Here is a 144,179-nt window from a genome sequence, read left to right as displayed (position 1 = left end):
GTGCTCCCCTTGGGTTTATTCTTCGTGTTGATTAAATTTTGTTGTTGTTTTTGTTCTTTTTGGGTCTTCCATGCTTGGTTTAGAAGCTGATGGGTCCACTGCATAAGGTGTGGGTGCAGCGAAAGTTTTCCTCGTGCACGAGGGTGAGATGAGTGAATGCCCAGCTGCTCCCTGCCGTGGGATGACAGGCTCCTGCTCCACTGATGGCCACTCAGGCAGAAGAGGCTTCACATCTCAGAGACACCAAGGCCTTTCCAAAATATGATCTAAACAGAAGGGAAGGGAGGAGAAGCCTGGCAGTAACCAGGTGGAGAAGAGCAGAGACTATTTTCTTCTGTCCTTAGGGAATCAGGTGAAAACCAGGCTCTAAACAAATGAGGAAATAAATGCACTTTTTTTCCCAATAAAATAAATATTTGCAGCCCCTCCTCTCCTTACTGGTACCTGGAGGAGCTCAGCCAGAAACATAAAGTGCCTGATTTAGCGTCCCCATGTTCTCAGCAGGTACTTTCTCCCCCCTTGCTATTGCCTTGCAAAGTGTCCATTGTACTGAGGCAATCAAGGGGAATTTGTGCAGCCACTTTCTTTCTTCAGAAAAGAATTCCTAGTGGTGTGATGATAGAAAAAAGTGTCTTTTGTGAAGATAATCTATCAGCTGAGTTAGTTTACATGTGCTTTTAATGCCAAGAACCTCAGACTGCTTAAAAATAATAAAAAGGAAATGTCAAGCAAATAAAATTTAATTAAACACACAGTGAGAGAGGCTTAATTTTAGTCCTAAAAGGAGCTGAAGCTTTTGCAGAACATCTCTACAAAGGTAACAAAATCCCTCGCTGCAAGCTGTAAAACATCCCCCACTCCCTGGCAAGAAATGAGCACAGCACCTGAAGAGCATCTGTACTCCAGACACCACCAGACTGGAACAGGTCATTTTCTGGGGGGTTGGAGAAATAAGAAAGCTGTGAACTAACACAGACCCTCCATGAATTGTTGTATATTACTAATATTCTTGAAAATCTTTGTACAGAAAGAGCTCTGAGTTATTTCAAGCCAAATGCAACACAAGATTTAAAGGTCTGCTCCTTTTCCCATTGCAGTCCATGGAGGTGTGTGTTTCTCAGGAAACCAGACTGAGCTCCAGGCTCTTCCCAGCATGTTTATTCTAGCATATCAGCCATGCTGAAGCAAAGGGGAGAGCCAGAAGAGGAAACAAGACAAGGCAGCAAATACTGCAGACATGGGCAGGTGGCTCTCTACTGAACCAAGTGTTTGCCTGACTTGGGCACAATGGCAGAAGTTTTCATTGGAATGTTCACTTCCCTTGCTGAGACTCCTAATGAAGGTAATAAAACTGTAATTAATTGCTTCTCCATCACCATAGCTCAATCGAGGATGCAGACAAGAGGTGTGTGCTCTGGCCCAGGGCAGCTCCCCAGGGCTGCAGGGTCTGGGTGGGGAGCAGAGCTGCAGGAAGGGAACGGCAGGCGTCTAGCATCTGTGCCTGACCCTTCAGCACCACAGGTGGGATAGAAAATGTGCTAAAAATAATAATTTAAAAAAATGAAAGCCCACAGAGCAAGGGCTTTCAAACCAAAATGAAGGGATACCAAAGCAAAATTACAGTGGCGGGCAAGGCTCTTCTGGTGGGAAGCCTCCCACCCTGGCCAGGACCCCAAGCCTGCTTCAATGCCTCCAACCAGGGGAAGAGGCTTGAGGCTATAGCCAAAATAAATGTGCCAGGATTTGTTCACAAACAATCCCCAAAACCCACCATGATGGTTGCATCTTCAGGCGGCACAAGTGCCAGGAAGAACTGGAAGGAGAAGAGAGGTTTGCTCCCCATTTTAATTATGTTAAAGGGCTGTGTGCTATATTTCCTGATTATTTTGAAAATATATAAGTCAGCAACAGAAGGTATGAGACATGCTGTATTTAATCTTGGAGTCTACAAGGCTTTCCTTACCCTTGACTCATCAATGATTCATATGGGCTGTGGGATGTGCTGGCTTTCTTAATGGATGGGTATGGGTACTGACAATGGTCTGATTGTAGGCATCAGGCAGCCACAGTGTCTGTGTGAAATCATTCCCATACCACCTTCACACAGGCCTGAGAAAGACAGGCAAGCAGCTTTCTCATTCTGGTCTGAGAAAATCTCAAAGAAGAGCAGAACAATCCTTGAGAAGTGAAAACCATCAGCAAGTGGTGTTTTTCCAGCGTATTTACTGGCAAAAGAGGTTTATAAAGGGGTGTAGGCTCTAAGGACGAATCATATGAATTGTACCGAAGTACTCTATAAAAGAGAATGTAGAAGAATAAAGATTGCTCTCATTTTCTACATCGTATTGAGAGACGTCGTTATTTCCATGCCATAATGACAGATGGGTAACATCATTTCAAATCCCAGAAAGTGATAAGCTGCCCAAAATTTCAGAGCTTCAGACCGATGCATTTCAGTCAGGCTCTTTTCTTTAGTCTTTCTCTGCATTCTGCATGCTTTTTCTTAGCATCATCTAGGAATAATTTGCACAAAGTGGATGGTATTTTGGTAAACACTTCACATGTAATCTTTAACAACACAACAGCTTTGTTAATCACTGTAACTGATTAAATGCTCCTTCTCTGAGCTGGCCTACTTTGAAGGTTAAAATTATACAGCCTAATAGAAAAAAAAAAAAAAAAAGAGGAAGGGAAGGGGCTCTCATTCTGTTTGTATTATTTTGCAGAACAAAAAGAAGAGAAGATCAGGATCATCAGGAAAGCAGATTTCGTCTTGACAAGTAACTTTCTTTTGAAATGCAGTTGTTGGGCCAGATTTCCAGCATGGGTAACCCCTTGGAGTGTAGGAGAAGGAGCAGGGATGAACAAGGGGATAATAATGCAATGACTGTTTTTTTTCCACTTTGCTTTCTCTGTACTTACAAAGAAGTAGACCTTGTTGCTCTGCAGATGAGCTTGCAGTACAGTGCGAAGAAAAACAGCCAACATTTGCTATTAGATGCACAGTGCGTTAGTTGCAGATATGAGCATACAGGTCCTTTGCTGGGTAGTGGCAGACAGACAGCAAATACAGTCATATATCAAAACTTTTTTTTTTTGTGGAAGAGTTGTGGGATTCCCTGTACATCTTTGTATGTTCACTAGGTTAAAAAAAAGGAGCACTTTTGGAGGCTTTCCCACCTGTGACAGCTGGCGTGGGCTGGCAGTGGGAACATACAGTGAGCCAGAGGCAGCACTGCTGTATGTGCCATGCTCTCCTCTCCGTGACAGTCCTTTCTGTATCCTCTGACTGCTCACGGCTCTCAGCTTGCAGGGACCTGCACGGAGGTGTCAGAGACAGCCCAAGGCAGGCGGGGGTGGCACTGATTAAATGCCTTTCCTAATGATGTGCTATTAGAGAGGTTTTAACCAAACCTGGGAAAGGACTTTTGTTTTGCTGTTGAACTAGTAAAGATTAGGTGGCATTTGAATTATTGCGTTGGCCCTTTCATTTCCAAAAACTATGATATGTTTGCATTAGTTTCCCCACTCAAGAGGTTTGTATACCCTATGTCTTGTCAGGCAGGGCTGGCCATCAGTCTTTCCTGACGCTGTCCCAGTATTTCAAATAACTATGTAAAATGCTGGATACAACATGTACATTCCAGATTTATCAGTGCAATTTGCATATACTTAGTATTTGTGCCTCACTGATGTAAAACTTGTATATTATTGGTTTATTAACTTTTTTAGGGGGGAAGGTCATTACTCTGCTTTATGGCAGTGTTTAAAATGTGCAGAACATGATGTACATGCTTTGATTGCATGCATAAAACTTGTAGGAAATACTGTAATAAAGCTTATAGAGCAGATAGCAAATGTCTTCATGTTTGGAAGGAACTGGATGTGCTTTGTGTTTCCTGATGAGTGGTTTATCAATGTTAAGGAACAATTTCCCATTAATCAGGGTGTGTTTCAGCTGCAGCCTGAAATGTGTCCGTGTGGGTTGGTAAAAGAGCAGGTGTCACTTTTAGTGAGGCTGAGTCTGCTTCTGGGAACCTTCCACCACTGCCCCTTTCAAGCCGTGGTCTCTCCTCTCAAATACCATCCAATTGTTCAAATTTTCTCTTTCATAAAGAGAGAAACTGGCAAAAAATAAAAACTGACAAAAGTTTAGTACTGAAAATGCTTTCATTTCACGTGCTGGTAGGATACCATTGTTTCGAAAAGAAAAAAAAAAAAGGGAATGTGCTTGTTGGAGAACAAATGAATGTAAGAGAACAAATCAGAAAAGCATGAAGTAATACAGAGAAAATTCTCCTGCCAGGTGCAGTATATCCATCCAAACAGACCTTTGAGTTTGACCATGCAATGTTGGGGATCTCTTAGAGCTGCTGAGGATGCAAGATGAGGAAGAATTGGGCTGGACAAGGTTAAACAATCTTTCAATCCTCCTCTGGCACTGAAGTTTAAAACATCCTAGAAGATCTCTAGTTTATCTTTTATATATAAAGGTTTGCAGTGATTTTTTTTCAGTTTGTCTGCTCTGAACTAGTGGAAGGAAGGAATGCTGCAGAATTAATTAATTTATCAATCACATTCAGTAAATGGATGTCTGATCTGAAACACAGAGGGAGAAATTAAACAGATTAATGTCTTTTCTCAGCTGAAGCAAAAGCAGTGATGAGAGCTGGCTGAATTAACCTCAAAATGAATTGACATAGTTTCTGCAGACACAAGCAGTTTCTGTCATGTTTGGGGTCATGTTATTCAATGTCCATGAAGCAGTCAGGCATGCTGGCAAAGCTGGGACTTTTCAGAACATCAGCCTGTGTGGTAATTCATGCCACCCTGCCAACATCCATCTTTTATTGGCCTTTATCTTTTCAGAGGAGGAGGAATGACTTGGTGTTTTCATCCCTCTCTGTCAGTGCCCAGTCATTATGGGAGAAACTGATGATGGAGCCAAGGTGTTTAATTCACAGATCCCAGGAGTGCAGCAGGGAAACCTCCCTTCCTCCCTCAGGAAGAGCCTCCACCTGCCTCCCAGCCAGGAATCCAAGCCCAAGCACTCCCTGCAGAGGCACCACTCCAGCACTCAGTGGGTAGCCTGACGGGAGGTGACACAATTTGCATTGACAGATCTGTGTTCAGAGCTGGGGGCTCCATAAAGGAGATGTTTTCTGGGCAAGCTGAACCAGGTATGGTCCCAGAAATAGACATTGCTGGAGGTAGCAGACATTCCACGAGCCAGGCAGAGTGTGCCTTACCTTGTATCCCATCACTTCTTGGAAGGGGCTATCACACCACTAAACTCACCTTCCTGGTGCCCTGCTGCTGGGAGAGGGTAAGACCCACTGTTGCAGTGGGAAGCAGGGGCGAGAGTGGCTGAGACTTTAGGAGATACAAACTGAAGGACCTGAGTTCTTGGTGAGCTCAGAAAACTCATCCAAATGGGCCAGTGGAGTGCAGGCTGCCTGCTTGTCTTCAGCCCCTGTGATGGGAAACAAAATTGGTGGAGAGACCTGAAAGGTCTGGTTTTGCTTCATCTGGGCCTCTGAACTGGTGAATGCAACAGGGAAAAACAGGTACATTAAGAGGAGTGAAGTCTGAACTGGGCAGAGGCAGGGACTTCCCTGCCATGGGCAATGGTTTTCCACCACTGCCCAGAACCTCTGTGTCGCCTCTCAGGAGCCAGGCAGAGAGGAGAGGAGCAGCCAAGCTGATCCACTTGGCCGTCCCCTCCTTTTCCCTCCTGAGTGAGCTCACAGGGAGTAGAGCTCCCAAAAGCAAGAGCCTGCCCAGAGCTGAGCCAACTGTGGAGAGCAGCTCCCTGCCAGCCACGCTCCCATCCCTGCCTGGCTCCTGGGGATGCGCTGCCAGCTGAGCTGCTCCTGGTGCCAAGCTCTGGCTTTACATTTGTGCATGCATGTTACCCTCTGAGAACACAGAACTGCAGGGCTAATCTCTGTTCTTAATTTGCCATTAAAGTTTATTTTCAGCAAATTATTCAAAAAAGTCCACTGCACAGCTGTTCCACATTAATCTCTCCCTTGCAATTTTTTCCTTTGGCAGGAGGCAGTTTCTGTCTCTCTGTTTGTTTGTTGCAGAGTCATGTACAAGAGACAGGAGCCTGATGAGCACTTGGGGCAGGGAGAGAGTCTGTGGAGATGAGTTTTACCTAACAGGAATTTGGAGACGAGGTGGGGAAGGGTAACTCATCACCTGAGACATCCCTGCCCCGCTCCAGTTCAGGTTAGGGCAGGGATTTCTGGAGCACAGATACACCAGGCTGCTGTGACGTTTGGGGAGAGAGGACTCAATCTGAATTATGCTGCCAGCCTCATCACTAACAGCTGTAATGGCTGTGCACAGGCCAGCTCATTTCCTTTACTAATGACAGGAGGATTTAAAGCTGAATGTTCCTGAAAATCAGATTAGTACTGTGTTAGTCAGTGCAACAGAGGGTTGCCTCTGGGTAACAGTGTAAGGTCAGAAACTTAGTTTTAACTTTGGAAATCACCCTTTGGGCAGCTAAAAAATGATGTTTTTTTTGGCAATTAAAAAATGATAGCTCATTGATACTGTAGTCTTAAAGTAAGTTCTCTTTACATAGATCCTTTAGACATTCAGTAAGTTATTTGAATTAACCATTAACTATTATTGAATTTAATTACTTAATATTTGTATTAAATAATACTTTAAGTAATGTTTATATATAATATTTAACATTTATTTAATTTTTATTGAATTAATTACTGACTGTAATGGCATGTATTATTAACTCTTACTTGATTTGACTACTAACACAATATAAATTGATGCCTTTGAATAGCACAGGCCCAGTTTGTCCAAGTACTTTTAAGCATGTGGTTTGCAGTTGTCCCCTTTTTCAACTCAGTTACTCAGAAACATGCCTGCACTACTGTGGTATTTTTTAAAAAGTGATTTATTTTCCTGAGCAGTTCTATCTTCCCCTGTTAACAGACTCTGAAACAGTTCAAAGGAGAAGGTGAATGGGCATTTGGTCAAAGTGGGAAATGTCAAATGTGTAAGCTGGTGAATGTTGCATATCTTAAGATGGAGAGTTTAGGGTGGACAAGAACTGAAAAATATGTACAGCATCATTTTTCCTACAAATTTAAGACTGGACTCTTCTGACCCACCCATCCTGTGTGTCCTACTATTAGATGCAGGAAGATACTGGCAGTACCAGAACTGGAAAGGAAATATGTATCTTATTAGAAAATGTATCTGGTTGGAAATTAGGTTCATCTATTGCAGTTTGTTTTTTAATCATATGATCAGCATTCAGTGTACGTTCACCCCATTCAATAGCCTGAAAGCCATGTGTTTCAAAGGGGGTATTTTCCTGTTCATTAAATCCCACTGGAGTCTAAGACAGAGCACTGTGACTTCCAACCAGAAATGTCTGGCAGTGCTGTTTGGGGAGCAGAAGCCATGTACAATAACACTGAATTAAGACAAGCCTGGAAAAAATACATTCAAGCAAATTTTATGTCTGTGAGTTCAGACTCCTCTCAGGACCAAAACACTCATGAGGCATTTGGATGGGAAAAAGGAGGTAGATCTTGGTTCCTCCTCCTTCATTTGGCTGGGAAGGTGCTGCACAGTAAAGGTTAATTTTTTCAGTTGCTTTGAAAAAGATGCAAAGGGAGAAGTGAAAGGAAAGAGCAGCAGATAAAGCTGTACAGCAGATGGGGCAATGTGATGCCTTGAAAATCAATTTCATAAAATACATCTAAATGGAGGAAGGGTTAAGTTAGGAGGATGGCATGTAAAAGCAGAGGAAAGAGTGATACTAGAGCAGGAAAATGTCAGTGCAGGAAGGAGAGATGCGGCCAGTGTTTCAGGAGGAAGATCTGGTGTCTCCCAAGTTTGTGGAAATTTTTTGTTGGATTCTATGGAGCCAACATGCCCACCTTTTAGCTGGTGGTGCCATGTTTTGAATGCTGAGCAAGATGCTTTTCTCCATCTGAGCACAACTTGCAGTGAATAGTAACACACCTCCCAGAACCAGAGGTGATGTCTTTAATACATTTCTACCTTCCTTTTAGTTCAAAGGTTTAGTCTTGGCCTCTGAACCACCCACTCTCAGAATCACATCTTCCAAGTAGACTTAGTTCCTACCTGTTTAGGCCTGTGTGCATAGCTACAGGAAGAGAAAACCCACCTGATTTTCCTACCTGGCTCTGTGTTTGATATGGAGCTAGAAAGAGCAGTTGGTAAGCATAACCTGGGATGAAAGTCGTATGAGGTTTTTCCTGTCTTAAATCAGTTCCAAAGATTAGGAAAAAACATACTAGGTGTCAATTTTGATAAAGTTAATGAAAAGCTGTGATTCAGGTACTGTTTTATGAAATATATTTCTACATCTGTCAACATTTTATTTGACTACATTAGTCAAAACAAAATGAATTCTTTAAATAAATGCAGTAAGAGAAGCTCCAAAAAAGACCACAAAGACCAATTTGAGCTGCTGCAAATGAGAGAAACTTCAAAAAATTAAAATACGTTGCATTCTTCCTGCAGTTTTAGTTATATCTCAGTATTTTTGATTCATCTTGTTATTCTGAGCTAAAGGGTTTGTGGGCCTAGAAGGCTTTAAGCAAAGAGAGACCAGCTGGGAGAAAAAGAGGCTCTCCAGAGGATTTGTGGAAAGGTGGATTTTCTGACATCCAAGTTGTGATGGAGAACTGTTCTGTCTCCCCACTGCACCTCACTGACACCAGGGCTCTGTGTGGAAAGTCCAGGAACCAAATTTCTGCCCTGGTCACGAAGTGTTGGGTTGCTCTGGGGACACTCCGTAGCTTTTGCGAAAACATGTCCTGAAAGCATTTTTCTTTCATTTTGATGAGGAATGAGAATGATTTGAAATCTCAGAAAATGCTCAGATTAAATCACACCCCACTGAGGGTGTAGGAGCTCCCTGCAGCACCTTATCAAACAGCACAGCAAGAATATACCCTTTCTTTAGGCAAGTGGACTCTTTCCTGACCTGTCCTTCTCAGTACGTCAGAGCAGACCTGAATCTCTCCAGGTAAAATGGAAATAATTTTCTCTTGACACAAGTTTATCCTGATGTAAGGCTTAATTGATAGCTCGCAGGGCACTTGTGTTTTCCAGGCTGTTGGTTTTGCTCTAAGCACAAATTTACTCAGTGATGAGAATATTTTGACAACCCTGCCTATCTGTGCTCAGGAACTGCAGTTTGGTGTGAATTTTCAGGGTGTGTTGACCCAGTTTTAAAGTCTAAAATGAGCATGCTCTAGATTGATATGGAAACACTCTAGCTGGCAAAATAAAATAAAGAAATTGTAAATAATCAGAAGTAGAGTAGATTCTGCACAAGAACTTTTAAGAAAGTTTTGCTTAGTTGGCAGAGGAGTGTTTTTCTCCTTAGACTTTCTCCAGAAAGTAGTTTTTAAAAAATAGTGCAATTTGGCTTGGAGAAACTTGTCATTCTGACCCACTTGCATGTCCTCACGGACACCTCTCTTCAGCAAATCCCTGCCTAGCTGTAAACACACAAAAATCAACATGTCAAATCAAAGAGAATTAGTTTTCACATGTTACTTCATTATTCCTTTGCCATCCCAGGTCTAATAAATGTCTCATTTAGAATTCTCTCTCATTCAGATTTGTGGTGTTTATTTTTAAATAAAATACTTTCTAATTTATTGTGCTTACTGTGTTTCTTTTTTGTGGTTATCAAAGTTTTTTTATGGCAACTCATGGCTCGTTCTTTAAGAATAAAGAAATCCTTTTTGGTTTTATGTGTTGTTTTGTGAGCAGAGCTGGGAAGCCTGTGCTTGTTTTCTTTAGATGATGTAACAAATTAGCTTCTTCCACAATATTATGCTCTGGGGACTGTGATCATAGCAAGCATGAGAGAACATTTGAATACATTACCAGATCTCTGCAATACACATGTGTGGTTTTTTATCTATAGAACAGGGTCTTAAGTAAAAGTGTTCAAAGCATTGTGCTACAAACTCTCCTGACAGTGTGCTTGTGATGTCCATACAGTCAGAAAAACATTTATATGCTGGAAGATAGTTGGTTTTGGTACATGATTTGAATGTGGAAAAACACTTGTACTAATTATACACACATGCACACCAAAAAATAGTAAGGAAGTTCTGTGTTCATCTCTTTTAGTTTTGTGATCCAAAATCTGGCGATAAATGAGAGTGCATTTGCTTAATAACAGAGAGTTATCACTTTGCTTCACCATTTCCCTCTTAGGTAAAATTAGCTGTGTTGCTAAGCCATCAAAATGCAGCTGAAAGGATAACAGTGATGAGCCCAGCTGTGCCCCTCGTGCTCCCACAGAGCTGCTCCTGGTCCTTGGTTCATCACTGCCTTTTGTCTCTCCTCATCGAGGAGCACACAAATTATGGTATTGCCATTAAGTGTCAATTCTCCTTGGCCACTTTTTATTCCAGTAGCTGCTGGGAAGGTGACATGGATACCTGCTCACAGTTCCTCCCCAGAGCCTTTTTGACTAGGGCAGAATGAGGAATAAAACTAGATTATTGCTGCTGTATGAAGGCAAGCAATTACTGGTTGAAGCAGGTAATTATGATGCTGAACACAGCTAGGAAAGTTAACATCTTGGCAGCTAGTTGAAATTTAAAACAAAACCTCACCCCCATTATGTTCTGTATGCAGAGGAACTGAGAAAATAAGTTCGCTCAAGCCAAAATAAAAATTTTGGATCAGACTTCCCTTGCATTGGGATAATAAGTGCAAGATTTCACATCTGGCCTTTCAGGCTGGGCTTGTTTTAAAAAAAGCATCATCAGTAAATTTGATTTTTTACTAAAGCCATCAGAAATTGCTTACCAGGGTTTTGCAGTGTGGTGAATAGCTCCTTATGACTTCTGACTTTGGCTTGATGAGTTTCCTGCTCACCCTGATAGCTTTCAGAATGGAGGGGAGAGTCTAAAATGACAAAAACAGCAAGGAATAAAAACTGTGTTGGCAACTGCAAGCTGTGTGAACATTCAGACCGCCCCAAATGTGGGTGTCTGCAGAGCTACTGCAGAGAACGGCAATGTTCATGAGCAGATTACTGAGTCATGAGCATGTTTTGAATGTGATTACAAGCAGAGAGACAGAATTAGTCTTTGATTTCCATAAAAAATTAATGAGAGAGACAGACAGGGACAGACAAATTGGAGAGTTCACTTGGTTAATTTTCTACCCAGCAGCTATTGTAAATGTTCCTCTTATTTAGCAAAGAAAGATACTAAGCCTATATTGGCTGTGCTGGCCAAGAAAAACTATTAGTGTGCTGGAGGTTTACCTGGGGGCAAACTGTCAGCAAATCAAAGAAGCGACAACGTGCTCATTTTTGGACATTCTGATGCGTCGATTAAGAGCCCCTCTGGAAATGGTGTTTGGCTGCTGTGCTCCTGAACGACAGCTCTGTCTTCGTGTGGGCACCAGTGGACTGATTCCCTCCCCTGAAGTAGAGAGTCTGGCTGTGTTTTAAAAGGGTATCAGTGAAATTATGCCCTGCTACAGATGGGATAAGGTGGGATGAAATCATCATTAATGCTACAGGTGCAGCAAATGCTACATCTCTAGGTTATCTTTTTATTTCCTTTATTCATGGCTGCAGGGCAGCTTATAATTGAAATGACAAAACCCTCGCAGTGGGTCTCTGAAGCAGGGCTGTGAGGTTCACACCCTTTCCCAGGGATTCTGGTTTGAATCTGCCAAGGTCTAGTTACTGACTTTAACCAGTATTTGAGCACACTTTACCTCAGCCATGCTCCCTCAACTTTCACTAAAGGCAGCCAAAATACCACCATTGGGCAGAAATATCTACTGTTCCAGATAATTTGTGAGGAACAAAGAGTTCTGATGTTGTCTACGAAATGGAGTTTGCTCTAGTTTGCACTAAATACCAATGAACATTTTTGTAGAGATTTCTTATCTAGATCTAATGTCCTGTATTTAGACTATTTACAGATGGTTAAACAGTGAGATGATGAGTTCATTCCCTATTTAAATGCAACTCACAACAAAACACTGGAAGCTAAACTTTAAAAGGAATAATTTCCCTGACTATAGAAGACTTTGTTCCCATGGAAAATGGCTATGAAACTTGTGTTGTTAATTTGTTTTCAACTTATTTTTTCTCTCTCTTTTTTTAAAATTTCTTTAAATTTTGCAAAATGCTGACTTTTCAGTGAGAGGCAATAAAACTGCTGTATATCTTATGATGACAAAGGACATGTCTGTCTGGATGTAATCAATGGATATTTTCTCTGTATTATAACAATAATAAAGATTCAGCTTTAGTGTGGAAATATTTAGTATGAGTATATAAGGTATTCTAGCTGACTTTGGGATGAAATACAGAAAAACGCACATCCACTTTGTGTTGGGAGGAACAGCCTGCTATAGTAAACAAGGTACTATTTCTTTAGATATCTTGCAGGATTATTGGCAGGTAAGACACATGTTTAGTTTCTGCTTTTGTATTCTCTGTTATGATAGTGTCTGCATCAGCATCTTTGTGTTACAAAAGTGCCATAAATAATTCATATCTTTATTTAAATAAATGTGGGTTTATTTCCAATTGGCATGGAAAAGGCCTTTATTTTCTGTGTCATTGTGTACAGTTGTCATACCAGCCTTTTATTTCAAAGTGTTTGTGAGTCACTCGGAACACTTCAGTAAATCAAATTGCAGCAAACTTAGCCTGAAATTAATTTAGATGATCAGCAATCAGAGTTCTGTACTTTCCTAATAAAACATATCTCATTGCAGACGGTTTACAAGGCATTGTCACCTCAGTTGAACCCACTGTTCATGAAACAACATGGCAAAACATTTAGCAGTTCTGTTGATTGTGCTCTATTGAGTAACAGGAGTCCTTGAGAGCAGTTCTAGATTAGTTGGTGATGTGTAACTCAGCAAAGCAGGAAGGAACATAACTCTGGCAATCCTTGTTCCTGTGGGATGGGAACCACATTAAAAGTAATCCCCATGGTCAGCAAGCATGGTCTGGCAGAGACAGGATTCACTTATGTGAAGAGAAATCAAACAGGTAAATTAAAGCAATAGGATGTGGGAGGCAGCTTCTACCACACACAGCACTGCATAGCTGGAATACAGACTGTTGATATCCACATTAGTTTTTGCTCAGCTAGAAAGATGGATATCTACATGAGTTAGAAGATAACAAAAAATTTCCACAGATTAAGGCATGCAGGGTAAGTTAGAGCAGAATAAAAATACACGCAGGAAAAAGCAGCACAGCCTAGAGGAACAAGAATCAATGGAGATTGCAAAAAAGTGAAGAGGAACACGTGCCTTGATTTTGTATTGTAAAACCCAAAAGGAGCAGAAGAAAAAGTAAAAACCCTGCTGACAAACCCATGAGGAAACAAATAGCCTTTCAGTGTATTTAGTTTTCCTCTTTCCAGGAAAAAAGCAAACACAGTGACCAGGATTTTCCCTAACTTTCTCATCAATCTTTATGATCATGGGAAATAGTTTCACAGTTTGTCTTACAGGTCTTTTTGGACTTTTTCTCTAAGTCTCTTTGTGAGTATTACACTGTAGGCCTTTCCTTCTTATGGATAAGAGTCCTTCTGACAAAATTTATCTCCGGTGAAATTACTCACATCCACATCTCAAGTCCCAGCTCACTGGTAGGAAAGAGTAAAACCCAGGTCTTCTTGTGAGTGGACCTGAAAACCTGCCAGGAACAGAGTGTAAGAGAGGAGCCATTCCTTGGAGGTGGCCTGGCGATCATCCCTCCAGCTGGGATGGAGCCCAAGCTGCAAATAAAGTAGGTATGGAAACAGGGAGCTGCTGTCTCTCGCTGGATGCCTCTGAATTCTTTTTGATTTATTGTGCAGTCTGTCTGCTTCTCCTCTCCTAGAAATATTATAACTTTTCTCCCTCCTGCTAAAACCTCAAGCCTAAAATATGTCAAATGGTATAAACCTTGATTACATATGCCATTGACCTTTCTTATTTAGAAAAGAATATGTGTCCCTTGTTTGTCTAACAGAGGTTAAGTTTAACCTTCAGGGTACAGTACAAAGAACATCTGTTTATTCAGACTTCTAGCCTGGGGTCTGAGCAGCACAGATTATATTTGGGACCTCTGGCTGACATTTGTTAACTCAGTTTGCGAGCATTTTAATGCGGTTTCTTGTAGCTCAAGGAAGTTGTTTAGAATATAATATGATGGAATATATATACATATGTGTATATATATATATACGGGGCCAAATGATTATTTTCCAAGTTATTCATGCTGGAATATGAAGGAGAAAATGAGTTTTTGAGATCTTAAAACCCTCAGAGGTCACCAAGACTTTCATCAAGATTGGCATGTGGCACTGGACGCACTGGATTTCAGCAGCATATGAAGCAGAGAGAGGAAAACCACCAAATCTGGCTGGTTTGAGCCTTTTGGCTCCATGGGGAGAAGCTGCTGCTGGGGATCAATGGATGGTGACGTGTGTGCTGGGTCATGAAGGAGCTCAAACCTCTGGAAATGGAACCTCTCAGTCTCCAAACCTCTTCTGGCTGCGTGGCTCGGTGGCCACATCAGTGTGTCCATGTCAAATAAAACTGCACAGCATTGTGCCATGCACAGGCAGCAGTGCTCTGGATGGGGACACGGCTGCCACATGTCACAGGCTGCATCCCTGCCAGGGTGGACCCCTGGCCCCTCTGCGATGACCAAGTCCTGGGTAACCCTATGAGATGTCTCAGTCCCATCCTCGCTTGGTGTGATTTCTTATCTGCCAACACAGTGCTGCACAAAGACTGCAAAGAAATGTAGGTTTGCAAGAAAAGCCTGTTTCTGGTAGAAATCATGCTGATTTTTTTTTCTTTATTGTTGTTATGATTGCATAGAACTTCTCTTAATGACATTTAAATATGAGGCCAAACTTGAGCTGATGGCATCTCATTAAAGCCAAGGGAATAGAAATTCAAATGTGCATCGTCCTCCAGGTGGTTTATCTAGCAGCAGGAGCTTATTATCTGGTGTGACACTGTTATCTGCCAGGAACTGTGTATCTGTACCCAGCTGAAGACAGATACATTTAAACAGGGGGGGTTCTGAGTGTTTCTGATGGCTGAGATAACCAAAAATCTGTTTAAGGGTTCGGTACAGTTTATTTAATGACATCAAATGTTCAAACGTGCTTCTTTATTGGTAGGATTATTGCACTGCAGAAGCAAAATGGGGCTTCTTACGATGTCTTAAGAAACCTAGAAATGAAACAACATGCTTTTGAGATAATATTAATATAGGCAGTAATATAGAGGCTGGTCTTTTTTGGAGGCCTCTTAGGGCAAATACAAAAAATGCCCACAAAAGCCCACAGCCCATGGGGGTGCATATGGTTTTGTAAGTTTATTAAATTAGCAGAAGTTTGTTATAAGTTTATTAAATTGACAAAAAGGTGGTAATGCCATCCCCCCACCCCAGTTCAAGCCCCTTCTAAATCCTCCCCCCTCAGATGGAAACAACCTGTTGATGAATATGTGTCTCGAAGAGCTGTCTTTCACCCTTGGTTCCCGGGGAGAACCAAGATAGGATAGGGGCTTTGGAATATATTTTTTCTTATCAGGGCAGGGGAAAGTACTGGGAAAACTATCTGTGAACGCACCAATAGGCTACAGAGCTACAAATACATGTGTAAAGAATATAGAGAATATATAAAAGAAAAAAAGGCAAAAAATCAGTATGGCATAAGTTAATGCAAGCATTTGTATACAGAGAGCTCAGATAGAAATGGATGTGTGTGTGCAGGACTGTACCCTGCCTATGCTACCCTTCTTGAAGCACTTCATTTTTCTGTAGCAGTGCTCCCCACGGAAAAAAAAGGAAGCTACTCCTGTGCCCCTTTTCAGATGTTTTCATTCACAAAGATTTAGCTGACAAGCTCTCAGTTCTGTTCCTTTTCAGGGTTGATCCCATTCTCTGGCAGCCCCTCACTCCCTATTGGAGAGTCTGGAGCTGCCAGATTGGAGATGTACCCCTCACGTGCTGCTTACATTTCCCTGCACCCTCTCCCTGCACTCATCTCCCTGGCAGCAAAAGGGCTCTGTTCCCTTTTGGTCAGGCCCCAGGTGACTGTTCTTGTGTCCTCCACTACCTTGTGGGCAGATAACTGTTTCCTTCTCTGAAGCTGGAGCATACTCAGCATCTTCTTCCACAGCATCACTCTGGGAAGAATCTCAGAAACAGGAAAGTCTTGTAGCTCTTTCTGGCAGAGCCACCTCATGAAGCCCCAAACCATTTGCAAGGATGCCTCAATTTCCATATTCTAATTTCTACAATAACATGTTGTGGGAAAAGTCATCTGGATATTTCTCTTGAAGCAGTAAATGAAGATGCCGTTCAAGATGTCCTCTGAGCCTGTTACCATAAAACTCCTGATGAAAATGTCCTCCCTCGCAAGAAAGCAGTTTGCTTTCAGGTGTTACTGAACATTTTCCCCTGCAAGAAGGTCTTGTGCCTTCCTGGTCAAAGGCAAACAAGAGCAAAAGAATTCGTCCTGGGCCTGTTACTTACACATATAAAATTATCACCTCCAGAGATGGAGTATTTGTGAACCTTTCTTGGGAAAACCATGCTATTGCTTGGAAATCACACACCCACATAAAGATGATCTGCAGTGGAGCTGTCTATCCTCCAGCAACAGATGCATAGGTAAAAAACCAAAACCACCATTTCAGAGGGGAACAGAGGCAAAATTCCCAGTGTGAAAGGGACAGGAAGGATCTCCACAGAAGATACTTAAGTGCAGGAGGCATCTACAGCTGAACACCTCATCCGAGATGGGTGCCCCACTGCAGGGAGGGAGCTCTGGGGGCTGCTCCAAACTGCATGAGCGTGGCCCTCCAGTGCTGCAGCTTTCCTGATGTCCCTGGGGAATTGTGGCTCCTCTCCATTGCTATTTCCCATTCCTCTGTGATGCCCAGGGAGTGGGTCAAGGGCACTGTCTTTGCCCTCTATTACAGCTCAGAGGGATCTCTGCTTTCCAGGGCAGAAAATCTGCCTTCTTGGTCTTCCGTTTCACAGCACGATTCTCTTGTGTCAGAGCTTCAAAAACGCACAGCTGAGCCAATGCACTCACTGAGGCAGCATGTGAATGTTGCACAGCCACTCGATGTGCCTCTGCCTACAGGGTCCCATGGCCCTTGAGGTGCATTTCATCAGCTCTGTATACATTTCACTATCACTCAATAGGGTGAAAGCTTATTGTCATTAATTGTGAGGGTTTATGTTGGCAACCACTTAGTTCCTATGGTTACGTCTCTAAGAAATTGTGAAATAGGCACTTCAAGGCTCTGGGCAGAGAAACAAATTGGCTGTTACAGAATTCATGAATGATAATAACTCATTTACTTATAATGCTAATAAATAATTGATGTAAAATCTTCAAGTACAGCTTTAAAATACTTAGGGTATTTAAAGGTCAGCACTGCTCTTAACTCCCTGTTAAAACCCCCATATTGCAATAATGCAGCCCAGATGACAATTACAGTGTTTCAGAGTGTTCACTTAGTGAATCCATAACCTAGTCCTGGTCTGCAGGGCTGCCCTGCCAGTGTGCCCCTGACACCATAGCAGAGCTTTCTAGTCTGTGCTAGGTCAGGGTTAGAAATCCCCTTATTTCTGGACGTGTTAAAGCTGTGCCATGGGAACAATATCCATTGTCTTTTTGTCTCATGCAGCCCTTAGTCTAGGCCATAGCAGGATCCTGAAAGAAACTGTTTTGTGGCAGATAAATGCTCTGCAATTTGTCTACAAGGTTACCCCTACTACCCTACTCCATTAGGGAACCTGAATCCTTCTGGTCTTTGAGTTATTTCCAGGCTGTGTTTCTCATTATCCCTATCTTTCAGTGTTACCGAGTCCTGGAGTACTTGCTTTGTGTTACTGCTTTCCTAACTGCTTTCCCCCCATAATTTCTTCCAGCTTGTGTGCTTTCCCTTTTTGTCACCTGTCCTCTGTTTGTCTCATGTGCAAGCAGGCAAGCACCAGGCTCTGCACTGATTTAGGATGCTCTGCCATGTCCTATTTGTCTCATCAGTATATGTAGCAGTTCAATTTTTGTCACTCTTTCCCTGTACAGATCTTGCTTTGCCTACAATAAAATTTTTATGTCTTTTCTCTACCTTGTTTCTTTTTCTGCCTTGTCTTCTGAGAGTAAGCTTTCCACAGGGAACCATGGGTGGGGGGGAATCATCTGTTTCTGTAACCATGCTTCCATCTTTGAGTATTGTTCCTCTGCAGTGGGATAGCCCCACACTTTTCTTTTGTCCATCAGCAATGTGTACTAAGCACAGGCTTTCCCATTATATATATGTGTGTGTGTTATATGGAGCTTACAATATATTGAGTTGGCTTTAAATTATTCCTTCACAATTCCTGGTGTGGGATGAATCAAGATGAATCATACAGTGATGAAGGTAATTCCTCCCATCAGCTGAACAATGAATCAGTCTCTATTTTTCTCACAGTTAAGATGCCAATTTGCACATGGTACTAAATAATGTTCCCTGTTAAAATCGAGAGGCTGAATAAAGTGGTCAGTTTGTTACAAGCTTACAGGCTAGGAGACAGAATACATATCAGCTATACTGCCTTCAGTGTAAACAAACAGTGTTTAATTATTTGGAGGGGAAGTCTGGAGCCAGGTCTGGAAAAAAACATCTTCTAGAAACATGAACGAGCAGTTGCTTCAGATAGACAAACAAGCCCATCACAAACCAATTTTCCTAAAGTCTCAGTAGGTCCTGAAAGCAAACTCGGGACTTAGTTCTGCATTGCATATCTGACAGCAGACAGTCCAGTCTGTTAGTGGAGAAATATATTTAAAAAAAAGGCAAAAGAGCAGAGATTGATATTCCTTAAAAAATATTCCTAGAAATGTAACGATGTTACTTTTAGTCATCCTAATTGTAGCCTGTGTGTTGTGTATTTAATGAATTAGATCTGGGGAAAAAAAGTTTTTTCTCTTTTTTCTGTGGGCCAAAACCAAGAAGTGGACTATCTTGAGAGAAGGATGAAAAGCCCAGAGACGCTCTGGCAAGCTGGTTGTTTGTTCTCTAGCACTTCAAATTAGCAGGCTGTTATATGGAAGGAGAGGAGATACCGAAGAAGTTGTGCTGTTGGGAGTGTGGGATAGCAGGAGATAACTGGAGATAAGCCAAGAAACAGAGTGTTAGAGAGGGTTTGGAGGCACTCAGCCCAGCACACAAACCCCTGGATCTCCTATAGCTACCGACAGATTTTCTGCGCTGCTGCTTTGTGGAACAGCAGAGGTCTGGCTGAATGTGCTCCATGAGTGCTCTCCTGGCTGGGAGGCACCTGCACAACAGGGCCAGTGGGCTGCGGAGTCTCCTGGCCTAGATGGGGGAGGAAAAGTGAGCAGGAGGAGATGGCCTAAGTCCCAAGGGCCTAAAGGGTCTGACAGGTCCTGTGCCTGCTACACACCTCTTCTCCTCGGGGTACAAGCCAGCCAGATTAGCCTATGACCTGACCTGGTTTGGAAATGCCTTCACCTTTCTCTAGGCTAAAGGCTGAAAGATTTGCAACACAAACAAGGAGCTTGTGCCCTTTATCCATTATATCACTTCAGGTCTTAGCTAAATAAAGAAAATCCTTGCTTCACTTGAATTTAAAATGACACCAAGTCATGATTCAAACTTGCAGTGACATTTATCCAGCTAGCTGGTGTTTGCTGTAGGTTGAAGGGACACATAAATACAGTTGTCTTCATGTCTCATGTACATTTCTCTGTGTCCTTTGACAGTTATTAAGTGAATTAATTCTTCTGATGGTAATTTCTGTGCAGTAGTAATGAAAAATGCATTTTTCTCAGAGAGTTGGCACTTGGCAAATATCTCGATGGCAATAAATTAATGTAGGAACTAAGTTTCTGTTGCTATGGTTTTCTCTTCCACTGATACTCGCAGTTACTGTGTCATTACTGTATCTTTACTCCAGCACAAGCAGAGAAGCAAAGCCATACCCCAGATCACCTGGATGCCCCAAATCCTCTCCTCTCCCGGCTGTCTCCATGTGTTTGCCCTGACAGTGCTCTTGCTCTGCAGTATTCTGTACAAGTCTTGCTTCACTCCCAGACATGGGAGGGCTCCAGGCTCCTGAGGAGCCAGAAGAACAACAGGGATGTTGCTGAGGACTGTTCAGGCATTGGAGCATTCCCCTGCACCCCTCCCCTGCCTCTCTGTGCTCTCACCCCACTGCAAGGCAAATTTTGCCAACACTGCTTCCCTCCTCTTCATTGGCTGATGAGGCTAAAAGCAAAGTGGTTGAGCTCAAAACATCAAGGGACTGAGTTCAGTGCTTGGTGCCCTTACATTATTTAAGTTTCCTGAGGCTTCCCAGAGGCTTTTGAGGGGATGCAGATAAAATCCAATGGATCACCTGAGCTGTGCCCTGCAGCAGAAGTTTAGCTAATAGGCCTGTCCTGCACAAATATGTTTATATTTCCCAAGGTTGAAATGACACAGGGTTGTAAACCAGTGCTGCTCTTTCCAGAAGAGTAAAGAGAAGGCATGGAGATGGCAGTGGTCAGACTATGTCCTCAGACTTTGTATGAAAAGCAAAATATTGATTTGACAGGACCTTCTGCTGCACCTGCAGTACTTCAGCTGTAGCATCATGCCAGTCCCACATACCTCAGAAGAGCTTTTCTCTGACTTTTTTACTGACTAGTAAATGGTTGGAGGAAATGTAAGTCCTCAGGACCGCTGCTGAGGTCTTCTATCAAGCTTCTATCTACTGATGCTGCTATTGATGGCATGGCAGATGGGGTCTGTACTGTGTTTCTCTCTTTGATGGACTGGAAATAGTCCTGTTCTCTACAGCCGGAGGCAAAAACATTTTTCCCCTTTAAAAGATAGATGCAAATAAATTGGGCATTTTCTTTCTTTCAGATTATGAGTATATCCTTGCTGCTGTCTGTATAGAATCATGGTTCTATTTTTCCTTCAAATTTGTCTTACTTTGTTGGCTTTATTAAGGAAGAGCTTTTAACTATTTTTGATAATAATGCTAAATCTAGACAAGACCTTCTAGCGCCATTTTAGCCCATCTGACCATGGTTAAGTATTTCTCTTCAAAATGTACAGATTTGAGTTTCTGAATCAAAGGGAATAAAATTTCTGCTTTGTCCTGATTCAGATAGGTCCTCTCTCTGAAACAAACAGAAAGGATGGTGTGGCAAAATTTCTAGTCTTAAGATACATCAGTTTTATGAATAAATTTGTATGCTTCCAGCAGAGAAAAATTACCTCTAAGAAACAAGGCAGAACACAAGTATATCACAAATTATTTTGGGTGGTATTTTGGGGTGACAGTGCTGGGCTCCTTGGCAGTTCTCAGGACAGCTGGACTACCGCCTGCACCTCATCCTGCCACATGCCAGCATGTGTGGGTGGGAAGATGTGCTGCAGAGGGTGCTTTGTCTGTGTTCATGAGATGTTCACATTAACAAAATTTGCTTTGTGTGTTTACAACTTCAGAAAGAGGCATATGGCTCTCAGGAAGACCTGGGGTCTGCAACAAATATTTGAGGTGCTTCTGCCATTCTTCTCTCCGTAGGTCGAATTCCCTGATTCTAAATTCCTCATTACTCCAGCATCCTTCCAGGCTTTGGCTCTGTATTTATTGCTGTGTCTAAAGCAAGTACTGTGCTGAGAGAGCCGTGATTGCTGCTCTTTTACAGCCTGGGCTGGTGCTGCTGCCGCCTCCCACTCTGCTCAGAGAGATTTGGGGACATGGCACCAAACAGTTCTTCCCTGAGATGCTCCTGTCGTTGCTGGCTTAGCGCAGCCAGGGCTTGCTGTGCACTGGTGCCACAGGGTCTCACTGAGTGAGGACTTTGCAAGATTAAGCCCTTGTAGAACTCCTGACTGTGTATTCTCCCTCTATAATGACACGCCCTGGAAAACAGTGTGTGATAATATCACCTGGAGAGATCAAAGGGGTACAATCTACATTAGCTGAAGTAAACAGAAGTCTTGCTTTACCCAGTGCAAGAGCAGAAATACAAATCCTGGGTGCCAGGGTAAAACTGCTGCCAGGTTACTGATGGCAGCCTCCTCAGAGCCCTATCAGGATTACAGCACTCAGCTGCTATGCAGTTTATATTTATTAATACACACAGGGCTTGATTTAAGCACAGCAGCTCAGCAGCAAAACTGCCTCTGATTTATGGTGCAGGCAAGAGGTGACAGTGAGATATGCTCCCCCCTACATGGGTGTGCAGCCTAAGGGGAAAGGAGAAGCAAGGGGAAATTGTCTGCATGGCTGCAGGTAACTGGCAGTTAATTTAAGATACCCAGATATTTCATTCCAAAGAATACACATTTAAAGGTTTGATCATAGAGATTTGATTATGATTTTTAAGAGGATATTAGTTAATAGACAGCACAAAATCCTTTCCTTTCCCTTGTATACATTTGTCAGTGTAAAAGTAAAAAAACTATCTTTCCAGCTCTTCAGCCAATGGCACATCTATGCTTCATACAATATTGCATGCTTCTATTTTCTCCTAGTGAGTCTTTTTTAAATTCTAATTTCACCTGATCTTTGTGCAGTTAATTCCCTTGTCATCAAGCCATGTAAGTACTGACCTCAGAATATCAGAATAGCCTTGGCAAAAAAACAACAAACAAACCCAAAAAACCCCAACAAACCAAACAAACAAATAAACAAAAAACAAAACAAAACCCCCAAAACCCCCACAAACCCACACCAAAAAACCCCACAGTAATTTGCATCACTGCTGCTGAGGGTTCTGCATATTTCCATTATAAAATCAGCAGGCTGGACAATATGGATTGGTGTGGCTGTTTTCAGCTTTCAGGAGGAAATTTATTCTTAGAAATTGGGTCAAAGAATTTGGTTTGGCAGGGCCGACTGAGAGTGGCTCCAGTTCAAAATAGAAAATTTGCAGAGCAGATCGTTAATTTAAACAAATAGGTTAAAACTTCCTTTGTTTTAAAAGAGAGAATAAACTTTCAGCAGCCAAGTTACCTAAAGTTGAACTGAGATGTACAGGTGGAATAAACAAATGTGAGGTATGCAGAAAGCAAAAACCAGCAAACTGATGCACTTTTTTTTTAATATTCTTTTTCTGTCTTGCTTCCTTAATATTTCATGGTGTCAGTAAGTTAGGACTTTCTCAATATTGTATGTCCTTTATGTCTTTGGCTTTGACATTGAAGAAAGGAAGTTATAAATTACACATCTGGCTGGTGGAGATGGGTTCTGAGCCCCCATGAGCACAAACCTTTTTGGAGAGCTGGGAAGCTCAAGGTCTGGAAACAAACACTCACACTGAAATCCTGTTTGTCTTTGCTTCCTCCTCATCTTGATCACAGGGATTTCTTGCGGGAAATCTTCCTGCAGGAAATGTGGAAGTGCAGTGGCAGTGCCAGGCTGGCTTGTGTTCCCCACCACGACAAGAGTGGTTCTGTCACAGGGTCCTTGTTCCCTTCTGTGCCTTCCCCATCCCTTCTCCAGTGTGTCAGAGGCTCTTAACGGACTTGAATCCACTTGGCTGAGAGCCATTCCTCTGAGATGGTCAAGTACACAACACTTTGAACACTTGTCAATTAACGTTTTTCCATTCAAGCGCTAGTGGCTGTAAATAGCACCCAGAGCTCATCGCTTGGATGCTGCGGAAGGACAGGGGCGACCCTGAAGTCAGCACAGCTCCAAATCTGGAAACGTACCTGCTAAGAAGATTAGGTCTGCAATGCTGAGCATTAAGCCCATCAATATTTATGCAGCAGGCAGAATTCATATCAAACCTGTCAGGCAGAGTCTGTCACCGTGCTGTTTCTAAAAGGTTACCAGCCTCTAGTTACCTGTTTCTCACTTATGAATGGGGTTGAAGATGAGTTGTTTTGCAACTGGAGTTTTAGTCTACTGTAAACTGCAGGATTCGTTATTAAATTAATACTTTGCTTGGGTCCATCTGCAGGCACTTCTCTAGTGCACTCAATGAATAACAATCTGAAGGATCAAGAGGGTAAGCTGGAAATGTTTTTACTTCAGAGAAAACGTCTGATTTGTTCAAATGCCCAGAGTTTCCATAGAAAAGGCAAACCCTCAGTGGTCAGTTCTGGGCTACACAATGGAGTCTCTGTTCAGGGCCACTTGGCCTTGACAGCAGCTACTCTGGGGAGCCTGGAGAAGAGCACAGGTACCTTGTCTAATATACTGAAAATCTTAGTGGAGCATTACTTCAGCAATTATCAACTGGCACATCTGCCCCCAGCATCTCCCTGCATGTGCTGTCTTCCCCCAGAACTGGGCTGAGGTGTGGAACTAATAGAGCTTTTAGAAAAAAAGGAAGCAGGAGATAAGCCTCTGCTCTCATCAAGTAGAAAGGGAGGATTCATAGCGAAAGAAGCAGCAGAGCACAGCAAGATCAGGTATGCAAAGGGTGCTAAACACAACTCCTCTTTTGATGCCTTGTTATGTGGTGGATACAAAACCACGGAGGAGGTTATGAAAGTTTATACCACGTGATCTGAACAGTGTCTTTTTAATTCCTGCTACCCCTGACAGACACTTTCTGCTCACTGCTCAGCATCCCAGTCCCTGCAGGGATATCTGTCCTTTTCTTTTCACTGTAAGACATGCAGCCTAGGGAATGGAAATTTTTCTGATGTATAAATGATATGGTGAGAGAAGGAAAATCAGCATGTGAGAAAACAATCTAGGTGATGCATTTTGGGGAGCAGATTCCCTCTGCCAGCTCATGTCCTCCCCACGCTGCTGCAGATCATTGCTGCAGAGTGCAGGCGGTGTGCTGGTGAGCAGGTGATATGTGAGGACTGCAGGCAGACAACCCTGGCCATTTTCTCTTTTCTTCCTGCAGTTCTGTAGTTTTGACTTGTCTTCTGTTTGCAATGAAAGTTATTAACCAACTGTGTTATCAGAACATTACCTTATTAGTGTGGCACAAGAGTTTCTAGTCTCCTGACAATAATCTGCTCTAAAGACGGAATCCCACTGAGGCACTGCATGATAAACACCCACAGGATGCTGAAAAGTAATTGATATGAGCTGCAGCTGTGGCTGCAGAGTACTCCTGCAGAGTACTGCCAGAATTCTCTGTATCTCCTTCACCATGTGGCGCTGGAAAGACTGGTTTAGAAGCCACAGGTACAGGAGCTCCAAAGGCCCTGGGGCTGTTTTCCACTCAAGAAGCTGGGTAAGGAGGGGGCAAGAACTCAGTGGGCTCTCTGATGCCCCAATGCCATGTTTTCTCAGCTGTAGTTTGGAGGGGCATGGACATGAGTTATGGTGCAAACATCAGCCTTGCTCTTTCCTCAGTGTAAAATTTCTCTATGAGTGGAAAATGAAGAAAACATTGAAAAACCCAAAATGATATTATCATTGGTATATCACCTAAGTGCTGCCTCCCCTTTGTAATCCTTCTGCTCTCTTACATCAAATTTGTTCTGCTTATTTCCCTCTGGCCTACAAAAAACCCCTGTATTTTCCTTCTAATGGGAAATTAGCTGTACAGTAGAAATATTTATTGAGGCATGGACACCCTGATCCATTTCCTGTTTGAGTCAATAGAAATTTTGTTTTGATTTTTGATTTTGTTGGGTTTTTTGAAACAGGCTCTAAGTTTTATGCATTTTTCAGTAGATGAATTCCCTGCTGATGCATGCTTTGTCCTGGTTAGTCCTCATTGTGGTTTTTTATGACTGCTGGGAAGGAATGGGGACATAACAGAGAGTAAAAATGGCCATTTTATAAATTAGAATATGAAAATACGGCTTGCACTTAGTGACTAGTGTTGCTTTATCCTGAGTACCTACAGGTATGATGGTTGAACCTGGTATCTGTGGTGTAAAAGCTGCTTATTCTGTTAAAATCTGATTCAACGTGGCATTTCTGTCACATTTTATCTGCTTGCATTGGTTAACATTATGTCAGCTGATGTGATGTAACCAGACAAGGCCTAATAGCAAGTGTTGTGCAAAGGAGGCATTCTTCTACTTCCTTCTTCCCATGCTTAGGACTAGTGTAAGATAACACAAAAGGCAAAATAACCCTTGACTTCATGAATGTGGCAGTGTCAGGGGGTGGCTACCATGGGGTTGTACACTGTGTGTCACCCCATAATGATATCCATCTAAATAGGCAATTCACCGTCACCTTCAGAAGTGATGACGAAGAACATGAAACTCCCTCATGGCATTCGTGATTCCCTGTATTCAGGAGTCTGCTGAACTTGGTATCAGATGGTTTAGTTAAATGAATCTATACTAAAGGGCTTTCCCAGGCCAGAAAGTGTATAGAGGTGGAGCATGCAAAGGAACCACATCACAGTTCTGTGTTTCGGAAATCCCAAGTGACAGAGCAGTAGCCAAATCCAAAGGGAGATGGAGTCGGTGTCCTGCTGGTGCTTTGATCCCAGCAAGTGTCCTGCATCCTGGGACTCCTCTGAGCACACCTTAAATTGGAGGCTCTGTGTTTAAGTTTCTCTGTGAGAAAATCCTTCTCCAGGTGCTTAGGGGAGGGAAATACCCAGCACAGTCATCTATCTGACTGCTGAGCAGTGAGTGAAGGTGGCCCTGCCACAGAGGGTGCATGGGGCAGCTCTTGGGGCCAGAAATCCTCACTAGGCCAGACTCCAAAGGCATGGGGTGACCTTGCTGAGATCCTTTTTTAAATTTGACTCAAATGAGCCTACATGCCATAACTCACCAGCACAGTATCTATTATGTTTAAATTTTACCACTGTGTGCTGGTTTTGGCTGGCGTAGAGTTAATTTTCTTCACAGTAGTTGGTATGAGGCTGGTTTGGATTTGTGCTGGAAACAGTGTAGATAATTCAGGGATGTTGTTGTTACTGCTGGGCAGAGCCAAGGCCTTCTCTGCTCCTCACCTCACCCCACCAGGGAGAATATGAGGATGCACAAGGATCTGGGAGGGGACAGAGCCAGGACAGCTGATCCCAACTGACCCAAGGGATTCCCAGACTGTGTGGTGTCACTTTTCTGGCATAAAGCTGGGGAAGAAGGAGGGAGTGGGAATACTCAGAGTGATGGTGTTTGCCCAAGTCACTGTTACATGGGGCAGAGCCCTGCTGTCCTGTGGATGGCTGCCCTCAGGAAAGATTAATTCCACGATTTGCTTTTGCTGCAAGTGCAACTTTTGCTTTACATATTGAATTGTCTTTATCTCAACCCACAATTTTTCTGGGTTTTACCCTTCCCATTCTCCCCCCCATTCCTCTGGAGGGAGTGAGGAGGAGGCCAGGTGGGGTTGCTCCATGAAACACTGCCATAAAACAATCTATCAAATAATCTTGGTGTCCATCAGACTACAAACTTCAGGCACACTAAAATGCATGGGCAGTCAGGCATTATTGAGAACCGAGCCAAGGCAGCATCATCATTTTGAAACACCTACATTTCTATGGGACTGCTGCTCCTATAAGTAATGGGTTCAACCCAGCTGGCCATCACATTTTACCTCAAAGACTACACATTTTGTCAATATTCTGCTTTTTGCGAGATGAAATACTGCTGTAAGAAAGATCTCTAGGCACATTCAAAGCATACAATACCAAGTGATGTATTTATGTTGTTCAATAAAAGAGCTAGAAAAGTATTTGTCAGGGAAGCGGTGGGCAAGGTAATTTATATTTTGTGTGAAATGCCACTTAGGAACACCTAAATAAAATCATCACAATGCCTGTTTTTCTGCAGTAAGCTGGTCCTTGTAGTCATACAAACTGACTTCCAGCCCACCACAGAGGCAAACATAAACTGTCTCAGGGCTGCCAAGAGGAAAATGGGAATATTTTTTCTGTCTGAGTATGGCAGGAACCTGTCTGCTCTTCATCCTTGGTCCTTGGTGGGGAAGCTGAGGCTGCTGTCTGTTCCGGATAACCCTGAGCCTGGTGACAGCTAAACTCAGGGCTAAAAGTGGCAGAGAAAATGAGGATTAAATATTTCAGGAGACGCAGTATCCAAACCTCATCTGGGGCATTGGCACATCTGCTGCTTTGCTCAGCACTGTTGCCATGAATTGATGGCATCCAAGTGGATCCACAGTGCTGTCACCAGAGCTCTCCTGGACAGCTTCATCTGCTGCACATCTGCCTTTCCTTCATGAGTGACAACAGCATTCTGTTAGACTAGAAGGTACTTGATAAAACCAGCCTTAGCAGTGGTTATGGGGAATAAAAATAAAATAAAAAAATAAAATAAAATAAAATAAAATAAAATAAAATAAAATAAAATAAAATAAAATAAAATAAAATAAAATAAAATAAAATAAAATAAAATAAAATAAAATAAAATAAAATAAAATAAAATAAAATAAAATAAAATAAAATAAATAAAATATCATCAGCTCTGCTGGGAATTTCATGCACAGGTGAGGAAGGTGGGGTGAGTCACACAGACACCCCACTCCTCCAGGACCATGCCCAGGTTAGAGCTACTCTGCACAAGCACAGCTGGGCAGGGCCTTACAGCAGCTGCTCTCTGCATAGGCACAGCTTAGGAAAGGTGGGGGAAACAGGGCTCATCCCACTCACGCAGGTCTCTGTGGGTCTTGGTCAGAATTGGCACTGAGATCTCCTAAAACTTGGTACCATCCCTCTCCTGAAACCTGTGAAGATGAGAGTGAGGGCAGTTGTTTTCTTCTTTTTGCTCTGACTTGAGCTGCACATACATTTGCCAGCTCAAAGCCAGCAAGGGTACCTATGGTTTATAAGCGGTGCTAGTCTGATTAGACTAAAGGCAGAGCAGACAGACATAAACACTTCCTACTAGTCAGTACTATCTCAAAAATGCGACACTTTAAAGGTTCCTTATATTTTGGCTAGCTGCTTTCCCAGTATAAGCCTATGATTAATTTTTATGCACTGCTAATTATTTTTTCAATTTAGAAACTTACAGGAATTGTTTTGATAGCATTTAAATGGCAAGAGGGGGCTGAACTCTCTCAGCATTTGTCCAAGAATCCCTGCTCATCCTGCTGACATTTCAGGGGCTAGAACTCTTGTTATCCATGCTGCTCAGCTGTTTCTAGAAAGATCACTTCTGTAACTTTTTCCTGGGGACATAATTTCTTCCCTGACACTATCTTGTGCTTCCTGTAACTCCAGCGATTCTGATGGTAGATGCAATTTGAACATGGCAGAGGTTGTAGTGCACTGGTAAATGAATTGGCATGTTCCAGTTTCTCCTGACAGAGAAAATCCTGGTTGCTTTGAGATGGCTGCTGAGCAGATTGTGCAGGGTATAACCGGGATGGTGTTTTGAAATGATAAATAGTGATGAGATGGGTATATTCAGTTATTAACAACATTTTTCTACTTACAGCAAAAAATTCTTACAAAGGCAGCTTCCTGATTTGTTTGACCATGTATAGGCATACATATTTCTTCCTTCATATTTTCTCCTTGTGGTACTTGTAGCTGTTAAAGCAGATGAAGCTACAAGCCTGTCCCTACTTTCTCTGATATCAATGGCTGCTTTCTTCTGAGGACAAACTCCTTCCTCTAGAGAACAGCACAAAACACCTCACTGAGACACCATCACCCAGCGAGGTAAAATATTGATGGGTAGAGAAAGGCTTTGGAAACTCCCCCAAAGGAGCAGGGGATCCAGTCAGGGCTCCCTCCCATTAATATTTGCTGTTCCTCTACATTACATGTCTAACATGAACATTTGGAAGTGCTGATTCTCCAGTTCCATGTGTTACGTGCACTAAGGAGAAGATCTAAACAACATCTGCAATGCCAAGAGAGGTTGCCACTCTGTGACAAAACCCAAAATATTGTGCTAACCATGAAGGGTAAATGATGGATAGCAGTTGCCCCTTCTGATCATTTTTGGAAATGATCCTTTTTCTGTGCTAAGAACTCTGCCAAAATGTTGCAAGAAAAAGAAATCTGCTTTGCAGTTACCCATTTTCTCAGCTCTAAAAGTGTTGGCACAGTAATTCATTTATTCGTAATTTTGGTCTGCAGTGGGGCAACTACATGCTGGACACTGCACCTGCTGCAGGGAAAGGGACTACAACAATAACCCTGCAGCAAAAAATTCTCTGAGGAGATCCCACTGCTGACCATACAGATTTCTGGGCTCAGTGATCTGGGTATTCCAAACCTCTTCAATTTGAAGCTGGGGTCCATCCACTGAGCCATGGGATTAATCCGGAGGCTGAATCCTTGAATGCATTCCTGCTATAAATGGGGCTTGGGCCTCCCAAGACTCTGAACAATTTAAGCTCTTCTGATTTCACTTCAAATTCAATGATGGATTTTTATATCCAGTAAGGTGATGACTGTAATATATGAGATGACTGTAATATATGAGAGCTGAATACTTGGAGGGAGTGAAAAAGAACAAGCATTTGGAAAAAGTGTTTAATAATACTTTAGTCAGAATTTGTTGAAAAAGGGTGACATATTTTACATGAAGTAAGCTGTGTTAAAACACAGTATCCAGGACACTGTTTAAAGAAGAAAAGGTCAGGGTCTTTAACACTTCTAGTGCTGAACCAGCAGTGAAACAAGTGAGCTCCCACTGTCCTGCAGTGACACTGTCACATCTATGTTGCTTCTTGCATGTGTGTCACTGGAGGGAGTTTCAATGGGGTAGATGTTATTATCTAGAGATGATACAGAGCCAATGTTAGCCACAGCTATCAGGCTGTAGTTTCCAATCACCTTCTTCTGAATAACTGGAAATCTATGGAAACCAGGCTCAGATTTCAGACTCCTGAGTCTGTAAATCCTTCTATTGTCATTGTTTGTTTTTAGATCAAAGACAAGTCTAAGAGTTTTGATAATGAAAGACATGTATCTCTCTGTCTAGAAGTCCCTTGTGTTGTTTCGAAATCCTACTTGTGCACTGCGTGCTCCTCCAAAATGCTTTTACTCTCTTTGTTCATTGTAAACCTTTTGTAAAAAAATTCTCCATTTATTTTCTTTTGTGCAGAATCTGATGATATTAGCTATTTCCATCTAAAGCCCTGCTTAGAAATCTGGGAATTTATTTTCTCCTGTGATTTTCTCCACTGTGCTTTTCATCTCATCACTGAAATGGAAATATTTTACTAGTTAAGTGGGGGGAAAAAACAGCTAAGGCAGATACCATTTCATCATCTGCCTAACACAGACCTCCTCAGCATTCAGAGCAGCAGTTTACTGCAACAAATTAAGTGCACAAATTTTTCATGTGGAAGAAATGATTTCTGAATTCCCTCTGAAACCAAATTTCTTCTGTAGAAAGATGAGTTAATGAAGAAATTTACAATTTAGCGCCTGTTAATGCTTATTCTGGCTCTCAGAAGCAGTTTTGTGTTCGTTTCAATTATTTTAAACTCCTTCAGACACAATTTGGAAACAGCAGCTGTGGTGGTTCCTATAGATTTACATTTTAATTACCTACCTTTATTTGCTCAAGCCCTAAACTGGGTCTTTAGCCACGTGCTTTTAGTGTTATTCAAAATACTAGGAAAAGAGAGAGGGAAAAAGCTGCTTGAAGCCAGCATTTCTTTGCCTGCCTGTCCAGTGGTTCATCCCAGTTGTTTTGGTCCTGTCGTGCCAATGCACGACATTCCCAGAGGTGAAGAATCCCTCTCTGTGTGCAGGCTGCTCCCAGCATGGCATGAGGTGAGAAACACTGCTGGGTTTTGTCTGGGAGAAGGAGCTGGTGCCATTCCTCATATAGATGTGGATGTGCTTTTCCAGGTCTCTAATTCTTGCAGGAAATGATGCCACAGAGCATGGTTTCTCCCGAAAGGCAGTAAATACATTCTTTGTGCTTCCAGAAGTGGATGCATCCAGAGATTTTATGGAAAAGAAGAATATGGATGATATGGGGAAAAAAATAGTTTCAGCCAAAAAATATAAATCAATTTCAAGTTTAATGCTTTGGAAGTTTTCTTTCTTGATATCTTCTTGATAATGTCATGTACCAAACTTCTGTCAAGTCCTTCCTAACTGGGAAATAATTAGGTGGCTACACTGAATAGTTCAGTAATAATGCTTGCCTCCAGTTTGATTTCCTCTGACACGGAACACTTGACAGGTCTGTCTCAGGCACTGCAAACATCAGTCATCTGCTACACCAGTTCAGCCTTGCACCTCCAGATACCAGGGCTGGCCTTTTCCCTTCCCTCATGCCTGATGGCTCAGGCAAAATGCTCCGGGTGCATATTGAGAGGGAGAGTGGTTGAAACATAGATACAGCAGTTTTCCAAAGTCTAAAGAGAAATACTAAGTTAATAGGGAGTAGAAAACAGAAGCAGAAGAAAAAAGTTAAAATACATTAACCAAGAAATACCAAGCAGGGAAGCGCAGAGATTTCTGTGTGCTGGGCAAAGGCTGAATGCTCATTAAAACACAATTCAAGGAAATTCAGAAATAAATCGAATCCCCTCTTCCAACTCAAGAAGGAGGAACATTTGAGAGTGTGCTTTCCAAAACATAAAACAATGAATTCCACTTCTCGGTAATACTAAGTCTTTAAACTACAGACAAAAACCTGAAAAGAATTCAAGAAAACTTAAAAATATTTTAGAAATGCAGAACATGACATTTTGAAATCAACTGAATAGAGAAACACCTTTCCCTTAAGATATTAGACTCAAGGGAGGCACCTCTGTCTGCAGCTTGCATTCCAGTAGTAAGGATAACAGGCACAATCTAAAGGACCAAAAACCTTTAAAGCAGCAATAGTGGAGCACCCAAGGCCCCAGCTATGCAGCAGGATGTTCTCCTGCCATGCTGCATCCCTGCTTGCTACATCCCTGCATCTGTGTGGCTGCATGAGAGCTGGGAAACAGCAAGCCAAGGCACTAATTTCCTGCTGTGGTTTTTCATAGAAACTTTTCAGATGTCAAATTATTATTTTTTTAGCCCAACCATTTATTTACAAACCTGGTCTTGGGGCCTGAATTAATCTGTCAGCATTCTTCTTCAGCAGAAAGAACATTTAGACAATTAGCCCACTGCTGAGGGAAATGGAGGGATCATTGTCATCAGCTCTACTGATGCTCCTATATTAAGGATGCTTTAAGAGTAAGAAATCAATGAGACAGTGGTTTGAAATAACCCAAGGACTTTCCAACCCAGTGATTTAATAACACGGTGAATAAAAAAATGAATCTGGGTAAGTACTAGTGGCCTAGAACAGAATCTGCCCAAAGGAATTTTCTGATATTAGCTTCTCATAATACATCTCTGCTGTATTTCCCCCTCTCTATAGTTCCATACACTATATTAAAGAAGAAAAAAAAAGTTTTCTATTCAGTTTGAGTTCTTCATGAGTCTTTTTCCTCCCTCGTTGACTAGAAAGACATAAAAATACAAATATTTAATCAACTGACAGAACAATTTAAAACAAGATTTAAAGTAGTTCTTCTAGCTGTAGATGTGTGCCTGAAGAAGCAGCAAGGAGAAAATCCCTTACTTTGAGACATGGTGGGGGAGGTTTGTTTATTTTGGGTATTTTAGTTTGGTTCTTTTTGGGCAGACTTGAACCTTTTTGATCTCTCCCTTTGGTGAAGTAACTCCTCGTCAGATTAAATATGAAGATCCCTATCAGAATGCACTTGGTTTTGACAAGTCTGGCAGAGTCTTGTGTAGCCTGCAACATGGTAATGGCTGGCACTGAAATGAAAAGGTCTCAGATAACGAATAAAGAATATTTTAGCTGCATGACTCATAAGTAATACAAAGGCAGCCCTGGCAATGTCTGTTCTAATTACAGACTAGTTGCTCTGTTGTAACAATCATGGGTATTAAGTGTGTGGGATGCTGAAATGTGTGGGCATCCTGCTAAGCTTGATCTCAGTTCCTTGCAACTCAAATCCTGTCTGTCCCAGCCGGGAAGTAGGTGCCTAAAAATGTACTGAGGGGAACTGAATGTGTGTATCTATTTTTTAATACTTTTTGTTGGGCCCTCCAGGCCACAAGCGTTTTGAGCTGTCAGAGTCATGGAGATGTGTTGCACAACACAGCAGCCAGCTGTTCTGTTGAAGCCTGGCGCTCTGGGGCTGTTTCTTATCCCCCACCACTGCCACAGTGCAGCATTTCCAGAGCTTCTTGGTGGGATCAGAGAGCAGGAATACCAGCAATTCCAGGGTATGTTATGTCTGTACAGGCTTGTTTTACCTGCAGAATTTCAGAGAATGAGGTAATGTGGGCTGCTGTGCCTTTGAGCAGCAGAGATGGTGATAAATCTTGGAAGGGAAACCTGGAGCTGCTTGAGGGGTATGTGTGGAACGGGACAGCACTGCTGAACAGTGCCTGTCTGAGGGACTGGCTTCCTAGTCTGGTTAGAGAGGCATGGGCTTAGGCAGTAAGATGTCAATGTGATTCAGTCCTGCAATTTAATGAAGGCAGGTCCAGATGTAGAATTTGCTCCATTTCAACAGTAAATGAGTTGGAAAATTATCCAAGCTCAATTTTCTGTTTCCTTCAAGGTTCTTGCTTCCTGAGTTTGGGTGATTATTTCCATGGGCACCATTTGCCCTTTCCCACTGCTTGTCTTTCTGTTCTTCAGTAAAAGGATTTTTCTCCCTTTTCTGAATGGGGGAGACCCTCTGCCCATTTCCCAGAAATTTTAGGGATGTTAAACATGGTGCATGACTGCACTGGAGAGTGCTCAAAAGCTCTGACTTCACAGTACCATGGGATCCTCTTACAGGTGAAGATTTCTGTATTTAGGTGATGTGTAATGAGGAAGGCAGTCCCTGTGCTGAGGAACCTATGCACAGAAAATATATCCATGGGTGTTAACTCCCTGTGAATACCATCTGATGATGATGTTTTAAAAATACATCTATGGGTATTAACTATCCACAGCTACCATCTAATGATGTTTTAAAAATCATCTGAAGCATGCAAGCAAGCTGAAGGCTCACAGACTGCAGCAGGGAAGGAGAATGAACAACATAAGTAAGATTTTGGTAGGGAGGGGTTGGTTTGGTTTTGGGTTAATATCCTCAGTAACAGAGAACTGAGAGAAGACAGAAAATGCCTCTTGCACTGTGAGCACCTTCCCTAATCACACTAATGTGTCTGTAATAAAAATAACAGTTAGCCTGCCCTTATTCCCCCTGGGATGCTCCTCTAAATTCCCTGCTTTGTTGTCAACACCCTGATGCACAAGGAGAGGGGTGTTTTTTTCCACACCTCAGTTGTGACTGCTGCCAGCAAATTGTGCTAATGCGTTTGCTTTGGAACCAGCCCTCCCTCCTGTGTGGCACTGGGTGCCAGCAAGGACAGAGCTGGAGCAGAGCCTAGGCTTCAGTGCCCAGCTTTGCTGCTGCCCAGGCATTGGGAAGCAATGGGGAGAGGCCCTGAAGGGCTCACATCTCCCTCAGTCTCTCCCAGAGCTCCTCATTGCTGGGTGGCTCTCTCTGCCAGCACAGAGGATTTGCAGATTGTGCCGTGAGTAAATCACGTTGGTGTTGAAGATATTGCCTGTTCTAATGTCTGATTGCCACTTGGGTAAAGGAGATTCCCTCTTGTTTGGTAGGTTCACAATATCACTGCTTGCAATGAGCGTTTTTATTAAGTTAAACACAACACACTGCTATACAGCACCATAATCTCATTAGGTGCTCTGCAGCTTCAGACTGGACTACGTGTCCTTCACTATTTCCCCTTAAAGGGAAAGAGGCAGTGACCAAGCACCAAAACATTTTCCAGCTCTTTCTACCAGTATATTAGAAACATATAACCACAAAATCCTAATCACTTCTGGTTTTGTTTTGAAGAACATAATTTCCCATATGCATTGAAATTGATATTTGCAACTACAGCAACAATGCAAGTAATTATTTAGCCCCTGAGCATACATGCAAAGTATCCTAAAGAATATCTTTTGTCCAATACCTTAATCAGGAGCTGAATCTAACAAAAGCTCAACTTCATGTGAATGAATATTCATGGGTTTGCATAACTGAAATGTTTATATTACGAATAATCTTAAAAGCACTTGCAGTAATACTTTAGTTCCAAAAGAATAGTGTGAGGTTTCCCAGAAGAGTGCCCAGATGCAAAAATCATGAACAATATGCAAGATTTTGCTTGGAGGATGTTTTGAACAGACAACAACACTGTAAAAGAAGCCTTTGGTAACAGTGAACAAAAATATGTCCTCAGTCTTTCCATGGCTGTCATTCGCATGACTCAAATCCATCCCAACATGGCCAAAGGTGGCACTGGGTTATTTTTCCCACATGAGGCTGCCACGATGTTGCCAAAAGTGACAAAAATCTCCAAATAGTGCAATGTACTGGTGAAATTTGTGTAACAGGCAAAGCTACTCACAGTGTGATTTACAGAGGATGTAATCATGGAAAGCTTTTCAAATACAGAGAACACTCTCCAAGCAAGAGCCACTTCAACAAAAGAACCAAGGAAGCACAGGGAGATGAGAGGACCTTCTCTCACAAATGGCCCTGTGACATCCCAGTTTCTACTCACAGGGAGTAAAAAGCAAGCCAGAACAAGGAGAAGAACTCCTACCTGACTTTGAGAGTACTATAAGAAAGTGTAGATGGGGAAACACGCATGCTAAGTGTTTTCCCTAAGTCTTGGTATTTCCCTGTAATAACTAAAAGGTGCAAGGGTCTTAGAAAGCTGGCAGAAGTCTTTCACTTTCATGTGCACTGTAGGGAAGGTGAGCTGTAAACTCAGCCCATGACCAGGATGATTCTGGAGGATGGGGACAAAGCAGATGTGACCTGCAGAGGGGAGTTGGAGGGTGTTCAGCATCCTTCTTGCTGCTCCTAGCAGCACCCTGGGGCAATCACATTTTCATGGCAGAGTCCCCATGACCAAAGAGGGAGCAGAGCCATGGCTCAGCTCAGGAGACATGGCAGTCCCACAGGTGGAGTGGGTGGAGGGAGGGAGGATGTGGCAGGACGTTGTGCCCTGTAAGAGTGACAGCCCCATTCCCTCCTGCCTGTCCTTGCTTTGCAGACTGAATGATTTTCAGTGCTTCACTCAGGGTGTGAATTAGGCAGGGAATCCTTTTGCATGGGCGGTGCTCAGCTGCAAAGCCACATGGAAAAGGCAGGTGCTATTAATAACCCCAGTCCTTCCTGCATCATGTGCATATTCCAGTAGCTCTGCAACACAAGCCCCACAGGCACTAGGGACAGACTACTGTGTCTTGTTTTTTGACAGTGGGATTGTAGGCCAGGAGTATGTTCAAGAGGTTGTAATGAGAGGAATACATAAAAGAAATATCAAATTTGCTTTATGTACACATATATAGATATATGACTCTCTCTCTTTTATATACATATATTGCTTGAGAAGGTTTAACACATGGCCCCACAGGCAGTGTGGTGTCACTTCAATATACAAACCAATTACCTGGTGCCCCCATTCAGAAGTGTCTTGAAATGTCTTTTGCTACCAGTGCTGTCACACAAGGTGAGTGCATTGGTGAAGGAATGAGCTCTGGCTTGGCTAACATGCAGACAGACACAGCTGTGCCACTGCACCAGCTGCAGAGCAGTCCTCCCCAGAACAACAAACTCCCAAGCAGACCCTGAGACTGAGGGAAGATCTCTGAAAGGTCCAGCTGTTGCTCTGGGGTGGTGAATCTCCTACCAGAGGCGAAGCCAACCCTGTCCCCTTCATGTCTGGTGCCATCACCCACATGTAACTCCCCCCCCACCTAATATTCCTGCACTGAAATGAGAAGCTGTAATAGGACTATGATATATGCATCACATTTTAGGCAGGTTTCAAGGGCTTATTATACAATCCACACCCCAAAGCAGCATTTTCAGTATTACCTTTTTACAGACTACCCAGGTCTGTGTTGCTAGCTGGGTGCTGTGTGCGGCAAATCCACTTCCCCTCGTGTGCTGCAGTGTGCTTGTGTTGGCTTTTGAACAAGAGATGAGAACAGACATCACCTTAAATATTCACAAGGAAATGTCAGCCCAGATGAGGCAGTACAGTGGGAAGGATTGGAGGTGTGCTCAGCATAAATCATTTCTGGCCATGAGGCATGAACAGAGGTCACATCATTCTCAGCAACATTATTTTAATAATGTGATGCAAATATTCACTTTAATGGAAACCTGATAATAAAACAAGCCCTTATTGGAAACATATTGGTTTCAGAAGCCTGGCTGGAAGCTTGCAATTTTAAGGCTGTCATGGGTCTTGCACTGAATAACCCAGTGGAGTGAGTCCTCCCTATTGCAAACACCAACAAAGCTTGTTTTCAGAAATTAACCAGTTCTTCTGCTGCTGGTGAACCACCTGAACATCTCATAGTTTCAGAAATACCTGAAATTCCTTAGCATCCAGAAACACCAAGCAGCCTTGGATAGGTGATAGGTACCCAGCCGAGGGTGAATTTTTTATTCCTTTCAAATACAGTGCAGCTGTACTGGTGATGGTATTCAAGAGCTTTGGGGTGTCAGGTATATTAGGTTAAAACAACAAACTCCTCAGAGACAGTTTCAGAGAACTTTGGTTTCTCTGTAATTTCATGTCTGTGTTTGCTTTCAGCAGCCACCGCTAGTTCTGAACTGCTGGCTCAGTTTGGCTTGACAACCAGCTTTGGCACAGCCCAGATATTATACAGCTGCATTACAGAGCATCCAACAAACTTACCCACAGGCACTCACCTCCCTGTAGGTGACCTCCTGCAGCTCCTCCTCAGGAGGCTGCTCCCCAGGGGCTGCACGGGCAAGTTCTTGCATCAGAGGGCAGCTGAATGTACACAATTTATTTCTGCTGTTGCTGAGATATTGTTAAGAACCTGCACAGTCACCTTGTCTGAATCACTGCTCACTTCATGTGCTATTTTTTCTTGTCCTTTCTTGTCTGCAGGCTTTGATAGAATGGTTTCTCTTACCACAACCGTTACATTTGACTTCACATACAAGACTTCTTTCCAATGTTTTTTCCAATGTACTGGCAATGTTTCCTTTCCAGTTTGTCTCCTGTTCTGTACTTTTTCAGATGTTATATTGACTTTGTGATGTGCTAACAGGCTTGTATTTTTAAGTTTTTCTTAGACTTCTTGGAAAAGTCAGGATTTTACCTACTTCTCCTAGACCCTGGACACAAATTTTCCCCGTAACATATGCCATGGTAGACCTGGCTTGGCTTCTTGTGTTAACCTTCTCCCACCATTTATTGGAGACTTCTTAATAGGGTAGAGAAGGCAAAAAGCTGTCTGGTCTTAGCTGAGTATGCAGTTAATTAGCTGGATAATACCATCTCCATCTCTTCTGTGAAAATCATGGCTGGATAACCAACAAGGCAACAGTCAGAAGCAGAGTACTGTTCATGCTTAGACTGGTAGTTATATGTCTTGTATAGCAGACAATACCAAAATTAGTTGAGGGAATCAATGATAAAAGAGCAAAAGAGTCACATCAGTGTTTTACATGACATTAGAGGGAAAGCGTTAGTTTGTGGTTCTAAAAACACCAGAAGAGGGGCCAAAAATAAGTCTAGGGACGAAAGAGTAGGAAGTTAGCTGTTCTCTATTAAGAGCTGTCATCAAAAAAGCAAGCTGTGCCTGTGACATTTGCTGATGTGAAAAATCTAAGCTGCCAAGGTGTCATCTTAAATCTCCTATTCCAGCTGTCCCAAAGGAAAAAAATTTTGAAATCATTAGGCTTATGTCTTAACTAGTGAGACATCTGAAAAAGGCTCACATAGCTAAGAACAATGCTTTGAATTTTTGTAACACCTGGGATAATTTTATCAGAGAGGGATTTAAGTTGGGATGCATTACATTATCCTAGTGCTGTGCAAGACGTATGGAAATTAGTGATGGATTAGATTTAAGAAAGCTTATAAAAAGAGTCTTGCAAGACCTTTAACCTTAAAATCATTCATAGCCGAGCAACCCATTAAAATAAGTATTGAAGTAATCCTTGGCCAGCACAGTAGTGAGAAATATGCTTGTGATTAATGGGTTTTGGTTACTTTCTTAAAAGTTTAATATGCAGCTGTAAGAAAATATCTGTGATAATGACAGCCAAAAGTCCTCACTCTGTTGTGAGAAAAGTTGGATGTAGAGCTGCTGCTGTTCCTGTGGTTTTGCTGAGAGCAAATCCAGTGCCAGGGCCCTTTGCAGTCCCCCTGTGTCTGTACCAGAGCCTGACACAGGCACAGCAGCCACCGACAGCCTGCCCTGGGGGACACAGCACCTCTAGTGCCTTGGGGCTCTGCTTCAGAGAGTTGTGGCTCACACACAAGTGTGGGTGAAGGCATTTTGGCCTTGCCTGGAGATTCCTGGTGCTGGGCATGTCGCCAGCCGTGGTGTCACCTGTGGCACACCCAGGGCTCTTGTGGTGGCAGCGCTGGTGTTTCACACTCGTGCCTGTCCCTGGCTCAGTCAGGGCTTGGTTGTACCTGTGTAGTGGTTTCCCCAGTGTCAGAGCAGATTATTCTGCCAAGGCAGCTATGTGACAATCTTGTCTACACTGCTGTACGGAGCTGGGCTGCCTGTTGTCACCCAGCATAATTTTCAGGGCTGGAAATAGAATCTTAATGGTGGAACTACAAATCAGATTTTCCTGTCGGGCACTCATAGGACTGGCAGTGCGTGGGACTTGCTGACTTTGCAGGGAACAAGATCACTGTGCAAAGAATCATCAGCAGTCGTGAGAGCTGGAATATATATGTCTGCACCAAAACTCATTGCCAATGGTCTGCATTTTGAGCTGCTGCAGGAAAGGAATTTCTCTGGTGATGCAAAGCAAACTAATCTGACACTGTCACTGGCCAACGCTAAAGGGAGAACAGGGGTGAAGGGGTGGCTGTTCCCATTCAGATCACACCTACCTGAGCTGTAACCACCAGAGAAGAGCAGGTATCTGTGTGCCCCCCTTTTCAGCTGGGCACAAGGCAGATGTGTGATCTGTGCAGCTCCTGCAGAAGCAATGTCACCTGTGCAATACCAGACTGCCAGGGATCGCCATCATGCCAGGGCATCCCTTGATAGATGAGCTAGAAATTATTTCTTTTACAGTTTTGCTGTAAAACAATCTTCTATTTAACAAGCTATAACAATAATTTCTGTTCTTATATGAGCCTTCAATTTGATGTACACTTGTACAATCCATGCATACTTTCTCTTCTTTTAAAAATAATTCTCCAACTCATCCACTTGCTTCTGACACGTCACCTTAGTTTAAATAAGGATGTGCTGCTCTTTGCTGTTGCTGCCTATTCAGCAGAACGCATTGTTGGATGATATTTTCCATCCCTAATCACAAGAGCTATTTGGTTTATCATCACAAGAATTGCATTAACTCTGCTGACCAACAAAGGCCATTACCTTTGGCTGCAGCAGCTGCTGGAACAAATGAAGAGACTATCAATGTGCATCACACAGCAACTTTGGGAGCTTTCTTTGCCTCCCACCTTTCTCTTCCAGATGTCAGGTGTTAGTGAAATGTGCCAGGGTTTCAGAGTAGTAATCACATCAATTTGAGCAGAGAACAAGCTGTTATAATTCACTGTACTAATGAAAATTATGATGACACCACAACAGAAATCTTTGCCAATCTAATCATCTCACACCACCACAGCACAGCGTTATTTAAAGACTAATGTTCTCAGCAGCACATACAAGTTTAGGAACAATTTCTGAAGATGATTAAATACCAAAGCAAAGTGGAGCTGTACGGAAAATTTAGCGCTTGCTTGGAGAGAATGGATTCCTCTAAGCACCCACATGATTCCCTGATTCCCAGTGTATTGTAGCAAACAAGTTCAATAAAGCATGATGGAGAAAAAGATGGGGAAAAATAATTTTTGGGCTCAGAAATGCTGGGGAAGCAGTGTTGCTACCCCAGCATTTCTCCAGTAAAAACATGCAAATGGGGATGCATACTCAGTTTGCTACCTCTGAATTTCCTCATCTTGGGTCATAAAGTTAAATTCATTGGAGGAGAAAAGGGTTAGAGGAGAGTTCTGAGGAAGAAGACATGATTCAGATTTTCCATGGTGGGTTATTTCAGCACCTGTTCACAGAGAAAAGGGAGGAAGTTGTGGGTCTCCTCCATCCCCAGTCGTCACCATGTGCAAAAAACACATGTATTTACTTCATCATTGTTCGTGGGGAGTGTGTGGATCAAAAAATCCACAAAGGTTCATCAAAGGAAAAAAAGAGCATAAAATCAACTTAGATTTAGGGAGCTGTTAGAACTAGTTTGTGTGATTTAATCTGCTTCAAATTCCATCTGCAAGAGTGACTCATGAAACAGCATGTCAAACTATAGTAAATTCAAGGAATAGATACTGCATTAAAATACTGAAGGAAAACCAAAATTAATGTGAAAGTGGGCAGTCAGAAGGAAAAAGAACAAACAGAGAGGCTGGTGGGAGGATGGAGGGGGAGCAAAGGGAATCTGAGGCAAAGAGGTGAATTGAGAACATCAGATTATGATGGATTCTACAGAAACATTCTCATATGTCATCATATATTCTCTACTGTCTTCTGTAGAGGTATTGTTTCTTGAAAGGATTTTGAAAAGGTGTTGGAAAGAGGAATGAGAGCCTCAGGTGACTGAAAGGAGAAATCTGTTTGGATCAGTTCCTCCTTGGCTTGCAGACCAGGAGAATAATACTTGGCAAGTGTGGTCACTCCAGTCCCTGCGATGTACAGAAACACAACATCTCACATCAGATTCAAGGCACTGGTGGTGCATTTTCCAGAGGAGAGGTGACCCATGACCCTGCAGATGGTCTCTGGCAGCCCAGGGCCAGCAGCCCCCTGTGAGCGCCTGGGTGGCTTTGTGCAGCTTCCTGGCTTGGTGCTTCCCTGGGATGAACTCACATGGGCTGGGAAAAGGGAGCTGAGCAGCCATAACTACCTCAAAGGAGGAGATGATGAACAGCGTTAAAAGAAAAACCCTGGAAATCCACAAGGTTCAGGCTGGGCTGCTGCTAAGGCTCTGAATCTCAGCAGCTCTCAGTGTTCCGCTCCGGCTGGGCTTGACAGGCTGTCGTTCTCTTCCCACACACTCAGAACTGCTTGCACCCAGTCTGTGTGTGCTGGGGGCATTTTTTGTCTGATTTCTCAAGGAAATGAGGCATTTGTAACCAGCCTAACTTCTCCCCATGCCTGTCCATGGCCGTCCTCTAATGAAGTGTGACAGCATGGATTTCCATCAGCTGAATTTCATGGAACTGTGGGACTACGTGGCCCCGAAGGCACGGCTGGCTTGGTTAGGATAACAACTGCAGAGAGCTCAACCGCCTCAGCTCTGCAGATATCTCTGGAGATCCCGCATGTGAAGATGCTCCAACAGTCACTCTACAGTCACAGGACTGTCATGGGTTAGCACTGCCCAGATGTTAATGCACCCATGAATATATGTTTTTTCTCTAACAGCTACTGTGGGATGTGATCAGGAACAGAGCAGAGCAGGCTTAAACCTTAAAACAGAAAAACAAAACTTTATTACATTACATAAGAAAATAGATAGAAAACTCTAAACACACACAGAGACAGAAATAAAAACTTCTCAGAACATTTCTCCTCCTCCCCCTTTTTCTACCCTTTACACATTACCTTCTATAGACCAAACCTTTGGGTTTTAAATCAAACAATCACCACTCAAATAAAACTGATCTTCAATTCAGCAAGGCAGAGAAGAGTCTCTCTTTCACCACAGACTTTTCTTCAGGAAACGCAGGTCCACTCTTTGTGTGTTTCCATGTCACCCGTGGCACTGCCCGGAGAAGTCTGCCAGGGGACACTTTCTCTTTCCTATGTCCAGCGCTCTCACCACTGTCCATAAGCTGAAGCTGCATACAGGGCTCTCTTAAGGATGCTTGCATGCCGAGCTCTCCCCATCTTTCCCCTGGGGCCGAGGGCTTTTTTTCTCTGTGGGCAGAGGGCGCCACCACACCCCCTCCCTTCTCTTTTCTGTTCGCTCCACTCTTTAAGTGCCAGTCACTGTAGCAAAAGCAAAGGCAGCTGCACCCACCCAAATGCAGTTTATGTTCAAAAGAGACTTGAGTTCAGTCTATGGCTAACATTATGCAAAAAAACTCTAGCTCAGAAGCTACTCTTCTTCAATTCCCTGCCCATCGGGTTCTTTCTAATCGTGCTTTATCATCTCGGTCCTAGGCTGGTTTTCTTTCTTTTCTGAAACTACTAGCCATGAGAATCAATGTCTGAGAAAAAAGTTTCTTTCTGCCTCAGAAACGGGTTAACAGTTCCTGGCTCCCGGCAGGGCTGCCGGTTCAGCCACTCCCAGGTTTGGCAACTCCCACTCTTTCTCCAGGGGAGGGGGGAAGAAGGAAGGCACCTCTACAGTTTTCCACCCCTCCAGCCTGGATGGGGCCAGCTCAGCTCAAGTTTTTGTTCACGATCTTCTAGCCCTGGGGCCCCAGCTTACTTCAGCCCGGCCACGTGGCTCCCCTCCCCCACTCAGCCTAAAGCTGAGCAGGCGAGAGGAGATGTTTCCCTGCTGAAACCGGAACCCAAAAGAGGTCGAACCCCCCTGGAGTCCTGCTTTTAACCCCTTGTGTCTTCAGAGGCGTGTCTAAACTTCCGAGTGACCAATCCAGGTGCCAGCCAAAAACCTAATCACTGATTGGCCTGCCCACATCCCCCTGGAAAAATTCACCTCCCCCCCAACCACGACAGGGATCTTTATTGTTCCTTATATCCTGGCAACATGTGTGTCATCAGAGAATAAGAGGGATTTCTGAGTTACTTGGGGTAATGAGAACGGCTGCTACTGCTTTTAAACATAAGCCAGACCTGCACAGAACCAGCACAGGTTTCTCTGCCTTGCATCCCCCAGTATGCCCAGTCCAAGATAATGGTAATGGCTCTTCCCAGAGTCTCTTTCAGACCTGCTCAGCTCTGTGCCCTTCAAGCAGTTTCTGGTTACTGAAAAGCTGTGTTCATGCCCTTATAATTCAAGCACATGATAAGTTAAGTGTCTGTATTCATAAGACATAGGGCTCTTTTTATTGCACAACACACTAAAATGTTTACTGTATATGTCTCTCTATTGATTTAGAATGACAGTATTTCCTTTCATGGGACTTTTAAGTCTCTCATTCAGCTGAGGCAAAAATCATATATTTCTCCTGTGCACAAAGGCATTAAATTGGCAGTAAAGTTGTGGTGCTGATGTTAGAGACTCTGAGAATTGTCTGCATGTGCCTGCAGCCAGTACTCGCAACTCTGGTAAAGAAGCAGTGACAGTATTTAACTGTGTAGCATTTTCTGAAGTGAGGGTGAGCTCCAGCTTCTCACCTGAAGAGCCACCTGTTAGTTCTGAGATTCATTAGCCACAGGGACAAACTTACCATCCTGGACAAAAATTTTTGGCAGAAGAGTTAGTGAAGTATCATTCCATGCACAGGCTGAATTGCTAGACTCTCCAATATGCTGGTAATCTCCCTTCCAGGCTTTAACCAAGAGAGGTGACAGATGTCTTTTGGTTTTAAGGGGCATATGAGGGAGATGGAAATTGGAGAACCCTTTCAGAAGAGCATCAGATATATGATGGCACTCTTCAAGTCCTGTCTTGCATCCTAAATGTAGCTTAAAGGTTAACAAAATCCACAGACAGCCACACTGGGAGTGCTGAATCATTACATTTTACATAGTCCTTCACACTAGGAAACCTGGATGGTTCCCAAGAGCAAGCAATCTGGAAATAAAAACGTATCTGATCAATAAAATGAAATGGCTTGAAGAAATTTGAGTTTAGTGCTCTGTAAGTCCTAATTGGCTTTGTGTGTATCAGAGGTGACCTTGCCCTTCACAGCTCTTACAATGTGTGCAGGGTTATTGCAAGGTAACAACAGTGCAGTGATGATCTCAGTGCTCTTGACAGCCCAAAAGACACCAGCCACAGGAAAAATCAGTGGGAAGGGTGGCAAGAATGGAAAAGTGTCCCAGGGGGGCACCTGAGATTTTCATGCCCTGTTTGGGCTAGAAGGCTGTAACATCAACTCTCTCTACATCAGACATAGAATAATGCTTGATTGCATCCCTACATGCCTCCTTCTCATTTTTTTTTGTCAAAGTTACAAAATATAGACATACTTACCACTCACATGGGTGGGATGATAAAAAGACAAGTATAGGTATTCAAAGAGCATGAGCTATTTATACAGGGAAGTTAAACAAAATCCATCCCAACTGGCTTTCAAGTCTCAGCCCCATGATGTAAAAATCATTCTATTTTACTTGCAGAATGCTAAAATCTCTAGAGGAATTGCTCCTCTCTTCTCAGCAACATATGCAGGCAGAATAAACTTCATAGGTTTTACAAGTGTGAGTCAATGGAGACAGCTCAGCAGAGCCCAGGCATCTTCCACAAGTGCTCCAGTTCCCTCTAGCATACACACCTGCCCTTTCATCAGTATCATAAGAAAATCAGGGAAATTTGCAGAGCAAAACATATTGTGAGCCCTCACAGAGGAAATGCTAAATTCAGTAGGTTTTAACACATTGCTTGTCTTCAAAGAGTCAGGCTCAAATGGGATTTCCAGCAAAGCCCAGAGGTATCCCCAAAGATGTTTTGAGTTTCTCTGCTACAGGACAAGCCAAAGCTCCCAGGTTTCCCTTCCCTTGCCACATGTATTTGAGCTGACAAGAGAGGTTTACTTCTCTGAGAACATGCAGCACTGCCAGGCTTTCTTTCACTGCCATTTTTAAAAGTCTGCATATTTCATTACCTGTGTTTTGTAACCTGGCACTGGCAGTACCCTTTGAGCTAAAATGTGACACTTCTCCCTTGTAATAAGAATTTGCACCCTTGTCCACTTAAAAATTCTAATAATACAAATTTGAAATGAGTTTTCCATATTTAAACACTTTTAAATAAAACACTTGATGTTAGTGAGAAGCAAACAATGACTCTTCAGAGCAGAGCAGAAGAGAACAGTTCTGCTGTTTGTGCTTCCACTGCTGCAGCAAAAGTGTTTGGGATGTTCAGTACAGATGATCCATTCCATGGCCACAGGCAGCCCCATAACCTGGGGACCTAAAAAATTATTATTTTTCCACCTCTACGTATTCTGTGTTTGAGCTACTGCTCTGACTTGCCACCAAAGACATTGCACGATGGGATATCTGCCAACATCCATCCCAACACAGATACTGGACTGTGCCATGGACTGGTGCTGGAGTTTCCAGAGCTGGAAGTGCAAACCAGAGTCCTGAGGGACCCAGAAAAATGTTGCATCTGGGGGCAGCTAGTAGGACTTCTTAAAAGGCATGGAGATACGGAGACTTCATTACCACAGGCAGATCTCCCCAGAGCCACTGCAAAGCTCATCCGACCTCAAGGTCACATCTTATTCGCACTGTAAGGGCTGTGGAACCAGAGTTTTCCATCAAGCAGTTTTCACAGGGACTCCACAACTTCTTCAGGAAGGCAATCAGAGCCAGCCTGAAGGCTTTTGTCCAATTTGACAACACAGTGGTCATAGCTATGAGATTTGCTAAGCTTTGGGAACATGGAATTGTCAACAAAGGGATAGAGATATCTTTTATTTGAAATCTTCTCTTACGCCCCTCCAAAAAAATATTCTATAACTCTAGCAACATTTTTATAACTCTAGCAGTAAATTCTTAACCCTCCAAGGGCAAAAATGGAAACTAGTGACAAGCCATGGTGCCTGGGGTGATGATACACTACTGTGTAATCTCACAATGCCATGGTAAATAACTGGTGTCATTTTCTTATAATGTTCTTATTGCTTTATCAGAATAAACATTAGACAATACATCACATTCCTTTGTGTTTCTCAATTCCTATTAAACTCCTGGCTGCTTCAACGCGGCCTCTGTACGCAGCCTGGCTGCGGACTGGTGAGCCGTGACTTTCTCTGCAGTACAATATTATCATTTCTCAACTCCTGTTCAACTCCAACTGTAACTTTTCATGGGCAAAGATGGATGCCATGAGCAAAATCCAGGCTCAGGCAAAATTTATCTCAATTTATTCTGGACAGAAAAAGTAACTGAGGGTACCTTACTGAAAGCAAAATATACTGCTTGAATGAATTTTCAGTAAGTAATAAAATACAGCAGGGAGAGACCATTTACTGTAGGGGAAGAATGTAATATATGATGTTGGTAATTCCCTTTAAAACTTTGTTATTAAGCAATTATAAAGGTGATAATCATCTTTTTTAGGCATTGATGTTACATTTGTAAGCTGGTTGGTGTGACATCTGCCAATATAAAACAGCCACTTTTAATTTCTTCCAGAAAAAGCTGTATATGTTTTATGCCACTTCCAGGTCTGGGAGCTCTCACAGCAATGAGGCTGTCATCAAGGCAAAGGGCACTATCCTGAGGACCAAGGTATAAACACTGAAAAGATAAATGTCTGACCTCATTGATGGAAGAACTGATGAGGTCAGACCAGGTATAAAATCAGCCAAGACACAGTCTCATCTTCAACCCAGCACTGCAGAAACCCAACAAGAACCCCATTACAGATATTGAAGCCAGCCCTGGCCAGCCAGCAGAATCTTATTGCAGAACCAGACAATTTGTGAACAGATTAAGAGAATAAGTTCACATAATGAAGCATCTGTAGATGTTTCACATATTGTTTATTTGCAATTTAAAGCTGGTTTGGCGCCTTGGGTTTGCTTTTGGCTCCTCTACCCAAAAAATTGAAGCCCAGTTCCTTCTTCACTCCATTTGCCCTGAGTCCTTCTTAGGCCTGGAGGTCACTGGGATCCCTGTTCTCCACATTTCTGCCATGGATTTATGGCTTCTTTTTTAGAACACGTGCACTGGGAATTACACAGAATATTCTTGCACACCACCAGTAGCATTTCCCTGTCACTGCAGGGAACGCATTGCCTGCTGCAGACGGATAAGACAGCTCTGAGCCCCTGTGATTTCAAAAGCTCTTCTAATACCTGGTACCATTTATGGAGCTGCAGAGCACAGAGGCAGCTGATTACAAGGAGAATCTTAGTGTCTCCTTTGCTTCTCCAAAAGGCTCAGAATAAAGCCTAAGTATGTCCATTCTGAAGACTTAAATCCTAAAAGGAAAAGCAAAAAACCAAACCAAACACCAAAAAAACCCCAACTAGTTATATTACTTTCTACATATCTCATGATTTGTAAGTCAGTATCATGATACCATCATTGCATTTTGGCTTGGCAAGAAGACTCAGGGCAGATTTTCCCCTACAAACACTGAGAAGGAAGCTCGTCCAACACAGGCGTGATCCTTCTGTCTCTGCACAAGCAAATGCTGATGTGTTTCAGAGACCTGATGACTTTTATGCATTTAAACCAGTAGCTCCTTTGCCTATTTAGAAGTTGGGCTTTGGCTATACAGAGCAGAGAGAACCTTCACTCTCCAGGCAAGGCATTCCTGTTGATCCCAATTCCTGGAAGCATGTTGTAAATCTTGCTTTTACAGTTAAACTCCCCTCATCAAAGCAGAAGTGTCCTTATTAGATTATTTAGAAAAGCCCATAATTACCAGGGTCTAATTTATTAATGAGATGGGCAATTTAAACACCATCTTTGGAGATAATTAAACTGTGCTAACTCTGAGGCTGAGGGAACACCAACACCATGGAAACTGTCACCACCAAAAGCCATGATACTGCAGAGACGTGGTTTGCCCGTCTGCTGAAAACACCCAACACATTCAGTCTCTTAAAATAGAAACAGGACAAATATTACTCAGGCTGCATGTGATGCTGGCAGAGAACAAAATGAAGTTTGTGGGTTGTTACAGCACTTTCTTCTGGCTGCTGCCCCGTCTGTACCTGGCTGTGGCATTGATATCCCAGAGTGTCCCAGAGGTGAAGAATGGATTCACTGGAAGCTCCACATGTGTTGAAGATAACTGCTCTCTCCAGGCACTTTTCAGAAATATCTTCATTCTTCAGAGGTCTATTAGGAAAATGGTGAAAAAGGAAAAAACATGTTGGTCTGGTTTACATTTCCTGCTGGTATAAGGCTGTTCACTGGTAATGATGCACACTGAGCAAGATTTATAACCTTGGGCTCTTCCTGTAGAGCCCCAGGAACAGCAAGCAACCCATCTCTGCTCCCCACAAAGAGTGTTTCTTTCCCAACAAGAAGGAAACCTCAGAGGCTGCCTGCAAGGGACAGGGCCAGTCTGCAGGAACTGTCTGCAGTGGCCCTGTTCAGCAGGATCTCAGAGCCAAGTGCCAGCTGCCCTCAGCATAGACTCTTCCCTGGCCAAAAGAGTTGCTGCTAGTGGGGTAAGCAGAGGGTTGAAGAAGGTATTTTTAACTTTAGGGCGCTGACAGCAAGATTTGCAAGACAAGTAGAGGCTTCAGAGGATGCAGGAGCATGCCAGCACTGGTGTAAGGGCAGCCTCTTCTTGCAGGCCCAGGGAGATGTTCTGCCCCATAACACATCCTAACACTTAGAAAAGGCAGCACAACATGTAAGGAAAGCCTGTATTTCTGGTGACAGAAATACTTCTGCCTCTCAGCTGAGAAGCAAACCCCTGCCCTGTAATTATTCCTGATCTGCAGCACCAGGCAGCAGCTACATGCAAACCAGGCTTCTCCATCAGATACTTCAATGAGGAGGTCAGTGCATTTTGCATTGAGGGATTTGGGGATTTGTACATTAACTGTAGTGGCATGTGTTAGAAGGACATGTGAATTAATTACACTATTTATAACCCATCTCATTATCACACACAGCTTGATGCCTCAGCCAATAATTCTCTTAACAAACTTCTTTTGCTGGAAATAAAACTGCTTTACTTCAGCTGTGATCAGTTAGAAGAATGCTGCTGTTGTTATTGTTTATTATTTTAATGTAAACAGCCCTTTTCAAAGGAAGGCTCTATGGCTGCATGGTGTAACTCAGCCCTGAGTCTAGGTCTCAGATATGAAAGTATTCATGTTGAGACTGATAAATGAACAATGAACAAATTACATGCTTGAATTCTCTCCTTTGTTTTATTTTTGATCTCTAATATTGGATTGCTATAATTGTTTTGAAGCTCCTTGTGTGCACATTGCCAATGCATATGTTACTACAGAAATGTAAAATTCAACATCTTGTCCCTTAAATTTAAAACAAAATGTGCTCTTCCTTTTATTTATGTCCTATTATTTGAAACAAATGAAAAAAGAAACCATCATCTGATAAATATTAAACACTTGGATATGATTCCAGCCTTTTTCCTTCTGAGGGTGTAGCATGGCACTGGTTTTCTGACTCTTTCAGCTGAAAAAAGACACTGAATCCTTGTTGCTACAGAAAACAAGTTCAAAGGCACCTTTTTGTTGCTGTTCTAGATATCTATTCTATTATAAGTGTTTTAAAAATCTAGAAACATAAGGGAGAGATATAAGAAGTCAAATCCTCTTCTTAAACACAGACATTCAAGAGCAAAATCCATCATTCCTCCTTTGCCCTGCCAAAATGAATCACTATTTGCAAGGTTGGCTGCCTGGGGGCAACCTCTCTGACCTGTCTTCAGTTTCCTCCTGCATTTGGAAATGATGACTTTTGAAACAAAGAGTAGAAAGTGTCAGTGCATCTGCTATGGGCTAATTAATGTTGCCCACGAACCAGGGTGGATTTCTGCTCCTCCTGTGTTCTTTGAGCTGGTACTGACAGGCTTCAGAGGACCCCGGTGTCAGTACAGAAAAAATGTCACCTCCCCGTGTCTCTTCTTACCAGCCCCTCAGGGGTGTGCAGAGGACAGTGTTTCATTACTCTTGAGATGGATGTCTTCATCTGCCCCTAGTGATCAGGAAAAGAGAGGAGAGACGACATCCTGGTGGGGAAAGAGCAGGGCTGAGGGTGGAGGCGGCTTCTACTCAGCAATGAGTGATGCTTTTTCTGTGTCTGAGAAAATAAACACAGGGAAAAAATTAGCTCCAAATATAAGTGGCAATAATGTGACTGATCAGGCACCAGAATTGTTTTAGTGATGGGAATGAGAAGAAATCCATTATAACTGACAACAGCATTAATAAAGATCCATTTCCAGAGGTCTGGAGAAGTGGAAAGGGCTGTAATCACAGCAGCACTCTCCACCCTCCTCTTTTCCAACAGGATGAAAGCAGAGCTCCTCACTTGCTGCATCTGCTAAGAAAGAGCAGAAAAAGACACCAGGAGGATGAATCCCAACAATGCCACATGTAAAAGGAAGGTGTCAAGTCATCAGTGATGGGGCCTGTATTCCCTCAGTCCCTCTGTGCTCACCAGTGCTCACTGTCTTGCAGATAGTTCTCCATTGCTGCTGCACCCCTGGGAGTCATCTCCATGCAAAGCCCTGCCCTGAAACCAGCACAGCTTGGTTACATCTCAGAAGCGTCATTTCCTTCACACACAGCAATTTCCAGACTACTCAGGGCTTAGCAAGAACAGGGATAAGCATATGATGCATTGCAGGGAAGGTAGGAGTTGATTTACGTCTCTTCTGTTGCCATGAGACTTCTAGGATGGAGCACGGAGGAGGAGGATTTAACAATGTGTGATGTCTTTAGGCTAAAATGTCATGGATAAAGAGGATCCCAGTAAAAACCAGTCAAAAGATGGCCTTTTACTAGTCAAATGAAGGTATTTTGCAGGACTTTCAGAGAACTTAGCTCCCAGCTAGCTGTTCCAGACATCTTCCCCCACAACGAACCATTGCTGTGAACTAATGTGTCATGTTAATTTAATGCAGCAGACTGTGAATAGATTGCAATCCATTCTTGTAAAAGACCCAAGTGTTTGCTGGTGATTATTTGCATGGAGGGAAGTCTTTTAGGCACATTTATACCCCTCTCCATCCAGACTGGCCAGGCAGTTTTCTTGCAGATGGCTCAGTGTGCAGCCAGGTGTGTGACTAGATCCAGGCATGTGGCTGTACGCAAGTATGTGATGATTCTGTGGGTTTTGCTGCCTCTGGCTTCAGAAGAGCTATTGGTGCTTTTCCTGGGCCTGCGTAAGGCACAGTCTGACACCTTTCAGAGGGTGACTTATCTAACTCAACTGGAGCAAATCAGGGTCCTGCTGTTTCTCCTTGGCAGAGGAGGTCTCTCCCCCTACCATAGTGGGGGCACCACCACACTGATTAACCTGGCAACAGGCTTGCAGAGGAAAATAATGTTCTCTTTGTTCCTCCCTACCAGAAGAAGTACAGTGTGTGTGCCCCTTCTAACTCCTGTAAGGGCATGAAGCAAGCTGATAACCATTTGAAAATCCATTTTTCCATTTCCACCTCCACTAGAGCCCTGGCTTCATGGCTTTCTCTCCTTGCATTTTCTCTCTGGCACAGTTTCCTGCTAAACACACTGAAAAGATCAAGTCTGTCTTTGTACCCCAAGGATTTCCTTTTTGAGACAGCCATTCCCAGTAAAGGCACTAACTGGAGCTGCTTCTCCAAGACAGGGATAAACTGGAGATTGGTAGTTACACGGTGTGCAGGGTAATAGTTAGCAACAATTAAAGTACAACTAAATACATAACAATAAGCCTCACAGTCTGACTCTGGTGCATTAGCCAAGTAATCTTGAAGCTAAAACTCCCCCCTTTTCCTCCAAAATAGGGGTCAAAATTCTGCTGCTGGAACTAAATGCAATGCCACTGAAACTGCAACATTTGTCACTTGGATCTAATTAAACATTGATCTGACCCCCAGTGTCCCCAGACACATACAATTGAAATATCACTCCAAAGATTGTACCTAAGCAAAGTGCTGGGTTCTGGAAAGCTGCACTTTCCTCCTGAGCAAAATAATTCTGAGAAGTAATTTTAAAAATGAAGCCCTGAAGCCAGACTTGTCTGTCCCTGGTGCTGTACCTGCTCCAGGCATACACTGTAACCCCAGCTGCCAAACTTTGAGCCTAAAGGGATTTCCCTTGGCTCTGAGGGGCTCAAAAAGAGGGGGAAAATGTCAGTTTGGCCTCTGGGCACTGCACACCTAACCACCACAAGACAGGGCTCTGAGGCACCCAACAACCATAAAGACAAAGCTAAATGAAAGTAATGACAAGTAATGAAAACCTGTCACTCCAAATAATCCCAGGACCAAGAAAGAATCTCCTCTCAGGGATTGCATCAGTGCAAAAGTGGATCAGAAAAACACTCCCTCATTTGTTACAGCTCTTGCTTCCCCTTTAACATAAATTTTGTTTTAAGAATATTCTGCCACAAGTCCTGTAGCTGTGGGATCCAGAGAACAGATTTTAGAGAGATAAATCTGGCTGTGTTTGGGAAAATTTCCAGTTGTAATGACTTGACCACAACTCCTCTGCAAATTGGTTCCAGAGTTAATTTTCATTTCCTCAGCAAAAGCACAACTTTTTCAGTGTGAAGTAGCTTCCGTTTCCACCAAATTTTATTATATTTCGTCTACTACCCTGCAGCACCTGCTGTTACCAATCTGCCCTCCATTACAAAGACAAGTGTAGATGGTCTTGTAGTCCAGCCAGATTTAATTATACCCAGGAAAATATCTCATTTTCAGTTCTTAGAAACATATCTGTCGCTATCAGGAGAAGGTCAAATACAGATTTCTCCTGTGCCAAATGCAATGTTTTTTGAGTTAGGAGATTGTCATCTATAATTATCAAATATTTTGAAGACATTTTAGCACTGACAGCCTGAGACCTCTGTTTGTAACTCAGGCTGAAATCTCTTGTGATAGCTCAGCTTTCCTCCCCAGAGATTACCAGATGGTGCATCACCCAGATTTCTGTGGGACAAAGTGGCCTGCGGCAGTGGTCAGTGTCCAGTTTCTGGGCCATCTTCAAGCATTTATGTCCCCAAGCAGTCATGGCCATTTGATTCTACAGTGTCAGACAACATCTTGCTGTCGCAGGACCTGCCCATCCTTGCTGTTTCCTAGATAAAAAAATTGTAGTCAAAGAGCTTAATCAAAGGCCACATTGACATCTTTACCTTGATGTATCCTCCCTTTAGTTTTATGCACTTAGAACAAGGAAGGCATCATCTGGAGTTTAGAAAAATATTCTGTATTAATTGCAGATAGAAAAATTATGTGTACATAATATTTCTATGGATTTAATGATTATTGTACTGAGATGGTCTTGAAAACACTTTTAAACCATCACTGAAACACTTAGCAACTACTTTTCACAGATAGTATCTGGTCTAGCACCTATTTTTTATTAATAATACCTAGTTTCTTATAAATTAAAAACTACAATTTAAGTAACAGAATTTTTTCCAAAGTAAGAAGTATCATTAATATTGCTGAGGGCTTCATCAGTGAACGTTGAAGTCTCCCTAGGAAGCTAAGAAGTGTGTAAAAAAAAGGGGTAGAAATTTGGAGTCACTGAATTTGCTGGCAAGGTGTCCCAGGTTACCAGAGACAGAGGCAAATCCCACACAGATAAAGATGCCATCTAAAAACAATGGCTCCTGATGCTGCCCAGGGACCAGGGTTTTCTCTCTTCCATGGTGTGGACAGCACACACAGGTGGGATTCTGGTCTCCTTCACCTGCTCTGCCACCACCCCAGGTAAGCCTGGAGAAACAACTAACAAGACATCAGCTGAAATAATTACACCTGACAGATGCTACATATTCAGGGAAGCAAATAAGCAGTGCTTTGGCTCTCTCTCTGACTTAAACTCAGATTTTTCCAGATGATGCATGGGATTCCAGTGGAGGATTGAACAGGTAATTACCTCTCTCTGTTTCCTACCTTTCCTCTGCATTATAAGCATATTTAAAGGGCACTTAGAAAAAGCAGCCACAGCCTAAATTAAGATGTAATATGAAAAGGTAATGTTGGTAGACTGTCTGGGAAAGTGATGCAGCAGGTATTACACACTGGACAAAATGTGGCCTTTTCCTCCCCTGAACTCAGCCCCTGGGTCTCTGGGCTTGCTTGTTTTTATCAGCTTTTCTCAGCTGCTGTGGCAGAAGAGGTGCTGCAGCCACAGTGGGGTGGTTGCAGGGGAGCTGCTGCCCTCCCACCTGTGTGCAGGACAAGGCAGCTCATCAGCGGCAACCCCAGTGTCTCTCCCCTGCCCTGGGACTTGGGACTGAGCTCCCCAGCCAATCTGTCTGTCCCCCAGCATCCACTTCGGAGCATCTCCCCGGCGGAAGAAAAATGTCAGATCTCCTGTTCCTCAGCTAGGAATTTCACTGTCTCACTGGTTGATGACATGCCACAAGACAGAGGTGCAGAACAGCTTAGGAAAAGAAAATACAAACCCACACAAATACAACCCACACAGGCAACAAGAAATTGGCAAGGTAGAAGCAACCAAAAGCCCTTGACACCAGCAAAATTTTGGTTATAAATGAAACTGATTTGGCATTGCAATTACAAAAGGCATGCCAAGGGGAGCACAGCCCCCAGCATTGCTCCCTCCACACCTCTGTCTTTGGGACCACCTTTGTGTTGGGCACCTCAGCCACAGCAGAAGGCTGCTTTTACCTTTCAGGTTAGAAATAAAATTGAAAAAGCCCCAGGGCCTAGAGCTCCAGGGACACTGCAACTACATAAAAACCTAAAAGCACATCATGGAGTATGGGAAAAATTAAATACTTGGTGGGACCTGGTAGGTCACTGGAAAACTACTGTGTAAATAAATATATGTTATTTCCTCAAGTGGGGCCAAAGCTGCCCTGAAACTCCCCAACTAGTATGAAACTGGCTTTCATAACAATAAGCCTGCAAAAAGTGAAAATTAAAAATTTATTCTGAACTAAATGAAGCTATTGAAAGAACAGTTTTCTGCCATTACAGATTTATGATACATAATATACTAATACAGCTGCCTTCTTTTGAGAACACTGAACCACACTGTCAGCCTCTGTGAGCACCTTGGAGTTCTGCTGCATCTCACTTTTGCTGCTCACTGCTGGACTCTCACTTTAACACCAGAGGAACAATGCAAATACTTTTTCCAAGTCTTTAAAGAATAAAAAGCTTACATTTCCCTAACTGAAACATGGTGAGAAAGTGTTGGAAGGGATCATCACTAATTTCAGGATATTTTCTCTCTGCTCTTTTTCACAGAATTTTCCAAGCATAAAATTTCTTCAAAACATCTGCTATAGAATACTCCATTATAAATTATGGAATATTTAGTATAACTTGGAGTAACAATAAATAAAAAACAAACCATACAGTATAAAACCCTCTCAATCATCCCTCTTAAAGGAATCCAGAAAGAACTGGAGGCTGAGGAGACAACACTAAGCAACAGGAACAAGTAAATAAAAGGGAAGCACATAATTATTCATGTTGTAGTAACTTCAGATGCCCTTGATGTGCTCAGTTAACACTAACAGGGCCCTGCAAATCCCCAGTGGACACCCAGGCTGTTGTCCTTGCCCCCCTGGAAGCCCCTGGTGTCCCTCTCAGCCTGGTCCTCATCCCTCTTTGCATACCAGGCTGTGGTTTACCGCGTGATTCTGGTCCCGCTGTCCTAGTCCCAAAAATCCCAGTGGCATCAGCCCTGCATTTGAGGTCCTTGGTAGAACTGCTGAGTAACAATCAGCACCAAAAGGAGCCACCAAGTTTTAAATACAGCAAGATGTTGAATTTCTGGCCACACACATGGGCTGTGAAAGCTTTGGTGCACCTCTGCACACCTCCAGTCCCTCTGTTCCCTTCAGTATTTTGAGTGTGATGCTGTGGCCACGTGGAGGAGGTAGGTTTTTGTATTTCTTTCTTTTCTGGCACATTGTAGTTGTCATGGGTTAGCACTGGCCAGATGTTAATGCACCCATGAATATATGTTTTTTCCTTAACAACTACTGTGGGATGTGATCAGGAACAGAACAGAGCAGGCTTAAACCTTAAAACAGAAAAACAAAACTTTATTACATTGCATAAGAACAGAGATAGAAAACTCTAAACACACACAGAGACAGAAATAATAACTTCTCAGAACATTTCTTCTCCTCCCCCAGTTTCTACCCATTTACATGTTACCCTCCATAGACCAAACCCTTGGGTTGTAAATCAAACAATCACCACTCAAAAAAAACTAATCTTCAATTCACCAAGGGAGAGAAGAGTCTCTCTTGCACCACAGACTGCTCCTCAGAAAACATGGGTCTACTCCTTATGTGTTTCTATGTCACCCGTGGCACCGCCTGGAGAAGTCTGCCAGGGTAACACTCTCTTTTCTATGTCCAGTGCTCTCACCACTGTCCATGGACTGAAGCTGCATATAGGACTTTTTAAAGGATACTTGCATGCTGAGCTCTCTCACTTTTTCCCCAGGGGCCGGGGTTCCAGGAGCAGGTCTCCCCTGAGGGCAGAGGGTGCCACCACACCCTCCCCCTCTCTTCTCTGCTGGCTCCACTCTTAAAGGCCAGTCACTGTAGCAAAAGCAGGGGCAGCTGCATCTACTTAAATGCAGTTTATGTTCAAAGGAGGCTTGAGTTCAGTCTATGGCTAACATCATGCAAGAAAAGTCCAGCTCAGAAGCCACTCTTCTTCAATTCCCTGCCCATCGGGTTCTTTCTAATCGTGCTTTATCATCTCGGTCCCAGGCTGTTTTTCTTTCTCTTCTGAAATCACTAGCCATGAGAATCAATGTCTGGGAAAAAAGTTTCTTTCTGCCAAGAAAGGGTTAACAGTTCCTGGCTCCCAGCAGGGCTGCTGGTTCAGCCACTCCCAGGCTCAGCAACTCCCATGTGGCTGGGCACCTTTTCCCGGAGGGTGGGGGGGGGAAGACACGGAAGGCACTTCCACAGTTTTCCACCCCTCCATCCTGGACAGGGCAGCTCAGTTCCAGTCCTGTCCACTCTCTTCTCCCCCCTGGGCCCCAGCTTACTTCAGTCCCACGTGGTTTTCCTGAGCCCGGCCACCTGGCTCCCCTCCCCAACTCAGCCCAAAGCTGAGCAGGGCGAGGAGATGTTTCCCTACTGAAACCCGAACCCAAAAGAGGCCGAACCCCCCTGGAGTCCTGCTTTTAACCCCTTGTGTCCTCAGAGGACCAATCCAGGTGCCAGCCGAAAACCTGATCACTGATTGGCCTGCCCACATCCCCCTGGAAAAATTCACCTCCCCCCCAACCATGACAATAGTAACTGCACTCTCAGTTTTATCTAACACTGTGGTAAATTCTATTGAAGAGTAAAGTAACTTTAAATTAAAAAATGTTAAAAAAAAAGAGGAAATAGTTTTCCTGTTAAGGTACTTGCCAGTACAATATAAATTCAGGACAGAGTCTACTTACCTATAAAAGTTTGATGGTGTTCCCTGCTGGAAGGCTGACAAGACATTGAATTCCACATTCAGGAAATGTTTGACTCTATGATGTGTCTATAATTAAATTTATTTCCCTTGAATGCAGCCGAGCATCTCCCTGGCTTATTGCACAAGACAGCCACATGTTAAGGACTATGCCTGTAGAATCAAAAAGATTGATGACACGATTTAGGACCTCTCTGAAAAGATTAATTGATTTAAATATATCTTACAAAGTTTGCCTTAATCCTCTGAGGAGAACCAGACCAACTTCACACATTTTCTTTACTCTAGCAACCCTGAAAAAAAGAGGAGAGGAATGCTTGTTTCATGTAGTTAATGAAGAACTTTGAATGTTCAATAAATTACTATTCTTTGGAGGGAAAAATGTAAAATACTTATTGTCTCGTTCCTAGTTGTCTAGTTCACTATTTTTTTTCTTTATGAATCAGCAGGGTGGCTGCAGCCCTCATGGTGGGATTTCCAGGTCCCAACAATTTATCTGACCAGATCTCCACCACAATGCCTGCACCACACACAGGCAAAAGGCAAAATAAGTTTTGTATCTCTGGGAATTTTGTGCTGCTCTACACAGCAAATCCCACAGATTTGTCTGGGCAATGAGAGATGAGATGTGAGTCTTGCTCTGAGCTCAAGGATCTCCGAGGCAGCTGCAGCATTGTTCCCTGCAGGTTTCTCCATGTAGGTGCAACACCTGGCCCATGGATGGAGCTAGAGAAGTTCAGAGCTGCCCACATAACACACAGATGACACTGCCATTTCCCACGTTACCATTTTGTCTTCGAGTTCAAAATTGCACAGACAATTAACAAATTCAGTTTAAAATATGACCATTTTTCTCAGTGTAATCCTTAGGGGTCTTTCCCTGCAATGTGCATTTTCCATCATCCAGAGATTTTCCTGAGGATTTTGGTGTTTGTTGGACAATACAGAAGCTCACAGCCAGCTCTGAGCTGCATCCCACCCTTGCACTCCAGGTTCACTTTGGCTCCCAGTGACCACAAAAGTTCAGTAATGGCTTGGTGGAGTTATAGACCCTCAGGCTACCAAACTGCACCTGCCAGGGTTCCCTGGCAGAGGCTCTGAGGACTGGCAAAACATCACTCATCATATTGCTCAGGTACTCTGTCACATCCCTTGCTTTTGGAGCAGACAGCAAAAGCAACACGGCACCGCTTTTTCAGGACAAACCAGCAAGAAGTACATTCAGCAGTAGCAGCAGGGGAGTATTGGTATGCAGAAGCTCACTCTTTGGCTTGGATTTGGGCCAGAAAACAATATATAACATCCCTGCTGGGGTGGGAAATGGGATTTTAAATCTGAGTCTTCAGCCAAGTAATTAGATGGACAATAAAATTCACACCCCCTCTCCCAATAGGTAGCCAGAGGCTTTTCAGTGATTTTTTTTTCCTTGTAATATCTTTAATGAAAGCAGCATTGAAATGTAATATCACATCACCTACAGTTTGAACAGAACTTTAAACTGCACAGTCTTAAAATCAATTATATATTTAATTACTATACCCTTGTAGATGCACTATGGTAATATTTATAGCTATCTAAAAAAATGACACACTGGCCATAAAAACAATGAGGTACAAAGACAAAGACAGCATCATCTAGAATCAAAGTGTGTTATGTGGCTGTTCCAGTATAAATGCCTGAAAGTTTAGTGCCATGTAAAAAGTGACTAAAAAGTTTAGTCATCATGTAAATATTTGTGTCTGTAGAAAAAGTGATGTTCCTGCAAGGACACAATTTGTACAACATTTATATATAATTTGGCATCAAAATAAACAGCCCCCTTTTGCTTTCAGTTCAGATCTGGCATAAAGCCACTAAATTTGCTCCAGATCTGTACTGCAAGCAGGAATTTTGCCCACTGTTTCTATAAGGCAGCTGACTTGCCAGTATTGTATTTTTGTTCTGTGCCAACTAATTTGGATACAACAGATTGGATTTAAGGGTCAAAAAAGCCAAGAAAATTGACTGACTGAAGATGATGAAATATTTTTTCAGATCTGATTTGAGATAACTGAAGCAGCTCAGAGAAGTCATGGAGCATTTTATGAAATCTGTATTACATAGAAGGTAAAATTGAATCTAGGTGCCAGCAACAGCCTGACATTGGTCTTAGCATGCCTGCCTCAAATCAGTGTTTTCATCAAAAACTATTTTACTTCTGGCAATGCTGATGGCCAAGGGAAAAAAAAATTACACCTGCACCCTAAAATCCACAAAACAAACACCAGAAAAGGAGCAAAGAACCAAAGAGCTTTCCTGACCCAAGCCACAGCTCTGTTTGGAAACTACCTGCAGCCAGATGTCAGATTGCACACAAGCCTTTTCTCCAGCACAGCAATGATGAATCAACGTCTGGAATCCAAGCAGCATGGAAAGAGCAGTTTTCTTTCATTACAACCCAACCATGTGTGCAGCCTTTCTCAACAACCCAAAACAACTTCTCTTTCCACTGTGGAAAGGACAGTGAATGTGTGTATTTCTCTTGCAATAGAAGTTATGAAGACAAGCAAAAAGGCTTTCTAGTCTGGGGTGATACAAGGGAATTACTAACTCTACATGGCAGGCAACAACAGGAGAGCTTGGAGAGTCTCTCCATTTTGGTGGGGCTGTGGCAGGATGACAAGAGCTCTGACTAGGAGCCCTGGCAATGTGAAGAGTATTTTAAAAGGACAAAGGAAATGGGCCTTGGCGTCAGACTATAGTCACTACACATGAACTGGGCTAATTAGTGCTTATTGACACCTTGTGGCACAGAAGTTCATACTCTTGTGTGGGAGTAAATCAGTAATTCCATTCACAGGCTGACAAGCCACTCTGGGGACAAAAGCTGATACCTGAGTGAGCTGTTCATCCTGGTGACTGAACACAAGGAAAAGCAGCCAGTTTGTGGCTCCTGCAGTTTTTCTGAAAAAGGTGCTGCATCTCATTGTGCTCTTCTTGTCCCACAGAGTGCTCTCTGCATGTGGGATGAGAAAAATGCCATCCCACCCACCGTCCTCAAATGCTGCCTTTCAGTGAGCTGGGAACTGCCAGTCCCTATTGCTCTGATAGCCCCTCACCTCGCCCTGCTGCACAAGCACTGCAAGGGCAGCTTTTTATCCTGTGCTGAGGGACACAGGGCCACCAGGCAGCCCAGGCTGGGCATGTTATTTGTATGGAAAATTCTGCCTGGTTTACTCTTGTAAGTCATCTCTGACCTGGGCAGATCCCTCGGGCTGAGCATGCCATGTGGCTCGAAAGTGCTCTTGTGATGATTAGAGTGCCCTCACTCTGGGTGAGGGCTGAGAGCCATCAGACCACCTGGGAGCACCAGCAGTGCCATGTGAGCCTAAAGGACAGACATACAGAATCACGGGAAACAGGGCTGGGAGGCGCCTCGCAGGTCCAGCTCATACATTTTCTTGCCTAGGGCAGGAATAGCTGAACCTCCGCCTACGAGACGTCTCATCTGTCCCTAACCACCCTCTCAGACTACTCAAGTATTATATTGCTCACTAGGAAGTTTTTACAGCTGTCTGGTTATGATTGTCCCTTCACAGCTCACCTGCAGCCTCTTGCCTTTCCTTCTTTGCTGATGCCGAAAGTCTTCTGTGCCACATATAACATACATGCTCCTGGGAGGAGCTCTAGGGTTTGGGTAGATATACCCAGGGAACAGACGCAGAGCCCACTTTGCCAGAATCCCAAAAGAGCAGAGAGGCTGCTTAGCCAGGGACAGGGGAGGAAGATGAGGGGCTCTGCCGCTGGAGAAGCAATAACCCAGAGCAAGGCAGACAAAGGGTCACAGTCAGCATTGGCTCTTATCCCAGGAGAGGGAAATAAGAAGTACCTGCTAAAGACTGTGGCTTTGTAGTTATCTAACATAGACCTAAGGAAGGCCCATTTCTGTAGCAATTTCTGCTAATGTAATCTAGAAATGCTGTTTTCCCAGCACTGCTGTCAAAGCCTTGCGATGACATGGCTGCAGTAGCACCAAATGCTACTCCATCATTCCTCCATCCCATCACCAGCACAGGCATCCCTGCTAGGCAGGGTTGCCAGCCCAGAATAATGCCAGAGACCATGCTGACCATCTGCTAACCCGTTACATGTGCTGCAGTTAATGTGTTTTGTGCAAATCTCACATATGTAGAAGTATTGCAGCCTAAGGTTTTTCAGCAGTTCAGCAGTATAAATGTATCTGCTCCAGTCCAAAACCCCCACACAGAAGGGGATTAAAGACGTTACATCTAACAGCAAAAAACATCTTCTGTTTCTAGTGATAGCTCAATAAATGTGACCCAGATAAGATGATCCAGGTTTTTCAGGGTGATGGAGAACTGTTCTAGACATTAATATACCAAGAAAGTAAACATACTTGGAGTCCTTTGTTTCCTACACAGAAACATGAAATTTAGATTGGAAAAAACTTTTAAGATGATCAAGTCCAACCAAGAACGTAACACTGCCAGGTTCCTCCCCCACGTCCCTAAGTGCCACATATCACACATTGGGGACAAATTATATCTGTTCTATAGGGTTGGAAGTAGTCCTGAAAGTATTTGTACACATAAACACCTATACTGACAGTCTTTGCTTGGAGGGACCCCTTTCTCAAAGTCTGCCTATAAGAGGCAGGTAGGTTTTAGTAAATCAGAGAGGAGGTTGGATATAGCCACTGAACAGCACCACAGAGGGTCCCAAGAGGGTTGAATCCAGTCACACAGCCAGCTAAGGCACTGCACTCTAGTCATCTTATCCCAAAATGCCATCCTGGGCAGCACTCAGCATAACACTCACCAAGAAATTTCAGCCTTCCTTTGTTGTTGTTTAAATTTATGGGGGGTTCCCGGGGAGTGCCCCCCGGAGACCCCCGGGGTCTTATGGGGTCGTGGTGTTCCCGTGCTGGCAGGCAAAGAGACTCAGATGCCGGTGGGGTGCTGATGAGGTGAGGGTTTATTCACTGAGGGGGGTGGAAGGGAAGTGGGGGGGAAGGGAGGAGAGGGAAAGGGAGCATCAGGAGGCCTCCAGGGGTAGAGGGGCAAGAGGGGCAGAGCCTTCTGCCTTAGCATTCTTATCACAGAGGTTCAAAGGGGCGCGGTAACAGTCTCCAGCCAATGAGGTTACAGAGACAGGATACTGCAGGGAGGGTACAGACTTGGGATAAACCATACATTTTCCAAGGGTGAGCCAGAGCAAACCATTTCCATAAAATGCAATCCCACAAGTCACCCTTTTTTTCTTTAAAATGTGAGAAGAGAAATATGACATATGACAATTAACAATTTAAAAATGAAACAGTAATTACACAGTTTTGCAGCATGAAACCAAATACAATTGCAGTAAGGATTATGTTATACGGTGAACAGTTGATCTGACCTTGTAATTGCAGTAGATGGGTTATGTGAGTTTATATTGCAAGATTTGAAACAAGTTAACAAATTTGTTTGAGCTTTTCCAGCGTGACTGGCCTAATAGTGTCTAGCCTTTTCCAACTGGCTTTTCAGACCACCACAGCCCCCAGTTTAGGCTGAGGCGCTGACCTCTGCTCCCACTCTAGGGACAGGAAAACATGTGGAGTTCCCCGGGCTCCACACACGGCCTCAGATTCTCACCCAAGGATCTGAGCCAAATCACTCCTTTCACTTTCCAACTGGTTCAACCGAAAGGACCTACACTCTGCATGCAATTGTTTACATTCGTCCATATGTACCCACTGGGGATTTTTTCGTCCATACTTGCACCAGAAGTGTCAGAGACCTAACAAAAGACCCCCAGTTTTAGGTCATCAAAAGAAAAACAAAAGAAAAAAAACTACAAAAACTGTCAAATACTTTCTCAGACACTCTATCAGGTTATCAATCACCCTCAGAACTAACTGAGGACAGTATAAACCCAAAAAGCGTTATCGATTCAGTAATCTACCACTGAATCACGCCTTACAAGAAGACAATCTAAAAACTGCTTCCCTTGGATCTACACTTGTGACCTGAAAAGGCCTCTGCTTTCTAAAACAGAAAACAGGGGAATCTGCAATATGAACACACACAAAACTAGAATGGCATAATTGTAAAAACTACTTCATGGGGATGGGAAGGAAATGGAGGGGTTTGGGACACCCTGCTGTTTGGCCAGAACAGCTAGGGACAGGGGCAGAAAAACAGGGAAAGGGAATCAAAGTAGCATTAACAATTATACAAGGCTGTAAAACTGGTATTACAAATTCACTTTAGCTTTGGGTTTGGTTTCTTAGCGTTTACCTTGTGGCACTTGGAAAGCGGAAGATGGGACTGAGAGCACGTGGCCATGGTGGCCATGCGGTCACAGCGCAGCACGTGGTGTCAGCCATGCCGTGCCGGGTTTAGCAGGAAGGGGTCAACTCTCGGGGGTTTGTTAAGGGAAAGGGGGTTAGGGAGAAGGAGCAGCGAGGGGAGGAGGGGGTAAGGGTAAGGAAGGAGGTTACACAATTTACAAAACCGAGTTTTGGAAGGTGCGGGGCTTGGGCACAACTGAAGACTGCTTTTTCCTTCTCTGATGGCTGTCTGGCTGAGTTCCTTTCGCTGCTGTCCAGGGCTGCTTCGCCACTGTTGCTGGGCGGGGGGAGGGCGCCTGTTCACGCGGCTTCTCCCGGTGCTGGGGCCCGCGCGCACTGCGGCGGGGCCGGGACCACGTGTTGGCTCGCGACGGGACTGCCCCGCGCCGCGGCCATGCCGGGGCCGCTCTGCCGCCGGGGCCGTGCCGGGCCGGGGCCGCTCCGCCGCCGGTTCACCGCCCGTGCCGCGGCTGCCGCGGGCCGGAGGGTGCCGCGCCGCTGCCGCGCAGCCCGCGCCGCCGAGCCGAGGCGGGCCGGGGCCGCGCTGCAGCCACGCACCGCAGCAGCGGTCCCGCCGCGCCGGGGCTCACGCCGGAGCCTCGCCGTGGCGGAGCCGCGCCGCCCGGGCAGCGCCGCCCGGCGGGGCTGCACAGCCCGCGCAGCGCCGAGGCGGGCCGGGGCCCCAAGGGGCCGGGACCCGGGCCCGCGCCGGGCTGGTCGGCGGTGGTGGGACAGCCGCGTGGTGGCTCACGAGGTCTCTGCGCGGTGGGGGAGGGGCCGCCCTGGGCCGCGATGGCCCAGAACGGCCGCTCCACCGGAGACGGCACCGAAACGGAGTTACCATGGTCCATCTTGTCTCAGGGTCGTTGGTGCTGTTGCCCGACATTGGTGCGTCATCTGTTGTTTAAATTTATGGGGGGTTCCCGGGGAGTGCCCCCCGGAGACCCCCGGGGTCTTATGGGGTCGTGGTGTTCCCGTGCTGGCAGGCAAGGAGACTCAGACGCCGGTGGGGTGCTGATGAGGTGAGGGTTTATTCACTGAGGGAGGGGGGAAGGGAAGGGGGGGGGGAAGGGAGGAGAGGGAAAGGGAGCATCAGGAGGTCTCCAGGGGTAGAGGGGCAAGAGGGGCAGAGCCTTCTGCCTTAGCATTCTTATCACAGAGGTTCAAAGGGGCACGGTAACAGTCTCCAGCCAATGAGGTTACAGAGACAGGATACTGCAGGGAGGATACAGACTTGGGATAAACCATACATTTTCCAAGGCTGAGCCAGAGGAAACCATTTCCATAAAATGCAATCCCACATTCCTTCTTCCAGGAGTCTCCAGCTGCTAAATAACACTGTGGATCTGAATTCAAGGTGGGAATTTCCATCGCATCTCCATCATTGGCATCCTACTAGAATTATTTTAGGCTTTGTCCTTGGGGGGAAAGATGCATTATGCATAGCAAGAATTTCTCCATCCATCTTCCAGAATGCATTATCACTCTTGATAAGGGCTTTCCAAGTCACCATTCTCATTGGAAAGGAAGGTGAGCTGACCCATGAATGCTGCAGCTCTAAAGGCTCTCTGCTATAAACACCATCCAGAGACACAAGGGGCAGGAAGGCTGAGTACAGACCCCTGGGTGACATGCACTGGGCTGACCCTGTCCCTCGGGCCATCTGTCCCATGTCCCTTACTGCTGAGAGCATTGAGCATCTGCAGGGAGCTGCAGAAGCAGAGGGAGAGGAGACTACATCTTTGTGAAGGTATCAGGGACAGAGTAAAGAAACGGGATCTCCAAAAGTCTCTTGGGACTTCCCAAATCCAACAGTGAGATTAAATTCAGCATATTACAGTTTCCTTGGAATGGGTAGCAGAATAAGAGGATGTCTAGGGGCCAGTAGAATAGACAGAGAGAAAGCCACCGAAAATTTTGTGGGGCGTGGTCTAGAAGTGTATACATGTACACTAAAGCAAAATGCATATACCCTGCTTTACCATTTGTACTGCAGTAGCAAATTTCTTATTTCACTAATGGAATGCACAAATGCAGCAGGAAGTCTGAACCCAAACCCATGGGGGCTATTTTTACAGCTTGTAGAATCAGAGAAAAATACCTCCCAGAGACACAAGGCAATGCAATCAGCCATAGCCAGCAGTTGGCTGCTCCCTTAATGAGCAGACATCTTATCCATGTGTCCAAAAAAGGCCACTCCAAGTACAGATCTGTTCCCATTGTGTTCTAATCCCTCCCCCCATCAATTGGCAAAAATATTTATTCCTGCTGCATTACATTAAAAATTTATATTTCTGAAAATTAATGAGTTATGACATGACACCAGGCATGATAATTGAACCTCAGGGCCCAGCCCCATTGAAGCTGTTTTAGAGCTGTCTTGCTTTTGGGGGTTAGAATAACCTCCAGATGGCATTGGGGATGTTAAAAATAAAGAGACATCCAAGCCTATAGACTGACTTTCCACCAAGGGATATGTCTAATTATACATCCACTTCGCTTTCCCCTGCAATGTATTCGAAGCAATTATTTTAAACAGATAAAGGATGTCAGTGAGGTTCAATTTGCCTCTCTGTCTATCAGCTGTGCAATATGAGCATTCACAGAGTAAAGTCTTAGTCATGGATGTCCTGAAGTTGTATTCTGACATTTGTGAGTCTTGTTAAATGTGCTCTGTTTATTGGTTTGTTTTTTGTAATTGCAGCATATGAAGATTTTCAAGATTTTCGATTCCAGTCTTGGCATTTAATTTGAAGTGATCCTGAGTTTAGTGCCAAGACACGTATTGGAAATGACCTTCAGGCTTAAGAGAAAATAATTTCATTTTAGAATCTGTCAATAAGCAATAGGCAGAAGCCTTATACATTTAGCAGCATCTATCAAACAGTTTCCCTTAAGAACTTGCTGACCTTCTTGGCAGAGGCCATTCAACAACGCACCACTTCTATTTGCCTCCTTTATCGAAGAGATGGGATTGCTGCTAAGCCATTTCTGCACTCAGAAATTAGGTCAGCTATCAACAGCAACAGATTATGGAGCTCAAACGATCTGTTCTCTTTGCCTGATGAAAGGAAAGCATAACAGGGGCCTTGCATTGCCTTACAGTCAGGGCATCCTCATCTCAGCTCTGCTCCTGCCTGGCATAACTTTTTAAGGACAACAGTTTAAAAAGGAGGCTATTTAGCAGCCAACTGTAAATCCACCCAACAGTTGTTACATTCTGGTTTTGCTAACAGGAGGCTGGATAACAGCTAATCGGATAATTTGCGGTGAATATTCAGAGGAGTACTTCAGGCTTTACAGCTGTGAAAGTGGGATCAGATCCGGAACAGAACTGGTCCCAGTGAATTACATGAGCACATTTGATAGAGAACTCATTTTGCACATCACAAGAGGAAAAGAGGAAGATTTGAGTGACAGCCTCTTCAATAATAAGTTTTTGACTCCACATTAGAAAAACTACAAATTAAAATTTTTAGAAAGCAGGTGATAAATTAAGAAAAGTAAATGTTCTCAAATGATTTAAAGCTCTAAAAACGCATCCCATGCATACATTAGGTGTAACAGAATGAAATTACCATGTTTCCAAAATTAATTCAGTAGCAACAAGCTTAACAGAAGGTAGACAGTTGCAAGTATGTCCCAGTAATTTATTTCATAGCACACATTCATTTTGTGCAAGAATCCCCTTTGCATTCTCACCAGTAGTCAGCTTTGAAATGTTTCAGCTAGTTAGGGATGCTGCAGACACCCAGCTCACAGATACCCTTGTCACAGAAAGGTAACTTGCAGATGTCCACAAGCCCTGAGCAGATGGTGCACTGAAGATTTTTTGCATACTGAGGGGCTGTTCAGAGTTAAAAGGAATTTTTATGAGCCCACCAAGAAGTAGCTGCAAGCACAGCTAATTTCTAATTATCAAATGTTCAGCATGACTAGGACAAGCCCTCTGTGTTGTGCTTCAGCACACTGAGGTAGAGAAAAGGCTTCAAAACAAAGTATCAACAACACCAGGGCAGAATCAAACTGGTGTGTCTTTTCCTGAGCCCAAATCCTCGCTCCTGTCCTTCTCAAGTCTCTGTTGGAAAAGGATGGATCTGTCCCCCAAGAGACCCCTTGGGATTTATGGGTGCTGAAAATGTATGGAACTACAACAAATCAACCTACTTTTCATTTAAAAAAACAATGAAAATTTTTGAGGAAGTAATTATAGCTGAGACAGATTTCCTCCAGATGTTGAAACTATTAGTTTCCCTTGCATGACAAAACAAGTTTGCTGACTTTCTAGTCTGGTGTTTTTTGGGATTCTCAGTAGTGCTGCTAAGTGGAATTTGATAAGTTAAAACTGACAGGTGATTGTAAGGAAAGCATTGCAAGCCTGCATATGCACCAGTAGAATTCAGTTTTATACAGGATGTATTTTGGAGTGGAGACACTTAAATCTGGAAGCATAAACTTCTAGAACTGCAAACACATATTTTGTGAGCTCATAAAGATTCGTTGCTATCATGTTTGTGCCATCCCACAGGCCTAAAGGTTTTTTTAAGGTTATTCTGTTTAAAGATGAAAGTAAAAGCGTATAATTACATAAAATGTAAGTAAGAGTTCACTTGTAGTTCTCTATCTTGTGTGTTATCTTTGGCAAGTAAACAAAGTATTCACAGATAATAGCAATTAAAAAGCTCTTTTTCTTTTGTTGTTTCATTTTTATACATAATGTTTGACATAATTTTCACTCAGTGTGAAAACAGGTATTTTCAAATGTTAATTGATAGTAAAGTTTTCATTAAAGCAGGAGGACCTATCAGGAAAATCTTCATTAAAACCTCATTATTTTCTTACCAGTTTTAGCCTGGGAGACTTTTTTTTCATGATTTTAACACCTAAATAAGAAAAATAATGGGCTTTTTGTAAAAAAAAGGACAAGGCACACATTTTAACCCTTAGCTTAAATGACGACAGCCTCCATTACATCCCCAGCTACTTCCACCCCACATCTGTACTCTCCTGCCTGCACCATCCCTCTTCTATCTGCTTTTATTGAAACACTCACCTAAGCTGAATTTTTAAAAGAGTAAGTCCTGATCCCCAGATTAAAAAAATCTTTTCTGTCTGCATCTCTATGAAACATTAAACTGATGCACATACATTCAGCTGGGTGCACATTAAGAGAACTAGAGGAAATCCAGCTGCAAAATAGATGTGAGTAGGGACCAAGCTTTCCCTTTTGGGGTTAATGTAACAGCAGTAAAACCAACATACCTTCTTCCTTTGTCTGTTTGTTATGAAACAGTTTTCCTATTGAAAAAAAGGGACAAGTTTTGTTATTAAAACATTCAATCATGTTTATAAAAAAATAAAGCAAAATCCAAATATGGCCTTTCTCTCTAGTCAGTTCAGACCCCTAGCATCATGTGCATATATTCCCTGCAAAACTTTCAGATTTTTAACTAATTATGTTGTTAATCAAGAGCATGACTGCACTTTGATTGCACTCAGTTATCTCTCATCTCTTTCTTCTCAAAACAGTAGGAAAAAAAATCCAGAACAAAAGGTTCACATCTCTCGCAGCTGCTCTTTATGCACATTAATTAATCTTGGGACTATTAAAATTCAATACAATGACAAAGTGGCCAATACCATAATCAGATAAACGAGCTCACACAGTACTGAAACAATCAAATCAAACAAGCTTCATCAAATACTCCTCAAAAGTGACAGAAAAAAATATGTTTCAATGCCTGTTTTCAAATTCCTCAATGATTTTCCAATAGCCTTGTCTAATCCTGCAGTGATCAACAGTGGTGTTTCCTACTGCATGTGATGCATTGCCTACCCTTTGAAACAGAGAATTAATCTCTAGTACCTTTCTGGATCAAATGCTTCTTGAAATCCTAAAGCAACTAGAAATGGCTGTTCCCGCTTGAAGACAACTCAGCATCTGCAGATCAAAGGAGCTAAACAAACATTTTCTCTGTCAAATCCAACAAGAAAATCTTTCCAGCAGCAAAGAGATTCACTGTATAATTGCCACGTGTTCCTTATCTCTCAGCAGCTTTAGGTTTTACATTCAGAAGAGTAATGGACATTATTTGAATCAGGACATTATTTCTGTCTTGACAGTCGTGTTATGTTTAGAGCCTGACATCACAGATTAATGAAATCCTCCTGAAATTCAATGATGAGAGAGCAACTGGGTAGGTTATTTTTGTTAGTTACTTCAGACAATTTGAGGGCAGCTTCCCTAAGAGTAAATATCTTCTCCTCCACAGGAGCACTGGCTCTTACAGGTCTTCCAATAGTCTAATTGCAGTTTTGAAGACAGAAAAGAAATATATTCAGTGTCTTGAATTGACAGGCTCTGGGTTCCTATGGAATGATGGCTGATTAAGAGGGCTGTTATTCTTCCTGTGATATGTATTGGTGACACAGCTGGTGAAAGGCTCTGTGATTAATGCCATGTGAGCTCATGAACCGAAATTGTGTGAGATCCTCACAGGATGCTGGCATTCATTTATAAGTAGTGGAGGAAAATGAATCCATCTCTAGCTGCTTTACCTCATCTGCTTACTACCTCTAACAGCCACCATCAGAGACACTTTGCTGGGATTGCTTTGCTTGCAAACCTTCCCACCAGAGATGATGCAGTTTGTACAGACAGTGACCAATAAATTCATACCTCTAAAATGCACCTCTGAAAACTCACAGAATGAGACATAGCAAAATCATTTTGGGGTGACCATATTCAGACTAAAATTCTTGCCAGCATCACATACATTGATTGATTTCATACACCTAATCCAAAAAACCCTAGCAGCAAAATCATTACCTGTGAGCAGGAACTGAGCAACGTGCTTCCCAGGGCAGCAGTCCCTCTACCTGCCCAATGCTGTTCTCATTCAGATCAGGAATATTTTTTCCAGTCTCTCCAGCAGATGAGATTTAGATCCCACATTTGTGTAGGTGGCTACTTATATAAAACCATTCAATAACAACTTGGGAGAATTTGTCAGCATGATTGACAAATATAGAAGTGCTCAAAATGAGTGCCCTTTCCAGTGTTTCATGATCCACCTGAAAGTTATCAGTAGAAATCTGAAAAGTGCATTTCAATTAAAATTAAACCTAAGTATAAACTGGATTATTTTAAACTTAGATCTCATTACAACCCAGATCGTCCCTCCAGGTGAAGGATTGGAGCTGTTTAAGGTTTCATCATGCAAATCCCTTTTCTTGCTGTGAGGTTTTTACTGCTGTTAAGCACAGTAAAAAAGGGAGATGGCCCAGGCTGCTGCTCCTTTGAGCTTCACACTGGTTATATTGGGGGTGCAGAAACCCTTCATGCTATGAAGCCCAGTGCATAAGCACCTGGATGATTTCAATTGACTTGAAAATCTCTGTGGCCTTTCCCCTCCCCACCCACCCTCCCCCCCATTTCTTGCTGTTGGGAGTAGTGTTGGGATTGAGGAGACCACAGTTTTATCCTGGTTTCTGCCACAGTGCCCCTGTGTGACCTTGCATACTCTCCACTCACATTATATGATATAATCCAGAGAAATTCGCTCTCCTCTTCACATAACACAAACCTTCAATCCCAGCCTGAAGCAAACCAACAACAGCCTTGATCAGGAGGAAAAAATACAGTAAAGCACCTTCAGACACCAGCACATGTAGCCCAGCACTCTTTGCATTTCTCCTGCTTTCCCTGGCCTGGGCACCTTCAGCACCCTGTTTCATTTCTTCCACATATGTCTGTTCAGCATCAAAATGGCAATTTCTTCCTCTGCTGAACTGCTGTCAACACCCAGGCATACACAGCCCTTCCAAGAGGGGGAGGGTGGCAGCATAATTGCAATTCTCAAGGGTGCTTCCAGCTCATATATGTTTTAGCAGTGCTCATAAATTCAAGGGTTTGGCAAATTTTATCTGATTGTCAATTCATATTTGTCCCAAGTTAATAATATGCTATTTTTTACAGTTTACTGTCTAAAAATGCCCTACTGAAAAATGTTAATATCCTACCTCCAAAGACCACTAATATTTAGAGCGGTTGAAAATCAGTCAAGTATCACAAAATCCATCTCATCTTTGGGGAAGGCAGTGTTTTCCCCTACCCTCATGTCATTAGTGAATTAGGCAGTTTCCAGAAAAGCAAAGAACTGGAAAGTTCTTGCACCTGGTTATGTGCACTTTGCATGCTCTCAGCTGTGCTTCTTCAGCAGGAATTCAGCTCCAGCAAATAACAGACTCTTTCCCTATTTTCCCTCTTTCCTTAAGCCGCATTCCCACTGCTTCCCACTGAGCAAGAGCTTTGCTTTCTCACCCCACAGTCCAATTTCCTGAGTACACACAGTGCTGTCTGAATAACGGCATCCCAAATTGCCTTTTTCTGGTTGTGTGGTCACATATACACACACACACGCTCCTCACAACAAGCCAAGGTTATGGTTGTCCTGACAAGGGGAGAGGAGAAACAAGCTGCTCAGAGACATCAGCCCACTGAGAAGCTGGGCTTCCACCAGCAAGGTCTTCTTCACGATTATGGATCCTCCTGAGGACATGGAGAGACTCTTCTAACAGACCCAAGGGTTTGGGAACTGCCCTGCCACCCTGACTGGTAAATCTGCATTGCTGCAGGCTTGGCTTGTCCCCACAGTAGCTGCGAATTTGCTTTTCATGGCCTTTGCCTGGAAATGTGGAGACAGTCTGGCGTGACTGAGACAGCAGAGAGTGAAGGAGGGATGGAGGCACAGGGTCAGCATTAACTCCTCTGCAGTGAGGTCATTCTGCACTGAAAAAGAGAGAATTTTGTCCCATCGTACTTCTGGGCTTGTGTCAAAGTCACAGATTACAAAGGTCAGCCCAGAGGCAATGCAGGATCTTTGCTGTACCTCCATCCCTCCAAAATCTTTACAGATGCCTGACTTCTCACTGCGTGGGCTGTAAGCACAAAACCACCTGCTAACTCGGCCAGTGCTGGAGGTCCTCATCCTCAAATGCCAGAGAAATCCAGGACTTAACTCTGACCCATCATGAAAGAAACAGGAGAAACCTCACTGTGCCTGCAGACTGAGCCCCCGCCACTACAGCAAGCAAATAACTCCCACCGACTAACCCATTAATGCCTCACATTGTACATTTCCCATCATTTTCCTTTTAACTACAAAGCTAAATTAATAATAAAAAGAGAAGGGGACCAGATATGCCACTTTGGTTGCCAGGGAACATTCAAACACAGAGGTTTCTTTCAGCAGGCAGCAGCCTGGCTGCCATCCTGGGTGCAGTCATTCTGCTCTGTCATGAGGAGCCTGGTATTTCACTGCTTGCTGGAATAGCACAAAGTATTTCTTACAAAATCATGTGTGTTGATTTGGCACAGCCTGGTTTTTGGTAGCAGGAGGGCCAACAGAAGTGGCTTCTGTGAGGAGCTGCTGGAAGCTTCCACCACATCTGGCAGAGCCAATCCCTGATGGCTCTGAGGATGGACCTGCTGCTGGCCCAGTTAGAGATTGGTAACACCTCTGTGATGGCAGATTTAAGAAGAAAATCAAAACACCACACAGGCAGTTTTTTCCAGGGATGACGAGGCACCCCTGGGAAGAGGGAGGGGCTGAGGATGGGGGGAAGGTGTTTTAAAGGCTTATTTTGCTTCTCATTATCCTTGTCTGACTCTGTTAATTATAAATTTACCCTATACCTTTAAATTTGAACATGTTTTGCCCTTAGAGTATTTTCTCCCAGTCCTTATCTCAACTCATGAACCCTTTGTTAATTTTTTTTCCCTCTCCTCTGCCCAACTGCAGCAGGAGAGAGTGAGCAAACAGCTTTCATGGGTGCCTGGCATTCAGCCAGCGTCAAACCACAACATCATGGGAGGTCAATATCACAAATACTTGGTGCCTTCAGCATTTTAATGGCAGCTGTAAGTATTTCACTTCTCTATGGGGGGTTGCACAGCATCCAGAGTGACTTTGCTAAGAGATTGCAGAGCTTGTCCTCTCCCCTGCAGCCCTGGAACCCAGAAGAGCTGCTGCAAAACCCAAATGCACCAACACAGACTGCCAGAAAGGAAAGAAAAGCTGTCCTGTATACATCCTCCTCCTCCTCCTCCTCACAGGCCTCTTTCAGCCTTCTCCTGAGCAAGCTACAGAGGTTGGAGACAGCAGCCATTCTCAGCAGCTGATTCTTCCAAGAGCAGTAAAGAAGCCTGCAGCACCCCCTGCACTGGAGAAAATCAGTGAGGGAGAAACTTGTTTAGCAGTTCTGCATAAGCAGTGCCACCCTAGAGCATCCCAAAACTGTTTCTGTAGGAACCAACACTCCTGGTCCTTGGAAGCACCAGAACAGATCTCAGCATCTGAATTTTCTTGTTCCTGTGTTGTTTCTTTCTGAAAATAGGATTTCCAAGTCACTTAAGCTCCCAGCGACAGCCTAGGGAGTTGAATTTATTTATATATATATGCATATAATTGGTTCTGCAGAAACACGTGCAAAGTCAAAATGACACTGTTGGGGTGAACTCATAATATATTGATTTAAGGCATCTGCAGCCCCTTGCTGAGGCAGCAAGCACTGGCATCCATACAAGATACACAGTCAGTATCCTTGAAAGTAATTTTAAATGCCCTACACTCTGCTCCCTCATGGAAAGGTGGCACAGCCCTGGCTCCCAAACATATCCTGTTGCAGGATCAGCCCGAGGCCTGCACACAAGCAATATCACAACTTAAAAACATCAAGCAAAATATCAGAGTCACCTGGGCAGGGAGCAGAGAGCCAGCCTGCTGCAGAGCTGGCCCTTCTGGCAGAGCCAGCGTCTGGCTCTGTGTTTCTACTTCTGCTCCAGACCCCGAGGGAGATGTGTGCTTTCTGACAGCACAGCCTAAGATGGGATGTCAAGGAAATCCATGTCCTAATTATCCACTGTCGTAGCACAGTAACCAAGACCCAAAAAGAAGAGAGACTTCTAGTCTTTCCCCCTGCTTTCTCTCCAGCTAGGCAACTCTCACTAACCTAATCCAGCAATTGCATCTCATTTGTTTAATAATGACAGAGAATATTAGTGGGTGGTAACAACACACAATGCTTTGATGTATATTTGATAGCAAAAGTTAATGTATGCTCAAAGGGAAAGGGGAGCAAATCAGCCAAAGGAGAGTTCTGGGAGCAAATACAGTTTGTGGTATCTCCGAATTTCCAGCTCCACATGCATTAACCCCCAAGTGCCAGAGAAGCCCCTGGTAAATCAGTGTCAGGGCAGTGGGGAGTGCAGTGATGCACACACAGCTGCACTAGCAAAGCCCATTCAATTTCTGGGCTGTCGATGCCATGGCATTCACCCAGGAGAGATGATGCTTTGACAAAGCTGTTCCCTCATTGCAATGACCTAAAGAGGACAGCTTGACTCACCAGAGAGTTGACAATTAAGTTGCTTGGGCAAAGAGACTGCAGCAACTTGGAGTTTTAAAGAAAGACGTTTTAAAGAGAAGAGGCGAAAAATAACATTTGTCACTTCAGTTTCCAGAAGTTTGTCTGATACATCCTTTTGGGAAGGGGTTTATAACCTGAATGGGTGCACAAGCCATGAAAGCAAGACACCCATGAAAGTCCAGGTCCTTGCAGGGGAACTTCTGCAGGCTGGGGTGGAGAAACTCACAGATCACAAGAGTCCTGTCCCCACCACAGTCTGGCTGTGAACAGCACACCCAGCACATCCTCCTTCCCACTGCCTTTGGGACATGAACCAGTGGTGCTTTGTAGGTCATGCCAGAAGGACATCTGGAGCCACTGCACAGCACACAAATACCTGCTTAATGCATAGAGTGAAACACGGAATCAATGCAGTGAGAATGTGTCTCCTGGCCCTTCAGTTTGTATCTTCCAGATGAACCTTGCTCCTCTTTCCTTATTCCCCACACTTCAGGTAGGTAAAGGTGGATATTAGTTTTTGTTCCATCTCCTTATCTCCAGGCTGAACCATCCACATGCATCCCACACTCCAAACCCTGCCAGCTCCTGACATGTGTTTCAATTAAAATAAAAAAAAAAAGCAAAACCACCCTCAGTAACAACACTTACAAAACCTGAACAACTTCCCCCACCAACAACCCCAAACCCAACCTTTTAGGAAAATAAAAATAAAAACCACCAGCAAATTAGCACATGTCTGACTTATATAATGAAAATTTCAACTTTCGAATTATATTTCATACTCTTGGCCTTTGACTGCTTTTATATGCTTGGCTATAACGTAGAAAAAAACCCAACCCTTTAAAGATGAACAAGCCAAGGCAAAATTTTAACACTTTAGTCTGACTCAGATTTCTAGCACTTAGAGAAATTGCAGATTTTGCCATGTTAATCCTGCTCATTCATATTAATGCATGGGAGATCAGTATTAGCATGATCAAAATGCAGACTCAGTGCTGTGAGCTTATTTATTTAAAATAGGGTTTATCATCAGAATACAACACTGAGAGAACATTAATACTATGAAGGCAGCAAGGCTTGCTAAATTGCTTTGAGGACTTAGAACAACGTTATACAGAATACCTCAGAAGTTAATCAAGTACTTTGTGGGAATTATAGATCAGGGAATTAGAAGTCACACTGGACACAAGGTACAAGTGATAATCTTTGAGTGATTTGATACAGTAGAAATAATCCCAGAAGGGACAAAACTATGTCCATAAGGCTCAGTGAAAGAGCACAAATGTCACAAGATCTGTCAGTGTGAAGCCTGAAGTTTCTTAATGTCAGTTTGTCTGAAGAAAGAGAACAAAGCCAGTTAGCTCATGATATGGTTCAAACTCTTTCATGAAAGATGACTTACAAGAATTCATTTAAAGATATATATATATATAAAAATTCATTTCTGCAAAGATAAAATGTATTTTTTGAAAACTGAGGCCCATATTTTGGCTCAGAGAAGACACAGGAGATAAGGGCAAACTGAATCTTTCTGTACACAATAGCTCACGTGAACAAAGCAGCCTGGCAGCCTCGTGCAGTGGAAATGGATATTGTTCTTGTTCTTGTGGATTACATGGTGCTCAAAAACCAATGTTAACAAGCTCAGAGAGATGAGAATAGCTTGATGGGTACCACCATTTCATCCATCCAGAAAGGATTTTAAAGCTTGCAAAGTTGATTACATTCTTTACATTTTGCTGCTAGAATGACAGTTATTTCTGTTTCCACTGCTAGTGGAGACATCTCCTACATAAAGCCAAAGCCAGCTGCTTGGAAATGGGAACTGCAAAATGCTGACTGCCAGGAAGGGCAGCCAATACAGACACAGTTCAGAGGGTATTAGGGGGAATCACACAGTCTCTTTTTATGTCTGACATCTCAGCTGATTTGTAATTTTTCAGAACCACGCTAGAAGATATACATTTTTTAAGTAATGATGTTTCAGTATTTCTCATTAATATACCTGGTCTTTTGAAGCTCTGAGGAGCTCAGCTACTCTCTGAATGAAGCTTTGCAATCATTATTCCAGCTCGTTGCTGCAATGTTCTTGGGTAACAAAGCACAGCACATAATATGGCTGATCATTTAGCTCCAGAGGACGCAAAGGCAGAAACTGCACTCCTGTTAGAAGGTATTTTATGAGCCATTCTAAAGAATGGATTTTTTTTTCCTAGAGTTTAATTTACTTTCCCTCAGGAATCTACACATGTTCCAAATCCAGACAATCATGAGAATAAAGGCCACTAAATTAAATGAGCCAAGGAGTTTGAGGGTTTTTTTTTTACTTCTCCCTCCTCTTAAGACAGGTGGTACTTCGTCCTCCACCTGGAGCTCATTTCAGCTGGGCTGCATAGTGAGGCTTCACAGCAAGGCTCCCTCTCCTTGCTCCAGTGCAGAGGGACATGGTCCCTGCCTAAATCGAGCTCACGTTTCATTGAATGCTTGTTACAGCAGCCCTGCATAGGCCAAGCAAGAAAGATGCCATGAGGGTGGAAACCAAGAGTTCCCTGGAGCAGCCCAAAGCAGGCAGCAGTCAGCAGAAAAACCCCCAGTGCTTTCACTGGGCTTCAATTTGATCTCCAACTACCTCCCTCTGTGAGGCAAGGTGGAAGGGAGTGAGAGATGAAGGAAAGGAGGAGAGCCTGGTCACAGTTCCCAGCAGGAGAGCAGCACAGCCGAGCCATGCACAGGTGCCCAGGAGCATGCTGTGGACAGAAAGCTGGATTTTGAGGCAGCCTCTGGAATGGCTCAAATTGCTCAAGAGCAATGCTGCCCCAAGCCAGGGAGCAGGAACAGCAGTGGGGGGATGAGTTGCCACATCCCACCTTGTGTCTGGAAAAGCACTTGATATATATGAAAACTTTGCAAAAACAACAAAATTTTGTGCACAACAGTGATCTACAACAGGGCAATATCTTTGTCCTCAGTTGCCCTCTGTGAAACTGCACAGCTCCTTTCATAACAGTATTTAGGGAGCATCAATTCCACCTCTTGGGCTCCTGCCCAAATTGCAGAGCTGGGCCCAGGTGCTCCAATTCAGGCTGCCCCACATTGGGGTTTAGCCACTCTGTCCAGGTACAGCCAGCTGCACAGCAAACCTCACGAGAGGTGTCACCATATGACCTCTCCCTCCCTTCTGGCAACACGACATCTGTTTGCCCACGTGGGAGCAGGGAGATGGGGCAGAGCTGCAGGGAGCCGTTCTGCATTGCTACAGCAAATCCCACACGGCAAATCAGCTACAGGGCCATGGCTCCACTGGGAGGATGGGAGAGCTCCAGGGACCCAGGGAGCATCACCTGTGTTTCCCTGCATCACCACACAACACTCCCTGCTGGAAGGCAGGAGGGGTAATGCCCAGGGCAAGGCTTGTTTAGCAGATATCTATTTATGTGCAATGCCTCCCTAAATAAGAAGCTCCTTGCCTTTGACTCTGTAGACATTCCCACGCTGCCTTATGCCTAGGAAAGACTGTCTCTACCACATTCACTGTGGGTTTTTTTGGTTTCTGAGTGTTTTAAAGCCAGGTTTCAGAAATCTCAGAACAGCTTTCCACAGCACAGGAGATCTGTTGTGTTGGGTTTTATTTAGCTCCAAGTGTTCAAAAGCAAATGCTATGATTTTATAAATCTGGGGGAATGGAGGTAAGAAGGAACTGCAATGTAAAAATAAATCTGATAGGATAGTAGTATCCTAATGCTGTTTAGATGCAAGAGGAACAGTGCAGTTGTCTGCATGCAGTCTAAGCCATCCTGCGCACCATCATTTCATGCCAAATGACAGGGAAGTGTTTGACCAAAACAACCCCTAAAAACCTGAATAACAGTTTCACAGCCCGCAGCCATCACCATCACTCAGAACAAAATTATTGCTAACCCTGACACGTGTTCATAGGCACAACCTTTGTGAAGTCACTGGAGATGGGGCTGAAACAGCAGATCATTAGGAGACTAATTATGGCCAACTCACAGACATTTTTATGACCTAGTTAACATTTGATGGCCAATATTAGCAAATGCAGCCGCCTGTGTCGGAGAACCTCAGTGGTGCCCATCTTTGTGCACTGCTGAGCCCTTGCTGATGCTGTCCCTGCTGCTCTAAAAACATAGCCCTCAGCCAAAGAGAGAAATTCTGGTGCTCTTCAGAGGTGGGCATTTTTAATATTAAGAGAGCAGCTGAAAGATGCAGACTGGAGAGCTCCAGGGATCATAATAAAGATCACAAAATTGCCATCTTCTAAAATTAACCGCACATCCTATGAATTCTCCTACTTCTTGCAGGAGTAGTGGGGCTTTTTGGAGTGAATTTTTTTCTTTGATTCTATTTAATCTTGTTTGTTAGTTTTGCATGACTTAATAAATCCAAACAGCCTGAACAGAAATGCCAAGACTGTCTTCTAACCAGAGGGCATTTAACTCTGTAGTAGCACAAACAAAGGGATTTATTTTTTAAAGTCTGTTAATTAGAAGTGATATTGCACCAAATAAATTTTTGTTTTGATCCAGAGCAAAAAGGTTGTGATCCAAAACAAAATAAAAAAGCCCCTATAATTAGATACCAAACTACTGATGTGGAGTTGAATAATTAGGGACAGAGAGAAAGCATAGAAGCTCCTGGCTTAGAAGGCAGCCTGTGGCTGCAGGAACTTTCAGTGAAACTGACACTCTCACAGGAAGATGTTCAAAATGTATCTATACTCTAAATAGCATGGCAGCATATCACAGGAGCAGCTGCGACTTTGCCTTACCTTTAATGATCTCAGGTATAAAAGTAATCATGATGGACTAGTTAATTACAGCTTTCCTATTCAGTAATATAAAAGATCCTACTCTGCTTTATTTTTAATGTCAAAAAGGGGAGGCAGAGAATGAAAAGAGACCTAGGTAAGGAGCATAAAATTTTGCTAAATATAATCCACGGATTTACCAGCCCCCAGCTAGCACACATAGAAAAGAACACAAATGCAAAACCCATTTTATTTTATGCAACTAGGAAGCCCATTTCATTTCAGCAGTCAATAACCAGCTCATTCAGCAGGGCCATTACCTGCCTTTCCACATGCCAGTGTGGGAGTTTTGCATTTCGTCTCCTCCCACCCCATGGCTATGGCCCCCAGTCTGCTCTCTTTGGTGGCAAAAGGGCTTTTGTTCTCAGCTGTGCAAGCTCCTCTGTGCACTCTGCAGCTGCAGACCTACCTGAGCACAAGTTCAGGAGGCGTGGAAGATCAAGCAGAATCACTCTAGCAGATTTCAGTTTTGCCTACCCCATCATCATCACAGATGAGTCTCAGGAAAAAACACAGTGTTCCCCCAAAGCACCAGCTTCTGTATGTAGATATTTATGAGGGCAAAATAGCAGCAGCAGGGAGCACAACTCAGCCCAAACCAATGCAAAAATGAGCCTCCCTTTTGCTTTCAGAGTAGCCCTACGCATCTGTCTTTGTTTTATATTTCAGCTGAGCTAACCCAGTGCAGTTTTCAGATTGTGCCCACACTGTAATTGCTCAGGGCCTCATTATCTTGGGATATGGGACATGCTGCCCTCAGCCCCCTAAGAGCTTACAAAAATATTCATGCAAAATGTTTTGTTTGCCTTTGCTTCATTTGGCTATCACCCTTCAGGCTTATTTACACGAGCTGAAGGCAGAACAGAGCAGCCCTGAATTTCATCTCGCCTCAACAGCACAGGAGATTGCTCCGTGCAGAGCTGCAAACAGAGGGTGACCTTGCTGCTGTCAAACCCCAGCCCCAGAGGGGCACAGGCATCCAAGCTCTGCTCACACCCTCAGTGCCTGTGGTGATCCCCCTGTGCCTGCTCAGCCTGGCAGGGAGGGAGCAAACCTGTACCCCTGAGTTTCTTTGCTGACACAGAGGCTGGGTGGGAGGTGAGCCAGTGGTGCAGTGGGGTGAAGGAGGCTTATTCCAAGGAGGAATTGGGATGGTCAGAGTCTGTGTTGTCCCAGGGGAACATGCAGCACTCTTTCTAGCTGAATGCAGATTCTTCATGGCTCAAAAACATCTAGTTGTGGCATGAAATACCCTGGGAAGGACTCTGCATCCTTTTTACACCTGCCACCATTAGCTAGAAATTGTTTTTATATGTGGGAACATCAAGGTTTCCTATTCTGTCAAAAATATCAGCAACATTGCTAAACTCTTACAGATTAGCATTTTGCCAAACTCTACAAAAAGGAAAATACATTTGCTTTTTGAGAGGTGAGGATGCTCTGGGAAAGGCAGGAATGCTAGTGGGTCACTACTCAATGTCAATCCCCCCTGCTGCTTATAAGGGGCAATTAACTAATTGCTTCCTAACTAATTGATAATAGTAATTAGTATTAGTAAGTATTAGTGCTAATTGCATGCTAACTAATTGCTAACTTATATGCCTTATGGACTTCTAATATGAAATAAATAATAATCACCTCTTAAAAATATTTTTTGAAAATCTGAGTTTTATCCTCAGCTTTAAAGACTCTTAAATCTTTAGCACAGCTTATAACAAGAGCCTCCAGAAAGGGGAACACAGTCCATGGGTGGCTGTGCCTTTCAATGGAGAAGGTGACTTCTAAACAGCAGAAAAACATATAATAGAGCATTGAGGAGCATCTAAAAATAGAGGGACTAGGACACCCTAGATGGCAAGTCAAGTACAGACAAAACAAGACAGTCTTCTGCAGACAATATGCCCTGTGCCTCCCACTCTCAGTTTGTCAAAAATGAAAAAAAAGAAAAAAAGAAAAAAAAAAAAAAGAAAAACAAACAAACAAACAAACAAACAAACAAAAAAACACCCACCATTTTGCAAAATGACTTTTGTAATAAAGCCTCTAGAATAGGGTCTTTTCCATTGACCTTGGTGTTTGCTGTCAGGCAGGATGGGGAGCAGCAGAAGAAAGGGGGGAGGAGAGAAGCACCACATCCAACTTAACTCCAAGCAGCAAAAACCTGCTTTAGAGGAGTCAGTAGATGTTGCTCATTTTGGGTTCACATCCCACTCACCAGCCTCTTTGCCATTCTGGAGTTGGCCAGCCCTTCTCCCTGGCTCTCAGAAATGTCTGTGTATTTCTCATTTTGTTCCACCGTAGGACAGAAGTGGCTTCTAAAGCCCCTGCTGTGCCCATAAAGCAGAGCCAGACAGCTCCATGCACAGCTCCACTAATGCTTCCCTGCACCATGAGGAGAGAGATGGCACAGAGGAATTATAGCCAACTCCTAGGCAGTCTCACTCACTGGGGCTTTGCAATGACAGTAGAGTAGCTTGAAAGAAAAACGTGGTGTAGCAAGATTTTTTAAGTTTTACAAAACACCCAGTGACCTTTAGCTGCACAATGCTGGGGAACAGACTGGCAGGGGGTGTATGAAGTGAGTACATTCACTTGCCTTCACGTGCTGTCTGTGCAACAGTGATTTTTAACAATTCAGAGCTGCCCACTCTCCTGTCATATGAAAGTTCAGCTGTTTCCCCCATTTCAGGATGAATCACAGGGTGACAAATTTATCTACTAGCTAAGGGCCCCATCCAGCACTGGGCAGGCTGGCTCCTAGCTCTGCCCTAAACCCCACAAGCTTTATTAAGACCCCCTGAACTGAGTCAGCCTGCAGGGCTGGGATTTTTGTGCTGGCTCCCACAAAGCAGACTTATTTATTTTTGAAATTCTCCACCCATGCATTCAAGAAAGATTAACCTGTGTTTACTAGGTATAGGAAATAAGACAGGCAAATGGATGTCTCTGTCTGATGCCAAGAGATCTCAGGTGGCCTGTAAGGACAGAGGCTAAAAATCCACAGCCAGGCAAAATGTCATCTGCATTACTCAGACTATGGGAGCATTTAGCACGTAAATTTCCTACAGTCAGAGTAAAGGGTTTCCTGATCGATCAAGTTTCACACAGGGCAAAGAACTAAAAAGTGGTAAATTCCCAGTCTGTAAATCTGGGCAGTTCCCAGGAGCAGCAGAAGAGAAGGAACATGTCAGAGCAGCCTGGTGATCTGGTAGATCACCTTCCATGTGGTACTACTCTGTGATTTTGGATACAGACCTGGTTCACTGTAATCATACATGGTTTGGTTTCTGCACAGCCAGAACATGACTTCAGGAATGGATCCCTGCTAATCCGTAACAAAGGAGCAAACCTGTTGAAACCAAATGGAAGCAGGGTATAAGGAACCACAGTATTAGGAATCAGGACACTCACTGCCAACAACCTTCTAGTTCCTATGAAGGAATTGGACTAGTTTCTCCTAGCTGTGTCTTCCTTTCTCTTGCAAATGAATCATGAACCTTCCTGTCATTTCCTCATAAAATTGTTCAGTCAAGATTTCCATAGAGCTGGCTTGAATGCATCCCTCCTATTACATGAATATATGCAAACGGATGGCATTATTGATGCAAGCAAGGGGATAAAAGGTCACTGAAGCAAGTTTAATTAAAGTGAAAGTCTGAAGTTGAGCAAGACTTAGCTAAACTGAGACATATTGATTAGGTGAGCTAGCGGTTTTAATTATAACAAGACAACCACAAGTTTGTTTTGATATTGAACAGAGGCAATCCTTCAGATCACACTATCACATCTCTCTGACATTTCCAATCACTTGGGAGATTGCTTAGGCTAAAACCAACAAAAGACAACTGCAAGTGAACAGAGGTCTCCAGCCCATTGCGGGCAGAGTTCCTGTTCTTGATGAAATTCAAACAGATGTTTCTGCAGAGCACCTCTCTGTGGGATAAATAAGTCATAGCCATCTGTGTGAAAACTGGCCCGCTGGAGCAAGAATGGCAGAATGGCTTAATTCCTGCAATTACACAGGTAACACATATTAAAAATAATTTTTAAAAAATTATGTCTTCAAGCATCACCCTAGAATTTGAAATCAATTTTTAAAATAAGGAAGACCAAGAGGTATATACACTCATCCTAGATTCATAAATGGTGTGAAGAAAGGAAAGAAAATATAGTGGCATTTTGTTTTTCTTTTAACCTTTGTATAAACCAAGGTTTGGGCAGTCAGCAGGACTATTCCTGAACAGAGAATGCATCCAAAAGGCCCTTCTGCCACTATCTGCTTCTCAAGGGAAGGCTATTTCTCCCATCACTTGCAACATGAGACAACCCTGAGTACAAGTTAATATTTTTGGGTAGTTTTAAAATCTGTCTTATCCCTGAAGAACAGGTCACTTTCACCAGAGCTCACAGAAATTTTCTTTACTTAATCTCCCTCACTTTCAAAGCACTCTTTCCCCCAACTGAAGAGATATTACCTGCATATTAGTTCCATCACACATGTGGCGTTGCAATATGCAGCTGATAAAGGAGCACCAAGGGGAAAGGGAGCAACAGGACTCTGAGAAAGTTTGTAATCATCTGAGAGGATGTACTCAGCTGAGAGTTGATGCTGGTGAGAGAAGAGAGGCAGAGAAATGAGTCCAACCTCTGCACCACAGATGCAATTTAATCAAAAGGAAACTCCTTCCCATAAATTGTTCCAATATCCTGAACAATCTGATAAACAATGAGACTCACAGCATAAATATAAAGAACCTGGAGAATGGGTAAGACTTTTAGTCTTTAGCAAAAAATTCAGGTCAAATGCTGCCTAAGCAGAACAGGAGAGATAGCATCAGATGTGAAGAGCTAATTGAAATTATCCCAGTGTAGCTGAAATAATTAAGTTGAAGCTTAGTTCTAATAAGAGCTAGCCCTCTTCCAGGGAAGGCTGCCCTCCAGTGCCAACTGGGCATCGTCCCCTTTGAGCCTGCCAGCCCCCACTGCTACTCAAACCCACCCATCTCACCAAACACCCTGCATTGTCACTGACTGGACACTGCCTTTCCAAGCTTCAGTCCTCCACTCACCTCTGGAATCTGAGGGCTCTGGAGTTCAAGTCAGAAATCCCTTCATGGCACAGAGCTAGAGAGAAGGGGGTCCAGCAGCAGAGACTGGTCCCCATCACCCAGGTGGATGTCAGAAGGTAGCAAAGAACATGCTTTTGGGGATGGAGAGTGCAACTACTGCCTCAAGAAAAGATCTTCCTACCTAAAGGAAGGGTGCTTCAAGCTCATCCTGAAAGTAAAGGTATGGAGCAAACCCAGCAGGACCTCTGTTAACTGGTGATTCATACACAGCAAATAACATTACAAAGAGCTGGGCCCTCCACCTCCGAGGGAAGAGGTTCCTGTTACATTCCTCTCTTTTCACCCTTGTTTCTCACTTGCGGTATCACTCTCAGTCCCTGACAACAGCAAAACTATAATGTCTCTCCACACCTGAGGCTCATATTAGTTCCTCACAGCTCTTCCCCCAGTCCATCAGCTCCTGCCTATATTTTCCCAGTAATTTGCTGAAGCCAGAGAGAAAAAGCCACTTGGTGCTCCTCTCCATGAGGCTGTTCCACCCTGCCCCGTGGTCAGCTTTGGTCTTTGCTTGCAGAAACCAAGAATTGAACCGCCTGGATGTTGCAGTGATGAGGAGTGATTGCCCTTCAATCAGCAGCCAGCCCTGTGAAGATCAGAAGCTTTGATTTTGCTTGATAGGAGAAAGTGAGATTAGAAATATTCTAGCCTTGATCCCAGCTGGTCAGGTAAATTTTTAAAAGATGAAATAGAGCAAAGATTGTGTTAGGAAGTAGATTTTTGTGGGTTTTCCCCCTAGACTGAACAGAGTGCTCAGAGATTCCATAAATAATACGCTGAAGGCACCTGAACTGGAGTTCACAATCATAACAGGAGGAAACCCAAATGATGCTCTGAGCTGGTACAGAGGATAAGGACTCCACCAGAAAAGGAGTTTTTGCAACGAGAAATTGCATTTTAAAGGACATCATTATAGTCACTGCATGGGGATGAGAGGCTGGATCTATATTTAGTTACATCCCTGAAAAAAGCTAACAAAGTGCTTCCAGATAATTGGTGAAACCAGAGATGAAGTGAGGGTACAATCATGTGCTCGGCATGAGAGGGGAGAGCTGCTCTGCACAGGACAGCAAGGAAGCAGCCATAGACTCCCCTGGAATACCAGCCTCATCTCCTCTGAAACCACCTAATTGCTGCTGCACACTTCTCATGAAATGGTAATTCAAATGCAGGCTGAGTCCTTGTTGGCTTCCCTTGGCTAAGTCAAGAGAGCTAAAACCCAATTCACAAGTACTCTAAAGTTCAGTCACTGCTGTTTGTGTAAAGTTCAGTCACAGCAGAGCCAGGAATAAAACATCTCAGAGTCAAGAATTCAAGGAGCCTGTCTCAAATCCCCCATGGTGGCAATCAGGCTGATCTCAAGCTCATCTTTTTCTAGCTGAAAGTTAAATTTAAAAAGTTTACAACTAATCTACCTTCTCTGTTCAAAACAACACATTTAGAAATAATAATTTGTTTCCGGCATGTGACTTCAGCTTTTTACCTCCATAACTACAAGGCAGAGCTGAGCTTTCTGCGAGGCTGAACTTCCTCTGATTTCCAGGCCTACCCTGCACCCAGGTCGCTCTGTCCTAGGAAAAGCCTACTGTTCTGTTTGCTAAAATCCAAGCAGTGAAGGCATCCCAACATAAAACATTACAAAGAACATTTCTAGTATTCAGTAATTGCAGAGAAACAGATCTTCATTCTCAATGTTAGCTGCATGATTGCAGGAGAACAAACAGCTGCTGAAATTAATGATAGCCACATTCTTTGCTTCTTGGTTTAGGGCTTTCCACAAATAAAAGATCTTCCATTAAAAATTTTTAGTCACTTGAATTTGCATCTTTTCATTTTATATATAATTTTTCTTATTGTTACTGTAACCTGAGTTTTTCTGACTAGGGGTTCTTTCCACCACACCATGCTCCATGTCAAATCCTGCTCTGAAAACATGATATACCAAATGTCATAGTATCACACAGGATATCTGTCTAATAGACTTTCACTCCTTTCATCTTCTTTCACATCAAAACACAAAGTATTTCCAGGCACTTTAGAAAGCCAGCATGGTCTCTGCAGCACACCAAGATCAATCTACAATTTTAATGTAGTTTTGTCGAAAAGTATTAATGCACCTAATGGCAACATAATGAGGCAAGGCTTAACCCAGCTGCATGAAAATTAAAGCAGATGAATATTATTTCACAGGATCTAGTCTTTCAGCAAAGCAGTTACTTGCCTGTCTGCATGCCAAATTTGAAGCTGCGATTCTCTCTGATGTGAAATTCTACTTTCTGATTAAAAAAATCTAGATCTGACATGAAGAGTTTGAGCCAACTTGATTTGCACTGATAATCTGTGGTTTTCGGGAAGCTGCCATGTGGACCATCTATTAGAATCATCAGAAAACCTTGGGATGGGGTAAAGCACATAAAAGCCTCTCTGGACTGTGGTTTCAGGTGAAGAGGCAGTGTCCCCACATTTCAATCTTTGCCATTTTCAAAGGTGGGATAAATCCTTCCCACACTGTGCTTGTGTTACTCTACATCACCTCACTTCCATTCCCTTCCCTTTCATTTCTGCCTTTGTATGTTCTAGAGGCTTCTCAAGTCCTTGATATCCATACCCTGCAGCCTTCCACACTTTAGCCCATGTGAGTTCCCCAAAAAGAAAGGTGGGAGTGGTCTTTGCTGTCTTTGCTCTCCTAGGGAGCTTGACTCTGTCCATGTCCAGCACACAGTGAACTGAAAAGCCCAAGCAATGCTGTAAGCCAAGCAAATGCTCCGAGACTCCTGGATCTGTTTGTTTTCCCACTGCTTCATTTAATTCATGAAAACTGCAGGATTTCAAAACAGCTCTTTCAAGCACAATAATGCTCCAGATAGAAAGGCAAACACAAACAATAAGAGGGAATTTCTGCACCAGAGAAAAGAAACAGCAATAACAAAGCAACGCCCTGAAAAAAGGACAAATTATAAGCAGTCAAGGAAGTCAAAAATGCTGGTGATGGAAGTGAGAGAGTGCAGCAGAGCAAACACTTGCCAGCTGGGGCATGCTACAGGGCAGGGAGGACAGCACACAGGAGCTGGCTAGTCTGTGCTCAGCAGGTTTCTGTCCTGGCTGTGAAAAAACTTGTTCTTGCCAGAATAGTAAAATTGGCCCAAGAAGCCACCCCTCATGATGTGTCTGCCCAGGCATCTCCAGGAGGCCACATGCACTTCTGCTCTATCTTCCACAGCAACTCTGCAAAGGGACCAGAGCCCTCTAGTGCCTCCAGCCATCACTTCAGACAGACTTCCTTGGCACTCCAACCAACCATGAGAATGTCATTTATAAATAACCCATCAATTATCCATTTGCTAAAGTAGCAGAGTCAGTTAGACACCTCCTGGGCTGTCTGGGTCAATGAAACGTTTCTGAGTGGATGGGTGCAGCCATGGATGGTTCTTCACATTTTCCATCTTTGTGCCTGTGGGTCTGGGAGCCTCGTGCCAGAACTGTTTTTGTTCTCTTCTGTTTGTTTTTCATATTTAATTTCAGATTCAGGACAAATTTAGCCTAAGTCCTGATGTGCAACACATGCATTTTTTCTGCTGATAAATTATTAATTGTCTTTCGTCCCGTGCTGTCTGGTAAACCCAGAGAGAGCTACTTGCTGTTCCCCATCCTGAATCCAAGAGAATTTTCTTAGTAGTTGTACAGCCAAATGTGTTCAGCAAAGCCCAGAGACAGTGTCACTGTTTGCCACTCTGGGAGAATACCCTTGATCTGGGTCTGCTGCCAGCTGCTGCGTGTGCTGTTCTTTGGGAAAATCAGATTTAATTAATGTGAGGCAGAGTCCCTCACACGAGCCACAGTGCCACCAGCTAGTTCCACCTGCCACCTTGCTCTGAGTTACCCACACAGTGGCACCATGTACCAGGAGGATGGGCACCTGGTCTTTTTCTTACGGAAGACTGGCAATAAATTGACGGGGACATGAACTTTCAGCTGGATTAACTCTTAGCAATTTCACATTTCTGAGATCATTCCTTTCCTTGCAGGAGGCTAAAAATTCACCTCCTGGTGGCCCTGCTGACCTCCTTGCTCAGGCAACTCTCTGGAGCTGGGTTGAATTTCTGTGCTGTTCATTCTTGGTTCCTTTAGTTCTTCATTAGGAACCTATTTTTTTTTGAAATTTCTTATTTCAAAAACAACAAAAACCTGAAGTAGTGTAAGACTGGGAAAACTTTCATCTGCTCAAGATAGCACAAAATGGAAGCTCTGTCGAAGTGAAAACAATAACGCTTAGGTTTGTCTTTTAGGTTCATTCTTTAGCTGATGAGAGACCTCACGCTTTCTTATTGCCTCAAAACTGAGATTTAAAATCTGGAAATGTTGCCTCTGAAGTGATCACATTATTACCTTATGCACTAGGACTATTTGCTAAACTACAGCTTATTTACAACAACAGTTATTTTTTGTTAAGGAACTCAACTTGGATAATCAAGAACCACCACTGCAAAATGGATGAAGTGTTCTCCAAAGACAACATTACTTCCCCTATCAGTGCTGTGCCTCAACAAAATGGCAATACATCCTTGACTTGGCAAATATGGCTCCAGGAAAGAAATATTTTATTTATTTATTGCAGACAACTGAAGTTGTTTGTTAAATTAAAGCAAAGCCTTATGGAGTATTAAATAGTGAAAAAACAGATCTAATGGACCAATACTAAAAGCCGAGTTCTCCTTCCAAAGCATCAACACCAGCTGCAAACTTCATTTCATTCAGAAGAAACTGAGTTAGCAAAAATATGAAAAAGGATACACTCTTCCCTCTTTCCAAACAACAGTTAACTCTTACTGAGTAAAAGGTAGAAGCAGTTACCAGATTGCTGACAGCATCTCTTCCTCACCACTGATGAGAAAAAATAGTCTGGTTTGCTGTCATTTCTTTATGAAGCTTTTGAATTCTGGCAGACAGATCTGCAGGATGATTTTGCTCTTTTCTACAGAATTCATCACTGCAGTGTTGGCCAGGTTAGGTGGCCCTCAGGTGAGCACAGCTAAACCTCACCCCAGGCTTGGAAACACCTCCACACAAAACACGGATAATGAGCGCTTCCAGCCACCCCTCCAGGCCAGGATGTACTGTGCTGGGGATCCTGCACTTGGCACCAACTGAGAGACTTTGGTGGCGGAATCTGATGAGAAAACTTCACTGCAAGGCAGCAAACACTCAAAAACCTCATCTTTATGCATGGGGAGAGATTTGAGGAGATGTCCATGTGCTCCTGCAGTTGCTAGGGGGAGGAATATCTGGATCAGACAGTTGTGTGAAATGTGAAAAAAAAAAATTCAGGAAAAGTAACTTTTTTTCCTGTTTGACCTGGAAAGAAATGCACTTATCTTCACTCTGCTGTCCAGGAAGGTTGACTCTGGGTGCAACTTGCACAACGCAGCAATATCAAAGATCTGCATGCTTGTCAGCTCCAAACATGTACTTCCAGTAGAGCCCAATTTCACCCTGTTTGGCACAAGTTTACATCTGCCAAGCTCTGCTTACAGAACAGTAGAAACAGGGATGAAATTTTTAGAGGCTGTATGACTGTATGTAGATGAAATTTTTAGAGGCTTTATGTAGATATTTCAAACTGGGTACTGAAAAACTCCCAAATAAAATATTTTCTTCATCATCTATAAAAGCTAGGTTCTTATTTCCATTCCCTGTGAACCTTTCCCACCTTCTGTGCTAACAGGGCATTCTCTGGCAGTAGCTTTGCCAGTGCTGGCAGTTGTACTGGGGCAACATGACCCCTGAGCTTCACGAGCCAAAGCAGTGGTTTGGGAGATTTGCATCTCAATTCACAGCACAGAGAGGTATTTTTGAAAAGTTGCTTGACTGCACTATGAAACTTCCTTTTCTTCTTTTGTAAGCATGTGATAGTCTTACAAAGAACAGTCAGACCCCATTTACTTTGTGTATTCAAGTGATGCACTGGGACATAGCATCCTCTATTATCAATGCAGCGATCAGATCCAGAGAACAATGACATCAGCCAGTATTCTCAGCTAGGAAACAAAAGATACTGTCCCCAACTTACATGGTTTAGTCTTTTCTCTACTTCCATGGAGGTTATGGATGGAGCTGTACTACTTTTTTTTTTTTTTTTTTTTTTTTTTTTTTTTTTTTTAATATGACTGGATGTGATGAAGTTCTACTTTTTAGTGATTGAACCACTGCATTTTGAAAGGCAGATTTTCCTCTATTTTTGCCACTGATAAAACGTTATTATGTTGTTTGTAGGAATTATGGTTTTTATCTTCCTGTCAACAAAATATGCATGCAAATAGACTTAGATTATTTATAGAGCAACATCAAATTATCTGCTTGTATAATGACTTAAAACTGGTTATCACCATCCTGCATAATATCTGTTTAAACACACCACTTGCAACGAGCTTTGCTAATCAAAGGAGAAAACAAAAACACAGTGTCACTAACTTTATGCATGCCATAGAGTGCTGTTCCACTCTGAGCAGTGCAGTGCAGGAGAGTGATGCTGTTTTTATGAATATGTGCTCTTCAGCTTCTACACAGCCCTTTGGAGAGGCCTCTATAGGCCAAATTTCACAATATAGGGCTAAGACACACTTGAAAAGCATATGTAGACTTTCAGGTTCATTCTCTTGCTCTTGCCATGAGGTACAGTAGTCTCGTACAGAGGCTGGGAGCTGCAGGAAGAAGGTCTATACAGATCTATCCTTTTTACAGGCTTTATCCAGCTTTGGGATGGGAGGTCCAGCACAACTGGGATTATTGAGTCACACCATGGAGCATTCCAAACACCCACAAACCACATGGGGCATGGGAGGGTAGATGGGCAAAGGTGACCTGCCAGACTCTGGGATAGCCACTTCCTGGCCCATTTGAGCCAGCCAAGGAGCAGCAAAAGGTCTGAGTGGCTGGGACATCCTGCAAAGTAATTCCCTCTTCACACCCATTATCTCTTGTTGCCTGCACCGCCTGTCCCACCCAGCCAGTGTGGCTCCTCAGTATTGCACTTGGCAGAGCAGGGCTGGCTTGCAGCACCTTAGTTGCCCTCCAGAGCTTGGCATTCGGCTGCTTTCCCAAGCCTCACATTTTGGGCTGCTCTTCCTGGCTCAGCCTCACCTGCTCTCATTAACTGAAAGCTATTAAAATCACCAAGTGCTTCAGAAATGGCTTCTGTCAGTAACAAAGCTGCAGTCTGGCTGCCTTCCCTTGGCTAGAGCTACAATGCAAGCTGCAAGGAGCCTCACCCTGACATCAGGAAAGCCACCTCTATTCTCACCCAAACTTTCCTCTGCAAACACAGCGGTCACTTAAAAACCACAGCAATAAAACAAGACCAAGACTGCACCCACTGCCTGAGGAGTTGCATGTGTGGTGCACCAGGGACACAGACTGAGCAAGGAGAGGCTGCTCAGCACTTGAAGGGCAGTCCTCATCACACTAGAGCATGTGAGAATCTGACAGGAAATAAATTGGAGCTTCAGCCAACCATTTAGAAGTGTTAGAAAATCCCTGGTGCAGGTCATTTAATTTGTTAAGAAAAGAAAGATAGAGGTGGATTATTTTTTTCCTGCCTCCCAGACTATTTTTTCGTCTTAGACTCAGTCTGGTGGTGATGGAGTTGCTGATGCTATAGAGTAATTGTGGTGACTCCAGTCCTCAGAGAAGTGGGAAATTACTTCTTTTTCTGTGAGCTCCTATTTTTTCTGAACAGTTTAATGATACTGGGTCTAGAGTGGTGCCATTTACTCACAGAAAAGAGTGGCAAATTCTTCCCTGTTTTATCTGTTCTTCATCACAACTACAGCTCTGGTTTGTGTCACTCCTGCACTCCACACTCAAAACATTGCTCCAGTTGAAGGGGAGGTAATCCCTTGTAAAACTGATGCCTGTGACCAATGTGGATTAGGCAGGGCAGGCAGAACCCTCCTGTCCTCCTCCTAAGGTCTTCTGTCTTCATCTCAAGCATGTTCCTACCAGAAAGAGGAGGAATAAACCATCCCTCATTTCCAAAACTCTCATTGAAAGAGAAGAGCAGTGAGAAACTGAATATTTTTTTTTTTTTTGTCAAAAGAGGAAAGAGAAAAGACTAAGGGAAGGAAAAATAGAGGTGCTTAGTGGATCTTACATAGACTCATTTTTTTCACCAGCAAACAGCTGTTTAGAATGGGAACACTTCCTACCCTCAGAGCCTGCCTCTGTCCAAGCAAATTCGCTTTCTCAACATTTTCCGACAAGACTACACCTACACTGAACTTTAAAAGTGATTAATCAGCACAGTGCTGACCATCAGCAAAGGCAGGAGCAGTTCTGAGGGCATTTCCTGATTGGCAGCCTCCCCTGAAACCCACCTAGGTGCACTGCTGCTTCTCACAATCCTCATGGATAAGTGAGAGTATTTCTAATGATACCTGCCTGTTCCTTGGGTATGTAACAGATGATCTGTCTCTAACAGATACAAGATTTCACCTGCAGGTGGAAAATAAACCAATGTCATACTCCTCTATTTGAGACAAGAAGCATTGATTGACAGCCTAGTTGCTAAACAGGCTGAAAAAAAGAGATTGTAACACTAAACCTGCAGCAGGGGGAAAATCTTTGAGCTCTGAGGGTAAGCTTTACACATCCTGCTGAAACTTGTGGGCAGAATGTTGGCACAGGAAGGCTTCCTTAAATCAAATTATCCTATTTCTCTGGCGGTGTAAATGACCTGGTCTGTACCTGTGTTTTGGCAACCACATGGGGTGGGTGTGATCTTGGAAAAATCCCTATAGCCAAGGAGGTTCTTTGATGTCTGAGCCAAAGGACCCAGCTCCCTGCACTGCTGCAGCTGGAGGGAGCCCAGGTGGCAACGCTGGCCTGGAAAACAAATCAGCCCTGTGACAGGGCAGGGGAGCTTCTCACCTCTTGGGCTGTTGCTTGAGCCTCACAGCAACGTGAGACCTTCCTGGAAACCATGGCAACCAGAGATTTACTTTAAAAGTAAAGAAGTGCTGGGTTCCTGGCAGAGGATGCAGCAGCTTCTGCAAGGTGTGAGCTTGCTGTCTTCCTGATTCACTGATCAAACCTGGGCCAGATCCAGCCTCTACTCTGCTGCAGAGTAATAACTCAGTATTGACAAGGCTGCAGGAAGAAGCAATATCTGCTGGTGTTCAAAGGTAAATAAACATCCATTTGGCTGAGCTTCCTACTTGGAAAAGCTGAAGATGGAAAAAATATGGTCAAACAGGGACTGTAAAGCCTGACTGGATAGAAATTCAGGCCCCACTTTCTCCTCCTTATTTGACAGCTTTCACCTTTTTACTGAACCATAATATTAATAAACATTGTACCATGTTCTCTCACTTTCATGGGCTTTTCACTGATATGTTGATGTGCAGTTCCTCATCCTTTAATATAAAGTCTGAGCACAGCATTGGGACTCTCCCCAGAGTTGGAGCTGACAGCTTGGAGTTCTCACTCATCACAGCTAAAGGCATTAATAAAAGTTATTTTGCTCATGCACATGAAGATGAATCTGGGCTTACTAGCTTTTTTTCTGCCACAAGAAGGAAAAAACATTAAACAGTATATTCTGAATCTACTTAAATCTTGAACAAACAACTGACTATAGAAAGCCAACGTAGAAAGTTTTTACCAGAATGCACTCAAGCCTCTGAGCAGAACGTCAGACATGTGAAAATGCTACCAAAGAGTTTTCTCTGGAGCAGACTACTGTGGAACTTGCAAATTGTACTGAAACACTGAATTACTGCACTGTTAGAAGCACTTAAAACACAAAACGGAGCAGAAACAGATTTCTTCACTCTCTTTGTGGGCGGCAGAGAGCTTTTAGATCAATTGTTATGCAAATCTACCTCTAGATTCCACCTAGGTTAAAAACTATTATCCAGTCACTTAAAACCAGAGCCTCTAAAGTGGTTATTGTACAAAACTTAGTTTTTCATAGATGTCAAGATGTGATTTTAAAACATAGCTGGGAACCCCATTCCCCTTTCACAAGACATCTGTGGGACAAATACATGATTCAAGTGCACCAGGGAACTGAGTTTACACTGAGCTGGCCACCCCAGCCAGGTCCACCAGAAAATCCCACCTGGAATAAGGGCTGGTGTTCTACATGGATGTCACCCATCTAAGAGCAGAGCTTTTGGCAGTTTGACACGGGTGGACTGAGATGTATCAGAGCAATGGATCAGACACGACCCTGGGACATGATTCGTGGTTTTGTGCCAAGGTGCTAGCTCAGAGCAGTACCCCAAAACAGAGGCCAGGAACAGCTGGCTGCTATGGTGAAGCAGACTGCCATAGCTTCTCAAATTTGATGGTTGTCACTTAGCCACTTCCATCTGCCAGTTCCCTCAGAATGAATACCTCTCATTATGTCCCATGGACTTGTGAACCTTTAGTTTTCCTCAGATGTTCCTGAGCCTGCTCTACCCTGGGCAGTTCTTCCTTCTCCCAGTCCCTCCCTCTGCCTTCTGTGGCTTGGGTAGTGTGGCTGGAGCACTTGCTTGTGAGGTGAAAAGTCATTGAGTACCTCAGCCTTCTCCATATCCCATATACCACACAATCCTTCTCTTTCTTACAGCACTTGGTCTAAAATGAAACATCAAACACTTCATGGCTTAAAACTGCAGAGGTTTGCACTTCTTAGCAGGGGATTTTACATTAATTTTTGTTTCCAGCTCCCTCATCTCAGACCACAAGCCATTACCTGCTCCTTCACCTCTCCAGAGCAAAGCTAATGTTTCTGTAAGACCAGTGTTGTAAAGCTGCTCCTGGTTTATGGAACCAGACGATCAGCACACAGCTGATCTAAACACACCACTTTACATCAGGCAGATGGGTTTCCCTGTCAGCAACACACCTTTCCAGCCAATATGCAAGTGAGTAGGTAAAATGTGTAAGGATGTTGTTAGTCAGGACACACAATGTGTGTGACAAACAGCACACACAGTGCTGAGCCCTTCCTTGAGGGAACTGGGTTTGCCTGGCTGCAAATAGAGTCATCCTGTGGTCACGGAAACCTGAGTGAGGAGCAGCCACACTCAGGAAACACCACAAGCTGGCAAGCATCAACATTGCCCCAACCCTGTAATGTGCAGGGGATCAGTGCTGGGGACACAGGGACACGGATCACAGTCTGGGAGCTGCTGTATGACACAGCACACACTACAGAGAGCAGTGGGATGGCAGGCAGGATAATGGAGGATAATAACTGTGGAGTGAGAAATCATAATAGCTCAGCCTACGCAGAGGTTAGATTCCAGGAGAGCCATTATCTCAGCTCTGATGTCTGGGTGTCAGAGCTCCTATGCCTGTTTTATTGGTTAAGTACATGGCTTTATTGCTGTTTATAGAAGTATGCCTGCATTCTGAGCAGCAAGGGAGCACATTAGCAGGGAAGCACTGAGCTTAAACCAGCTGTTGTGGGAGAACATCCAGACCCCAGCCCAGCCTCAGTGAGAAGACAGGTAAGTGCATAAGGGAGGCTGCCTCAAATCTCAGATCCCTGGATGATGTGTAAAAGCAACTCAAAACACGTTTCCTTCTTGATGAAAACATTCTTAACAGGGAAGAGGGAGTCTGATGAAGAGGGGGGAAAGCCATCCCTTCTCTGTCCCACCTTTGGGCTGTTCCCTCTATCTCACTTCCACGTTTGTGGATATTTCTGCAGTCAGTCACTTTCTACAGTAAATATCACCACTCATTAGTGATACCCTTTCTAGTACACTCCTAGGGGCGTCCTACAGGGGCTGGCCATTGCAGCAGAGTCTTAGGGAGCAGCAGCATCTCCACATGTCTGGGTGATGGGAACCCCTTCCCAGCATCCCAGATCTCAGGCTTTAAACCTCATTCATCCTAGGTCCTCAGCTCTTTTTAGGGCACATAAAGGAGCCTATGCCAGTACACACTAGCCCTTATGCCCTCTTAGAGCAGTGCTGCTCCCAGGGGTGGAATTTCTTCACCTTGAAAAGGTATGCCACGGCACTGACTGCCTTTGCAGTGCACAGTGGAAGTGGCTGAGGAAGGCTTTGTTTTATTTTTTGTCTCTGACTGATTAAAGCAAAACAAAATATTTGGGTTCAAGCTGCTCTCCTGAACACTCTGTCCTAGTTCTTCCAAAGGAATAGCATCCCTAGGGCAGTCACTGTTTGTTAAGAACGTCTCAAAAAGAAGGTCAGTGTCCCACCTGATGAGCAGTGCAGAGTCTGAGGGTGATGAACCACAGTGACTTCCTGTGCTGGTGAGTTGGGCACAGGAAGGATGGGACACTCCGCTGCCCCCACAGCCAGCTCTGCTCCCAGGCCTGTCACCCCATGGGCGGGTGGAAGCCCTGGGTCATGCGAATGTAACTCTCACCTGTGGTGGCTGTGCTGATGCTGCCCTGGAAGCCCCACAGCAGCTGGGCTCTCACAGCTAGGGTTAGGGTTTGAGAGCTCTCACAGACACATGGACTTCACCTGAAATAAGCTCAAAATCTCTCCTAGGTGTATTCAGCAGAGACAACAAGAGGCAAGTAGATTAAAAAGTCCTCAAACCCTAACCATGAGATGCCAGAGAGGCTATGTGTCTTGGTTTGAAAGAGAGGTGTCTACCCAGGAAGGCAGGAATCTCCATTGGAATGGAAAAATACAACCCCAACAAACAAACCAGCCCCAGCAGCGGCAGCACGGAGGAGCAGAACACAAACGCAGGGACAGCCTCTGTGGGCGGGGCCCCTTCCCCCGGTGCAGTTCCGGGCACAGCCGGCAGGGGGCGCTGCTGGCTCCCGGCCGGGCACGGCCCTGCCCTGAGCCCCCGGGCCTGCAGGGGGCGCTGTGGCACGAGTGCGGCTGCGTCTCCCTCAGGCCGTGATGGCGGGAGGGCCGGCGGGAGGGAGAGGAAAGCGGCTTCCTCTGCAAATCCCCAGGGACAGCCGGTGTCAGTGCCCCTCTGGATGGCCAAATGGGCTGCAGCAGGGACCTCGGAGTGAGCTGGGACAGCAGAGACGGGCACCCCCCGGGGTGGCAAAGGAAATGTATCAGAAACTCCTCAGCTGTAGCAGGAGCCGCAGGACAGGCAGCGGGTGTGGGGTTACAGTGCAGGGAAAACCCAGAGCAGAGGCAGAGGAGCGGCGGGGCTGGGCAGTGGCAGCCCGGCTCCCAAACACAGCCAGGAGAAGCTCGCTCAGAGGGGAAGGGAGCCTGGGGTCACAGGTTTTCTATGAGGACCTGAGTAGATGGTGAGGGTCCCTTCCAGTAAGGTCAGGTGTTAATAAGGTCCCAGTGCAGTGCAGACCTTATGCGGCTCTGCTCCCATGAGCAGAGCCGCATTCGCGATAGAAAGAGACAGAGCCCTGTAGTGATGGTGAATTCCCGCCCAGTGGCTGCAGCCTGTCTCCCCTCCAATGCTGTGAAGAAGAGTGAGGAGCTGCCCTTTCCCCTTCCCCCTAGCCCAAATCTCACAGTATCTCTGCACTTCTCCCCCCTCTCCTTGGCTATATCTTTTTTCTCTCTTATGTAACAGTCATTAATTTCTCAGCAAAATTCCCTTGGAGAAAGAAACAAAAGGAAAAATCCTAACCCCCCAGTGCTGTGGGAGTTGGTTCATGGGATACTGCAGCTCTTTGCCCATTTTTGCAGGGTTTTACTGTGCAGTCCTTGGCAGCCCCCCAGCATCCAACTGGATCTGTGTGTGCTCACACCACAGCAGTGGGTGCCCAGCAGTCCCCAGCTCACATCATCCCCTGTGCCACCTCCACAAGGGCTCCAAGGAGAAGAAAAAAAGAAATGAGTGGGAAAGTTAGACATAAAATAGCTTTATTTTTGCTTTGCATTAGTGCTTGTTTGTCAAGTAGAATTGCCTTCTCCTGGGGCTTAGAGACCTGAAATATTGGGATCTCTAAATACCAGCCTTTCATGGTTTTCCTCTGCTTCTTAACACAACTTGGGACCATTCTAGAAATTTCTCTCTTCCCCCTGCAGCACCATTGTTTTAACGATGCCTTTACAGCCCTAGTGGATGTCCTTGATACAGATTATAGCCCAGGTGGTAGAAATTTGTTGCAGGACAATTTAGACAGATAAAATTGCTTGTGGGGGTTGAGGAGTTCAGTGCAAGAGGATGCAAGTCATAGAATTCTGTGTGAGCTGTGTTTGCCTTCACATATTCTGCATACAGAGAAAATGAACCATTAGGAATAATTGTAATTCACTGGGCTATTTTTGTTCCCAGTTCATTTAGAAAAAGTCACAGGACAATACATCATGTGTGAGATGTGTATTACAGACCAGCATGAAAATCCCTCCATATTCTGGTGCAGTTTCTCCTGTAGTTTCCGATAACTCTGCTCATGCTGCAGAACATATGTAAGTTGTGAATGAGCCAAGCTCTTCTCTATGAAACATTGTTCCAGACTGACCTCCTCCCTATGGTGAGTACTCCCACACCCAGCAAACAGCAGTCCCTGCCCAAGTAGCTCAAAATTTGTGCCCTTCACTGAGGAGCACTGCTGCAGAGAAAGAATCAGGTGTGAGGTTTGGGTTTCCATGTAGAAAGCTCTTGCATGCATAGAGAAGGTGCGGAGCCAGCTTGACTAATGCAGTGCTGAAAGTTGTGTCTGGATCCTTCACAGAGCAAAGAAATTAAGCGCTCAGGTCCTTTCAGAGCCCTTCAGGAGCTACTCATTATATGACTGTCACTGAGGTTTTGCAGTACATCACACAGCACTAAGGATCATCAAGCTACTTAACCATGGAAAATGGCTTTAATGTTATTTCAATGTGTTAATGAATGATTCATTCATTAATTCAAATTATTGAACACTGGCCTTGATTTCCTGCTAGGCTGGAATGCCTTCATGCCAAATCCAAGCAGAATAGTGGTGCTTAAGCCAGCTCTGAAATCATGGTGGTCATGAGGATCCAAGTGATAGTGGTGGCAGCAGCCACCATTTAACTTGCTGCAATGATGCTGAGCAAGGGAGAAAGCAGGAGGCTGCTCCAAGCTGGAAGGATCTTTGTGGTGAGAGGGAGCAGGTCTGAGATGGTTTCAAACCATCACAGCACCTCATTCAGAGGAGGCCTTTAGCCTTCAAGCTGTTTTGAACCGATCCTTGGCAGTCCCAGAAATAAAAGCAGATTTGCAGGCATATGTGGCCATTCTTCTCATGCATGTGCTGATGCCTTGGACACAGAGAGAGGAACCTGTTTCTGATGCATAGCCATTGTGCTTTTTAATTTTCCAGAGCAGTTAATAAAGTCTGGGAAGCTTTTATATCCTTTCTTTCTGCAAAGAGTTCCAGATTATCGATTCTATGCTAAAACCAACAAAAGCAATCCATTTGGATAGTTTATGAAGAGGCCATTAATGTTGTAAATCACTTGATTCAGGAATAAATTCACTATAGTGTCAATCTCTTAACTGGCCGGTAAGTTAATGATACCCACCAAGCAATGGTTAGAAACTCCAGGTGTTTTAAACATAGCTGCCATACAACTGCTACCAACAGCTGAGGGGTGACTGGTAACACACAGGAAAGAGTTGGGTTGACAGTTTCCCTGTTCCAGGAAGTGTTCAATGCTTGGAAGCTGAAGCTGGGTGCATTTAGACTTAAAACAAGCAGCAGTTTCTCAGCTTGGTGGGAGATTAAACACTGGAAGAACAGGGCAGTCTTTAAAATTAGGTCTTTCTGAATTGCAAGAAAAAACGGAAGAAGTCCTTCTCAAGTGCAGGAACATACCAGTCTGGAGAAGACCTGCACATAGCAGTTGGAATTAAATCAAGTGGCACTAGACACTTGATTTATTTTTGACCCTGAGGTCAAAACAAGAGGTAAAATGAGTAAAGAAGAAGGGACTAAGATCTCATGAGCTCAGACTTTTTTTTTTTTTTTCCCTCTGGTATACTGAGATGCAGAGCCTCCCTTAAAAGCTTGATCTCACCACATTGGAGGAAGAAAGCTCAGTGCACCCAGCTCTGCCCTGCAGCAGCCTGATTCCCTGGGGAAGCTAAGTCTCTGGAAATCACTGTAACTTCAAAAAGTCATGGATGATAACATTAATCCACAGCCAGGAGGAACTGCAGCATTGGTTTTAATGGAAGCAGAATTAGATCAACTCCAGCTACTACAGAAAAGCTTCCCTAGTTGTTACTGTAATGCAGCTCTCTGTGGCACCAACCACCAGTACATTGCTAACCATTGCCATACAAAAATTCAGTAAAACAGAAAAAATCCTGCAAGGGAAGAAGAATCCTTCCCACTCCCACCCCCCCGTACAGAGCAGTAAACGAGGAGGTGAGAGTTGAAAGGACTCACCCTTGGTCTCTCTGAGCACCACAGCAAACCAGCACCTTCTCAGCTTTATCGCCTGCCTCAGAAAGGAGCCAGCCCCTCCTCTCCTCATGGCCAGGCTGGCAAAACACAAGGCACCTTATTGAAAAAGAAAGAGTAGCTCCTAGCCAATAACACCTCCCATCCCCTTTTTAAGTGCCTGGAGGATCAGGTGTGACACTAAGCAATTCAGATGGGAGAGGAAATAAGGAAACCCACAACTGTAAGGTGCTGAGGATCAGCCAATTATACATTCAGGAGTCTCTGTTAATTAGAGGCTTTTCAAGAGGAGAGTCAAAGGACTTTGCAGACACAAGTGGAAACAGATTTTAACAAGCAGTGATAAGTCCCAGTGTTGGAGAGATATATCCATTTCATATAGGGGCGACTCCAGCTGAGGCTATGCTATGCCAGGAGCCACCCACCACCAACCAAGTGCAAGCCAGAGATCAGTACAATTGATTTTTTGGGGGAAGTATTATGATACTAAAATGAATAATCATGTAGGCACTGGTAAAGAATCTTTCCCTACATAATAGTCATAGCTCTTTGTAAGAGCCCAAAAGCAGCTGGGTCATCTGGTCACTCAGATGACATACTTTTCCAGTGGCTCAGAGAGGAAGAATTGATTTTTTTCTTAGTGCCTATTTGTAATGTGACAGCTTTATGAACTGTAGGCAGAGACCCTGTCACTTTAAGAGGATCTGATAATAGCTCACAACTGAAGCAGGTTTTTTTCCTAGGCAGAGGAGAGTGCAGAACAGATACTGGAACCAGTCACAATTAATTTTCTTGTTCTTTAGACATTGCTATGGTCATCTCCTTTCCTGCTTAAGTCAGGGAATCTCAGAACACGGATGTGGATTTGTTTACAAGCATCAAAATGGTTCCTTTAATTGTTGCATGCACCTTTTGAAAAAGGGCACATGAAAGTCATTTAAGGATTGAACAAAAAATAACATCTAAGAGACTGAACAAGCCCTTTTAGTTTATCCCCAAATGAGCACTAACTTTGAGGTAATTCTTGCAGTTTATTGCACTAACCAAGAAAACCAGGTCATGTAAAATGAAAGAGCCCATATTACCTGTGAAGCAGAAGTGCCTTCTCAGCAGAGACTTGTTCACTCTCTACTTGTCCTAGACCATTATTTCACTTCCCCGAGATGAGCTTTGTGAGGAATACTACAGGGACCGGACATCACTTTTGGTGAACTGTACTGCATGGGGCTGTGAGCTGGAAACAAGGACTGCAAGCCTGGAGATGTGACAGAGGTAACATCCCCGTCACCCTAAACAGGTGTGCAGCACGGAGAGAAGTGCTCCTAAGAAGCACCAGAGGGAAAAAACTGCCCAAAGACCACAGGCACAGAAGATGGAGTCCCAGAGCCCAACAACTGCTGACCACTTGCCAATGTCCCAGCCCGATTTTGCAGGCAGCTTGTTTGTGCAGTAACACTTCAGCAACAAATGGACATGATTTTTGACACAATAAACCTCAGAGACCTGAGCAGGAACTTTCAGACTCCCCTAGGCACGGGTGCGACTGCTCCAAGTAATAAACCTTGGAAAGGCCAAGAGCTAGTGTGATGCTCAGCACATTGCACCAAGGCTGAGCATGGCTACAGCATCTCCTCTAGCAGCTGGGGTAAGACTGGCTGGGTTTTGCCACACTGTGTCCCTTAGGAGTCCATGCAGCACATCCAGCTCCACCAACCAGCATTACAAGTCTCAAGGAGTTACAGGTGACACCAAGGTGATCACTTGGTACAGGGGACACTTGAGAGCATCAGCACTCACAGGCATGAACTGGGACTTGTCTTGAAGTTAAGCCACTTTGAGGACATGAAATTTTCAATATTTCATTAAGATTTCTCCCATCTGTTAAGCATCATCCCAGAGAGTTTGGTGACACTCTAAATGAAGCTGTGAAGAGACGTGTTTGTTTTAGATGTAATTGGACAGATGTTTTATTATAAGTTAATGAACTATGATGATTAAAAAGAATTCAGTTTCAGCAAGCCATATATTAACAGTTACTCTGGACTAAAATCACAGCTAAGCAAGTGCTAGACAACCTTCGTGACAAATGACTGGAAGTAGAAGTTGAAAGGGAAAACCAGTGAAGTGCAACGCGACGAGAGATGTCTCCAAGCCAGGCTCCCTGCATGAGGCATAGATTCCCTGGGCTGCCCCACAGGAACAACTCCACATCACCACCATCTCCTCTGGCCCAAAGCCCCTTTTGGCCCAAATCAGCCATCAGGGTCTATTCACACTCTTCCATCTTCCCAAACCCTCTTCATGTCCATGTCCCCCTTCTCCCCTAGCCACAGCATCCCACAAGGTGCTGGTGGGAGGGAGAGGGGACAGTAATGGCAGCAGGCTCAAAGACAATTGAATCAGAGAGATAACAGATGTCTTTGTAGTTGCAAAACGTATTTTAGACTGCTTTCCTGCTCTGGGTCACTTTGGCCAAGGCTGTTTGCCCTGGAGGCATTGCACAGAATGTGATGCTCCCTGATGTAGGGCCATGTCCTTCCTGACTGTGAGGAGACCCTGATCACCAGTAGCATCATGAAAAGCTGATCCTGAGCTGGGGAGTCCTGCATTTGTCCTTTCCACATTTTCCAGTATAAAAGAGATTTTTGTATGTGAGCTGGGCCTGGTGCCAAAGACCAGAAGCCAGACAAAGTAGCTGGAGTTTCCATAGGGGGTTCGCAGTTTGCATGGAGCAGTTTTTAAGCAGTGGAGTCTTTGCTCTTAGAATTTCAGTGAAAAAGCTCTTAAGAGTTACATAAAGACAAGTCCATATGCCACATGTGTAAATCACTTATCTCCTGTTAAAATAAATCTGTTCCAAATCATTGTGACTTCCCAACAGCTGTCTCCTGACCTTTCTCCACTTCAGCCCCCCATTTGGCCTTCTTTTCTGCTTTCACCCTCAACAGCATCTGACCCTTCTTCCCAGCCTGGAAATGGTTTGGTGAAAATCATTGCATGTGCATGGTCGCCACCACTAAATTTCCCCACATTTGCACCACTTCCTTTTGCAGTGATGTAAATTAATCTGTGTCCTTGTTAGCTCTGATTAGCAGTGTAATTTACAATTACACTGTAAAATGTTTACAAGTGCACTGGGACTTGCAAGTCAAACTGGACACCCAGCAGTGGGGGTGGATAGGGAGAAAAGTCATAGCTCTTGGTGACCCTGGTGGTATCCAGGCTGGACAGGCACGACCACAGGAGCCGCATGGCTGACAGATGCCAGGCAGAACCAGGCTCCACTGGCACTGTCTGAGCTATTCCATCACCTTTGGTCCAGCCTCTTGTTGAGACACCATCATATAGAGCATTGCACTGCACAGGTTTGTGGCAGAGTGGTTCAGAAGCAACACTTCAATCAGCACGTTGTGCTTGCCAATGTCAATGTCTCCTCTGGAGAGAGGAGATCCAGATCCTGCTCATGCATTGCTCATGTGTGCGTATTCTCAAACCTATCTGTCACCCAGGTGCTTATTTCCAAAGAACACACATAGACCATACGTTAAGTGAACCAGTTCCCCCAGAAGCAGTACTCATTTCTCTGCCAGTGCTGATCATGGTCACACAGCCCAGCACAGTCAGTGCAATCATGATGTAGCAAACCTTTATGCTGAGAATGTTCCTTGCAGTGTAGCGTACCTCAGACCTGTGGAGGACAGAGTAGAGTTTCCATTTTGCAGCAGCATGTGTGAAATGGGATCATGGGGAGATGGGTAATGAATGCTCACGTCTTGCAGCAACTTATTGTCAATGTACAATGGGGTTCAGCCTTCTCTTTCTGTAGCTGCTTAAAGGAGGACTAAAAAAATTACCTTGTGGGGAAAAAATTCAGATGGGATATTGCTGCTCCCAAAAGTCACCACTAGTAACAGGATTAAAGCCTCCCACTCTCCTGTACTCTTTTATTGTGTAGGAGAGTGAATGCCTGTAAAATGACAGGGACAGGAAAGTCTTTCCATTACAATAGCGACGGGCTGACCTTTGGGTGCTGCAGGGCAGGCCATGGGGTGCTGTGCAGCACCAGGAAACACTGGGGCCATGCCACCAGGTCCAGGCAGTAGGCAGTGCCATCCTCAGGGAATTAAAATCCCGCTACAGCACAGCCTTCGCCAGGCAGTTGGCACCAGCTCCACGAGCATCTGCCTGCAGTGAAAGGCTGACTGGGTCAGAGTATACAACTGCACTGTCCAGGAGTTTTCTTCCCAAGAAGCTGAACAGCCCCATCCATCACTGACAAATCTCCACCACCTTCCATGAGTAACTCCTGGCATATTACCAACTATTCATGTTTGCAAGAAACTGCTGCATGGCAATGAGCCACCCATGAAATTACATCCAGCCATGGATTTACTCATACCTGCAAAAGGAAGGACAGCTGGAGGAGAACCCAGGATGTCCCAAGTCAGAAGCATTAGAACTCCAAAACTGAGTGACAAACCTTTAACAAAACATCTCAATAAGGAGGTGAAACCACAGCCTATACAGGAGGAAGTCATTACATATGTCAGTCACCAAAGCTGTATGTAGCCCCAACTTCCTATTAAAGTTTATGCAGCATTATTAATCACTAATAAATAAAACCTAGAAAAGCATGTAAAAACCCAGAGTGAATGACATCTTACCATGGTGGCTTCTGAATTTCAAAGCCACTTGTCTTGCAAAAGACACTTCAGCTTAGTCTGAAATTTATGATAACTAAAATTAAGTGACTCCAGTTTACTTCACAGGGAATGACAAAAAGTTACGAGAGTTACAATTATTTAGTTATTTTTAGATACCAGCATAGGTGAGGCAGTAACCCCCACTACATGAGCACAGCTCTGGGTGATGCACCCTGGGGTGTCAATCTGTGTGTTCACAGCCAAAAGAATCATTCTGACAAGTCCACTTTGGTATGTGTCTTGAAATGTCCTCTTTTTTAAGGCATCCTGACCATATTAGCACCTTTTTATCAAAATTTGTAGGCCTTCTCTCATTCCTGAAAACTTTTTCACCTGTAAGAGATTTTGTAAAAAGTAATGAGCTAAGCTTGAAGAAGGAAAAAGAGCTGTTGGTACAGAGAGAAAAGGATTGAAAGTTTAAAATTACACTTTTCTATTCTGTGGAAGCTAAATGTGCTTTCTAATGTCAAAAAGACTCAGCAGCTGGTGTGAAGTGCTTTATTACATTTGCAGCTTATTTAATTTAACTTTCTTCCCTTTAATTTTGGTAGTTTTTAAACTAAAAATCTCTTCTAAACTTCCTGATTAAGGGCACAAATGATGTGGGGCTGAAGTGCCCAAGCCCACAGCAGTATCTCACCCTGTGCACATCTTGCTTTTACATGGCCCAACCAGTGAGTTAAGCAAGCTGCCAGCATTACAAGTAGCTAACTCCTCAACAGCTTCTCCTGAAATCACTGATGGAGAGATGATGTCTGCTAAAATGCAGCCTGGTGAGAGACTGGCAGTTGTTCTCATGCAAGCTGGGCACCACATTACTGCACTCTAATGATGATGCATTACACCCCATCAGGCTACCACAGTGATGCCATTTGCATGCTGTCACCCATAGCACAGTGAGAAAAGGACTCTGGCTCCTCTTGATGGAAACAAGCCCAAAAACAGGCAACAACAAGAACAGTGGCAGAGAGACCCTGAAAAACACGGTGAGCAATGACTAGCTCAAACCCCGGCTTTTGCAGTGCACACCCATACAAGTAGTCTTTGCCAGGTAGCTAAGACTGCTCACCCAGTACTTACATCCAGGTAGGTGCACTCAAGAAGCCACAGTGCAGTGCCCTGTGCTTGCAAATGTGGGACTTGGGTTGAGAAATGTCCAATTGTGACCAGGATGGGCAGGAAGAGATGGATATGAAGATGCCCCCAGTCTCAGCATCCTGCACTCACTGCCTGTTTCTGGATTGCTGGTACTCAGGTGAAATGAAATCACTGCTGCTATAGAGCAGGGTATGGGGAGCATCTCCTCCTGCCTGTGTTGAGATGGTGAAATTATACTAAGTGTCTTGGCCCCAGACGTGCTCATGTACGCTTGTAAGTGGCTGAAAAATCCTAGTTGTAAATCTTGGCCCAGGTAAATTTAGTCTCCTGCTTCTCCTATTTCTCTCACAAAGTGTAATGAGACCAAGAGAGCTACATCAGCAAGTGCCAGAATCAAATCTGCAGCAAGCAGTACACTTGCTAAAAGCAGATGCTCCATCCCAAGGGAGACAAGGACAGAGCCCCATGCTGGTGCCCACGGGGCACATGCAGGCCCATGCAGCCCAACCTTCCTAGCATGAGGGGTCTGCAAAGGCACAGCCAAGAAAGAGATGCAGGTTAAGAAGAGAAACTGTGTCCATACCAGGAAGCTTGTCCAATTGGAAGCAGCCCATGCCTGCTCCTTGCCTCATAATCCAGGGCAGTGCCTGACACAAGCACACACAGCTGTGGCTGTAACCTGGCAAGGATCAGAGCAGGAAGCAGAAGGGAGTAAGTGCTCCACTTGCACCAACCCTGCACATGCAGGGACATGAACTGGTTCTCCTCTGGAGACTTGACAGCTGGATAAGAGGAAGAACATTTATTTGTTTTAATTGACATATTCCCTGATATGAAGTATCAGTTGGTATTTGCTGCCATAAGAGAACAGAAAAAAAACTTTATCCCTGTGCACTGTGCCGGTGAGAGCTCTGGGTGTGCTCCCTGTCCCAGGAGCCTTTGTAGACCGAGGAGACGAATCACTGCAATAACTCAGCCACGGCTGAGAATGAGGGCCGTTTTCTCACCCTTTCCTGCAAATACTCTTTCTCTCCATGCTGCAGCATAAAACAGTAACCAAAGGCTTTCTACCCACCTGCATCAGCCATCTGCAAAGCCATGTCCTGGGCATTCTTTGCTTTGCTGCCAGCAGCTCTGGCAGAGCGCAGGACCGGCCAAGCCCAGGGCTGTGCTCCAGCAGCCTCCCCAGCATCCTGCTGTGGACCACCATTGTCCCACCAGCTTGGGCAGGAACCCATGAGCCTGCTTCTAGGACTCACTGAAGTAAAAATAGCCCTTCCTGTAAGAAGGGAGTAGCATGCACTTCAACCCTAACTGACAACAGGTTTTGCTTACATCGTGATGACAAGTTAAATTTATCACCTGGTGTTTACCAAAATGACACACCTTGGGAGCTGGGCACGCAGAAATCACCACTGTGGCAGCTCATGCCCAGTCCAGACTCTGCCCCAGGCTCCCCATCCCAAAGAGCTGCTCAGGAGAACAGTGGTTATTTGTATTATTTTCTCAGTTCTTTCTATGGAAGAACTAAAATAAGACAGTGTGCTGTATTTCCCCAAAGACAGGCTTAGTGAGTGCTAATTATCACAGCTGGTTAAGCTGTTAAGGTTCTTAATTGTTCTCAGCTACAAAATAATCTTGCAAATCAGTTGCTTTAAACATATTTTTGGAAAAGGAGCAGTGTTTACTGCATCTCAGAATAAATGTGGTTTGGTGGCAGGAAAATAAAGTTGATGTCTGTACCTATACATGCAGTATGGGGAGTCCATCCCACATCCAGACTACAACCTCTCCTAGCAAAGAAATATACTTCAGATATGCTTCAGGTTTAAAACAGTAAAGTAAGAAATTATAACAAAAACCTCAGCTAATGTAGTACTTGTCAGTCAGTAAAATTGTCATTGAAATGTAGCAGTACCTATAAAGTATTTGCTCTCTATGAAGTCTGGATAGTGTTGAATGTTTTCCATAACACCAGCTGTTCTAATCAGAGAAAGAACCATAACCAATGCTATTTTATCACTTTGACATTTCTCCTGCTTTTTGCACAAAATTATTCCTGATGGATCAGGAAATGGAAATGCAAAATACTTGTCTAATTTGGAGCTGTGAGGTATTTACTCTCCTTAAACATACAAATTCCTAAAGCTGATTTACAGGTAGGGAAAAAAAATCCATTCAAAAGGGAAGAAGCAGTTGCCAAAAGGAAAATTTTCAGAACTATTATGTAATACTATCAAATGCAATATTGCAGATAATCAAAACGTGTCTAAGAGCAAAGTGAGGGACTGCAAGGGAAGAGTACCTCAGGTATTGGCAGGGATATTCCTAAGGGGCTGAAAGGATGAAAGATGTGAAACAGATGCAGCTCTGGGTCCTCAGCTTCTGCCCCAAGAAAAAACATTGTCCTTTATAGAGATATTTTATATTTTGGGGGAACACGGAGTTAATGATCCTGAGGAAAGAAGAAAATCACAGCAGTGACAAAAGTAGTTTTTCCTCTTTCATGAAGCACCACCATGTATCTGGATATAGCACAATGTGTTCATCTTAATTGACTTGTGATTTGGTAAAGCAAATTAGATCCATTTCCAGATTAGGAACCCATACAGAAAATAAATAGTGTTTTGAGCTTCCAGCTGCAAACAAGCAGAAATCAGTGGATGTGATTATGTTGAAAAAAGCAGAAGGGAAGGCTGGTAAAGTCAGAGAGAATATTTGTGTCCTGCTCAGAAATTCCCTGTGGGAAAATGGGTATGAGGAAAGATGCATTTATAGCCTGAAGTTTACGGCCAACATGCCTGAGCATTCCCACAAGCTCCCTTCTCACCTTGTGGAAGAGGTGCTGAGTGAAAAAAAGGCATTGTACATCTGGACATCCCTTGGTCCCCAAGCCAGGAGGGCAAGAGGGGCTGTGGGCAGTGGATGGGATGCCTTGGCATTTGCGTCACACTTGGACCTGCCTGAATCCACAGGGGCTCCAGCTGTGCAGAACGTTAGAGCATCTTCAGTTTAACAGGGACTCTCCAAAATACTGATTGCAGAAGTGACTGTCCTTCTGTTGTGTCTGATTAGAGATTTGAAGAGGAAAAAAAGAACATTTTCAAATTATGTCTTAATTTCTCAAAAGGGGAGAAAATTGTGAGGGTTGCAGGCCTCTGATGCTTATCCATGTAGGGATTGCCAATTGTTTCCTCTAGCAGACACACCAGCTAACAGCTGTATTAATCATATCTTCTGTGAGCAAAAAGGCACTTCAGGATTTATTATGCCAGCATTTGGAAGTGCAAAGACACAGAGGTCCTCACAAAACCACAAAGGAAGTTACTTGTTCCTGAACTTGGTTGTCTGGCACCATGAATGCTTAATGACAAGCTGAGTTTTACTGCAGTGCATGAAAACTATAAACCCCTCTGTGTTGGGAATTCCAGCTTTCCCTTCAACACTGTGGATCTCCCTCTGGCCCAGAGCAACTTGGATCCTTCTCTGAACAGCGGAGAGATGCAGAAAGCTCTTGGGCCAAGGTAGACTTGTGAGCAGCCTGATGAACTTCCATCTCCTTAGAAACGTTTTGTGCCTGTCTCAATGCATGCACATCCCCTCTTCCCAGGTTACAGCACATCCGCAGGAGGCTCATCAGTCACTCCCCACACCAAGCCATCGCTTGACACTCATCAGTGACTCATTACCAAAGTGCAGCCAGCATTTCATAACCATTAAGATCACTACTAGGGAGTTTATTGATTAGGAGTAACAACTTGTTCAGCAATACAGAATTAGCAAAACTGGATCTAAAGCACCATCTCCTCTGCCTTCCGCATCCTTCTGCCAGGAACCCAACTACTGAGCAAGACCTAGACAATACAGAAAACACTGACTAGCTCTACAGGCATTGCCCAGGCTTTCTCTGACCTCACTGCAAGGGGATGGCACAGATCTGAAGGGTTTTGAGTCACAAAGGACCAGACTAGCTCAGACAGAGCAGAGGATGGTCTGCAGCTGTCGTGGTGCAGACTCCTGATATTTCTGGTTTCTGTGTGAGAGTGAAATGTAGCTGCAATACTTGTTGCACACTGGTGCCAACACTGAAGATTTAAACAAAACAGAAAACCTCACAGAACTCCTTGTTCTGCACCCTCTTCACACCCCTTCTGTTGCCTCAAACTCTGCTTTAGCTGCCTCCAGAGCAAGGACTAGCAACCAGTCCCTCAAAAACCTTTGCAGAACTGGAACCGAGAGCCCACAATATAAACTCAATTGTTGCTGGTAAAACTCCATTACTCTGGCTTCTGGCTGACTTCATACTGTTATTCCCAGTGCCTTAATTCTGATTATTGTTAGAATTATTGCAGTAATGAGAAACTTGGACTCATGTTCTCTTCACTTGTCCTTCTTCTGCTGGTTTCCAAAGCTATAGGAATGGAAGTGTTTATTGCTCCAGGAACCCCAAGTTTCCACACATCTCTTTATATCTTGTTCATTCCCATAATAATGCATAACTAATCTTTTTACTCGTACACAGAAAAGAATTCAAATGAGTATTCAAAGAAACAAAAAAAGTGTTACTCTGCAAAACTGCTTTCAGTGTCCTCAAAAGCAAATAGCTTACCTAAAGACTGGTTTGCATGCCATGGAAACTTCTTACATGAGAGCTGTGATGGGGAACAGAAGATAATCTTATCTTAAAATTCTTTGCCTTCTCCCATCTAATTAAATATGCAGCAGAGCTCTGTCTTGGTTCCTAGACAAGATAAACAGCAATCCTGGATGGGCTTGTGGCTTATGAAATTCTACGTGAGTCAGGAAATATTTTTCCACACAACTGGATTTTCTCCAGCAGCACAGTTGAACACAGCAAGAGGAACTAATTGCTTTGAAATGTCTCATTCACCTGCAGACTCCCAGCCCACGAGCTGTCCCTCCTCTACAGGGTCCCCAGGCAGCAGCACTCTCAGGGCTTCAGTTCTCTTCAGATGAGCCACCTCCTCCCCATATCAGGGATTAATCTAACCCAAGGAAACTCAAATGCAAATCACAAGAACAAAAAGCTCCTTAACTGCTCCTCACCATGGCCAGGTCAAATTAGAGGAATAGTTACAGCATCTTAGAGCAAAACCAACATTTGAGGATTTGTAAAGAGTTCTTTACAAGCAGCAGTATGAGGCTTTAATCAGCTCAGGACATTGGGTTCATATTTTTTATAATCTTGAGTGTTGTCCATGACACGAAACAATGAAGGGGTCTTTACCCTTTTTGTGTGTTAAACTTCAGTTTTGCTTTAAAAAAAATCCTATCCAGTTACTGAGAGATCCTGCGTTTTCTGCCCGCATTGTCCCTATTCCTCCAAATTTTATAGTACTACTACCATTTGAAAAATCTTGCCTAGAAACCATAAATAAGATATGAAACCACAGTATTTAAATAAAGCAACTAACAAAACCAAGCCCAAATTCCACTGTCTCTGCTAAATCTTGCCTAATTCACACCCAGTGAGCCTTTTGCCATCAGTCTCTTAAAAGGGGAAGGTAAGACAAGAGGTACCATAAGCGACACTTGCTGTGTTTTCTTCTGACAGTTTTGTGTTTTTAGTGAAGATGCAATAGAATATTTGTTTGACACAGGAACACAGTTAAGAATTGTCTTAGCAGGAGCGAAATTCAGTGGAGCTTGTGAGTTGCAGCTGGAGTCACTAATTTCTGCAAGTAAACACTGTAAAGGAACCGGGAATGAGTCTGAATTGTCCTGGGTACAAAGTGCAGGGCTTATAAAAGCTCGTGTCAGAAGCACAAAGCTCATGGCAGCAAAACAAAAGTTAGCCATTGCTCTGGCAAAGTCCCAGTTTGACTTTTCCCAGGGTCTGGGATCTTCATCCAAAGGTGCTGGTCCAGCACAGGGCAACTTGGCATGTGCAGCATCTGCTTATGCATGGGCTGAAAGGTGGGGTAGCCCCAAGGGCAGCTTCATCTTAGGAGAGCAGGCAAATGTGAGCAGAAAAGATTGCAGGACCCAAGGAAAATCATCCAAAATATTTGGGGTGTTGTGGTGCAATCACAGCTTTTATTACTAGGAAAAATAATGCACTAATGAGCTTTGCACCAGGCCACTGATTTCTGGAATGGTGCACAATTGGATTGCAGAGCGAAAATGTGTGAAACCCTGAAGAAAACAAAACCATCAGAATCTTGACAGTTTACATTTTGGCTCAGAGTTTGGAGAACCTTTTAAATGTTTTCCACACCTGTTTCCCCAGCTGAGCCAGAGAAACACATTGACAAGGACAGACTCGCAGTTCCCTTGTCACTTAATGATTTTCTTCCCTAAGAAAAATAACATTGTCTTCAAAAAGAGATGCATTTACAAAAATTTCACTCCATCAGTCAATAGTTTAGGGGGGGGGAAAAAAGTCTAATTTAATGGGATTGAATAATTCTGTGTGGAAATTTCTTTTTTCCCCACTTGTTTTAATACAAGCACGACTTTAATGTTTTTCAGCTCCTGCAGAGAAGTCATATACCATCAATCAGGCCAATAACCTGGCTAATATCACTAGGACCCCCTCCACTGGGGGGTTAAATTTCCTTTTCAGTGACTGGCCGATAAGGTGTGTAATCAATACAGGAGCACTTGTGTCTCTGGCAACACAGTGGGAAGCACTGCCCTGGGCAATAATTTGCACCAGTAATGAACAACAAAGAAACCATAATAGAGCCAAGTACCTCCTCAAATATATGAATTTTTTCTTGACAGTCCTGATATAGAGACCATAAAATGCTCCTGGGTGAAACAAAACCTACAGGTAGAACGAGATTTGCTTCCAGCAACTTTCATGTGTCCAAAGGGACCACAGGGAAACACATCTCCTAAGAGAGGCATGGCCACCCAAGTGAGCATGGAGAGGGCAGGAGAGTGAAAATCTGTCACACAAGTCTCTGCATAGTGGCCTGGGGGCTTTGGTGAAGGAGTGTTGTCTTGTTGCCTTGTTAAACCACTGGCTGTGTCTGCCTGCACGCTCAGGGGTGACTTCACTCCTGCTGGTGACTCCTCTGCTTGTTGCTTGTGCAGTGCCTGGCATGAGGGAGTCCCAGGCAGCTCCTGCTGCTCCTGTGTAGTCTGGCAGAGCAATAATGAGGAGGGGAATGAGACACTCATCCTGAGGAGATGAATAATGACTGCAGTGAATGGTGTTGCTTAAAAGGTGCTGCTTAAAAATAAATTACATCCTACACAAACAGAACTTCATTTCTTCAACAATAACCCAAAACTGACCAGTTTTTTTGACCATGCACGTCATGGAAACACATACACAACCCATGGCAAAGAGCTGTCTTACTGAAGGAGGGATGTACTCAAGAATAGCATTTATGAGATATTTCCAGGGTGCTACTTACATTAGATGGGTACCTCTCATTTGCTTAACCTTCAAAAGAGATCTCTCACAGGTACAAATACCGTCCTTGGAGAACTGGGGGTTCTACAAACAAAGGCAATTTGGAGAAGGAGGTAGCTAAAGTGAGCTCAAGCTCACACAGAGGTCAGTGAGAAGACTGCCTAGGAAAACTGGAAGACCCCCTTATGTTGTATAAATGGGGCAAAGAGCACATGGTGCGAAGTCAGGTCTTTGGATCTAGGGATGAGGATTTCTGACTTCCTATGGTGAACTCAGGATGACACCAAGCTGCCAAATGGATGCTGCCATGGAAAAAGCAGATGCAATTCTAAGATGTACAAGAAAAGTCATCCCAGTAGAGAGAAAACAGTTTTAGTATTCTCATATAAAACATCTAGAATAGCCTGCAGTACTCTGCTTGTTTAAGAGAGTTACTCAAGAAGAAAAGGAATAAAGGAAGAAATGAGAGGAATATGTCTTTTTCTTGGCTAACAGATTATAAATGGAGAGACATCGTCATAGATGTCTCTCTGAGAAACTCAGTCCCAGAGAAGAAGCGTAGTCAGACTGAATCCCAACATTGATACCTGAACAAAGGGAATAAGCTGCTCCTGGTCGATACCAAGAACTGCACATTTTCTAATGAAGCTCCTTGTACCTTCTACCACTGGGGTAGGAGCTGCCCCCATCCTCCCATTAGCTGACAAAGCACAGGCAGTAAAGCCAACAGCCAGGCCACAAAGCTCTCCAGGCTCCTGCAATGCTGCTTTAACTTCGGGCCACAACTGCACAGTCATTAGTGTTTACAAAACAAGTTTCCAGAGAAGCAAAATTACACACTGAGGAAATAATAAGCAGCAATGTAATCAGATGTGAGAAGGAAATCATTTCATTACCTGAACCAGGCTTCATTATTCACCATTTCCCTGGCAAGAGCTGATAAATGCAGGCTAATGAATCTTCGCACTCGGACGAGCAGTTGGAGCTGCTGGCTCAGTGCTGCCACACGCAGAGCAGGACCAGGGGCTCCAATTGTCAGCTGAAAGCCCAAGAAGTAAAATACGAACTCATCCATTGCAGCACTGCAGTAAGAGGAGGGAGAGGTTTTAACCATGCCTGGCTTGGTCTTACAGAGTCACTTCGGCTGTGGCTGCTCTCTGGCTCAGAGGAACAAACTCTAAACATCCCAAGAACAACTGAGGACGCTGTCTACGCTGGTGATGTATGCAAAAACCAGAGCCAGGTCTTTGGCCAGGAAAAGCCTTTCGGGACCAATAATATCAGTCCTGACAGTTCCTTCCCCACCCCAACTACAAAATACCATCCTCAGCCTGGTCATGATACAAGATAACTAGAGAGACAGAGGGAAAACATCAACACAAAAAAGCAGGACCTTTCTCCACCTCTGTGTCATTTCTTTAACACAGTTCCCTGTTGCCTACTGTAGCTATTCCTCCTTCTAAAAAGCAGAGAAACAGGAAATACACCATTCACTGTAGAAAATTACTTAAAAACTGACCCCACCCCACTTTCCCCCCCCCCGCCCCCCGCACCCCCACAATCCCAAGACACAAACAGAAAACAATGTTGAAGAAATATCAGATTATGGGAGCAAACCTTCTTAACATAAACATGCTCTCAGAGTTGTGAAGACAATGTCGGCCTTTCCTATATTTTCTGCATGTGTCACCAGCAAGGTGGATGCCAAATTTTATATAAAGACGCAGAACATTTGGCAAAGCTCCTCTGGAAGGAACTTATACACTAACAGCCCACATAAGATGAAAACCTATTCAGAGAGGAACACACATGTCCTGACATTACAGGGAAATACTGCCCTCATCTGTCTTCCAGTGACAGGTTTTATTTTCCTGCCTAGTACGCCCAAGCCATTCATCACTTCCAGGATGAAAAGGTGACTGCTGTTGCAACCAGCTCTGAAGTCCATGCCCAGACTCAAGCAATGCTGCTGTTGATAACTGGAATCAATATGACCATGTCGCTGCAACAGAGTTTAAGTGCAGAAATTTCTCTATTCTCTAGACACTGAAGACAGCATCTAGGCCCAAAAAAAGAAAATAATTTGTAGATTCTTTATAAAACTAAAACCAAACAAAGAAAAATATTCCTAATGCCAGGAGAACAGGGGTACTGAGAGGCAGCACTGGGATTCAGCAAGAGCAGAGCAACATCTGCTCCTGCAGTCATTTGCACACTCATACACCAGACAGAGATTTGGGCTCTGGACATCTGCAGTCCAGACAGTTACAGAAAGCACAGAGAACGAGGTTGGTTTGCCTCATTCTTGCACACTGGCAAAAATCCGTCATACACTCACACACACAGAGGAGGCATGTTTTAAGCACCATCACTGGCCTCCAGGAAGGTGAAATGAACACACATTAATTCATATTTCATAAAAGTATAAGCTTTGAAGTTGGAAAAATACATCTAGTAGACAAGGCATGTAGAACTAGCCAGTTCTGGGGTGCAGAAGGAGCCTCTATTAAACCTCCTTCGGTGAGACAACCTGTGGCCAGCCCACATCCTCAGAAGGTGCTGTGGCTGGTGAAAGTGCAGATCCCAGCACATATCTGGCAGCATTTCAGAGCTTCAGAGGAGCACGGCTTTTAAAGCAGAGGTGCTGCTCCATCAATGTCTATACCTTTTCGTTCTTTTATTGAGGTTAGCCCTGCTGAAACTCCAAGATAGGAGCTGGAAAGTCCAACTCTGCTAGTTCCCAGTTTACTGACACATCTCCTTGCTTGTGCCTTATCACCCTTAACTCCCATTCCTTTTGATTTTATTCTCTAAATTCCAGATTTAATCAAAGTCTACATCTTCAAAGTTGAGTGTACAGTTTCACAACATCTTAGTGGCTGGGACATCCTCCTAGATCATTCCAGCCCAAACAGACAGGTCTCATTTGCTGACAACAAACTGACTCTCTGGCAGCTTGGAACAGGTGTCTACTATCAACCACAGAGTCTGGATTTCAGGATTCCCTCAGCAGCATGGTCAGCTCTCACCTAGACAAAGCCTGGAGCTGGCCACAGGCACAGCACAGCCACAAGCTTTGTCCAGCTTGGAAGGCAGGTGATGGAAACAAGGCTGGATGCTTCCTACTCTGTAGCTCCACACTAACATCCAGGCTCTTGTGTCCCCACCTAAGAGAGACAGGCTGGCCAAAGATTGCCAGAAACATTTTGATCTGTACAGAAACACACAGGGGAACATTTTTAAGGGTTTTGTTGGAAAAACAACCCTGAAAATAATTTTGCTTCTAATTCCTATCTAGTTTCCTGGAAGAAAATTTTCAAAACAGTCCTTCCAAACTGATTTTCATGGAAACATCAGTCCCAAATGATCTTATCCAAGGTCACAGAAGAAGCAGTGCACTCAGGGCTGCCCAGCCTCAGACTCTCCAGCTGAACCAAGGATCCCGCCAGTGTCTCGCCCTCACAGTAGTTTTTCCCAGTTCACCATCTCCAGAGTCTGGTTAATGTCTCAGTAGTCTCTCGCTACAGCCTTTTTGCCCAACACCTTAATTTGATCTGTCATTTCACAGCCCTGTAGCTCTATCTGAACAGGTGGAATATGGCAGATTCCACTCATTATTTCAGCCTTTGTCAAACAGCTGTTATTAATTCACCATAATCTACATATTTCTAGATTTCCCCCTAAGCTTTCTCCTTCTCTGCATCTCACATCATTCAGTTATTCCTTCCCACATTGCTGTCTGCCTTCCCAGTCTGTCCTGGGCATAAGACTTGTGTTTGCTTCTTTGCTTACCTGGAGTTTCCTCTTCTGCTTTGGAAGTACTTCAGCTATATTCAGCAAACTTAAATTAAAACCCAACATTTCTGGTAGTCATTTGCTTGAGTTTAATCATTCTGGCCACATAACACCTGGGGAAATTGTCTCCATGCTGCTAGTATTTTACTATCATGCATGTGTGGCTACAAGATGCGTTGCAGGCATCCAGTTTAGGTGGTAGTAGTGAACATGAACTCTCTTCTTTCTTGAAAACTCCACAGTTCATCTTTTAAAGGGAATTACCTTTCTTTACCTTACTTCTATTAACACTAGTGGAGAACAATTATCCCTCCTGTGGAGGGTATCTGCTATCATTTGTGCTTGCTGCTGGCGTCACTCTGGAACTCAGGCTGCCCATAGCAAAGCCAGTCAAGGTTTCCATACTTTTTTTTTTAATTATAGCAAGAAGTTCTGCTGAGAAGTTCTGCTGAGAAGTTCTGCTGAGAAGTTCTATTTCGTGATTGCTTGAAGAGAAATAATGAAAGTCTGGAACTCAGGAGATTGTGCAGCACAGGGAGACGTCTGGATGAAACTGTAGCCAAACTCTGTTGAATGTGAATCTGTTTGTGTCTGGCAGAGGACACACAAGCGAGAAAATCCAAGGCATTGCTCTTGGCAACAACCTTCATTTTCTTGTAAATGAGTTAAAATTTGCAAACATGAATCGTATAGCTTGAAGCTTACTCTCCAGGTCAGTTGTACAAGATTAAACCACAGGTCCAGAGCAGGCCAGCATCCTGTCCCTGACACCAACCTGGATTAGACACCAGGGAAGAGCATAAAACCCCAGAAGCATTACAGAACCCTTTGCATAACATTCTCAAAATCTCCTGAACCAGGAGTAGCATCTTGTTGAGAGCTGTTCTTTCTCATTAGTTTTTCTAAATTATTTTGAAGCCATGCAACCATTAGAGTAGAAATGACATGTTAACATAGGTAGTAAGTATTGGTATGATTTTGTAAATAAAAAGTACGTTGTAGACAGTGGTTGGGTCAGGGAGACTGTACATAGAGTCCGGGACCCTCTGATCCACCCAGTCTGCCGCGTGTCCTGCTCTGCTGGGGACACCTCGCAGAGCTGAGAAAGAACTAGGAGATGATGAAAGAATAAACAACCTTAGAAACATGGGCTGGCAGACTCAGCTTGTCTTCTCTGGCTCTGGCGCGGGACCTTTCGAGCAACAAAAGCTCGAAAACCTTACATAGCTCAGGGAACAGCAACCCCAAGGGGAATCTCAGGGAAAAGCAACCCTGAGAAGCACCAACACCTTTTGGGAAGGAGCTCAACAGCTGGACTGAGCATTGGGCAAAACATTCTTCCTGTGACTTTAAAGTTAATACCTAGTTAAGTTCCCATAATTTATCTGGTTCTAAAATTGCTAAAAATAGTGAATAGCCATATGTCTCAGTTTTGGAGACAAATCTTAGGAGAAAATGCCCAGGAATGATCATTTCCTCCAAAAGGGAAAGGGCTTCAATAACTGCTTTTTCTTCTGCCAATGAGAGAAATTGATACCAGTGGGATCAAGTGAAAAAAAGACAACTGTTTATTAACAACAACAACAACCAAAAAAATAGGGTGAGGGGTGCCTGCAAGGCACAGAAAAGCATTGAATAAATATGAACTCCCAGAAACTTACCCTCCACTCATCCACACCAGAACAAAGAAAAAAAATAAGGCAACAAAACAAAACAACAACAACACCCCCCCCAAAAAATGCCTGGGGAAAAAAATACACGGGCTGACCATGTGGTCTGGAAAACTAAATGATGACTCCTCCCTTTGTCTCAGGGAAGGGGAAGAGGAGTTCACACATAGGCTGGAGCAGAGCAGATGGGAAACCTGTTGATCCTCTGGATTGGTTTTCCTCCTTACAATAGGTGCAACTGGTGGATTTTGATGTCCCCTCTTCCACTGGCTGGGTCCTTCCCAGGGTTCAGACCAACCAGGGCTGCCCTGTAGGCTCCTCAGACTGGAGAGGGGGGAAAAAAGCCAAACCAAAAAGGTGCCAAAAGGATTTGCCAATGAAAAACTTGCAGGCTGGGGCAAGGAAAAAAACCCACAAAAACCAACCAACCACAACAACAAACCAAAACAAACAAACACACCCCCTCACCAAAACAAAACAAACCAAACCCACCCCAAACCAACCAACCAAAACCCAAAAACCCAATAACCAAAAAAATCCTCCAGAAGCTTCTTGCCTAAGTTGGTGCTAATTAATCACCACAGACAACGAAGTAAAAATCCATTGTAGCTGCTGACCATGCCTGAGAGAGAGAGATTGAACAGAGCCCAGCCTGGGGCTCCCAAGCCCTGTCCTCTGGTTTTTCTTAAAGATACTACAGATATTTGTGGGCATAAAGCAGATGATTAGGGAATAAAGTATAGCCATAAAATCACCCCAAAACTGAGACACCACCCCTTAGTTGCTTCCATCATGACTTATTATTTCCAAGGACTGCCTCTGCTCTTCAGCTTTGTTTTTTGCTAGGCAAAATTCCAGTACCTTTTATTTGCTCATTGAGCAGAGCTTATTCCAACACTCAGGTCGTCTTTTGGTGCTTTCTCTGCTGCACATCACATTCAGATGCACACATACATTCACCTCCACACTGACTCCACGCTTCACTGAGATGCAGTTTGACTCTTTTATAACAGGCTGAGTTGCCACATACTGATAAATTAGTTCAAAAATTTATCTAAAGCCTTCTTGAGATTTTTTCACTGAGGAAGAAAACCTTTTATAGTAGCTGTGACTGGCCAGTCAGCCTGGCTTTGAGCAAGCAGATTCAGTCCAGGTAAAGCTGTCATTTCCCACTCCATTTGTCATTCTGGGAGGCTTTACTCCATTTGCTTTTCTGGGAGGTAAGGCAGCATTACAAAAACAACTCCTAGAAGCCTGTAAGACAAGTCCAGAGCAGAAGGAATCTCAACGAGCCCTGTGTACAGCAGCAGGGGCTTCTTGCAGGGCAGTAGATGGCTCGTATAAGCCTTCAGCATCTCCTTTGCAAAAAATTTCCTGAATTCTTTCTGAAGCTGGTTTGTCCAATCTCCTTCCCCACCATCTCAGTGCTGTCACTCATTACTTCACTATCTTCCCTCTCCTCCCCAGAGTTGCTTCCATCCCAGGTGTGAACTGCTGTCAGCTCCAGTGGACCCTGGACACCCTCCGGCTCCCAGCCTCTCTAGGCTACTGAGAGCACTTTTTTGGCTAAACCATGATCCTAGAGCAGCTGGAGTGAAGGAAGACAGTCCTCTTCACCAGCCTCTAGTACAGGCTCCAGTCCCACAGTCCTTTTTATGAATTCCTGTTTAATTACTTTCTGTACTTTCTGAGCTGGCTCCAAAACAAGACTATTGTGCTTTCAAAGACAAGACTTCCTGGAGGCTGAATCCCTCCAGTTCAAGCTCTCAAAGGCTTAGGATCATAGAAGCATTTGTGGTCACCAGCTCCACAGACAAAATTAAAAGTTTCCAGGTCCAAACCCATTAAAAACAGAAAATCACATTTTATTTGCCAGTTCCAAAATCATTAAAAACAAGAAAAAAAATCACATTTTGTTTGCCATAAAGTGTTGATTTGTCACAAAAAAAATATCCCCAGAAAAACAACAACAACACCAAACCCAAAAACCCAGTATAAAACATACACCAAGGTATGCAGTTTGGGCAAGAAAGCTACTATCCCCATTCCTTCATGTCAAGAAAAGTGACAAAGCCCTGAGAGGAAGTGACAGCTGAACATCCCTCTGCTTTGTTCCGGAGGAAGTATTATCACAGTGAGAGAGATGGTCCTCAGCAAACCCAATGCATTCATTCTCTCCATAGTCTTTTTTTCCTCACTTTATCAGGATTCACTTGTAATACAAGTGAAGTCAGTTTCTCTTCACCCAACCTCCTCCTGCCTATGTAGATGCTCAAGTCTGTGTTCCCAGCTGCATTACAAACTTCATAACTTTTCATTAATCTCATGATTTGAGCAAATTTTGGAATAACAGCACTACAAAGTAGTTGTAACCTTCACTGTAAGTCAAGTTCTGCTTCTTTTGGCCGTACCATAACACTGTTTGAATCTTTGAGAAAAGCACTTTGGGTCTCCTTTGGAAGGGAAAACCAAAATCTGAGTGAAAGAAGCAGAAAACAACCAGATAGGTAAAATGTTGATGAAAATAGGAGAGCAGACAAACCAGAGTTTAATGGTCACTCTCATTCTGCAGAGCCTAAAGACAGGTTTTTCAATTAAAGACAGATGAGTGCTGAGCATAGGGCATGAGAGAGAAGATAGCTCTTTAGGGATCCCAAGGGGAATAATGAGAAATAGAAAGCAGCCTGCTTTTCACTATGTTTAAGCCTTATTTCCTGTGATGGCAATTTTTTGCCACTCAGTATTTGTATTTGTTTAGACACCACACACACACACAGAGCATACTCAACATCAAATCCTGAGCAGCCTCCCAGCACACTGAGCAAGGCTTAGACAGAGAAGAATTATCCATGTTCCCTGAGCTCCAGTACCAGGCAGCAGCACACCCACTCCCCTCTGCTGACTGCACATCCCTGGGGTGGCAGAACACAGCAGAAGGCAGCAACTGCACCTCGGGGCACACACACACACACAGAGCACCTTTGGGCTCCAGCTGGGAGCACCAGAATGTCTCTACTCTCCTCCACACCTGTATCTGCAGTCCAGCTGGATACCAGTTGGATGGGGTTAAACATGCCCAGTCCAGCATCCTGGGGAGCCTGCAATGTATTTTCCTCTCAACCTACATATCTGGTGAGATCTCAGTGCCTAATTGATGTGTTTCTCCCCAAAGACTAAAGCACTAAAAATAAATAATATGACTTGCTTTCATTTGGGGTCTGGATTTTAAAGGGCAGGGGTTTTGCTTTGCCTTTTTCTTGTCTTTTTTATTTTTCTTTTTTTTGGCCTAGTCCCTTGCCAATATTAAAAGACAAAACCCACATATAAGCTAAAAAACAGTAATCCTAACAGCCATCTCATTGCTGGTATACAATGAAGGCAGCCACAGTGGGAATCTCGTGCTCCTTATTCTTCTTGGGATCCACAATGTGGCTGTATCGTTCTCCTCGGTGACTTTCCAGGTAGGGGCCCCAGTTTGCTGCAGGCCGGCAGCAGCTGACAAGGCGCTGGAAGGCAAAACCAAGAGGCATTTCATGTCTTACTTCAGTCCAGGCCACTTCTAAAATTCAGTAAAATTATGGCTCTAGATATGCACTGCAACTCAACAGATGGCAAATCACCAAAGCAGCTGAAAATCATTCAAAATATCATGGGGGTCAGTGGGTTCTGGACACTGAAGTCAAAGGACAAGGAAAGCTGTGACCAACACAACTGCTTGGGAAAGCTCACCAAGAGCAGAATATCTCAGATCTCATGCTTGCTGCTGTGAGGAATGGGAGGCAAAACTCCTGAAAATTATATGGGATAGAAAGCAATAGAAATTCTTCAGAGAATTCAAAGGAGCTGGAATAGCAACAGATCTGATGAAAAATCTCTCTTTAATGGTATGTGTGCACTCCCAGAGAATTAGACTTTATCTTCTTATCAAAACATGTTAGGGTAGATGCACCTGTGAAGCAACTACCAGACATAATGTTTTGGTCTAAAAATCCAGTGAAAAACACATCAGAGTAGTAGATGTGTTGGAGAAGAAAGCACAGGTGGTCCTGATAATACCAAAAAAATTAAGATTTGAGGCTATAACCGTGGGTTGTTTTGCCCTTACCTGAACAAGGGTTCCTTCAGCTTGAACTATTTTTACAATAGCAGCAATGGGAATCCAGATGACACAGAAGATGATCATGCACCAGCCAACAGCGGTTCCCCAGGTTGGGTATGACACGGAGCCATAAGTGGGACTTGAAAATGTGACCAAAGACCAGACCAAAATTGCCTAGAAAAAATGGCAAAAATAATAAGAAAGAAAAGCAGGTTTTCAGGAACATTGAATTTGCACTGCTTCTGAGTTGGTTTGATAAAAAGAAGGGTTGTCTACAAGTTTTGCATGGTTCTATCTTGTTTCCTGAGTGTGAGAACAGTTGTGCATGATTTGGTGTCAGTCATCACCAAACAGCAAGACTGAAGCGCAGGACTGAAAAATTACACCGAGGTACAATAAGTATATCTGTATTTAAACACAACTTGATCTCTGGGTTCTCTAAGAATCTTATGTTAGATAATATATATGCGGCTGGCTGAGCCCAGTACCTTTCTCTATATGTTTTATGTGTTCCAGTGTTCCATTATTTACAGGAATACCTGAAAGAATCCAATATTAGAAACTGGCAAATATTGCTTCAGAAATTGGATAGTTTTAAGCAGGATTTTCTAAACTATAGTCTGAGCAGATTACAGGTAATGTGCTGGCCAGAGTGACTTGCCACTGCTCCTGGATTGGAGGTGTTAATAAATTCTGTCATAGTAACACAATCCAACCATCTGCACTCACAATTAGAAGTACAGGAGTAACAAAAAACAGACACACAACAGGACATTGAAAGGTCTCATTTAGACTGGAGAACAGCAGATCGTCCGACTCAAAAATGGGATTTCTCTCAAAAGATTTTCAACTCAATCTCAGTCTAAAATTAAGATAATCCAGCTGCCAAGGCAGAGGATCTAGTTGCTCTGTGTTAGTACTTGGGAGCGGAACCCAACGCACTAGTGACTATCTCAAGCTCCAGCCTCTCATGGAGAGGATCAGAGGAGGAGGAAATGTATCAGAAAGCAGAGAAAGCCCACAGCTCACTTCACTGGCACAGCTATGCCCCATTTTTATACACAGACTCCGGGCAGTCTGCCCTGAATCTTCACGCAGAAACCTCTTCAATATTAAGTTACTAAGTTCTGTCACACTAACACATTCTAGGTATGTGCACCCACCATTAACAGCACAGGAGTGATGAAAAACCAGCACATTTTCCACCACAGCCAGAAGAAAAAGCTCTTCTTTCCAATCATCATTTCAATATCTTCAATGAATCTGTTTCCTCCTGTTGGAAGACAATCATGGGGCTCACTGTAAAGCAGGTACCTCCCTTGCAGGCGGAGTTACTCAAAAGGGGTCAAAGAAAGGCAATGATCAAGGACAGTTTCTCCAGTTCTGTGTTAATTATTAAACTTTTTATTATGATATTATTGTTCATATGGTTAGCTTATAAATTTTTTTCTTGCAGTAATTAGAATTTAATATCCCTGGCACTGCTCAAGGCCAGGCTGGAGAGGGCTTTGAGAAACCCGGTCTGGTGGAAGGAGTCCCTGTCCATAGCAGGGAGTTGGAACAGGAAGTTCTTTCAAGACCCTTCCACCCCAACATCATTCTGTGAGACTATAATATACACTACTTCTGGCACTGCTTAGTTTAATTATATATTTTCAATGCAAATAATTTACCATAAATGTAGACTATGCCTACTATCTCCAGGACAGCTGCAATAAGGATTCCCCATCCAGCACAGAAGTGATCTATTAGGTTAACCCAGTAAATTCCTGCCTGCAGAACAAACATTAGAGGTTAAAATTTGAGTAGCAACATACTTATGCAAATAAAATAAGATGTGTTTGTTCAAGACAATTTAATTAATCATGAGTTTTTAAGTTCACAGTTCTCCAGGTCAAGTACAGCTTTGTGAATATTATTTTCTTTAAATCTCTCTATGTAAAGATGAAAAGCACATCTAACAAAATACTATAGATGCTACAACCAAGATCTATGTTTATGCAGAGCATATATAAACAGCTGAGAGCAAGATTTAAATTTGGAGCTTACAGGAATAAAGCTGGGGCTGAAGTTTTTTTACTGACCTACAGCAACAGCTACAACAGTTACCAGTTCTGGCAGGCTTCTATCCTCCTACATGCACGACTTCTCCATGGGGTTAACCACAGCTTTAAACACCAGTATGCAATATCAGGGTCACAGAGCAGGAAACAATCTCTGAGCCATTTCACACTCAAGTCCCTTGCAAGTTTCCCCTGTTTCATGCCACTCTGTTTCATGACTTACGTACTTTGCTTGACCATACAACTGACTACTCACCACAATCATCTCCTTCACATTCTCAGTCTAATTACACACATAAATCTGCATTTCTAGATGGAGCAACTGCAGTGAACCTGAATACCCTTAAAAGCCATTGCCTCAAGAATTTTACACAGTATATTTAGAATTCCTTTTCTGTATGTCTATTTATATGTACACACACACACAAGCAGGAGAAGTAACCATGCAATCCACAATTAGCTCATGAGATGATGGGTTTTTATTACATGAATAGGCCATTCCTCGATTCCCGTCCTCTTTGGTAGTGAGTTATGAACAAAAAGATCCCATCAGCATTTATTATCAGTGCCTACTGTCCCGTGGACATGTTGTATGCATGTACTCATGATTACACAAATTCCTGAACTGAGGAATGATAAAACAGGCTGTGAGGAATGATAAAACAGGCTGATAGTTCATAGGCTGTAAAGGCCTTCTATTTAAAAGAAGTCTCAGTTCAATAATCACAGAAAACCTTAAGTTCTTCAAGCTTCCCCTGGAAATTTCCTACTTGCATGTCCAGGCACACTGTCAAAATTCAAGGGTCTCTAAGATCAACCCACAAAGACAGGAACAGTTGGAAAGTGTATTTTGACTTGAATTCATCACTTGCAGCGCAATTAAACTCACTACCAAAACCCCTTAATTTCTTACCTGAGTAACACAGATAAGCCCAAGAAGAAAGAACAATGCACACAGACCCATGGTTACAGGCATTCTTAATTTTTTCATCACTCTGGGACTTATATCTTGAATGGTGGTTGTAAGTGTTTCTGCAAAGGAACAAGTAGGGAGTTTGAGCAGCACAATTAAGAAAGGCAATGGTCATTTGAAAAGCCATGAGTCACTTAAAACCCCACTCACCTATGGTGGCAAACTGAGAGTCAAGGCCCAAAAGCACAAGCATGAAGAAAAACAAGAAGGACCACAGAGGAGAAACTGGTAACTGGGAGAGAGCCTCTGGGTAGGCTACAAACGCCAGTTCAAACCCTGGAAAGCAGTAGAAAGAGGGGAATGTTACTGTCATGCCTTGGCCAAACGCAAGCTCCAGTACCAAGAGTGTGACCAGCAGCCTACCTGAGTCCACAACTTCTGAGACAGGTCTTTTGGACACAAATGCCATATGTCCCAGGATCGAGAATATTGCAAACCCAGCAAATATGCTGGTGACACAGTTGGTCACACAAACTAGAATGGCATCTGAGTAGCAGTTGTTGTGGAACCTGTTGTATGAAGACAAAGCCACAAGCCCACCCCATGCCACAGACAGGGAGTAAAATATCTGGGTGGCTGCATCTTTCCAAACCTACGAAAAAAACGAACAGGAGAATTACTGTATTACTTATGGTACTTATCACGAACATTTAGGTCTGCCCTCCATTGAAGCTCAAGAGTATTTTTTTCTTCATTCAGCCTCTATATCTAATTCTATTTCATACAAATTTTAAGGAGGATAGAAAACAGCAGAGCAGTGACCTTGCTGTCTCAATCACAAACAGTATCTCTATGATCTTCAGAGCCCACATCCCAAGCATGTTGCTGAATACTTAAATCTTATTGAGCTAACCCTGAAGAAGAGATTCAATTTGTTCACATAGGTGGGTTGTTGAGATATGAATCTTGGCACAGAGTCAACAAACACGGACTGGCTGCAGTCAGTCCATGTACCTTCCCACTTGTGTGACCAGGACAAACAACTTCTGCCTCTGATGTAGCGCCTCAGCTAGTGCCAAGCACTCACATATGTACCACAAATAAATATCACACTTCATGCTTGCTTTTGATAAAAGTGCAATAATATTGGCATAAGCCAGAACAAAAAAAGTCCTGGCTTTCTTTGCACCAGGTGCCCTTCCTGGCCCACCTAACTATGCAAGGTAATTTCCCAGGCAAGGCATGGCCTGAACTTCAAATTCAGGGATCCCTTCAGCCTTAGGATAAAGTCCCTTAAAATTATCAGCAAGAACTTTCTGTTTCATCTCATGCTAAGATGACACTCCATCATGACCCCCAAGAACTGTTCAGAGGCAATAGCACAGTTGTCATCACTGGTGTGGCAGGGAGGGGGAAGAAGGTGACTGTCTTTCAGTTTGAGAGTAGCTGGAATGGGGGCTTGGACTTTTTACACCACCAGCTGCTGATACAAAATACAGGGCAGGATGTGAAGCACCTGATTGGATAAAAAAGAAGCAAGCCCACATAAGCAGGGAGGTGTGTCACACTTCTGAGGCTGACGCTGCCTCTCACCTCTGCCTCCATCAGCTTGGTGATGTTGGACTGTCTCCCAATGTAGTATTCGATGCCATCCAAAGCACCTTCCAGGGTGGCACCTCGCACCAACAAGATGAGCAGGATGATATATGGGAAGAGTGCAGTAAAGTAGACAACCTGCAGAATGATGAGCAGGGACACACGTTAGGTGTGAGGGGATCCACAGGGATTCCTCCATGCAGGAAGACTGGACAGGCTTTAGGCTAAGGTCTGCTGGTACAAAGAAAAACAGGCAACCAGGGAAGTGAACACATGCCAGCCACCAAACCATCTGGCTTAGCCGGTTCTGGAGCAGCATTCCAGCAGAAGCAGAAGGCCCAAGCCACATATCCACATTTCAGATAGCACTTGACTAGTTACAGAAATGCATTTTCTGACATGATTTACTGCTGTAGCTAGGTCTAGACTCAACTACCCCAGACGTCTCTTGCTAGGTAGTGCTTCTAGCAAGTGCAAACTGAAAGCCAGGAAAAAATAGGTGACCAGGGTGGAATTATCTCCTGATGAGCTCCCTGCTGTTCCCTACTCCCTTCCCCCCAGCTGTCCCCCCTCCCTCACCAAAAAAAAAGCCAAAACAAAACCAAATCTTTTTTTAAAGTCATTGTTCTGAAAGCTTTCTTTATGGTGAAGCGGACTTTTAGGTTCTCTCAAACACAGATCTATTCTGTTGTTGTTCAATCTAGCATAATGGGACCGAGGCCAGCAGTAGAGTTACTGTCACACAGACTACATTCCCCAATACTCTGGTTTCTGGAGTCTTAGTTTCAGTGTTATGCAGACAGGTAATTGACCCAGTACTGCTGGTTCCACCAGCCAGAGCATTGCACCATCATGTGGTGAGTCTGACATTTCTGAAGACCTCCTTCATGCTTGCCTAGAATGGACAATTCTCTCTGCTTTTCATCTGTCTTGTTCCTGCCCAGCTAGATTCTTCCAAGTCTCACCTTACTCTCCAAAGAGGATTGCATCTGTGCCAGAAAAAAAATGACAATGGGAAGAGCTAGCTGCCAGGAACCCAAAGAACATGAGATTAAGAGGAGCCATGCAACCAAATAACTGAGGCTGGGAAAGCACAGATACTCCACCCCAAAGCAGTGAAACAAGGGCAGAAAGTTCCAGATAGAAAGCAAAACAGGATGAGACATCACACTGAGCAGAGGAAAGCAGGCAGCAAGGAACTATGCCAATGGTTCAGCTGCACAATGACAGAAGGGAAAGGGGGAAAAAAACATCTGTGCGGAAAAGGTGAACAAAAGAACAAAGACAACAGAGGCTGAAGAAGTAAATGACGGAGATGCAACATGAAGGTGAGAAAAGAGTATCAGAAGGAAGGAACATAACGAAGAAAAGGGTCTCATATGAGGAAGGATGAAATTCAGCCTGCCTGAAGTCAGCCTAGCCCAAGAAAAACTCCAGACAACCATGCTGTAGCTTGTGGAAATGGGAGCTCAGCAGAGACAGATTCTGAAAACAAGCATCTAAGTACCTTGTCCCTAAAAATTGTTTCAGCTCTTGCGAACAAACATTTCACAATCTGGCGGGAACTTGCACACACATATCTGCTCACAGGACCTGACCTGTATTGTCCAAACATCTCAACCAGACCGGAAGTGCAAAATAATCACCGGGTGTTCCCAGGGCGTGTGCCCATGTGTGCCATCACATGCATGCTTCCATCACACAGCCCAAGCAACTGCCAAAACTCAGCTGGAATCATCGGCACGACAGCAAGATCCCAAAACACAGGGCAGCCTGGTGGAGCTGAGGCCCAGGTGTTAAGTAAAGGCTGTGTAATCAGGACCTTACTCATATTTTATGTAACAGTTACGAAGCCGAGGAGCAGAAAGGAAACCAAATGCTGAGCCCAGCAGAGGGGGGTGTGTTAGGATTGCATCCTGCCTTGTGCTAAACTCCCCTGGCTCCAGCTGACATTGGAAGGGCAGAATCAGGCCATCTCCTTGCTCTTCCTAACATACCTTTCCCGAAGATTTTATTCCTTTAAACAGTGCAGCTCCAACAATGATCCAGGACAGGAGGAGGCAGAGAGCCAGGTACCACACGATCCTGCCGGTCTCGTCCAGCCCACTCGAGCGCTGCAGAGTCACTTTGCTGAAAGCACACGACGCTCCCGTGAGGAGGGGGTGACAGCAGCACACACAAACACACACACCTCCTCTTCAGACACTTCTCAGCAAAAAGTGACCTGCTCTGTGTGGCTATGACAAGGCTCTGCAGCCTCTTCCAAGAGTGTGCAGTTGGAACTGCATGATTGGCATTGAGAAACTGTACATTTAACTTCATTTTTCCCCTCTTTTTGAACCCTACCTGCTCTCATCTTTCCATACATCTCCCATAAGGCCCACCTAAGATATTCTGTGTTAATCATGAAATTCCAACAGGAAGAGAGGAGCCCATTAGAATAAGTTTCCAGGAACCAAGGGAACATGAGGCAAATAGAGACCATGGGCCATAAAGCAATAGCAATTTTACAACCTGCCCATATTCAGAATAAGGTGAATATATTTGACCCAGTAACTCCTGAGAAAAATAGAAGTATATGCTATATATACTCCAGAGAAGAGGACTTCTTTAAATTGGAACATTTTTCAGTTGGTTAAAGGTTGACTCACTTGCTTATCTTTCTATACATAATTTCTCTTATAATGGCCAAACTTATCAACTACATTTTAACTTCTCTCTCTAGTGGTTTGCATGCCTGTGTCCCTTGACTAGATCTTTTCTGGATGGCAAGATATGACAAAAATAAAAGATACATTCACTACATAAAAAGGTATTTTTAGCAGTTTCTTTAAAGTATTTACTTACTTCCAGTATTGCTCGCTGGGAAACTGCACTGGTTTGTAGTCTATAGTGCCATTTATACACGTGAGATTGTTGCTTGTAACGAATGAGTAGTTTGCATGGATGATTTCCCCATGCAATGTTGCATTACAGTCGCTTACTGAAATCAAGAAAAAGAAATCATTAACACTGGGATGACTATTATTATAAAAAAAAAAATCAGACTGATACAGCAAATGTGTTTCCTAAGCAATTACAGCTTCAGCTTGCCTGCTAACAATATTTAGAGACAAACATGAAATATCACTTGCAGCTGTGACTTCACTACTTGAGTGTAAGTCAAAACACCAAGAATCTAGAGTGCTCACCATGGTTTACTTATCCTCAAGAGTACTTATAAAAATCAGAACTGAGCATAGTTAAAATTGTAGCTTTGATTACCCTATGAAAATCTTTGTCCTAAACCAAGGTGGCATATGGAACATCTGGTATTCATCTTGTTGTGGCAGAGGGCTTATTAAAGGGCTTTAAATATTTTCCTTGGCACAGGGTTGGAGAACTGGAAACTGGGGTTGGGAATTTTTAGCCAGAATGTACAATAAAAAACACTTTATCAACATATGTATCAGCATTTACTGGAAATTCTTGTTGAAGCCTATTTCAGGACAGCTTCTTCAGTTCAGTTTTGTGTTCCCCCAAAATTTACAAATTACATGCTGAAATATTTTTTATTGTACTAACAAATAATCATCAACTTTTTGTTACATAAGGCATCTTAGAAGAGATTTTCACATGTATGGTTGAGATATATTTACATTAATACTGTAAACAATGTAATCCATCCTGATCTTGTCCTTGTTATTTTAATAATCACTGGTTACCTGGCAGGACATTTCCAGCTGCTAACTGGTAATGACCTCACCAACTTCACCTTTTCCTTAAACTTGTCTGATATGGAAACTGGTGAGATAACAAATGTTTGGCCCTACATCTGCTGTCAAACACAAGAACAGTAGTGTGGAGATACATTCCAAATAGTTCACGAAGTGTGAAACCAGTGCCTCAGTGGTGGTCAGGATTACCATAGCCAGAGGGGAGGCAAGGGGCAATGAAAAACCTTGATAAAAACTACTGCAATAGTTTGTTGCATGGAAGGAGGGTAATTTTTTTTGCCATGAAGCCTGATTAAATGGGAATGCAGTATTTCCAGGGATTGTATGTACTAGAAAAAAGCTGAGATTTTAAAGGAAAAAAAAGAAAAGGATCCAACAAGGTGATTTCAGCCCAGTTCTCTGTAGATTTCCCAAGCCCCCAAAACTGGTGGCAGGAAAGTGGAAGCATCACTTCTCTTCCTGGATTGAAGGACTCCAGGAAGGACTTTTGAAGCCACGGGGAGCTATCCGTACTTTCACCCAGAAAACAGTCCAGTTACCAAAAACGATAATATTAAAATCTATCTGGCAAGTATGGTACCTATTTGTGTCTTGCTGCAGAATTCATCTGCCCAGGAAAAGCAGTCTGACCATGGCAGCACTTTTTGAAATGAGGCAAATAAGTAGTAGAGTGCATAAGCAATGATAACGTTGTAGTAGATAGTCACAAATGTTGAGATGATGACCATTGTGATGCCCACTCCTAGGAAAGAGAAAGACACAATGTCTTAACCACCCCAAACTCAGGTTGCAAAAAAAACCCCACCAAAACAAATAGCCTTCACTTGACTTTTAGAAAGCTACTTGGGAAAAAGTTAAAGTTGGTTTCTTTTTGTTTTAAAATATTTTTTAACAGCAAACAGTGACATTTTAAACCCACGGAATGATGGATGTGATCCAAATTTACCCTCTCAGACTTGGTTTTGAAATAGAGTTTGAATCGGACCCATTAAAAAATTGGACTATTTGCAAAGTCTAAAGGAGAAATTCAGTATTACGTTCTCTCCCCATTCAGATGGAAACTTACTAAAATGAAACAAACTGTACTAGAACTGCCCAAGCCTTTTTAAAGATTCCACTGTAATTAATGCTTTAAGCTACAGTAAATCTTGCCAATACTACTGTTCTCCACCTCGTTAAAATGAGTTTTGTTCTGTGAGTTTGGGAAAGCCTGACAAACTGTACCAATCACCTTAGAAACTATTTCAGAAAATATTAGAAAACATTTAAGTTTCTGTCTTCACAGACACATAAAAGATATGCTGTGTTTAAAAATTTTGCTTTAAAGATAAACACCCTGCTTTCCTGAAAGGGTCTTGTGCTGCACAACAGAGACTGGCAAAAGGAGTGAACATGGGGGCAACCAGTTTCTGCAGATGACAATCAAAATTCTTGTTGCGTCAGAAATAAACTTCCTTGTTCCTACATTCACTCCTCTGGTAGATTAAGGTAAACAAAATCACTGCATAGTCCTTTACACCCATGGTAGAGGACCAGGATGGACAGGCACGAGTAAAGCACGTGGTTAATTGTTTCCAAACAAATCTCCCTATGAAATACAAACCCTCACAGAGACAAACTACCACTACAGAGTGCAACGATTTCTCTTATCTCAAGAGGCACCTCACTTTACAAAGCCAGAGTCTACGCTATTTTATCACACCAGCAGATGACTTCCAAGGCAACTGCAGGATGATTGTGCACTGTATTGCACAGTGCACCCAGACCTGTGTGCCTGTGCTTGCACTGGCAGCCAAATACAGAATTAATTCATCCAACACACAACTGCCTTGTAAGCTGCACTGGATATGAGGCATAAACAGTGATAAAGTCAACTTCTAAAATTTACTTCCAGTCTGTTGCACACGGTACACCAGTTGTTTTACTGAGGTTTTCCCTCACACAGCAAAACAGGGATATTTCCTTCTGCCTGGACAGCTGGAGTGAGGGCGATGTGCTGCTTGACTCTGGAAGAATCATGGATAAAGCCTTTCATAACAGAGAACCTTTTTGGGGAAATCTTTACTTAACGTCTGTTTATTAACTAAGTAATGAGGAAGTATGCCCCTGGGAACATAACACTGGCCCTGTAACATTGAGAACAGTTGCTACACAGGTATCGGTGTCTCAGAACTAGTAACTTCATGAAGAAATCATTAATTCACAACAGTTCATTACTGGAATGAAAAAAAGATCTCAAGAAACATAACAAAACCAACCTTGAAACAACGGTAGTATTCTCCAGATAGAAACTGGCCCTAGACTGGCAAACTGCCCAAGGGAACATTCCATGAAAAACAAGGGCAAGCCAGCTAACGCCAACATCAGAGTGTAGGGGATTAGAAAAGCACCTGAGAGAAGGAGATAAAAAATAAGGGAGAAAGCACAATCACACACACAGAGAAAACCATGCATCTTTCAGTATTGACCAGTTTTATCACATTTTATACTTCCCCTTTCCCCCATGCTCAAATACCCCACTGTAGGGGCCTTTTTTTCAAAACAGAGAGATTTGTTTCAAAGTCTTGTTTTCTCTAAGACTAAATAGCACCTGCAATGAAGAGACAAAGACTGTCAGAACTGCTGATTTTAAAAGATTAGCTTCTCTTAAAGAAAGTAAAAAACTATTGAAGATGTGCTCTAATACAAGCAGGAACACAACTCAGCTGTAGGCACCACCAGCCTTGACCACCTTCCATTTAATCTTCCAGCTTTTAATTTTAAGAACAGAACCGTTCCTGTGTGTGCTTAGCTGTGTTTTGCAACAGCCCTGTTAAGCAGCCTCCGGACATCAAAGCATGAAGATTACTTTCCATGGTTGGCCGAGTCCTGTGTCAAACAGCATCTCAGGATGGCTCTCGTTCAAGTCCATTTAAAAGTGCGTGTTAACCTGATATCAGTGAGCACCCTGTTCTGTGAAAGGAACTGGCACTTCTTTGTGTGTGCACAGAAGACAGGGAAAGCAAGAGCACAGGTTTCATAAACACGACTTGATATCCCTGTAGGAACCTCTCCTCATCACTCTCAGTGAATTTAAAGCAATCAAGGACCCAGTTCTGCAAGGAGCTGCAAATACCTGATGTAATTTCAGGAAGCAAATTGTCCCAGAGAATTAACTGGATTACTCCTGTGTTTCGAAACAAGGATGTAACAGATGCCTTAATCAATCATTGGCAAGGGGCACAGAAGAGGATGCAAGCAGCAGCACAAATACGCTTTAAATGCAAAGTCTCTGCTGCAGCAGATAAGAAAATGATCTAGTCCAAGGGCTGACATCACAACTTGTTTTGTTTTCACAATTTTCCTCAACAAAATTTTAAGTAATGCAAACCAGCCAAGCTTACTCCAATAAAAACTCTCTACTGAGAATGCCTCCTTATGTTCCATGTGCAGCTGTGTGGGCTGTGCTGCATTTAGAGTCCAGAATTTGACTTCAATGACTGTTAGGCAGAGCAAATAGGTACATATAAGTAAGTTCTCTGCAGTTAATATTTACACACTCTTTAATTACCGGCCTGGCAAGTAGATAAAGCTCTGGAATACAAGCCGAGGAAGTCAGTGCCTCTGCTTGGCTTTGCCACTGCCTCATTGTGTAAGCAGGTAGAGGCTCTTTCTGTCTCACACTTCCCAAGTGTCTGATCTGGGTAATTATTGAGCTGGGATAATTATTCCAGCTTAGATTGTTTGCATGGAAAAACAAAGGTGTGGAGGGGATTCAACTGTTCACTATAAACATACCAGATATGGTATATGACAAATTTACCAGGAGGTAAGCACTGGGTAAGGAGAATAGCTATTTAGACAAGTAGAGGATTTTGGCACACGGACAAAAAGGTTCATGATGCTTATGAGTAATTCAGAAGAAGATGGAATTCTCAGGCAGAAATTTGCAACTCAAACTAAATACTATTTTCCTTCTCAGTTTGTACCCAAAAAGCACATAGATGCCTCTTTCTCCCCTTTCCCAGGAGCAGGCCCTATCCCAGTTCCCAGGGTGATGGTCACATCCAGCTTTGAGAGAACATGCCCAGCCTCAGAGCTGGCCCTTGGAGCTTGCCCTCTTCTCTCCTGGGGATAGGAAGGTGTGCCCACCCGACCCTGCCGTTCAGCACAGGTACCTCCTCCATTCTGGTAGGTGAGGTAGGGAAAGCGCCAGACGTTGCCCAGGCCCACGGCATAGCCCACCATGGACAGCAGGTAATCGGCTTTGCTTGACCAGTTGCCACGCTCCGAGTTCTCATCACTGCCACCGGACTGGGCATCCTTTTCATTTGTCAAACTGAAGTCCTTGGAAGAGAAGAGGGAAGGCTTGTGATCACCCACCAGGCAAGAAAGGCAATCATATCCTCATTTCTCTGTCCAGAGACGCACCTTGACATAGCTGAGCAGCTGGAAAGGGTGGGCATAGGCAGGTGGGCTGCTAGTCCAGCTGATCCCTGGCAGGACAGCACAGACCTGTGAGAGAGAGTCCCACCAGAGAGCCCAAACACCTCCACAGACAGTTTTGCCTTACTCCTGCCTTAGTCCTTTGTGCTGCTAGCTCCTGAGGGCAGCTCCAGGAGACTCCCTTGTTCTGGCCCTGCACACACCCAGATGCCCCCCACTTGTTCAGATGTTCACATCAGCACATACCTGTACGTCCACTTTAAAAAACACCTGTCCTAGTGCCTTTCACACTTTCATACCCAGGTACTCATCTCACTATACCTGCCACTACCCGTTTGGGTCTCACCTGCCCAGACAACTTCATACCTGCCCACAGCTGCCGACGTACTGCGCCCTGCTTGCCCGAGTGCCCCTACGCCCACCTGGGCACCTCCTCGACCCTGCTCAGGTGCACCCACACTTGCCTACATTCTCTCGCACCTGCCCAGGTGCCTGCGCACCCCACCTGCCCGGGTGCCTCCGGCCAGCCTCCCCCCGCCGCCTCACCTTCTTCTTCCCGCAGGACAGAAAGGCGGGCAGGCTGAGCATCCCCATCTCTGCTGCCGCAGCCGCTGCGTTCTGCCCGCGCTGGCCGCCGCCCGGCCCTTTATCGGACCGGCTGCTGCCCGCCCCTCGCTGCCCTGCCGGGAACTCGGGCTGCCCCGAGCCCCGGGTGGGGCCGCCTCCGCCCCCGGGGCAGCCCCTCGCAGCCCGTGCCCGCTTCCCCTCCGCACCCCGCCCGCTGACCCTCCTCCGGCCCCGCGCCCACTTCTTTGGGAACACCCACCTACCCGGTGGCATCGACCACTTCCCCTCCCGGATACCGCAAGCCCTCGCTGCTCGGCTTACCCCGACCCACTTCCCCTGCCACAAACTTGTCTGGGCTCGCTCCTCCAGTCAGGGCTCTTCAGCTCTCGTTGCATCCCTGCCTGGCCGCCTCTCTGTCACCCACCTTCACTTCTACCATGTACCCCCACTCCTTCCCCTCTCCCTCCTCTTCCAGTACCTACCCAGATACTCCTCTTGTCTTCCACCTCCGGACTGCCAGTTCCCCATCGCACACCGACCGTCACCTGGGCAGCGCACCCCGCTGCTCCCTGTGCCTCCCCACGGAGCCACTGTCTGTCTCACCTCTGTTCACTGCCCTGGAGACCCTGCTCCACCCCTACCTGCTGCACTCTCGTTCTCTCTTAACCAGCTCCATGCTGGAGTGCAAGCTCAGGGGACCCAGGAAAGCAAAGGGCGCAAGAGGGTTAAAACACCACGGAAATTTCAGCACCTTTCACGGGCACAGAAAGGGCAGGTGATAAAAATAAAGTCATGTCCAGAGAAGGAATTTGAGCACTGTAGATCGGATTCTTCTGAAGTATTCCCCCTCTTCAACCACCAGCGTGGCTGTGACATTTCACCCTTCAGGGGAAGAGATGTCACAGTGACCTTCCCCAGGCATTCCATAAGGTCACACAGGAGGACACTGGTCAAAGCACACTCTGTGTACAGATGTAAGGAGACACAGACTGACTGGTCACCTAACTTCTCTCCCCTCTTTATAAATGGTCTTTTCCACAGCTCTTTCAGATCCACACCTATTGACAAATACCCTTTTCTGTCCAAATTAGTGGGACTTTTCATTTAGTGATGTGCTGCCCAGCATGTCTCAATCCAGCCACAACTAAGAGCTACATCAGGAGTGAAGAGTGGGTGGGACAGCATCTGAAAGGTGGAAAGGTAAAATAAGGTTGTATTTTATCACCCTAAGCAACAGGTTCTCAAGGAGACTTCTATTTTGGATACTGGAAGAGTGCCAGAATACTCTTGTCTTTGGAACAAAAAGCAAGTACAGGTGCAGTGTCCTGACAAGACACAGGCTTTGGGAGAAAATAAGAAAAAAAAAATTAAAGAAAACCCTCCTTTACAGGATGCCTGCAAATTCAGAATTAAAGTGGCCACGTGACAACACCAAACACTTCAGGTTGGTTCTCTATGGAACAATACAAAACTCACTCAGACCAAGCACACACTGAGAAATTAGTCCTTATTCTTCCATCTGTCTGAGCTGTATGTAACCTAAGGGAGCCTTTTTGATAATTCTGATCTGAGTTAAGAATTTGAAATAAAATGAGAGAATGTGATTTGACTTTGGGTTCTGGGTAACTTAAGTATGTGTGCCTCACTGTCTCACCAGGGGGAAACAGAAACTTGCCAATAAGCAGTTCTGGGCCTAACAAAAGCTTCAAGTTCTCTTTCAAGCTCACAATTCCGAACAGATTAGCAGCTTCTTTAGAAATGGAATGACGTTAAAAACAACTTGTTAGCCACAACCTCTCCTTCCATAGTAGGATTATGCAAATGTGGTAGTGCTGCAGAGTCACTGCCAGTGTCATTCCTTCTGTGTAAGTGAGGATGACTAAAAGTAAAACTATACTTTTAGGGGGTAGCACTTCTCAGATGTGTTTTGTTTCTGACCGTGTGAAAGTTTCATTTGAAATACATTTTTTGTATCTAAAGGAGAAAAGTAAAAATCACAGCACAGGGATAAATCCCACGCTGAGCAGTGGAGAGATGATTATCTCCAGAGAGGGTCGTGCCTGGAGCAGGGCTGTGTTTCTCCTGTTAGATATGCAGCTGAACAGCAGAGCAGCTCCACTTGCATTCACCAGGGGCTGAGTCCATCAGGATGGTCCCTGAAGGCTGGTTCCTCACATTTGGGATAGCCACCCACTAACCAAGCACGATGCCAACCAGTCACCCCTGGAATGTCTCAGCTAGGAATACAGAATTATCAGCCAGCAAGCCAGAGCCAGTTTGGCTCTACCATGGAAGAGATATCCCATCTCCTGACAAGCAGCCTAACTGACGTCATCTTTCTAATTTGGAAAGCACCCCTGGATTACTATCAATTCCACTTACTGAATCTTCTGTTAATCCAATGGGGAGAAGAAATAATTTAAAAATAAATTAGTTATAATCTTAACATGCTGAGAATACTGCAAACAATTCTGACATTTCCTAGGAGCAGTGAGATACCCATGTTTTCCATTTGGTTGCACCAGTGCTATTATCAGATGTTGGGTATTGCCCTTAGCTAACACAAACAGCTCTGGTGATACAGCAGATTGTGTTTGATGTGCTTATTTAAGAATACGATGAGTAAATTCTGTTCTTAACCCATATAACTGCGATAGCAGTGCTTACTAATATTGGCACCTGGCACACACATCCAAAACTGATTCAGCAGACAAAGCTGGGGCTCATTTACCTTTCCCCTTCCTAACTGGCATGATATGAAGACCAGAAAACCCACGAATCACTTTAAAATGCACTAAATCCTGGCAGGTCAACACACACAGACCAACCAACCAACAATAACAAAAAACCCCCATCTTGGCCTTCAGCATCTTAGGCAGATGACCTAAATCACTTAGCTGTGTATCAACAGCGTGTAATTACTCTCATCCAGAACTCAACAGCAATGTTATACTCTTTAGAGGAGAGGTTTGGAAAGACAGACAGGACTGCTATAAACTGACAGGTGAAGCAAGGCAGAAAACTTAAAATGTTTGCTCCTGCAGCTGCCGGAATATCCTCTCCTCTACAGCTGAACAGAATCAAGCCCTACAGCTGGTCACATTTGAATTAATGCTTTCTGCCTAAGAAATCATCAGCCTTGATTTGAAGACACAGTGATAAAAAATGAGACAGTTTCCTTGGTGATGAACAGATCTACAGGCAACTTAGACCAAACCTTTACCATTAACTTAAAAAAAAAAATCAATCATTGGTCTAGTAGCCCATGAAAGCAAGGCAGTATTCTCCATCTGGTGAGAAATGTCTTATTTCACTGTGAGCCCGCTGTAAGCAAGGTGGAAGTGTTCCCTCAAGGAGGGCACATCAAGAAGTGGCCTAAGTTGCCTTGCTTAGAGGACAGAATGGAGAGGCGATGATGGTATTGTTGAAGGACACAGGCAAATTACAAAGGCAGTGGTTTCTGAAATGGCCACCTGTGACTTCAGAGAGGAACCTGTGGAAGCAGACAGGGTTTATAGCAAAACAGAGTGTGAGAATTACTGCCTGAAAAGGCCTCGTGCCAATACTGCCTTGCCTGGTTCTAATGGCCCCCATCCAACCGTTTGTGCAACCAAAGTATGAAGCCAACTTTGCTTCCAACTCTGCTAATCCCTTCAGGGTGATGAGGTTTTACTCATGGGAAAAGGAGTTAACATATTATATATGCTTTCTAGATCTATTTCTTTATCAGTTTTTGCTTTTCTACGTAACTGGGATGTTCATTGCTGCTGCTCAAGAGCCACCAGGACACATATATCTACTCAGTATGGATCCCTACCCATGAATTTGTTTTCATTAAACAGAAATCCTGAAAAATATTGATTAAGAATCTTAGAAGGGGAACATTGAAAGTTTTCAGTAATGTGTGATGAGTTTGGTTCCCTAACATAGAAATAAATAATACACTCGATTATGAACTATGTAATCATATTAAGGACCTATACTGGCAAAACCTCAATGAGGGGCTTAATCCAATTCTCCTCCAACTTCAGGACTTTTGGATTCATCTCTGAGGCCATCTCAGAGGTGAGAAATGCAGCAAGGTCATTCCTACTTGCCTGTGTGGACAGTCTGCTACCACAATCCAAAATAAGCATCTGAAACCTCACTCATTTATCTCCTCACGAGGGAACAGTTGCAAAAGTGCTGTAAATGCAAAATGCTTAAGTCTTCGAAGTCATGCTCATAGGATGGGTGGAGACTTGAAACTATATGGAAAGCAAATTTGCCTTCAGGCCTTTTCAGCAGGTTGCAGCCTGCAAATTGTTAGTATTATGCGCAGTAATCAAGTTAGTGATGGGGAAGTTTTACATATGCACATAGGAAAAACTTTTAAGGCAGAAATAAATTGAAATACACCAATAAAACAGAAAAGTTCCACAGAACTTCTCTTCTACTACACTGAGCCTGGAAGATTTTTTCTGTCCCAGCCACTCAAGAGGAAGCCACAGGTCCCCATCCACAAAATTAATCAAAGTGTTTTCATGACTCTTGGTAAGATTGGCAGTTCTGTATCTATAGTACATTAATGGCCATTTTAGTTGATTTTATTCAAGAGTTGGAATGTGTTCCTCAGTCACTTCACCCTCTGACCAGACCTCCAGGATAACATGGTCTGTCTTGTAGCACTGTCTCTCTCCAGTCCCTGAGAGCTCATCAATCTGTCAGAGATTACTGAAGTTGCCACACAAGAAAATATGGTTGCTCTCAAACACAGAGCTCCTGATAGAATAAGGAGAAAAGCAACCAAGAAAGGACTAAATGTTGATAAAGGCTGAAGGTGTTCAAATCACACAGCCATCTGAAAATCTCTGCTGAAATCCAGACTTG

General features: G+C 43.8%; 2 protein-coding genes and 1 long non-coding RNA gene across 6 annotated transcripts; all 3 read right to left on the bottom strand.

Annotated features, from left to right (window-relative positions):
* Positions 1-42,451: 42,451 nt before the first annotated feature.
* On the bottom strand, positions 42,452-117,559 carry LOC134564091 (uncharacterized). Its single transcript, XR_010083468.1, has 5 exons — positions 117,363-117,559; positions 59,211-59,380; positions 51,724-51,894; positions 49,821-49,947; positions 42,452-43,475 (listed from the first exon to the last, which is right to left on the bottom strand). It is a non-coding gene; the product is annotated as an uncharacterized LOC134564091 (long non-coding RNA).
* Positions 106,140-110,317, bottom strand: LOC134564719 (protein FAM162A-like). Its single transcript, XM_063423784.1, has 4 exons — positions 110,155-110,317; positions 108,209-108,314; positions 106,822-106,966; positions 106,140-106,247 (listed from the first exon to the last, which is right to left on the bottom strand). The coding sequence occupies exons 1-4, from the start codon at positions 110,315-110,317 to the stop codon at positions 106,140-106,142; spliced, it is 522 nt and encodes a 173-aa protein (XP_063279854.1).
* A 6,216-nt stretch (positions 117,560-123,775) lies between the features above and the next one.
* Positions 123,776-139,918, bottom strand: SLC6A14 (solute carrier family 6 member 14). Of its 4 annotated transcripts, none has more exons than XM_063422497.1 (15): positions 139,793-139,908; positions 138,729-138,793; positions 138,476-138,644; positions 136,577-136,708; positions 134,899-135,060; positions 133,450-133,585; positions 132,600-132,732; positions 130,600-130,740; positions 129,430-129,658; positions 129,217-129,342; positions 129,007-129,125; positions 127,704-127,803; positions 127,194-127,303; positions 126,037-126,204; positions 123,776-125,437 (listed from the first exon to the last, which is right to left on the bottom strand). In XM_063422497.1, exons 1-15 carry the CDS (start codon positions 139,836-139,838, stop codon positions 125,288-125,290), a joined length of 1,986 nt encoding a protein of 661 aa, XP_063278567.1. In that variant the 5' UTR covers positions 139,839-139,908; the 3' UTR covers positions 123,776-125,287. The 4 variants fall into 4 exon arrangements, with proteins under 4 accessions (XP_063278567.1, XP_063278566.1, XP_063278569.1 ...); XM_063422496.1 differs by lacking the exon at positions 139,793-139,908 and adding an exon at positions 139,290-139,581 and having other exon boundaries at positions 138,729-138,812; XM_063422499.1 differs by lacking the exon at positions 138,729-138,793 and having other exon boundaries at positions 139,793-139,918.
* Positions 139,919-144,179: the final 4,261 nt, after the last annotated feature.

The sequence above is a fragment of the Prinia subflava genome, chromosome Z (assembly GCF_021018805.1).
Source record: "Prinia subflava isolate CZ2003 ecotype Zambia chromosome Z, Cam_Psub_1.2, whole genome shotgun sequence".
NCBI lineage: Eukaryota > Metazoa > Chordata > Aves > Passeriformes > Cisticolidae > Prinia > Prinia subflava.
The sequence above is the reverse complement of the archived record's forward strand: the minus strand, read 5'-3'. Positions and strand labels throughout refer to the sequence as shown.

Coding starts and splice junctions, on each gene's coding strand:
- LOC134564719 (XM_063423784.1), bottom strand. CDS start 110,317: ATGGGTTCCTGCCCAAGCTGGTGGGACAATGGTGGTCCACAGCAGGAT. Junction 108,315..110,154: donor TTTGCAGATGGCTGATGCAG/GTGGGTAGAAAG, acceptor AATCTCTTACAG/GTGAAAAAGTTTTCAGGAAT. Junction 106,967..108,208: donor ATTTCAAGACACATACCAAA/GTGGACTTGTCA, acceptor TGTCCTCCACAG/GTCTGAGGTACGCTACACTG.
- SLC6A14 (XM_063422496.1), bottom strand. CDS start 139,337: ATGGGGATGCTCAGCCTGCCCGCCTTTCTGTCCTGCGGGAAGAAGAAG. Junction 135,061..136,576: donor AATACTACCGTTGTTTCAAG/GTTGGTTTTGTT, acceptor TCTCTTTCCTAG/GAGTGGGCATCACAATGGTC. Junction 129,343..129,429: donor CTCAGAAGTTGTGGACTCAG/GTAGGCTGCTGG, acceptor ACTGCTTTCCAG/GGTTTGAACTGGCGTTTGTA.